At 43.3% G+C, this 144,179-nt stretch overlaps 2 protein-coding genes and 1 non-coding gene across 5 annotated transcripts; 1 reads left to right on the top strand and 2 right to left on the bottom strand.

Annotated features, from left to right (window-relative positions):
* Positions 1-7,157: 7,157 nt before the first annotated feature.
* On the bottom strand, positions 7,158-83,825 carry mthfd1l (methylenetetrahydrofolate dehydrogenase (NADP+ dependent) 1 like). 2 transcript variants are annotated; one of them, XM_038962308.1, is made up of 27 exons: positions 83,484-83,825; positions 82,460-82,544; positions 82,250-82,300; positions 82,064-82,117; positions 81,166-81,290; positions 80,866-80,966; positions 80,292-80,428; positions 79,838-79,949; positions 77,958-78,114; positions 77,505-77,678; positions 74,049-74,185; positions 73,732-73,778; positions 72,775-72,882; positions 71,833-71,907; positions 70,290-70,392; positions 62,898-62,974; positions 59,373-59,513; positions 51,057-51,125; positions 45,965-46,076; positions 31,400-31,539; positions 30,489-30,530; positions 27,830-27,933; positions 26,471-26,648; positions 20,113-20,220; positions 19,827-19,979; positions 8,621-8,734; positions 7,158-7,777 (listed from the first exon to the last, which is right to left on the bottom strand). In XM_038962308.1, exons 1-26 carry the CDS (start codon positions 83,717-83,719, stop codon positions 8,645-8,647), a joined length of 2,916 nt encoding a protein of 971 aa, XP_038818236.1. In that variant the 5' UTR covers positions 83,720-83,825; the 3' UTR covers positions 7,158-7,777; positions 8,621-8,644. The 2 variants fall into 2 exon arrangements, with proteins under 2 accessions (XP_038818236.1, XP_038818237.1); XM_038962309.1 differs by having other exon boundaries at positions 77,958-78,111; positions 83,484-83,794.
* A 20,560-nt stretch (positions 83,826-104,385) lies between these two features.
* LOC120019074 (syntaxin-11-like) lies at positions 104,386-111,104 on the bottom strand. Of its 2 annotated transcripts, none has more exons than XM_038962311.1 (2): positions 110,952-111,104; positions 104,386-105,803 (listed from the first exon to the last, which is right to left on the bottom strand). In XM_038962311.1, exons 1-2 carry the CDS (start codon positions 110,959-110,961, stop codon positions 104,902-104,904), a joined length of 912 nt encoding a protein of 303 aa, XP_038818239.1. In that variant the 5' UTR covers positions 110,962-111,104; the 3' UTR covers positions 104,386-104,901. The 2 variants fall into 2 exon arrangements, with proteins under 2 accessions (XP_038818239.1, XP_038818238.1); XM_038962310.1 differs by lacking the exon at positions 110,952-111,104 and adding an exon at positions 110,701-110,836.
* Positions 111,105-124,358: 13,254 nt separating this feature from the next.
* Positions 124,359-124,441, top strand: trnal-uaa. Its single transcript has one exon. It is a non-coding gene; the product is annotated as a tRNA-Leu (tRNA).
* The last annotated feature ends 19,738 nt before the right edge of the window (positions 124,442-144,179 follow it).

A 144,179-nucleotide genomic window follows, 5' to 3' on the forward strand; every position in this document is an offset into this window, starting at 1 on the left:
AATATGCTCGGTATAGTTTTCATGACCTACTGTAGCCCCTTAAAGTCTCGCTCTCCTGCCTTTCAGCCTCTGTCTCTCTGTCTCATGCCTCTCTCTCACCCTATGCCTCTTTCTCTCCTTTTCTCACCTATCTCTCTCTCCCCCTCTTCTTTTTTCTCTTTCTCCTCTGTCTATCTCTCTTCCCCTGCCTCTCTCCATCTCTCTGCTCCCTCTTTCTCTGTCTACCTGCCTCTCCTCAGCCTCTTTTAGTCTGCCTCTCCTAGCCTCTCTCTTCCCCGTCTGTCTTCCTTAAACTCTTTTAGTCTGCCTCTCCTCTGCCTCTCTCTTCCCCGTCTGTCCGTCTCTTCCTTAAACTCTTTTAGTCTGCCTCTCCTCTGCCTCAGCCTCTCTTCTCTGCCTCTCTCTACTGTGCCTCTCTCTTCCCTGCCTTTCTCCCTCTCTTCTAGCTCACGAGGTCACCTACCAGCTGCTTTGCTTTGCAAATTTACATGTGGCAGCCTCCCCTGAGAATGCAAACACAAAAACAAAACCCAAGCCTTGTACAGTACAGTTGGTTCAGGTCAGTGAGGACTGTTGTGCTTAAATGTACTGGGTGTTTGATAAACAGGAACTTCTCAGTAGAAGGAGTAGTAGCAGTTGCATTACACAAGGCTGTGATGTACTGGATGTGGAGGTCCAGAACAGACGTTCTGCTGGACCTGGAGGTACTGTGTGTCGAAGGCATCCTGGTGATAAGGGGTATAGGAACTGAGCTGGCTAGAGGATGATGTTATGGAGGCAGCCAAGATAATGTGAAAAAAATTGAATTAAGCTACATATGTAAAAACGCATTTAAAAGCATGCACACACACTTAGTCATGTACAACAAATAATACATATTGCTGTACTTTTCCTACTTTGAGAAACGTCCCTGATCTTAGTAAGTTGTAAACATTTTGTTTTTGGATGTGAGCTTTACTATACAGCAAAACAGTGAGATCCGGTACCATCTGTTTTAATACTTCCAACACTGTAGTCAGTCCTCTTCTATTCTGCCAGTTGGGCCTTGGTAAAAGCATGGGGTCTGTCTATTAGACACACAGAGCACAGTCAGAGAAGACAAACTCCAACAATCAAACAGGCATGAACTCATTGTTGAAAACAAAAATTCCCCACTCACCCACCTCCTCTATACTCCTCTTATCAGTTTAGTTGTCCTTTCATCTAACTCAACTTGTACTGTATTTGTGGAACAATCTTAAAAACTCTTAAATTTGATGTTTTTGTGCCTAGGACAATTCAGACTCCTGATTGAGGACCTTATTGATGATGAATGTGTTTTTTAAAAATGAATTTGCTCTGTTTCTGCTTGCATTTCGTGTTTCGTATTTTATGTTTATAGTTTAGTTATTTTCTGTAATTCAAGGCTCTTCAGTAAAAGAGACCTTTGTCTCAGAATGACTCTCTGGTAAAAAAGAAATAAATACATTCACATATCCCAAAAACATGTATCATCATCATCATCATCATCCTCAGTCATACAGTGAGCTCTAAAGTAGTGGGACATTTTTGTTGTTGTTTTGGCTCTGTACTCCAGCCCTTTGGATTTGAAATGATAAAATGACGATGAGGTTAAAGTGAAGACTGTCAGCTTTCATTTGAGTGTATTTTCATCCATATCAGATGAACCGTATAGACATTACAGCCCTTTTTGTACATAGTCCCCCCATTTTAGGGGACCAAAAGTAAGTCTATTAAAGTGACAAAAAGTTAAGTATTTGGTCCCATATTCATAGCAAGCAATGACAACGTCAAGCTTGTGACTACAAATTTGTTGGATCCATTTGCTTTTTGTTTTGGTTGTGTTTCAGATAATTTTATGCCCAATAGAAATGAAATGTAAATAATGTATGGTGTCATTTTGGAGTCACTTTTATTGTAAATAAGAATCGAATATGTTTCTAAACACTTCTACATTAATGTGGATGCTACCATGATTACAGATAATCCTGAATGAATTGTGAATAATGATGAGTGAGAAAGTTACAAATATCATAATCCCCCCCCCCCCCCCCCCCCCAAAATGCTTACCTCTCACCATTACAATAACAGGGGAGGTTAGTATTTTATATCATAACCCCAAGACATGCTTACCTCTCACCATTACAATAACAGGGGAGGTTAGCATTTTATATCATAACCCCAAGACATGCTTACCTCTCACCATTACAATAACAGGGGAGGTTAGTATTTTATATCATAACCCCAAGACATGCTTACCTCTCACCATTACAATAACAGGGGAGGTTAGCATTTTATATCATACCCCCAAAATGCTTACCTCTCACCATTACAATAACAGGGGAGGTTAGCATTTTATATCATACCCCCAAGACATCCTAACCTCTCACCATTACAATAACAGGGGAGGTTAGCAATTTATATCATACCCCCAAAATGCTTACCTCTCACCATTACAATAACAGGGGAGGTTAGTATTTTATATCATACCCCCAAGACATGCTTACCTCTCACCATTACAATAACAGGGGAGGTTAGCATTTTATATCATACCCCCAAGACATGCTAACCACTCACCATTACAATAACAGGGGAGGTTAGCATTTTATATCATACCCCCAAGACATGCTTACCTCTCACCATTACAATAACAGGGGAGATTAACATTTTATATCATACCCCGAAAATGCTTACCTCTCACCATTACAATAACAGGGGAGGTTAGCATTTTATATCATACCCCCAAGACATGCTAACCTCTCACCATTACAATAACAGGGGAGGTTAGCATTTTATATCATACCCCCAAGACATGCTTACCTCTCACCATTACAATAACAGTGGAGGTTAGCATTTTTAGTATGATATTTGCGCGATATGGATGAAAATACCCTCAAATTAAAGCTGTCAGTCTGCACTTTAACCTCATAGTCATTGTATCATTTCAAATCCAAGGTGCTCAAGTACAGACCCAAAACAACAAAAAATGTGTCACTGACCTAATACTTTTGGAGCTCACTCTCTGTATTTCAGTTCTTCCGTCTCCACTGCTGCACACTCTTCCGGAGGGGTTGGGTTAAAAGCAGAGATCAAATTTCAGTTGGAACTTGTAATTGACCAATAAAGTAATCTTAATGATCTTCTCTTAGGGGTTTTGAGAAATGGCTGTGTTCTGTGGTAACGCTGTGAAGCAGTAAAACACAGGGCTTGCGTTTCTCTCGATCAACAGCCGTGTGTGTGTGTATGTTAGCTAACCACTAACGGCCATGGACAGACAGTCTACAGGTTCTCCTGATGTTATCCCAGCCCATGCAAGATATCATTATGTTATTACAGGGGGAACAGAGGAGACGGAAAGACAGATGGACTGAGAGTGAGAGATATTGAAACTGATAGTACTCTGAGCGTTACATTTCTGAATGATAGTTTATTTTACATCTTTAACTGTGTATTTTCTTATTTGGGAAGATAATAAGGGAATCATTAAGGAAGGGAAGCTAGACAGGGAGGGAAATATGAGAGATACATAGAGGAAAGTACAGTCGTGGGTCTTTATTCTTAAAGTCTATCAGAAAAGGAGTTATGATCTAAGATATGTTTTGCCTTTTTGATCCTAATGAATAAGATTATATGAACAGGGGAAACCTGATCCCAGATCAGCAGTTCAACTCTGAGACACTATGAATACAGGCCCTGATGTGCCATATTGGTGTGTACTCCTGTAGATGGTGTGTAACCGGCAGTGTTGATTGTGTGAGGAGTGAAGGCTGGCTGTAGAGGATGATAAACCTGTTGTCCTATACTTTAGCCCCATAATGAGAGGGAACTAACCTCGACCTGGGGATTCCATAACACTTTGTAAGATTATTTCTCTCCCTCTCTATACTCTGCCCAATGTATGTGACTGAACAGAGATAAGTACACTATATACACAAGAGTGAGTGGATTTGGCTATTTCAGCCACACCCGTTGCTGACAGGTGTACAAAATCGAACACACAGCCATGCAATCTCCATAGACAAACATTGGCAGTAGAATGGCCTTACTGAAGAGCTCAGTGACTTTCAACGTGGCACCATCATTGGTTGCAACACACTACCGAGTTCCAAACTGCCTCTGGAAGCAACGTCAGCACAATAACTGTTCATCGGGAGCTTCATGAAGTGGGTTTCAATGGCTGAGGAGCCGAACACAAACCTAAGATCACCATGCGCAATTCCTTTGGCTGGAGTGATGTAAAGCTCGCCGCCATTGGACTCTGGAGCAGTGGAAACGCAATCTCTGGAGTGATGAATTCACCATTTGCCAGTCTGACGGACAAATCTGGATTTGGCAGATGCCAGGAGAACACTACCTGCCCCAATGCATTGTGCCAACTGTAAAGTTTGGTGGAGGAGGAATAATGGTCTGGGGCTGTTTTTCATGGTTAAGGCTAGGCCCCTTAGTTCCAGTAAAAGGAAATCTTAACACTACAGCATACAATGACATTCTAGACGATTCTGTGCTTCCAACTTTGTGGCAAGTTTGGGGAAGGCCCTTTCCTGTTTCAGCATGATAATGCCCCCGTGCACAAAATGAGGTCCATACAGAAATAGATTATCGAGATCAGTGTGAACTTGAATGGCCTGCACAGAGCCCTGACCTCAACCCCATCAAAAACCTTTGGGATGAATTGGAATGCGAGCCAGACCTAATCGCCCAACATCAGTGCCCTGACCTCAATAATGCTTTTGTGGCTGAATGGAATCAAGTCCCCGCAGCAATGTTCCAACATCTAGTGGAAAGCCTTCCCAAAAGAGTGGAGGCTGTTATAGCAGCAAAGGGGGGGACCATGATGCCCATGATTTTGGAATGAGATGTTCGATGAGCCGATGTCCACATACTTTTGGTCATGTCAATTTTCTGACCTGATGCTTGACTTATTAACCATACATGAGCTGATCTTCACACACACAGACACACACAACTGTACCACACAGAGATGAGCCAAAACTGACTGTCGAAGAAAGAAAAAAATACATAAATTAAACAAAAGACAACATTCAGAATCCTTTCAGTGAGAAAATAAGTCAACATCTGGCTAACAGAAACTGTGTGGTTGCTCTCCAGAGAACACATCCTTGGAGATAATACAGTATTTACACTGGACTGATGGTGAGGGTCTTGGTCCTGGGCCACAGGGTGGCTCTGTCATTGGACGACCTTCACCATGCCCACAGGAGGAACTTTTGATGTCATCGAAAATATGGGGGAGGCTTGAGGGTGGGGATGAGGAGGATGGGTGACGGTGGGGGAGGAGGGTGAATGTCATTAAAGTGAAAGCCTTTACCGGAGATGTCGAGGTCAAGGCTAATGAGACACCAACCAACCAACCAACCGCTGGCTGTTGCTCTAAGAAGGGCATCTCACACAAGCGCGCACACACACAAACATGTACGCACACACTTACGTGCATACAGCCAAGACAACAGGCATCAATACTGGGCTCCTCTCCAAAGACAGCTCGTCTATCGTAATACAAAATAACTTACTTGGCAATGAACAATAGGCATGTGTGTTCAGCCTCACCCTGCTGACTAGCACTCAGCACCCTGCTACCCTGTCACAGGAGGGGGGTGAAGGGGCCAGGACAGGGGAAGGTAGAGAGGGTGAGTGGGTATCAACAGGGGATGATAGAGGTGAATGGGATTGGACAGGGGGAGAAAGGGGTGATATGGTTAGGACAAGGGAGAGCGAGGGACTGAGTGGACAGAAGCATGGGAGGAGAGAGGGGGTCAGTGAACTTAGACAGGGGGACGAGAGGTGGAAAGTGGGCTGGGAGAACAGAAGGGGGGTATTTTGGTTAAGACAGGGAAGATGGGGTGAGTGGGCTTGGTCAGGGGAGGTAGAGGGGGTAGCTATAATGTGTTGTGGGGAAGAATGTAGTGAGCTTCTAATGACTTTTTAGTGAACTTTTTTACACTGGTGGGTGTGAGAGTGGTGGTGACTCTAGCCTGTTTCTGACTGAGCCAGTTAGAGCTAGCTAAGGAACGTAGCCTGCCATATGGGATGGGTACAGCAGGGTAGCCACGTATACAACTTCATGGGGCAAAACACACCCTAATTCACCCAGGTGATCCTGTCATTAGGCTGTAAGTGCAGTGGAAAACCAGGACAAACCTATGTAAACCAAACATGGGTCAAATAGGCTACATACAGCATGTCAAATAGTTGAGCTTCTTGATCCACACACACCTGTAAACAGTACTGATCCTTAAGGATACATTAAGAAATATGTAGGACCTGTCCTTGGTACTGAAATTAAACACTGAATACTCAGTCATAGCGCAGTATCTACCTGTATGTAACTCGGGAGAAGTTGTTTTATTTGATCACATAAATTACAAGTCATCGCAGTCAAATTGGACTGATTCAGGATTAACACTATGCATAAACAAACCCAATTTGACAAGACTCAGACTAGCCAGTGCAATTTAATCCTATGACAGAGATGGAGTATGATTTAAAGCTCTTGAATCTGTCATCACCCCAAAACAAAGAGGTTAAGTCCAGCACTACATGTACTTATGCACACACACAATTACAGCCCCCTCAGTATGAATGAGTGCATTCCTTTCGCTCTGACAGTGGAACACACACACTGTACTTAGAGACACCCCAGAGAACAGAGGCAATAACAGACCTAGCAGGTGTGGAATGCCAGCTACGACACAAGCACACATGTACACAGGAACCACGTAGCAACAAACATCAGATCCTGACAGACTGAGCTGACATTCTCGGGTCCTGTGAGGGGGCCGGCTCTGAGGCCTGGATTTCAGGACCATCAAGGGCTAAACTCTAAATATGTGTGAGTAAATTTGTTGTTACGCATTCTGGCATTGTTGTGCTTGATTGTTTGCACATGTCTAGGTTCATGTGCATGCATTAGTGAGTATACTTGACTGTGCGCATGATTGAGTGAGTGTATTCAACTGTTCTGCATATGTACATTTTTAACCCAAAGCAAAAATAGCCATTGTGCTTGTTTTGGAGGCTCTCCTTAGAGAGCTCTGTGATAACAGGAAGAAGTCTGTGTCCAAACAACAGATGGAATAGTCTCTGCTCACCTGCTGGGCGTGAACAACAAGACAAAAACTAAAATAAGACAACAGAACTGTAGAGTAAATAAAATTGTTTATTTTAAAAGGCACAGTTGTTATACGGTAGAAAACCATGGTTTTCCATAATCCATCTAATTAAACAGCATTAAGTAGAAGTAAAGCATCAGCACACAGCTAGTAACCAAACTCCAACAGCCACCCTGTGACATTTAGCAGGATGCAGTGGATTAAGAAATGTTAGACGAGGCTAGATAACCACATTTAAAACAACTTGTGCGTACAACATGAATTTAGTGCATAAATACATGAACACTTGTACTGCATTACACTAAATAAAAGCATATTAAGCCACATTAAGAAAAATGAAAATAAAACCCACACCATGACATGAGATATTATAGTAGTTCATCTCAGTAAACAAATTTAAAAAGTAACAAAATCTTTTACCTAATTTTTAAGGGGTTACAGTTAACAGAAACACAGCATGGTTAGGCCTTATTTGGTTTAATATCGTTGATGTGCAAAAGAGTGACCCCAGCCTTTGCAGTGGCGTTGTGGAACCCTGTAGGTAGGAAGTGCCATTAGAAGGGTTAAGCATCTTCCATGGAGGGTGTAGGGCTCTTCCTCCAGTCCTCGCCATGCTCCCTACAGGGCAGGAGGGACTTTCACAGAGCCTGAGGAGAGAAAATCAGAACGTTGGAGAAGAGAGTGACTGAGTGACTGACTGAGGGCATCTCTAAATCTTTGGCCATAGCCTTGGTGCTGAGTGAATAGGGAATAACACTGAGTGAAAATATCCAGAGGAGTACTGTGTATTGACGCTGAGGCAATATTTAACACACACCGTCTAGGCCAAGTGAGCAACTCAGAGGAAGGACAATGAGTGTATGAGTGCTACACATGAATTCAGTTATATAAACATCAGGTTTCTACCCTACACGGCACCTTTCTTGTATGAGTGCTCTACAACAACACATGAATTCAGTTTCATAGACATCATCACGTTCCTACCCTACACGGTATGTGGCAGATAGACTAAATAAGCATTTACAAACTGGTTCACTACTGACTGAATTTAGAGGAAAAATGTAGCAGTGTTGTCTGACGGGATATAACGAGACTGCTGCTTACTGTGGCAGTGGAAACAACACAGATACACAGACAGCTACATATGTAGCTAAGATAATAATTTCTCCATCTGGCTTACTGGAACTGTAAAGACATTGTTTGCGACAGCCACAGCCCTTAACCTTGGCAACAGCTACACCTCTGAGCCTCTCATTTCAGTAAAAGTGTTTTAGGCACCATTGGGTAAAATCTAAATGCCAACAATAACGTTACTTAAATTAATCGGAATAAGATGAATGGCGTGCTATACAGTAAAATCTATATCTGTGACTTGTCCAAAATGTGTGATCGATTTAGATGTCAAAAATGAATATGACCAGCATTTTCAGCTATATATAATATGGAAATAAAAACGGGGTCATAATGGTTTGAATGGAATACTATTTTACCTGTGTGATTGTTCTGAAGCATGCTCAGAAGAGCCCAGTGATCTCCTCTGTAACTGGGTCGAGGTCGATGTCATAGAAACAGGGTCGCGTGGGCAGGCCTGGCATAGTACTCATCTGAGGGGGAGAGGGAGGGGGAGAGAGAGTGAGGAGGAAGAGCAAGTTAGCCATCTGTGCAGTGCATTGTGAAAACAGGTAAAATTACTTGCTTTCCTTTTGAGTTGATTCAATTTAAATTCAGTTCCCAATTGAGTCTTCGATTCATGAGTTTACATACATTAAATTATTGAAAATAACAGGAAATATTCAAAAGTTTAACAGCGATTTACAAACACTAAAAGGAGTCTATAAGACAGCCCTGAGCAGAGCAGCCTCTGGTCTTTACAGTAGTGTATTCTTCTAGCTCAGAGAGCTGGATTTCTAATAACTTAACCAGCAGTGACGCATGAGAGCCAATAACATTTTAATGTAATTTTGACAGGAGATTAAGAAAAAAAACTGAACTAAATCAAATTTAATGGGAGACTAAGGTCAGACGGGGCGGGGCTCAGTGAGAGAAAAAAGGAGTTGATTGGACAACGACCATAGCCGATTTGCAAAGTGGCCAATAGGGACAGCCAGCTGACTTGACCAATTCAATCGACCAAAGCACTATTGATTGGGAGTAGGCTTGCAAAATTCTGGGAACTTTCAATACATTCCCCAATATTCCCGAAATCCCAGTTGGATGATTCCCGTAACCCGGAGGGAAACAGCAGGAAATCCGGAATCCTCCAACCAGGATTTCTGGAAAACCAGAGAATTTATAGAAAGTTCCCGGAATTTTGCAACCCTATTTGGGAGTCATGCATGTGTCATTAGAACTCTGTTGAGATGCTATGGATCAGGTCATGTGTGTTGGGATGACAGTTATTGATGAGCAGAATGGAGAGGAAGACAAGGAGAGGTTGTTGGAAAGGAGGATAAACTAGAATGATTAGTCCAGACTTGATCTTTACAGTCCAGATGAACTATGCGAACAGCCGTTTTCCCGGAATAGAGATGTCTCTTGTAGATTCTCTAACAAATAACAGGACCACTATTTTACTCTCTGTGATCCACTACAGTCAAAGTACAGGTAGTTCTATCTCAGGACGATCTGATGAACCTATTCCAGTAGCGATCGCTGCTTTCTCTTCATAGAAGACCCATACATTCATCTGTAGCGATGGACAAAACTCATAAAATCTTTCATCTGCAGTTTCACACTGAAGTTACGTGGTGAAACAAACTAGACTTCTGAGCCATTAAACAAATTCACTTAAAACAGGTCAAATCAAATTAACAAGAGCCTTAAACAACACTAAATGTACAACTTCGCCCCAAATGACATTCCTACGTAACTATTACTGACTAAGTTGGCCCTACAGGTGAGCCTAGAGTTAGGCTAGAACGTGACAACACAGGAAGTATTTTTCATTCAGCCAATCATCTTTCAGCTCTAAGAGCTGACCCCAGTAAGACTAGCTGTTACCATTGGCGTCGGTTAACGAAGACATGGATGTTGATTAAGGCAGCCCTCCGCACCTCTCTGATTCAGAGGGGTTGGGTTAAATGCGGAAGACACATTTCAGCTGAATGCATTCAGTTAGTTGTACAACTGACTAGGTATCCCCCTTTCCCTAATGAGATCCTAATGAATCAAATCAAGAAGAAAAGTTACAGGCCTATATGGTCATTGGTATTTAGCACACAGAATTTTTTAAATAAAACCTCTCCCAGGCCAACCATAAAAACTCTAGCTGCTGTAAATGACAAGATTATGTGTTAACTGCATAACGCTTCTGCATATTCATGACAACACCACAACACAGCTGCTCAATGGTAACTCATGAAGAGTGGGACAAAAGGTTTGGAAAATATTTTCTATAATGAAATAACTGATCTGATGTTGAATTACTATAATCCAAACTCATTTAATTCAGTCTGCTGGAGATCAAATCAAGATGAAGGAAGGTGCTTCCCTATTACATCTACACTCCCATCTATGTGACTCAGAGTGATTGCCAAATGGGTTGACAACCCATCATAAGGACTGTGGTGTCCTTCCAGCGGTCAATGGTTCTGTTCTTTGTCCACATGTGAGCGTTGAAAAAATGTACATCACATTATTTAAATTCCAAGTAAACCAACCAAACTAGACCAGCCTGAAAAATAGAGGGGGGAAAGGTGGGAGATCATGGTCCCGGCACAAAATGGCTACAGTTACTAAGCTGACACATGGTGCTATGCATTTCCACCAAACCAGGTCAAAATCCTCTGGCAGCGAAACACCCTTGCCCTAGGAAACTGTAGAACTGAAGCCTAAATATCTTATATTGAGTGATAATTCCTAGTTTTTTCCCCCGTATCCCCAAAAATATTCTAACGTCAAAGGCAGATCATTTTCCCTTCTTATTTTTAACCTAAAAAAGGCTTAATACAAGTAATTTAATCGTCGTAATAAGGTAAATTATCTAGAAAAAATATCTTGAAATAAGATAAATTACTTGTACTAAGCCTTTTTTAGGTAAAAAAAAATAAGAAAAATCTGCCAATGACATTAGACAATTCAGCTTGCTACAAAATATAATTCATTATAAACTGGGTGGTTCAAGCCCTGAATGCTGATTGGCTGACAGCCGTGGTATATCAGACCATATACCACGGGTATGACAAAACATTTATTTTTACTGCTCTAATTACGTTGGTAACCAGTTTATAATAGCAATGAGGCACCTCGGGGTGTTGTGGTATATGGCCAATATACTACGGCTAAGGGCTGTATCCAGGCACTCCGCGTTGTGTCCTGCTTAAAGAATATCCCTTAGCTGTGGTATATTGGCCATATACCACACCCCCTCGTGCGTTTTTCTTAAATAATGCACAGTATAATTCAACGGCAATGAAGTACATTTTTACATGTTCTATATCTGAGCTGCTTTTTAAAGCAAAAGTCGAGTTGAAAACAGTATTGGCATAGTTGAATTCGCAAGCTACTGTAGGAGGACTGATGGTTTGGTTAGCTAAGCTAGCAAGTCTGTTTGGTTACCAAGGCAACTATTGTAGCTATCTAGTAAACTTGCTAGCTACTTCAGTGGATGCTGAACACATTTCTGACGTCAAATGAACACATTTCTCAGCCACAAATATAGCATTGGTATAAGCGGGATAATCAACTCGGGAGCTATATGCGTTTTCTGGAAGATAATGCAACACCGTGGAAGGTTAATGCCACACCTTTCACGTTGTGCATTATTTTCCATACAACGCATAGCCCCTTGATTATCCCTTAACATTACAGTATCTAGGTTGTTGTCTTCATAGTGGAAGAACACACAATCAGAGACCTACCCTGGGACTTACAGCTTTGGCCCTCAAGGAAAGAGTCAAAATGAGGGTATGACTGGGAGTATGGGGCAGGAGAGGAGAAGACAACTAACCGGCCAGTAGAACAGGGCGTTCCTCTCACTGATGGAAGAGAATACACTCCTTCTGCAATAACATGTGCGGCTCCATTCCAAACAAAAACCTGTCTTCTCTCTACACTTGTTGACACAGAATTACAGAAACTAAAGGACTGGGCATCTAGTCCAATCAGACCTCAGAAGGTGAGTCATTAGGGCAAACGGGCACTGCAGCAGTTTTGGATTGGAGCAGCTAGTGTCACAGAGGACTAAGAACTTTAAACAGCTCAATTTGACTGGGGGGGGCTTAACGGGGAGAATATTGAGCCTAGGAGGATATCCTGAGGTAGAGTAAATTAAAATCAACTGACTGCTTAAATGTTATTCTGGCGTGAGGCGGGGGAATTAGGCATAATGAAATCATGGACATGAAGAGGAGGACATGTGAAAGGACAGTCACGAGTATGCCCATGGTCAATAGGACTTGCTCTGAAAACACCCTGGAAAGAATGATCATCTCTCCAATATTGAGAATGGTTTATTTATCCAAAACAACCAATTTGTTCCAATTTTGGACTTGGGAGACACTTGTCCTCTTTTATTTTGCATCTACATTTGTAATGCACCTGCAACTACCACTGTAATGTAGTCGTCCCTAGTGACTACTAGGCATTAAAAACCTCTTAAGGATCGCGTAGGATCGGTGTCCCTATACCGGGATGGTTGTTGCTAACATGCGCTAATGTGACTAGAATGACGTTGTAAGTAACAGCAAACTTTCCAAGTCATAGATATGTCTTATATAATTAGAAAGCTTGTTAATCTAACTGCACTCCCCAATTTACAGTAGATAGTACAGTGAAAAAATACCATGCTATTGTTTGAGGAGTGCACAACAACAAAACACTTTTATCACGGCAACTGGTTTGATACATTCACCTCTGAAGGTAAATAATGTACTTACATTCAGTAATCTTGCTCTGATTTGTCATCCTTAGAGTCCCAGAGATAAAATGTAGCATAGTTTTGTTTGATAAAATACATTTTTATATTCAAATGTAGGAACTGGGTTCTACAGTTTGAACCTCTGTTTGTATTATATTTGATCAGATCTAATGTGTTATATCATCCCCAGTTTACAATTGGCTCATTCTTCCCCCCTCCTCTCCCCTGTAACTATTTCCCAGGTTGTTGCTGTAAATGAGAATGTGTTCAGTCAACTTACCTGGTAAAATAAGGGTAAAATAAAAATAAAAATATATTCTCCTACATTAATTTCACATTTCCACAAACTTCAAAGTGTTTCCTTTCAAATGGTATCAAGAATATGCATATCCTTGCTTCAGGTCCTAAGCTACAAGCAGTTAGATTTTTTCGAATGTCATTTTAGGAGAAAAAAGAGGGAAAAAAAGGGTCAGATCCTTAATGTGAACCTGCATCATAGTGGCTACATAACACTGCCATTACAAATGACAGAAGAGGTCATAAACAGTCCTGTCAGCAGAGTTAAAGCAGAACTAAAATAATGAACTGTCAGAGAGGAGGGAAGGTAGAAGAGGTTGATGGAGAAGATATGGTTCAGGTAGTGACAATAGGTGTGCTGTTCTCCTTTGGTCCCATACTCCTGAGGCAGCCGGGGAACTTGTCGGAACACGCAAAACACGGACGCTCTGTGGCTAAAGATGGAATCCTGGCTCTGCCAAGAAATTCCCTCCATTATTCCCAAACAATGCGCCATTGTCCGGGAAAACCCTGGGGCCGACAATGTAGCACTTATTCTATCACTGCGTAACACCCCTCTACTGCACTGGAGAGGAGTTGGGGGCTCTTAACTCGGAATACTACGAAAAACCACAAAAACCCACAATTGATTTTACTCTTCCTACCAGTGACAAATATCGACACAGCTTCTCTCTCAGCTCTAAATTAACCAAGTCCATGACTCTGGCTGGCCTTAGCCAGTCATATCTACTTTTCCTCGCAGAGACTGGTGATAATTCATCATGGTGGAGACAGTGTCCACCGCTAATGGCTAATGGCTAATGGCTAATGTCTGTCTGTCTGTCTGTCTGTCTGTCTGTCTGTCTGTCTGTCTGTCTGTCTGTCTCTGTCTGTCTGTCTCTGTCTGTCTGTCTCTGTCTGTCTCTGTCTGTCTCTGTCTGTCTCTGTCTGTCTCTGTCTGTCTCTGTCTGTCTCTGTCTGTCTCTGTCTGTCTCTGTCTCTGTCTGTCTCTGTCTCTGTCTGTCTCTGTCTGTGTCTGTCTGTCTCTGTCTGTCTCTGTCTGTCTCTGTCTGTCTCTGTCTGTGTCTCTGTCTGTCTGTGTCTCTGTCTGTCTCTGTCTGTCTCTGTCTGTGTCTCTGTCTGTGTCTCTGTCTGTGTCTCTGTCTGTGTCTCTGTCTGTGTCTCTGTCTGTGTCTCTGTCTGTGTCTCTGTCTGTGTCTCTGTCTGTGTCTCTGTCTGTGTCTCTGTCTGTGTCTCTGTCTGTGTCTCTGTCTGTGTCTCTGTCTGTGTCTCTGTCTGTGTCTCTGTCTGTGTCTCTGTCTGTGTCTCTGTCTGTCTGTCTGTCTGTCTGTCTGTCTGTCTGTCTGTCTGTCTGTCTGTCTGTCTGTCTAGTGCTCTTCTGACTGACGGGCCTAACTTCAAGTGAACACTGGGAGTCCGCCTAATGAACCAAACTACTCAGTAATCTCCTCCACATAGCCTAACTCTCACACACTCACATTTAAACAAAACAAATATATATTTTTTTGTGATTACTGATCAAATTAATTAATTTATAATTAGCAGGTTTTGTTATGTTTTAACAAACCTTTATTTTTGTACTTATGTATTGTATATAGTTATTTTGTGGTTTTCATATCAGCCCTTGAGCTTCCAACCTGCAACACTTTTTTTGTTTTAATTCGTTTTTATCTATCATTTGTTTTCTTTGGAGCAAATAAATAAAGAGATGAGTGGGGGCAGCTTTGAACTCTGACCTGTGTGAGTGTGTGCTTCCTTAAGTGAGAAGTTCACAGTAGTAAATATGACCCGTCGCACCACATTCCTGCTGCAAGTAGTGGTCTCTAAGGAGCTACAGGGCAGATAGCACAACTTAACTGCAACATTTATTTAACTAGGTAAGTCAGTTAATAACACATTTTTATTTACAATGACGGCCTACACCGGCCAAACCCGGACGACACTGGGCCAATTGCGCGCCGCCCTATGGGACTCCTAATCACGGCTGGGTTGTGGTACAGCCTGGAATCGAACCAGGGTGTCTGTAGTGACGCCTCAAGCACTGAGATGCAGTGCCTTAGACCGCTGTGCCACTCGGGAGACCAAAAAAGTCCATTCTATCCTATTCTGACTTCAGCCAGGGAAGTGCTACAGGAGTTGACAACCCACAGACGCACTGCCTTTCTCATGGGGGGAATTGTAACAAGAAGCTTAAATTATAAGATGTGAGGCTTTAGGCTGGTGTGCGTATTAGTTTATGGTGTACTTAACATTTTCAACAGTTTCACATTTGATTGGGATGTCATCGCGAGTGCATTGGGAGGTCACAGACAGAACCTGAAGATTAGAAACCTATATATATTTCATGGATTGCACTCCTTTGACATCTCTACAATATTGGAATTGTCAGGACTACACAAATCAAAACAGAGCTTGGAATTCCTGGTCAAAAGTTGTGTGTTGCGTGTAGCTACTTTCAACTCTTTAAATATAACCTCTAGGTGAAGGAGGCACAGCTGGACAAGTGAACAGGATCTATAAATTCCAGCTATTCTGTGCTTTATAAAGAGGAGACCTTCATGTCTTAAAGTAATGATGGACTGTAATTTCTCTTTGCTTATTTGAGCTGTTCTTGCCATACATAACATGGACGTGGTCTTTTACCAAATAGGGCTATCTTCTGTATACCACCCCTACCTTGTCACAACACAACTGATTGGCTCAAACACATTAAGGAAAGACATTCCACAAATGTACTTTTAACAAGGCACACCTGTTAAATGAAATGCATTCCAGGTGACTACCTTATGAACCTGGTTGCGAGAATGCAAAGCTGTCATCAAGGCAAAGGGTGGCTAGTTTGAAGAATCAAATATATTTTGATTTGTTTAGCACTTTTTTGCTTATTTCATAGTTCTGATGTCTTCACTATTATTCTACAATGTAGAAAACGGTAACAAATTAAGAAAAACCCTTGAATGAGTAGGTGTGTCCAATCTTTTGACTGGTACTGTATGTATTAAAAATCCCTGGTTGAATACCCCTGCTCTAATGGGATATGGATTCTACAGAGACCTATTGTTTTCCCTGTGACCTCTCCCTCACATATCTGGGAAATGACATCAGCCCCTTCCTGGTTCCTCACCCAACTAAGGCCTTCACCTGCCCCTCCCCCTCCCGTGCTTCCCCTCCCCCTCTTTATTCCCCCGGGGCCTTCAGTTGGCCAAATCTCTCCACCTGTGAGAGAGAGCGAGATGATCCTGAGGTCAGGGTGACACAAAACTGACATGACAACCACAACAGTGCTAATTAAACTGTGTGCCATCCCTGCTTCACTCCTCACATTGGGTCTCGTGCTCACAAAGGCAGGTGCAGCAAAAGCAACCCGTCTCCCAGACAAAACATTCTCTCAAGTAACTAGCTAATACACAAGCATATTGTACAAACAAACGTCAAAAACACACTCACGTGTCAGATCAACACTCTGGCACGTGTTAAGAAAACCTACAGGATACACACCCAAATGCATAGATGGCTGCCGTAGTGCTCACTTGCCTTACACAGTAGTCTAAAGCTACTTATTGGGATCAAAGAACTTCAATGAATTCAGACATCAATTTAATAAAATGAATAAAAGGTCAAGTTCACCAAACTAAAAGAGAGTACATTACAGAAACTAATCTGCTAGCCCTTTAGACATGGATCTAATCAGACGCCAGGAGGAGACTATGGGCCAGGCGAAAAAGTTCAAGGAGCTGCTAGTAAATTCCCTCCGGGGTCAGGAGTCATAGTTCAAGGGTTGTGATGGCTACACAGGCCCTAGCAGATCAAAGCGGTGGAGGCGGGTGGCTGGATAGACGTCCTACCGACTGGCGGCCGCCCCTACCCAGCATGCCGGGGAAACAGTGGGGGACCAACTTCCTGTACGACCAACAACCGGCTCCATCCAGCCAAGCCCATCATGCCCAACCCAGCTCAGGGGTTATCAGGAAGGTCTGGGGTTAAGTCCAGTTCAGAAGAGGAACATCCAAAGGAGAGTAGAGGGTAATAGATAGACACACACGGAAACCCGGTGTGTCTGCGTATGCGATAAGACTTTCAGTGGGCAGCTAAGGAAGTCGAGCAACTTCCTTAACTTCTCTATGATAGGGGGCAGCATTTTCACGTTTGGATGAAAAGCATACCCAAATTCAACTGCCAGCTACTCATCCCCAGAAGATAAGATATGCATATTGTTAGTATATTTGGATAGAAAACACTCGGAAGTTTCTAAAACAGTTTGAATCATGTCTGTGAGTATAACTTATTTAGCAGGCGAAACCCCGAGGACAAACCATTCAGATTTTTTGTTGTTGTTGAGGTCACTCTCTTTTCAATGAGATTTCATTGGGAAACCAAATATCTAATCGACCTGCTTGCAGTTCCTACCGCTTCCACTGGATGTCAAGTCTTGAGAAATTGGTTGAGGTTATTCCTTTGTGTAATGAAGAAGTACGGCCATCTTGAATGAGAGTCACATTAAGTGTCCTGTTGGATAGAAGCGCGTGAGCAGAACGCTGGCTATAGTTGGTTTTAATCCTGTATTGAACACAGATCATCCAGTCTTCAATTTTATCGATTATTAACATTCAAAAATACCTAAAGTTGTATTACAAAAGTAGTTTGACATTTTTTGGCAAAGTTTACAGGTAACCTTTGAGATATTTTGTAGTCACGTTTGAGCAATTTGGAAGCAGTGTTTTTCTGGATCAAACGCGCCAAATAAATGGACATTTTGGAAATATATTGACGGAATTAATCGAACAAAAAGGACCATTTGTGATGTTTATGGGACATATTAGAGTGCCAACAACAGAAGCTCGTCAAAGGTAAGGCATGAATTATATTTTTATTTCTGCGTTTTGTGTCGCGCCTGCAGGGTTGAAATATGCTTTTCTCTCTTTGTTTACTATTGTGCTATCCTCAGATAATAGCATTGTTTGCTTTCGCCGAAAAGCCTATTTGAATTCTGACATTTTGGCTGGATTCACAACCAGTATAGCTTTAATTTGGTAACTTTCATGTGTGATTTAATGAAAGTTTGATTTTTATAGTAATTTTCATAGTAATTCATTTGAATTTGGCGCTCTGTATTTTCTCTGGCTTTTTGCCAAGTGAGACAGTAGCGTCCCGCCTAAACTCAGATTTTTGGATATAAATATGAACTTTACCGAACAAAACATACATGTATTGTGTAACATGAAGTCCTATGAGTGTCATCTGATGAAGATCATCAAAGGTTAGTGATTAATTCTATCTCTATTTCTGCTTTTTGTTACTCCTCTCTTTGGCTGGAAAAATGGCTGTGTTTTCTGTGGCTATCTACTGACCTAACATAATCGTTTGGTGTACTTTCGCCGTAAATCCTTTCTGAAATCAGACATGTTGGCTGGATTCACAAGTGTAGCTTTAATTTGGTGTCTTTCATGTGTGATTTCATGAAAGTTAGATTTTTATAGTAATATATTTGAATTTGGCGCTCTGCATTTTTACTGGCTTTTGGCCAAGTGGGACAGTAGCGTCCCACATATCCTAGAGAAGTTCATGACAGAAAGTTCAGGGTCGAAAGGAATGAGGTTTAAAGCAGAGCTTCGGATGAAAGATTTAACTGACTAATGTATATATATTTTTCTTTTGACCCCTTTTTCTCCCCAATTTCGTGATATCCAATTGGTAGTTACATCGCTGTAACTCCCGTATGGACTCGGGAGGTGTGAAGGTCGAGAGCCATGCGTCCTCCGAAACAAGACCCTGCCAAGTCGCACTGCTTCTTGACACACTGATCGCTTAACCCGGAAGCCAGCCGCACCAATGTGTCGGCGGAAACACCGCACAACTGGAGACCGAAGTCAGTGTGCATGCTGCCGGCCCGCCACAAGGAGTCGCTAGAGCGCGATGGGACAAGGACATCCCGGCCGGCCAAACCCTCCCCTAAATCGGATGACGCTGGGCTAATAGTGCGCTGCCTCATTGGTCTCCTGGTAGCGACACAGCCTGGGATCGAACCCAGGTCTGTAGTGACGCCTCAGTAGTGCTTTAGACTGCTGCGCCACTCGGGAGGCCCCTAATTGACTAATGTTTGAACTGAGAACCGTACGAGGGAATTAGATATATTTTTTATTTTACTCGAATGTTCTTGAATTCCTCAGAGCAGCAATGTAAGAGTAAGTCACACACACACATCGTTAAGAAAAATTCCTGGCATTTCTGGCGCCAGAAGTCTGGTTAGAGGGACTACACCTCAGGAGGCACAGCTGGGCAGGGTCAAAAACACACAAGGGACACTAAAGAAAACCACACACACACACACACCCTGCCACTCAAAAGAATATTTACAGACATATTCACTTCATACACACTGTGACTCTCTCCCGTCTCTACCACTCTCTCACACGAGACACATTGAGAACCAAAAGTGGGTCACTGAGACCGTGTTCATGTAAAAATGGCTTAACCCTGCCTTAGATCCCTATGGAGACTAATAGAGCCTCAGTCTCTGTGCTTCCAGAATCCAGACCACTCACCGTTCCCACCAATGGGTAGATGAATCCTGCCCCGATGCTGGCGCGGATGTCTCTGATTGGCAGGGTGAAGCCGGTGGGCGTGCCCTTCTTCTCAGGCAAGTGTGACAGGGACAGGTGGGTCTTGGCCATGCAGATCGGAAGCTTCCCGTAACCCTGCGGGCAGGAGCACAGGAACATAATTAGACAACTGAATTAATTCAGTGTGTGTGTGTGCATGTTGATGCATGAGAAAGTAACTATGTAAAAGCTTCAATAGATCATGTGTAGTATGGTATGGTGACCTCACCTGCTGGTTGTAATAGTCTATCTTGGCCTGGGCCTCTGGAGACAGCTCGATGTCATCAGCCCCGTACACCTTCTGGGCTATCATCCTAATCTTCTCCACTATGGGGGTCTGGGAGGACAGAAGACATAGGACAGTATTCAGCAAGGACCTATGGGAAACAGACGTTTAGTCTCAAAAGGAACTAAAACCTTAAGGACTTTGCTCTCACACAGTGTCTACGCATGTGCACAGGTTCGCTTCACACTGCTACAGCGTGGTAGCCAGGGCACCAAACCAGCAGAGAAGAAGTTGAGCCTCACTCTTCAACGCTCTTAGTTGTTGCGGAAATTGACCCACTATGCTGTTTACTTTCTGCATCTACGTCATATCGCTGAGTCTATCTTTAGAAGGTCTTTCTCTGTCACATTTAAAATCAGTAGACAAATGCTAGGAGAGTAACAACTAAAAACTACCTAGGGAATACAGTATGTATTGTTCTTCCTGAGAAGGCCTTAATTAGCCTAGGGTTGTAAACCCTTCTACTGGCCAGTCATCTAAGGAAACAGAACTCTACTACATGATGCTAGCGCTAATCAGAGAGACAAGAAATGGCTCCATGGACCTACACACACACCCGCACATGCACGTGAGCCCACAATCACAGGCGCAAACACAAACACACACGCACACACACGCGCAAACACACACGCGCAAACACAGGCACACACAACCCTGCATGGTCTCTAACAGGATCAGTTAAACAAAGTCACATTCCAAACTCACTAACTCAAACCAGCTGATGTTTTTTCCTCCGATTCTGGATGGGCTCCCAAAGACAGGAACTCAAACATGGGACATTAAGGCATGGGGGTGTTTCACAGATACACATATGAAGAAAACATACACATACAAATTCAGCATAAACACACATTGACCTTGCTCACTCCTAGACATCCCTTCTTGAGGGTTATTTTGGAATTGTGAGACGTTTTTGGCATTAGAGTCTAACATAAGGAGTGAGAACATCTAGATATACACACACTACCGTTCAAAGTTTTGGGGTCACTTAGAAATGTCCTTGTTTTTGAAAGAAAAGCACATTTTTGGTAAATTAAATTAACATCAAATTGATCAGAAATAGTGTAGACATTGTTAATGTTGTAAATGACTAATGTAGCTGGAAACGGCAGATTTTTAAATGGAATATCTACATAGGCCCATTATCAGCAACCATCACTCCTGTGTTCCAATGGCACGTTGTGTTGGCCTTTTTAAAATAATAAACTTTGATTAGCTAATTGATCATTAGAAAACCCTTTTGCAATTGTTAGCAGAGCTGAAAACTGTTGACCTGATTAAAGAAGCAATAAAAGTGGCCTTCTTTAGACTAGTTGAGTTCTGGAGCATTGGCATTTGTGGGTTCGATTACAGGCTCAAAATGGCTAAAAACAAAGGACTTTCTTCTGAAACTCGTCAGTCTATTCTTGTTCTGAGAAATGAAGGCTATTCCATGCGAGAAATTGCCAAGAAACTCAAGATCTCGTACAAGCTGTGTACTACTCCCTTCACAGAACAGGGCAAACTGTCTCTAACCAAACTGTCTAACGTGATAAATTCAGAAACAACAAGAGAGTTTGTGGTCAAGTCAAAATGTACCACATGCAATTTAAGGAGGGACAGAAATAGTGCAGTGAAAGATAGACTCTCAGTCAGGTGATCTAATTTCAAAATAAAAAACTAACAGTCAACTCTTGCCCTCCAAAACAGATAGGCACATAATTGTCTTTATCTTCTCTCCACCGCGAAACGCCTATTTTAGAACAGGCAAACAAAACAGGCTCCCCGGCGGTGGAGAGAGGGCCCCCTCCTCGTCGCAGAGTCCGACTGACGAATCTGGATTTGGCGGATGCCAGGAGAACGCTACCTGCCCCAATGCATAGTGCCAACTGTGAAGTTTGGTGGAGGAGGAATAATGGTCTGGGGCTGTTCTTCATGGTTCGGGCTAGGCCCCTTAGTTCCAATTAAGGGAAATCTGAACGCTACAGCCTACAATGAAATTCTAGACGATTGTGCTTCCAACTTTGTGGCAACAGTTTGGGGAAGGCCCTTTCCCCTTTCAGCATGATAATGCCTCCTTGCACAAAATAAGGTCCATAAAGAAATGATTTGTTGAAATCGATGTGAAAGAACTTGACTGGCCTGGACAGAGCCCTGACCGCAACCCCATCGAACACCTTTGGGAAGAATTGGAATGCAGACTGCAAGCCAGACCTAATTGACCAACATCAGTGCCCTACCTGGCTAATGCTTTTGTGGCTGAATGGAAGCAATTCCCCGCAGCAATGTTACAACATCTAGTGGAAAGCCTTCCGAGAACGGTGGAGGCTGTTATAGCAGCAAAGGGGGACCAACTCCATATTAATGCCCAAGATTTTGGAATGAGATGATTGACGAGCAAGTGTCAACATACTTTTGGTCATGCTGTGTACTTTAAATGTGGCGCTATGACAGTCAATTGCAAATTAGTCTGACAATGTATCTTATCTCACCACCAATAATGAGATGGGTGTGGTTGATGAATGTCGCATCAGAGCTTCTCAAAGTCGGGGGGGCGTCGTCAACTGTGCGCACCTCAAATCTGCTGTCAGATCCAACCCTGATCTATATTTGGTTTTAATGCAGACAAGAGCACTGAATCCAGCTTCACACATATGAGCTGGCGAAGGGTAGTCTACCATGACTTTTCTGGGGCTTTCAAGACAACTGGGAACTCTGAAAAACAGGTGGTCAAGTTATGACGTCAGTGATCTTTAGGTTGGAAAGTCGGTTCCCTTCGAGTCAGGAACCAAAACTCCTCAGTGACCCGTGAATGCGTTGTCTGCCGCATTCGGGCACATGACAGCTCGACCAGCTGTTCGATTTCTCTTACTAGCATGTCAACTGAGCCAGGACCACAGTCCAACGGATTGGGAAGTAAGTCCCAAAGTGCCCTTCCAAGCATTGGAGGTGAGCAGTCATCACTCATGTGGGACACTTACTGATGCTGTTTTCTGTTATTTTCATTACACAGAAAGTCAACCAAGTCTGTTGTTTTTTAACCCATTGTGAATGACACAGTTCCTCTCTTAATGTGAAAAATCTTTCTAACACTCCCTCTCGATAACCACGATAACCACCAAGCCTCGGTGTGAAATAGAACATTTTCATGCTCTGATCCCATATCTCCACATAGTTTTGTGAACAGGCGTGGTGCAGTGGATGTGGTTTGATGTAGTTATCTGCTGTGGTATATCTCAGTTCTGTGCTCAGCTCTTTTGCCTCCAGTTGCTCTCAGTGTATCATATAAATGTGTCCATATGGCAGAGGGAGACACATTCATAACTAGAGTCCCGCCATAGATGGAGTCCCATCTGGTCAAAAGCATCTCGACCCTCACAGCTAACAGCCATTTGGAGAGCATAAGCTGGGGAGTTTGAGAATGTTCGGACAACGGTATTGATGTGAGTTTCTGTGCCTCGGTCTCCCCACACATTGTTTTCACCATATCAGTTGCGGTCGGTAATATCAAAGTCTCTGCAATAGTGTGTGGTTTCATAGCGTGGCAGGCCTTGCCATTAACTGTGGGACTGATTCAACTGCATCCCTTTCCATGATCTAAGGGCGCTCCCTGGTTGAATTCTATCTTTTAGATTTGAATCATTTTCATTTTTATGGTTAACCACATTACAATGATTTTGAGATACAAAGACGATATTATAATATACACTGAGTGTACAAAACATTAGGAACACCTGCTCTTTCCATGACAAACTGACTAGGTGAATCCAGGTTAAAGCTATGATCCCTTATTGATATCCCCTGTTAAATCCACTTCAAATCAGCGCAGATGAAGGGGAGGAGACATGTTAAAGAAGGATTTCTAAGCCTTGAGAGAATTGAGACATGGATTGTGTATCTGTGCCATTCAGAGGGTGACTGGGCAATAAAAAATATTTAAGTGCCTTTGAATGGGGTATGGTAGTAGGTGCCCGGCGCACTGGTTTGAGTGTGTCAAGAACTGACAGTCCAATACAACACTGGTGCCCAAAGACCCATAAAAGAATGCACAAGTCGTCGTACCTTAGCACGAATGGGGTATGGCAGCCAAAGACCTTGCAGAATTCCACTTTTCAGCAAAAAACAAGAAACTGTGGTTGCAGTGGGCTAAGGAAGAAAAACACTGGGAAATTGGAAAAACATTGCCTGGTCTGATGAATCCCGGTTCCGTTTGTTTTACACTGATGGGAGTACTAGGGTATGCAGAAAACCACGAGTACATGCATCCATCATGCCGTGCGTCAACATTGCAGTCTGGAGGTGGTGTGATGGTGTGGGGTGTGTTTTCATTGCACACATTGGGCCCCTTGATAAAAGTCGAGCAACATTTGAATGCCACAGGATATCTGAATATCATTGCCAATCAGGTGCATCCCTTCATGGCAGCAGTATATCCATATGCAAATGTATTTTTTTCAGCAGGATAATGCCCCATGCACAAAGCTAGGATTGTCCAGGAATGATTCTGCGAACATGACCGTGAATTCAGCTGACTGCAGTGGTCTGCCCAGTCACCAGATCTCAATCCAATTGAGCATCTGTGGGATGAGATGGATTGGAGTATTGGAGTCAACATGGGCCAGCATACCTGTGGAACATTTGACACATTGTAGAGTCCATGCCCCTACGAATTGAGGCTGTTCTGAGAGCAAAATAGGGTGCAACTCAATATTAAGAATGTGTTAAATGTTTTGTACACTCAGTGTATATATTTCTTATTTTTCAGGATTTTGGAAATTGTCCCGTGACCCCATTTCACCCCTAGTTTGGGAACTGTTGGCTTAGAGACTTTGGGTCAACACATTCCACACTGTATAATAATAAAGTTACTATAGGAACTGTGTGCACAGTCTGAAATGAAAACCTGAATGCAAGACTGAGAACCCTCAGTCATGATTAGGTGACTGACTAGGGGAGCTCAAGTCTTCAGGTCTCAAGCAAGGTTACTCATCACGCAGGGGCACACTGGGACCAGAAGCCAACCCTGGCATTTCTAAAACACCGGCCCATTTTTTCCCTTGAGGCTCCCATTAGCAGCCAGAATGATAATTTTGCGCTAAAACCCAAGTCAGACAGGCCCACTGGGCTATAAATGTACCAGCCCATCTGGCATTTGCCTGAAATGGCAGATGGCCAGTCCGCCTCTTTCATCATGTGAGTAACCACCTGGTATGGTTTGGCCAAAGCAGACCCGTTCTTGGCAAGTCTCGTTTTCACACCTCCTCTGTGAGGCATAGCAGGGATATTGCCCTGGGTCGGGGGAAAGGCCACTTGGACCTACTCCGCCACATGCAACAGGCGTTATGTATAGGGGTTGTTCATAGGGTCACAGGGAGGAACTGGATGGGATACAGTAGCACAGTACAGTAACACACACCCCTATGCCCCTGGCCCTGACCACAGCATTCTCACAGGGCTCAGAGGAATGACAGTGTGTCAGGGCCCTTTAACAAGCTCCAAACAATTAATATCACAGGCCAGTGTTACGCCACGCTAATACTAACCACCACCCAGTGCTTACATACAAGCTAGCAGTGTGTCTCATTGCCATAGCTTCACATAGAACTAGAGATGGGGTTTATTCCACTAATTCAATTCCAACTCTGTAAATTCCATTTAGTTCAATTCAAATTCCGGGTCAGTCCATCTCTGAATTCTGAGATAATTCAATTCCTCTCAAGTCCAATGTTCCAATAATTCTATTCCCAATTCAATATTATGCCCAACAATTCCACAAATTCTAAATCCTCAGAGGTTCAGGCTGATCATGTCACTGAGTTCAGACAGCGTAGCTATACTGGAAATACACAAATACATTTTTGCGCTGCATGATTTGAACTCCATGTGCATGAATTCCAATCCAAACAGTCCAATTCCATATCTTGAAGATTGTTGAAATTAAAATTGAATTCAACGTAAATTCTTCACTTCATGAGTTAATTCAAGAATTGAATTCGAATTTCAAACTAAATTGAGCCCAACCCTGCACAGCTCCCCATGTACTGTAAAGCTAATATAAATAAATGTGACCCGACCTTGCAGGCTCAACAAAAGCAGTGTCAATTTATTGATCTACAACACTTAACTATGTCGGGACATTTTATAATGATTGGACATGGCAACCACATTCCTGCACCCGTTTATATCACAAGCCAGAATGGTCTGCAGAAACTTGACAAGTTTGTCTATTTAGCTTACTTACCTTCCAGTACTTCCAGATTAGCGCTTAGAAGTGTAAACTAGAGGCTAGATGTCGTAGTGCAATGGGGTGTCTGTCTCTCACCTCTTGGCTGTAGAGGAACTGGAAGTGGCTGGGCTGACTGCCGGCCTGCTTCACTGCCTGGGCCAGCTCCACCGAGCCACGGCCACCCCGCGCCCAGTGATGACACGGCACGGCATCCAACGCCCCAGACTCCTTGGCCATCTGGCACACCAGGTCGATCTCAGCCTGGGTGTCGGTCCTGTGGAGTAGCCAAGGAGACGGTAACCATAGAGGAAACCAGGGAAACAACTGTAGGGATTGGAGCAATGAATGGTGTGACTGACAGTTGTTGGGACACATAAGGTGTTGAAATGAGATGGCAACCTCGAAGTGTTTAAGTTTGTGTTAACAAGACCTTTTTCCTTATGTTTTTGCATTGTGTGTGTGTGTGGTGTGGCCATGTGACAGCCCATTTAGTCTAAATGAGGCCTGAAGGCCAAAGCCACATTCTAATAGCTTCCGACACACCACAGTTCCTGTGTAAACACCTCAGTCACACTGACAGACTAACACTATGTAAAACACACCAAGTCATCTAACCACAGACCTCAACAACACCAGTCATGACATGGGCCACTTGCTGTGTGTGAGTGTGTGTATATATATGTGTTTTTGGTTTTACTATCCTTGTGGGGACCAGAAGTCCTCACAATGATAGTAAAACAAGGAACATTCGGGGGGGGGGGGGGGGGGGGGGGGGCGACGACATTTCACAATTCCCCACAAATAAATACATATATTTTAGGGTTAGGGTTAGAATTAGGGGTTAAAGGGATATTTAGGGGTTAAAGGGATAGCATGCTAGCAGATAATGCTAGTTAGCACGCAAAATTACTTTCCTTCATACTGGGCACAGAGACATAATCCCTAAACATCTCTTTAATGTTATGGTTAGGGACAATAGGATTTTGAATGGGAAGCAATTTTTTGGTCCCCACAAGGATAGTAAAACAAACGTGTGTCACTGGCAGGTTGACATTTATTGTCATGAGTCTTGTCCTGGACAAAGAACTGAGGAATTTCCCCTTAGATGGGCCAGCTGCAAAATCTAAATTGTTTATATTTTAAAAAATGCATGAAAACAGTGTGGTTAATATTTAAAATCAGACGTTATGACTTTATGGCCGTGCCGGCTAGTGACCACTCTGCAGAGCTGACGAAAAACGTCTGACCCTCATATGTGTTTGCATATTTTTGTAACAAACTGATAAGGATTCTAAAGCTAAACATGTTGTGTCTGCATACGTCTGTGCATGTGTTCATATCTGCATTCACATGCCTGTCCACAATATGGGGTATGACAGAGAGAGAAGAGAGGCCCAGGCCAGCTGAGGACTAAGCTGATCAGCTGCTCAGACTGATACAGACTGGAAGTCTTACTTGAAGACGTTGAGAGCCACGACCACAGGGACTCCAAACAGGTGGGCTATCTGGATCTGTTTCCTCAGGTTACTGCTGCAGCCCTTCGCCACCAGACTCAGGTTCTACAATACAGAGGGACAGAGAGCGTGAGATATGGAGGGAGGGAGTGCGAGAGATTCATTCCAATCTAATGGAAACATAGTCAAACTCATCCAGGTCACAAGTGCAGTGGTGTTAGATGTGAGGCAGAGAGAGTGGCAGGTATTCATCTCTTTCATTTCCACAAGTGGAATATTAAATGCTAACTACCGAAACAGGATATCACCGTTTATGAGAAGCTTGGTCAATGACTCAGGAGTTCTCGCTCATATGACACAGTGTGTGTGTGTGCATGTGAGAAAGACAGAATGAGCGAAAGACTGAGAATGAGCGAAAGAGAGAAAGAGCAAGAGAGAGCGAGAGAAGAGATAAAAAGCAAGAGTGGGAGAGAGGAGTGGGCGTAGATAGAGGATGTTATAATTGCATTGTAAGAGCCAGGTCTTTTACAGAGTCAGGAGAATTGGAAGGTTGAACCTATTGGCTGTAGTGAATCCCTCTACCCCACTCTGCTACAGTCCCCTCTGGTAGTTCAGTCAGCTAGAGCAACACTGACTCGCCTTCAACAGTTTAGACTTCGGGGGGGTGTGAGATGAGGCAATACTCACTAAGGAGCTCAAATCCTGTTTTACAGCAACATTGATACTTTCTGGGGAAGGAAGAAAGTGTTTTGTCAGAGTGGGTGGGCGTGCACGTGTGCGCGTGACAGGCAATACTGCCAGAGATAATTAAACCCTGTCTGTTTAGCACCAAAGTTGTCATATTCCAGGATCCACTGACTGGCCTATCCAGAACCCAGTCCTTAGTCGTCTCCAGGCCCTAACGTTACTCTGCTGTGCCTGGCTCTGTGCCTGGCTCTGTGCCTGGCTCTGTGCCTGGCTCTGTGCCTGGCTCTGTGCCTGGCTCTGTGCCTGGCTCTGTGCCTGGCTCTGTGCCTGGCTCTGTGCCTGGCTCTGTGCCTGGCTCTGTGCCTGGCTCTGTGCCTGGCTCTGTGCCTGGCTCTGTGCCTGGCTCTGTGCCTGGCTCTGTGCCTGGCTCTGTGCCTGGCTCTGTGCCTGGCTCTGTGCCTGGCTCTGTGCCTGGCTCTGTGCCTGGCTCCTCTCTCAAGCCCTTCTGCTTCTCGTTAGAGCCCTCACAATTAACTTAGCTAACACCCCTTCATTATTTGCTCAGCTGAGGAGCCTTTGAGAGAGGAGTGATTTAAACCAGGCATGGGGTTTGAACATACAGACCCCCCACCTCCATCTCTATTAAGCCCCCTCCCTGACCGGAGACCCAAGCCAAGGGTCTATTTGCCCTGCTAATCAAATAATTACCTCAAATCATGTTCAAGAGAGAGCGAGAGAGAGCGATGCATGTATGTATGTGAGGAATGGAAAGAGGAATGAGGACCAAAGGGGATGGCTGGAGGCTAGGGCAGAACTTGGAAATGTCAGATACTCTTTTTAGTCCTTCCTTCGTTCTCCTCTTCCCTCCTACCCATGTGTATAGTGTGACATTGCATCATCCCCTAAAACCATAAACCTCATCTGACTGTATTACATTTGCCTGGTTATAGGTGTGTTTCCGTATTACCAGAGACATTCATATCCAGGTGCTAAGTCCCACTGTTCTGCTGGCTGATTGATTGATTAAATGATATTCCACTCACTTGTCACTTGCATCCCAGTTTTAAATCAGTTCCTTATTAGAGGGGAAGTACTGTATGTGAACTGGCAGTTAGAGTGTTGGACTTGTAACTGAAAGGTTGCAAGATCGAATCCCCGAGCTGACAAGGTAAAAATCTGTCGTTCTGCCCCTGAACAAGGCAGTTAATCCACTGTTCCTAGGCCGTCATTGAAAATAAGAATTTGTTGTTAACTGACCTGCCTAGTTAAAATATATATATATATATTTTTTTTTAAGTATGCAGGACATCAAGGCCTGGATTTAAAAACCCCTTGTACACACCCTTCCTCAAGTCCACGCCTGTGATGTTAACAGGGCGCAACGTTGCCACCTATGGACAGGGATATGTATGGCCTTCCATTTTATCAAGCCCACAAACAAACAAAGGCTTGATTTGTTGATTGTGGTGGCAAATGTGAAAGGAAATTTTGTGTTGCACAACATAGTAATAGGTCTTACATGAGCAAATGACTTCCTAACTGGATCTAATAGTACCAAGGCTATCCTGACCTTACACAAAATCAGGTTATGTTAATGATCATAACCCAGTGATTAGATCGAACCACAACCCCCCTACCCCTCCACCTCTCAATAAAGCCACTGACATGTTTATTTAATTTCCCTAATCAATTTCTATCCCTGCATCATCATCAAGTCAGGGAACCAACGGGAGACATGCAAATCAAATGTTGGTCAGGAGGACATCATGTTTCATGTCAGGTACAGTAGCCTATGCTCAACTCCCAGCTCTTTCATGCCACAAAGTGTCTGTCTGCTGACAGACACTTTATTTTTTTTAACTTGGGGAACAAGGAGAGTCAACTCTTAATAAGCTCGCATTGCCACTGACAACAAAAATAGTTGTACTACCCTGTTTCAAACCAAGTAAAGTGCTCTCTCTCCAAACTCTTACCTCATCTATGTAGTCTCTTGGTAGAGGTGAACCAGCTGAGACCTGCAGGAACAGTCATTTTAGCACATATTCAAACAAAAAATATATCACCATCAAATACTGTATTATGGTCAACTCGGGTACAGTAAATACCAGGAAACTGAAATGAACGGTCCAGGTGCTAGTGCAGATAAGCAACTCTTGGACTAGGGTTATCTAATACAAGCTATAAACAAACATTTATTCCAGAGAGGTATGCAGCACACAGATAACTGAGTTTATGGATACGGCATGAAAACATAAGCCAGAGTACTGTAATCACAGAATTTCTCGTCCTTAGACATTTACAACAGTGGGCCATTTACTGATGTGGGTACATGGTAACCGCTCCATCTTAGAATTGCAGAGATCCTATAACGTTAGCCCTATACAGTAGAGAACAATAAAGTGTAGTACAGACTCTTGCTATATTAGCATTATAGAACGCAGTGGTGGAAAAAGTACTCAATTGTCATACTTGAGTAAAAGTAAAAGTCACCATAATAGAAAATGACTCAAGTAAAAGTCACCCAGTAAAATACTGTATAAATCATTTCAAATTCCTTATATTTAGCAAACCAGACGACAACTCTGAAGCGTTGGTGTTTAGTGAGCCCACCGGATCAGAGTCTGTAGGGATGTACTCTTAATAAGTGTGTAAATTAGACCATTTTCCTGTCCTGCTAAGCATTAAAATGTAACGAGTACTTTTGGGTGTCAGGGAAAATGTATGGAGTATAATTATTTTCTTTAGGAATGTAGTGAAGTAAAAGTAGAAATATCAAAAATATATATGGTAAAGTACTGACACCCCAAAAAACTACTTAAGTAGTACTTTAAAGTATTTTTATTTAAGTACTTTACACCACTGATAGAATGGATGGATGACTCACATTGGGACCGCCTCCATGCATTTTCAATGCTCTGACCGTGGCGACCAGGACAACAACGTTTGGCCTCAGCCCCGAGGCCCTGCACTTGATGTTGAAGAACTTCTCCATCCCGATGTCTGCCCCGAAACCAGCCTCAGTCACTGTAGAGAGGAGAGAAGTGGGTAGGAGTCAACACCAGAGTTAGACAGAAAGTGAGATAAGTCCAACGCATAGGCAGATCAGCCCTGTGTTTGTTTTCACTTTCTGTAACTTAGTTCTACAGTACATGGACATTACGCGTGACCAAGTCCTCAGTTTAGTCGGATACATCTTCAAAGAGCACTGCAGCGAAGACAAGCCATGTTATGATCACTTTCTACCTCTCCCTCTACCCATCTCTCTATCCCTCCCACTCCTGTGGGAGTAAATCTGGAGTGAATGGCTGGTTCAGTTAGAGGTCTGTAAAGGGTTCAGGGCCTTTGATACTACAGCCCTGGGCCTCTTGAACACACTCCAACACAAGCAAATAGTCTACCTGCAATGACAGTTCTGTTAAGATACAGCTTCCTGGGGGGCCACCATTGTATGAGTCACAGGGAGACAGCGGCAACCACAGATATTCATCACCAGATGGCACAGCTATGCTGAAGGCGGCTCAAGATGGCACCGACAGACATGGCAGCTCTGCTTCAAGCTCCTAAGCAACTTTTCAGTATTTTGTTTTTTTGTGTGTTATTTCTTACATTATTAGCCCAGAACGTTTTTTGTGTTACTACATACTCCTGGAAATAACTTTCGGATATCAGAGTGGCGGTAACTCACCAGCATTACGACTTTCCTGAATTGGATCCTTGTTCATACCCCCCAGGGCAATGAAATGGATCCTTTGTTTGTACCCCCAGGGCAATTGAACTTAACCCAGAGGCTGCTCCAAGATTCGGAGTGGATTTCTAGTCTGACTCAGGAGACATGCACACCATCCACCGCTTCCGAGTATATAACTCGCTAATGTTTAGTCTCTGGACAATAAAGTAGACGAACTCAGGGCAAGGATCACCTTCCAGAGAGACATCAGGGACTGTAACATACTCTGTTTCGAGAAATCATGGCTCTCTTCGGATACTGTCCCCGTCCATACAGCCAGCTGGGTTCTCAGTACATCGCACAGACAGGAATAAAGAACTCTCAGGAAGAAGAAAGGTGGTGGTGTATGTGTGATGATTAACTACGCATGGTGTGATTGTGATAACGTACAGAAACTCAAGTCCTTCTGTTCACCAGACCTAAAATACCTCACAATCAAGAGCCGACCGTTTTACCTCCCAAGAGAATTATCTTCGGTTATAGTCACAGCCGTGTATATTCCCCCTCACACCAATACTATGACGGCCCTCAAAGAACTACACTGGACTTTATGCAAGCTGGAAACCACACATCCTGAGGCAGCATTTATTGTAACTGGGGATTTTAACAAAGCAAATTTAAGGAAAATGCTACCGAAGTTCTATCAACACATTGACTGTAGTACTTTCGCTGGAAAAACACTCGACCACTGCTACTCCCTCTTCCGGGATGCCTACAAGGCCTATTCAACGCTGGTCTGACCAATCGGAATCCATGCTTCAAGATTGTTTTGATCATGCGGACTTTGATATGTTACAGGTAGCCACTGAGAATAACATATACGGACACGGTGACTGAGTTCATCAGGAAGTGTATAGGGGATGTTGTTCCCACGGTGACTATTAAAACCTACCCAAACCAGAAACCGTGGATAGATGGCAGCATTTGCACAAAACTCAAAGCGCAAACCACCGTATTTAACCATGGCAAGGTGACTGGGTAGAATACAAACAGTGTAGTTATTCCCTCTGTAAGGCAATCAAACAGGCAAAATGTCAGCACAGAGACAAAGTGGAGTCACAATTCAACAGGTCAGACACGAGACGTATGTGGCAGGGTCTACAGACAATCACGGATTACAAAGGGAAAACCAGCCACATTGCGGACACTGACGTCTTGCTCCCAGACAAGCTAAACACCTTCTTCGCCCGCTTTGACAACAATACAGTGCCACCGACATGGCTCGCTCCCAAGGACTGTGGGCTCTTGTTCTCCGTCGCCGATGTGAGTAAGACATTTTAGCGTGTTAACCCTCGCAAGGCTGCCGGCCCAGACTGCATCCCTAGCCGCATCCTCAGAGCATGCGCAGACCAGCTGGCTGGAGTGTTTATGAACATATTCAAGCTCTCCCTATCCCAGTGTGCTGTCCCCACTTGCTTCAAGATGTCAACCATTGCTTTCATGGGTACAGGAACAAAGGTAACTGAACTAAATGACTATCGCCCCGTAGCACTCACTGCTGTCATCATGAAGTGCTTTGAGAGGCTAGTTAAGGATCATATCACTACTACCTTAACGGATACCCTAGACCATTTCAATTTGCTTACCGCCCCAATAGATCCACAGACGATGCAATTTCCATCGCACTGCACATTGCCCTCTCTCATCTGGACAAGAGGAATACCTGTGTAAGAATGCTGTTCATTGACCATAGCTCAGCCTTCAACACCATAGGAAACACCACCTCCACTTCCCTGATCCTCAACATAGGGGCCCCACAAGGGTGCGTGCTCAGCCCCCTTCTGTACTCCCTGCTCACTCGTGACTGCGTGGCCACGCACGCCTCCAAATCAATCAAGTTTACAGATGTCACAACAGTAGGCCTGATTACCAACAATGACGAGACAGCCTACAGGGAGAAGGTGAGGGTCCTGATGAAGTGGTGCCAGGAAAATAACCTCTCAACAAAGCTGATCGTGGACTTCAGGAAACAGCAGAGGGAGCACACCCTTATCCACATCGACGGGACCGCAGTGGAGAAGGTGAAAAGCTTGAAGTTTCTCAGCGTACACGTCGCTGAAAATCTGAAATGGTCCACCCACACAGACAGTGTGGTGAGGAAGGCGCAACAGCACCTCATCAACCTCAGGAGGCTGAAGAAATTCAGCTTGGCCCCTAAGACCCTCACAAACTTTAACAGATGCACAATTGAGAGCATCCTGTCGGGCTGCATCACCGCCTGGTACGGCAACTGCAACCCCTGCAATCGCAGGGCTCTCCAGAGGGTGGTGCGGTCTGCCCAACGCGTCATCGGGGGCACACGGTCTGCCCTCCAGGACACCTACAGCACCCAATGTCACAGGAAGGCCAAAAAATATCATCAAGGACATCAACCACCCGAGCCACGGCCTGTTCACCCCCTATCATCCAGAAGGCGAGGGCAGTACAGGTGCATCAAAGCTGGGACCGAGAGACTGAAAAACAGCTTCCATCTCAAGGCCATCAGACTGTTAAATAGCCATCATTAGCCGGCCTCCACCCAGTACCCTGCCCTGAACTTAGTCACTGTTAGTAGCCGGTTACCACACGGTTACTCAACCCTGCACCTTAGAGGCTGTTTATGTTTACATATTGCTTTACTCATTTCATATGTATATACTGTACTTTATTTTAGTCAAAGCGACTCCGACATTGCTCGTCCTAAAATGTATATATTTCTTAATTCAATTATTTTACTTTTAGATTTGTGTGTATTGTTGTGAATTGTTAGATATTACTGTACTGTTGGAGCTAGGAACACAAGCATTTTGCTACACCCACAATAACATCTGTAAATATGTGTATGTGACCAATAACATTTGATTAGATGACAGCTAACACCACTAACACTGTTAGGGGTACAGGTTTACATTTCATCACACTGAAACTGTCAGCAAAGAGCTAGCACAGGGCTAATGACAACATAGACAACCAGCCTTGTGACACTTCCTGTTGTTTACACATCCCACTCCTGGATGTTTCCAGTAGGGACCCCTGGTCCACTGGCCCTGCCCCCCCACCAGGGCTCCTCCAGGCCATGACATAGCCAGCTCCTCCCAGACTACACCCCCTCTCAGTGGGCTTCCTGTGCCACTTCCCTGGGCGGTCAGGGGGAAGTTACTGTTTCCACTGGTGAAAGGTGGCATTCCTGACAGAGGTGTGTGTGTGTGTGTGTGTTTGTCATGTGAGTGCATGCATGTGTGTATGTTGAACTCTAGAAAACCCCAGGCCAGTCAAGTCCTGGATTATCCCAAATAAAGGCATGTCGATTAAAGGGATTTAATAAATAGGGAGGAAACGGACCTACAATAATTAAGGGAATCACCTGCAATTGTGTGTGTTTTAGAAGTCAAGCGTGTAGATTCTCCATTTAACATCTGGCATGATGTCTAACTGACCACGGACACACGCCACCATACTGTTCCTTCTAGCTATTCAGAGCACTCCAAAAAGTCAGGCCCAGAATTTCACAGTCCACAATATAAACTGAGTTTAACAAGTGATGAAAATGTGTTTATCCATAAAACTCTACTCATCTGGAAATGCATATGGGAAAATGAACAGAAACAGAGGATTGAAACAGTGTATTTAAGCTATTTGACCACAGAAGAGATTAGTGTATTGAGAGTGTGGTTAGGAAGAGGCGTCCTCGGACCCAAAATGTTACAGACTGACAAACGATAAAACACAATCCCTCGGTTGTGGTGACTATTTTCTGGAAAGGGGGTGAGTTTCCATGAGAAAATGAAAGGTGTGTATTACATCATGGCTACACTGTTATACGGGCTAATCAACAGAGAGAGAGATAGAGAGAGCCGGACAGAGAGGGAAAGAGGGATAGAGAGCGAGAGGGGGAGAGTCTGCTCTCTTAACCTCAATGTCATTAAGCCATCCGTCAAAGATGCTGTGGTTTTTGGGGCCTAAAAAACACATTCTGCATTTCAACTGGTGGCCTTTCCATTTGTTAAAATCAACAACGCATGTCCAAATCTTAACCAAAGTGAACTACAGAGAGCAGACTGTTTTCTTGCATTTCTAGAGGGGTAGGAATTTGTTTTTGTGTTTATCCTGGCTGTGACAACATGGTATTACTGTCAAGTCCTGGCAATGACTAGAGGTAAGCTGAATTGATCACCAGATAAAAAGCTTATTTTGGTCTCATTTTGAAACCTTGGTAGTGGATTAATGATGATCCTTTCACAAATTGTGATTGTCCAATGACAACCACACACACAGTCACCGCTGAGTACGAGAGAAAGACAGAAACAACAACACGGCAACCAAGAGGATGTCTAAAGGAAGCCCCTGTGAGTTTCCTGGTCTGTGTGGTGACCTCAAACTAGTGAGGATTGTTGCCAGTGAGGATTGTTGTGAAAAGCTGTGGGGCTACAGAGGACAGAGCAGGGGAGTAGTGAGGCCTGCTCAGGGTTACTACCAGTCACAGATCTGGAGCAGCAGCCCAGCCTCAACACACACACACCACACACACACACACACGAAAAGTAAGCCAGGTCAGCGCTAGTTTCTCCACCCCCCCCCCAAAAAACACTCCCATTTTTTCCCCAATATGAATGACGATGCAGATTTTTTAGGTACGATCACTGATAATACCTATTCCTAACAAGTTTTATTCCATTCTTTACATTATTCTCTCAGGTTCCAATCCTGACTTTAGAAACTAAATGTGTGTTATTCACCTGAATTAGCCTATGCATTAATGTCATTGGGAGGTCTGCGCAAAAGTTGTCAAATTTGTGTTCAGCTCAACAAGTTTGGTTGTGTCTAGTTATTCAAATGGATCCACATTCCTTCATGTGTGTTTTGTACAAAGGGGAAAACCCAGTGTCCCTGTTGTTAGAGGTTATTTGAGTGCCCTCTCCTCCACACCAGACCAGACCACTAAGGATGCAGGAATAGCAGGAATCTGACATGTGGAATGCATTTCAAAATGGGAGTCTGTCTGGGACTAGCCTCCACTGAGGGTGCACTCTCTCTTATCTACACTACAGTCAGTGCAAGACTGAAGGCTGAAACTGACTTGAAAACTACCACAACTAAACCATGTGAGAAGGATAGTACTACATTGTCACCTTCAACTTACTGTAATAAGTAATAACCACATGATTCTGGTGTTTTGTTCTTGGCAAGAGGGAGGGGAGGCAGGTAGGGGAGGGGAAGCAGAGTAGAGGAAGAGGGGAGGAGAGAAAGGGGGAGGGGGCATCACAGCTGTCTGAGGAGCTTAAGTTCCTAACATACCTGAGAGTCTGGTAACAAACAAACAGCAGAGAGGGAGAGTGAAGGGAGCAGGAGAGGGACTACGAACACAGGGAGCAGGAGAGGGACTACGAACACAGGGAGCAGGAGAGGGACTACGAACACAGGGAGCAGGAGAGGGACTACGAACACAGGAGAGATAGAGGTAAAGAGAGAGCGAGGAAGGAAAAAGAGGAAGGGATGAGATGGCCCCTTCCACACTTCTCTCCTCCTGACTGTGTTGTGAAACTCTACACTGGGAGCGTATTGCCTACGCATTCCTTCAGGTCAGTCGAGTGACAGTAACTATCTGGGCATAAAGGTGGCCACACACAAACACTGTAACTTGGTAGTAAGTAGTAGTACTGTGGGTTTAGCTAGAACTAAACACACCGGGCATGACCTTAAAGACAGTCCACAGGCAAAAACACACACATTCCCATTATTCTTTCACAGAGAGACTGAGAAAGGATTAAAAAAAGAGAGCGAGAGGAGATGAGAGAAGGAGAGTAAGACAGGGAGGGGAGGATGGATAGAGAAATATGGAAAGAGTCAGGTATGCTTTGACATTGATGGATTAGGCTGATTTACTCCAAAGCATTCCACAGGCTCTTACGATTACAAATCTGCTTCCTCCTCTAACGGAACTTTTCCACAGTTCCTAGAAAGCTTCGGAACCCTAGTCTGGAGCGTGGACTCCTCCAAGCAGCAACCCTAAGGTACCAGGGCCAGAGGCAGGACCAAGGCCAGAGGCTTGAGGAAGGCCCAGGGCAGGACTCCTCCAAGCACCAATCCTGAGGTACCAGGGCCAGAGGTTCGAGCCAGGACCAGAGGTTAGAGCCAGGACCAGAGGTTAGAGCCAGGACCAGAGGTTAGAGCCAGGACCAGAGGTTAGAGCCAGGACCAGAGGTTAGAGCCATGCCCAAGGCAGGACTCCTCCAAGCAGCAACCCTGAAGTACCAGGACCAGAGGTTACCGCCAGGACCAGAGGCTAGAGCCAGGACCAGAGGCTAGAGCCAGGACCAAAAGCTAGAGCCTGGACCAGAGCCAGGACCAGAGGCTAGAGCCAGGACCAGAGGCTAGAGCCAGGACCAGAGGCTAGAGCCATGTCCAAGGCAGGACTCCTCCAAGCAGCAACCCTAAAGTACCAGGACCAGAGGCTAGAGCCAGGACCAGAGGTTAGCGCCAGGACCAGAGGCTAGAGCCATGTCCAAGGCAGGACTCCTCAAAGCAGCAACCCTGAAGTATCAGGACCAGAGGTTAGAGCCAGGACCAGAGGCTAGAGCCAGGACCAGAGGTTAGAGCCATGTCCAAGGCAGGACTCCTCCAAGCAGCAACCCTGAAGTACCAGGACCAGAGGTTAGAGCCAGGACCAGAGGTTAGAGCCATGTCCAAGGCAGGACTCCTCCAAGCATCAACCCTGAAGTACCAGGACCAGAGGCTAGAGCCAGGACCAGAGGTTAAAGCCAGGACCAGAGGTTAGAGCCATGTCCAAGGCAGGACTCCTCCAAGCAGCAACCCTGAAGTACCAGGGCCAGAGGCTTGAGCCAGGACCAGGACTCAGGAGTAAGTGGACCAAAGGTACTGGAAGCCAAGAACTAAGCTAAAGTTCAACCCTGGAGTTGTAACTTATGGTTTGAGTCCACTCTTCCCAGGAAACCCGGGGTTTGAATTCCTCGCCAAAGCGTGCGTGCGCGCTTCCGCCCAGAATGTACAGTTGAAAAAGAGCTGGCCGTCATTTTTTTTAGTTACTGTGTCTGTGTGTGTTACTTGCACATCGCACTCTTAGAATTATGGGGGACCCTGGAGACTTCGAGGAACCCTGGAGTTCCTCAGGGAACCATTGGTAGTCAATGGGTTCATATTTGCACCTTTTGTTAGTTGAGGGGTACTGGGAAGAATCTTTCATCCTTCAATGTAGCAAAGGCTTCCTGGAGAAAAGTGTATATATTGTAGCTATATCTTCTAGCGGTGGCAGCTGTTCAGAAGATTTGTGGCTTATTTGGGGTGTGGCTTTAAAAAAGATATTTGGCCACTCATGAGAGTAATTGTCATGTGTTCAGTTGCAGAGTCAATAATAGAGCCTGACTGATAAATCGGTTGACCAATATATATTTTTTAAATCAAATATTTGTATCTTATTCCAAAGATAAAGCACAGATATTATAGACATCGAAGAAACAAATACATCTGCTCATTATCAGTCTTTTTTATGCCTGAAGAGGGCGCTCTACGAGCTGATCATTGAACATCATTCAGCCTTAGGTCACAACGTGAGAGATGGTAGGTATGGTGGTTTGACAGTGAGTAGCTTGCCACAGCCAGCGTATTTGAATAAGTATATAATCAAAAGTACAATTCACCAAGCAAGCAGCACTGTCATCACATTCTCACTTAGTTAACGTTAGCTGGTTTGCTAGCCAGCAGGGTAGTTAGTACATAAGTAACAGAGATTGAGCTAACACTGGAATGTCGCCAAAGTGAACACTGGTCCTTGATACAAAAATGACACCGTTACTGTCTTGGCCTATTATGTTAGCGAGTGGGCTTATTTAGTTAATTTTCCAAAATAAACAATCTGCAAAAAGCAAGTCAGTTGGTTACATATGTACAGTGGCTTGCGAAAGTAATCACCCCCATGGCATTTTACCTATTTTGTTGCCTTACAACCTGGAATTAAAATGGATTTTTGGGGGGTTTGTATCATTTGATTTACACAACATGCCAACCACTTTGAAGATACAAACAAGAAATAAGACAAAAAAACAGAAAACTTGAGCGTGCGTAACTATTCAACCCCCCCCAAAGTCAATATTTTGTAGAGCCACCTTTTGCAGCAATTGCAGCTGCAAGTCTCTTGGGGTATGTCTCTATAAGCTTGGCGCATCTAGCCACTGGGGTTTTGCCCATTCTTCAAGGAAAAACTGCTCCAGCTCCTTCAAGTTGGATGGGTTCCGCTGGTGTACAGCAATCTTTAAGTCATACCACAGATTCTCAATTGGATTGATGTCTGGGCTTTGACTAGGCCATTCCAAGACATTTAAATGTTTCACCCTTAAACCACTCGAGTGTTGCTTTAGCAGTATGCTTAGGGTCATTGTCTTGCTGGAAGGTGAACCTCCATCCCAGTCTCAAATCTCTGGAAGACTGAAACAGGTTTCCCTCAAGAATTTCCCTGTATTTAGCGCCATCCATCATTCCTTCAATCCTGACCAGTTTCCCAGTCCCTGCCGATGAAAAACATGGATGGTATTCTCGGGGTGATGAGAGGTGTTGGGCTTGCCCCAGACATAGCTTCTTCCTTGATGGCCAAAAAGCTCAATTTTAATCTCATCTGACCAGAGTACCTTCTTCCATATGTTTTGGGAGTCTCCCACATGTCTTTTGGCGAACACCAAACGTGTTTGCTTATTTTTGTCTTTAAGCAATGGCTTTTTTTCTGGCCACTCTTCCGTAAAGCCCAGCTCTGTGGAGTTTACGGCTTAAAGTGGTCCTATGGACAGATACTCCAATCTCAGCTGTGGAGCTTTGCAGCTCCTTCAGGGTTATCTTTGGTCTCTTTGTTGCCTCTCTGATTAATGCCCTCCTTGCCTGGTCCGTGAGTTTTGGTGGGCGGCACTCTCTTGGCAGGTTTGTTGTGGTGCCATATTCTTTACATTTTTTAATAATGGATTTAACAGTTTTCCGTGGGATGTTCAAAGTTACGGATATTTATTTATAACCCAACCCAGATCTGTACTTCTCCACAACTTTTTCCCTGACCTGTTTGGGGAGCTCCTTGGTCTTCATGGTGCCGCTTGCTTGGTGGTGTCCCTTGCTTAGTGGTGTTGCAGACTCTGGGGCCTTTCAGAACAGGTGTTATATAAACACTAAGATCATGTGACACGTAAATAAAGTCCACCTGTGTGCAATCTAACTAATTATGTGACTTCTGAAGGTAATTGGTTGCACCAGATCTTATTTAGAGCCTTCATAGCAAAGGGGGTGAATACATATGCGCGCACCATTTTATTTAAACAAGTAATTTTTTTCATTTCACTTTACATATTTGGAATATTTTGTGCACAAAATAGTCCAAATATGTAAAGTGAAATGAAAAAAATGAAACAAAATAGGAAAAACGCCAGGGGGATGAATACTTTAGCAAGGCACTGTATCACTCAGGCCATGTGATTGCATTCATGAGATAAGTAGCTAACTTTAGCTAGCTAGCTAAATTAGAACATGTGACTAAAACCAGTGAGGCAAGCATATCTGCAAAAATGTTTTCAGTCATCAGTGCATGCCATTTGCAGTTGGAATGTATAGCTAATACAACTTTGTATTGAATAGCAGAGTAATGTACATACAGTACTTTCAGAAAGTATTCACACCCCTTACACTTTTCACATTTTGTTATGTTGCAGAGTGGGATTAAAATGGAATTAATTATATTTTTTGGTCAAGGATCTACACAAAAAATTGTAACGTCAAAGTGGAAGAAAAATTCTAACATTTGCGAAACGTTTATGAAAAATAAAGTATCTTGATTAGATAAGTATTAATCCCCCGAGTCAACAGATGTTAGAATCACCTTTGGCAGCGATTACAGCAGTGAGTCTTTCTGGGTAAGTCTCTAAGAGCTTTCCACACCTGGATTGAGCAACATTTGGCCATTATTCTTGAAAAAAAATTCTTCAAGCTCTGTCAAATTGGTTGTTGATCATTGCTAGACAACCATTTTCAGGTCTTGCCATAGATTATCAAGCAGATTTAAGTTAAAACTGTAACTAGGCCACTCAGGAACATTCACTGTCTTCTTGGTTAGTAACTCCTGTGTAGATTTGGCCTTGTGTTTTAGGTTATTGTCCTGCTGAAAGGTGAATTCATCTCCCAGTGTCTGGTGAACCAGGTTTTCCTCTAGGATTTTGCTTGTGCTTAGCTATATTCAGTAACATTTTTGATCATGAAAAACTCCTCAGTCCTTAATGCGAACAAGCATACCCATAACATGATGCAGCCACCACTATGCTTGAAAATGTGTATAGTGGTACTCAGTAATGTGTTGTATTGGATTTGCCCCAAACATAACACTCTTTGTATTCAGGACAAAAAGTTAATTGCTTTGGGACAATCTTTGCACTATTACTTTAGTTCCTTATTGCAAACGGGATAAATGTTTTGGAATATTTGTATTCTGTACAGGCTTCCTTATTTTCACTTTGTCAAATAGGTTAGTATTGTGGATTAACTGCAATGTTGTTGATCCATCCTCAGTTTTCTCCTATCACAGGCATTACACTCTGTAACCGTTTTAAAGTCACCATTGGCGTCATGGTAAAATCCCTGAGCGGTTTCCTTCTTCTCCGGCAATGTTAGGAAGGACGCCTGTATCTTTGTAGTGACTGGTTGTATTGATACACCATCCAAAGTGTAATTAATAACTTCTCCATGCTCAAAGGGATATTCAATGTCTGCTTTTTTATTTTTACCCATTACTTGTTAAGCACTCCAATAAACTCCTATACTTAAGTACACTTGCCATAGTAAAGGGGTTGAAAACTTATTGACCCTAGACTTTTCAGCTTTTCATCTAATTTGTAAAAATTTCTAAAACATAATTCCACTGACATTATGGGGTATTGTGTGTAGGGAAAAAGTCAAGCGGTGTGTATACTTTCTGAAGGTACTGTATGGTTACTCTAAGAAAACATTGTTGTAATGAACAGCTAACTTGTGCTTGTCATTGGTTGCCATAAAGTGTTTGTTTATATGACCTTTGACTGTTGTAAACACTGTGTGTAAATCTAGTCAGGACAAATGCTAACGCTGACAAGGTGGTGGCATGACAAACGACATGTTATTGCATTTCAATGCTTATTTGTGAACAGTGCAGTTTCCGATTTACTTGAGACAAAGTTTAATTAATTCAGCCAGCCACCCCTTGTCTTGGTTTAGGACAAATACTTTTACATACTTCTTATCCACTTCCATTGATAGACACATTTTTAAGTCATACCTAAGAAGGTAAACTAAAAAAGTTTTGTATTTACTGTCTTATTTAGAAGATATACACTGAGTGTACAAAACATTAGGAACACCTTCCTGATGTTGCGTTGCACCCCCTTTTGCCCTCAGAACAGCCTCAATTCGTTGGGCATGGCCTTTACAAGGTATTTAAAGCATTCCACAGGGATGCTGGCCCATGTTGACTTCAATGCTTCCCACAGTTGTGTCAAATTGGCTGGATGTCCTTTGGGTGGTGGACCATTCTTAATACACACGGACACTATTGAGCGTGAAAAAGCCAGCAGCGTTTGCAGTTCTTGACACAAACCGGTGCGCCTGGCGCCAACTACCATTCCCCGTTCAAAGGCACTTCAATCTTTTGTCCTGCCCATTCACCCTCTGAATGACGCAAGCGCACACACACACACAATCCATGTCTCAATTGTAGCAAGGCTTGAAAATCCTTCTTTATCCTGTCTCCTCCCCTTCTTCTACACTGATTAAAGTGTATTTAAAAAGTGACATCAATAAGGGATCATAGCTTTCACCTGGTCAATCTATGTCATGGAAAGAGCAGGTGTTCATAATGTTTTGTTCACTCATTGTAGTTGCTTTTTAGTAGATATCCTGTAAGCCACAAATAAAAATGTTCTTAAAAAATGTACATTTTATCATTTGTTAAGAAATCATAATTTAAGAGTACCTGTTAATCCTTTACAGCACAATGTGTGTACAAAAAGGTCAGTTTTTCATTCCACCTCTGTATGACAATTCCAGTGGGTCAAAAGTTTACATACACTAAGTTGACTGTGCCTTTAAACAGCTTGGAAAATTCCAGAAATTTATGTCATGGCTTTAGAAGCTTCTGATAGGCAAATTGACATAATGAGTCAATTGGTGGTGTACCTGTGGATGTATCTCAAGGCCTACCTTTAAACTCAGTGCCTCTTTGCTTGACATCATGGGAAAATCAAAAGAAAATCAGCCAAGTCCTCAGAATTTTTTTTTGTAGACCTCCACAAGTCTAGTTCCTTCTTGGGAGCAATTTCCAAAAGCCCGAAGCTACCATGGTCATCTGTACAAACAATAGTACGCAAGTATAAACACCATGGGACCACGCAGCCGTCATACCGCTGAGGAAGAAGACACGTTCTGTCTCCTAGAGATGAACGTACTGTGGTGCGAAAAGTGCAAATAAATCCCAGAACAACAGCAAAGGACCTTGTGAAGATGCTCGAGGAAATAGGTACAAAAGTATCTATATCCACAGTAAAACGAGTCCTATATCAACATAACCTGGAAGGCCGCTCAGCAAGGAAGAAGCCACTGCTCCAAAACCTCCATAAAAAAGCCAGACTACGGTTTGCAAATGCACATGGTGACAAAGATCATACTTTTTGGAGAAATGTCCTCTTTTCTGATGAAACAAAAATAGAACTGTTTGGCCATAATGACCATCGTTATATTTGGAGGAAAAAGGTGGAGGCTTGCAAGCCGAAGAACACCATCCCAACCGTGAAGCAGTTGGCAGCATCATGTTGTGGGGGTGCTTTGCTGCAGGAGGGACTGGTGCACTTCACAAAATAGATGGCATCATGAGGAAGGAAAATTATGTGGATATATTGAAGCAACATCAAGACATCAGTCAGGAAGTTAAAGCTTGGTCGCAAATGGGTCTTCGAAATGGACAATGACCCCAAGCATACTTCCAAAGTTGTGACACAATGGCTTAAGGACAACAAAGTCAAGGTATTGGAGTGACCATCACAAAGCCCTGACCTCATCCTATAGAAAATATGTGGGCAGAACTGAAAAAGCGTGTGCGAGCAAGGAGGCCTACAAACCGGACTCAGTTACACCAGCTCTGTCAGGAGGAACGGGCCAAAATTCACCCAACTTATTGTGGGAAGCTTGTGAAAGCCTAGCCGAAACGTTTGACCCAAGTTAAATTTTTTAAAGACATCGCTACCAAATACTAATTGAGTGCATGTAAACTTCTGACCCACTGGGAATGTGATGAAAGAAATAAAAGCTGAAATAGATCATTCTCGCTACTATTATTCTGACATTTCACATTCTTAAAATAAAGTGGTGAATCTTACTGACCTAAGACAGGGAATTTTTACTTGGATTAAATGTCAGGAATTGCGAAAAACTGAGTTTAAATGTATTTGGCTAAGGTGTATGTAAACTTCCGACTTCAACTGTAGCATTCCATTGTTACAATAGTCACCATTTTGTTACAATATAATATTGAAACACTAATATAATACATAAATCATGTCACTTACATTTATATTATTAAAAAAAGTTTCAACATTTAACCCCTGCCCTCACAAAAAGGTATCCGTTTGAACCTTTACAAATGAACTGAAAGGGTTCCCCCACAGTGGCAATCATTTTGAGCCACAAAAGGTTCCTCGAGGCTCCTTTATTCTAAGAGTGTGCACTGAGGACACTTACCTACAAATCCGTCCTCTCCGACCAGCTTCAATGCAAGCTTGTCTGCCAGCACCGAGGAGTTGCCATGGGCGATGTTGGCAAATGGCCCCGCGTGGACAAACACTGGAGAACCCTAGAACAACGGAAGGGCACACCATTTTTTATTTTTTTTAAATTACCCAAAGTGACTTACTAGCAAACCCAGCACAAACAAACATGTAAGCTGTACCTCTACATTAATTTGCATTCTACAACTACATCATTGAGTTTCAGGACTGCATATTTGTCTAAACATTATTTGTCTACACAGCAGCTGCAGGTTAAGAGCTGGGAGGCACTAGTAGTGCAAAGTGCCAGTGAACAACCCCATTCAGCCATTGGACTATTTCTATAACAATATACAAGGTCAACTACAACGTTTGAGGAAGAAAATTGCTAACACCTCAGTCGAAATACTGGGAGAGGGGATAAGCTTGGAGGGAGAAAGCTGGGAGAGGGGATAAGCTTGGAGAGAGAAAGCTGGGAGAGGGGATAAGCTTGGGGGGAGAAAGCTGGGAGAGGGGGAAACTGTTAGGTGAGTGAAAACGCTTTAGCTATTGTTTTGTCATGTGACAGGGCAAATACCCCCAGTCCCACAGAGCTCTAAATCACTTGTTTAATGAGCCTCTTACACATGCTTTATAAAGCATCTACTTAAAAATCGGAGAGAAAACAGAAAAGAGCACAGTGGGAGAGAATGAATGAGTGTGTGTGTGTGTGTGTGTGTGTGATTGTATTGAGAAAAAGAGCAACTAGAGAGATAAATCAGCAGATGAAAAATGCCCATTTGAATAGGTATCCTGTTGCTGTTACCACCCTTTCCATTGTGTGCTCTTTCTCTGACCCTATAGGAAAGCTAGCATACGTCACATAAAAAGTGAATCTCTGTGTGTGATGACAACCCCTGAACTCTGATTGGATGTTTTGTCATTCCCCCCAGGAAAAACATTCAGGAAATAAAACCACCAGCTCTCACAAATGAAATGGGAAATAAATAAAATAAAAAAGGCAATTGTGTCAGTTCTCCAGTCGGTGGAAAATAAAAGAGGAAGAGAGGATTAAACACACCCAGGGGGAAGGGATGGAGATAAAAACAGGAAGGAGGAGATCGTTTCATCCTTTCCCCTTTTCACACCTCTCTCTCCAATACACCATCAGCATCACACACAAAAGGGCAAAAGGTTAGACTGGGGTCAATCAGGTGTCAAAACTAAGACTGATTGGTCCATTTAATCATGATCCACTCATGTAGACTGTAAACCCAGATGCCTGTACCAATCCTACATACACTACCTATTACTCCACTGTCACTGTTTTGAACTCTGTGAGGAACAAGTGGAGGAGAGGCGACAGCTTTGAGAGAAAACCATAACAAGGTCTGACTTCATCGGAATGTACATGATGTGGAGGGGGGGCGGTACGTGTGTGTTGTGGATGGAGCATTACGCTTTCATCAATTGCGGTCACATCTGTGTAAACAACTCTGAACTGTCCTTAACAGGCCATAATTAGCAGTGCCAAGCTGAAGACATCACTCCTAGAACATGTCTATCTACAGTGCCTTCAGAAAGTATTCACATTCACGTCGCCGGAAGCTCCGGACCGGGACCTGTCGCCGGAAGCTCCGAACTGTGGAGGCGCACTGGAGGCCTGATGCGTGGGACCGGTACAGGTGGTATCGGGCTGATGACACGCACCTCAGGGCGAGTGCGGGGAGGAGGAACAGGACGCACTGGGCTTTGAAGGCGCTGGAGACACAGTACGTATGGCCGGCGCAGGATATACTGGGCCGTGGAGGCGCACTGGAGGTCTGGAGCGTAGAGCTGGCACAACGCGTCCTGGCTGGATGCTCACTTTAGCCCGGCAAGTGCGGGGCGCTGGCACAGGACGCACAGGGCTGTGAAGGCGCACTGGCGACACAGTCCATAGAGCCGGCGCAGGATATCCTGGACCGAGGAGGCGTACTGGAGACCAGGAGCGCTGAGCTGGCACAACCCGTCCTGGCTGGATGCTCACTTTCGCACGGCAAGTGCGAGGAGCTGGCACAGAACCCCCCTGGGCTGTGGATGCGCACTGGAGACACATTGCGTATCTCCGCAAAACATGGTGCCTGACTGGTCCCACGCTCCTCACGGCGACCAAAACATCCACTCTACCTCATCACTCCCCTCAACTATCTCACAATACTCCTCGCTCAGTCTATTCCAATATTCCTCTTCGCTCTCAGACTCGCCCCTCGGCTTCGCCGACCAACCCGTGTGTTGCAATTTATTGCCCTGGCCACACCTGCAGTCCTCATGCCTCCTTGCAGCATGCCTAAGGCACGTTCACACAGATGAGCAGGGACCCTGGGCATCTTTCTTTTGGTGTTTTTCAGAGTCAGTAGAAAGACCTCTTTAGTATCCTAACTTCTCATAACTGTGACCTTAATTGCTTACCGTCTGTAAGCTGTTAGTGTCTTAACGACCGTTCCACAGGTGCATGTTCATTAATTGTTTATGGTTCATTGAACAAGCATGGGAAACAGTGTTCAAACCCTTTACAATCTGTGAAGTTATTTGGATTTTTACGAATTATCTTTGAAAGACGTTTCTTTTTTTGCTGAGTTTATGTTTCTAAACACTTATCATGATTACGGATAGTTCTGAATGAATCGTGAATTCGATAAATTGCTGTCCAAAGGACTGTGTGTGTGTGTGTGTGTTTTATTTGCGAGGCGGAGAGCATAATTTACAAAGCCCCAGAGAGTAGGAACCCACCCCATTGCAGCAGTACCAAACCCACCAGGGCCATAACACCAGCCCAGATGACCTCATAGCATCCTCCATAAAACACTAACTACAGCACAGCAGGACCTGCACTGGATCAGAGCAGACCACCTTTGAACAGGCATGTTTGTGTGCATGGTGTTTGTACTGTATGTATACATTAGATTAGAGGCAGTATGGGTGTGTGTTTCAGTCAGTCCCACTTACAGTAAGTTAGCCGTTTTAGAACACACGTATGGTAATCATGGCCCTCTCGACTACAGACACAGTAAGGCAACTATTACTTTCCTCCTATCTCTTTACAGACCCTGCTCCATCTGTGAAAACATACATATGCACGCACACAAGGGCACAGAGGGCCTAACTAAACTGAAAATTCCCACGGACCCTTTAGGCCTGGTCCATCCCGATATGCATCCCCCTTCAGAAACACAGGAAACACAGACAGGAAAAGTTCCACAAAACAGGACACCAACGTTTCCTCCCAAAACATCAAACCACTCTCTGCAACACCACTTTCCCCCCCTGCGCCCCAAAACAAAAACCTAATCCCTACTCAACCCCACACCCTAAAAACATACAACCACTCCAGAAACCACCACCCAAAACACAAAAGTAGCCAACCAACAACTAACATCTCCTAGTTTCTAACCCCTTCAACGTTTGCATACATATACCGTCAATTATTGAACATTCTAATTGATGACATTACAAGGGGCTGTTAAATCTTCCTTGAACTAACATTTAAGCAATAATTTCTGAGGATCCAGGAATTATTGTGTGACACACGATAATTCCTGGGTTTGAGGGCATTGTTGCTTTAATTGCCAACATATTTATAAAAATACTAATGACATTTTTTAAGTAAATAATATTTTAAAAAAGGTACATTTGTTTTTGCATGCTGAAGTTGCTGCCCATGCGGTCTGGTCGTTAGTTATTTTCTCGTGTTTTGTCCCAGTCGTCAATTAATCATTTTATTCATTTGACGTTGCTATGCTAAAAAAAAAAATCATAGGCATTTAGCTAGCTAGCAAGCGAGCTAGCAGAGATTCAATGATGATGATGAGAAACAAGAACTTCAATAAATAATGATTTAATAAATATCCAATAGGCCTACATAGTCACACTGCGCACATTCATTCTTGGGCTAGCTAGGCTATTGGTACTGGACAGATCGCATTTGTAAAATGACACATTATTGCACAGGTCATAAGGCAGACATGTAGGTTTATACAACCCCCAACTTTTGTAAACCAAATAGTAGCACTGAAAAATAATGTGTTGATGATTTTTACCCTCCGAGAATTTATGAATTTCCTGCCTGGGCTGCGGGACAGTGGAATTACGACATGAACACGTCATGGTACTTTGAAGGAGTCCCACAACTCCCGCATATCAACCAATCACCATCCAGTATCCAAACAACCAGATTTATAATTCAGAATAACCCTTTGAGTGATTTGGACTGATTTTATCCAGTATTCGAGTTTCCATTGTATGGTCATTAAAACATTAATTATTATTTACAATCATTAAGTTAGAATTAATTATACAGTTCTCCTTGTAATGTAATCAATTAGAATCATTCAATTAGAGTGTTCAACAATGGAAGGAATAATGATATTGCTCTGCAGACGGTTCCAGAGCCTCTCCCTGAGGGCAGGTACCCTACAGACACAGCCAGCCCCAGCAGTCAGAGGGGGCCAGATCCAGATGTGTTCCAGCTCTTTATCAGTTTAACCATTCAGTCCATCAGCCCCAATCTCCATCTCCCTCCATCTCTATTCCTCCATCGCCTCAGAGAGAATCGGGTATGGGCGTTTCCACTAGCATGGGCCAGTCAGAGGTCACACGTGTGTGTGTGTGTGTGTGTGTGTGTGTGTGTGTGTGTGTGGTTCTGAGTGTCTGAATGTACACGGTCATGTCTCAGAGCACAATGAGATGCAGATGTATGGAGAGGCAGGGTAAATGTATGGACCATCACACCCAACCTCAACTGATTGCTCTTCAGTTCAATACTAAACACCTGCTCTTAGCTCACAGCTACACCAATTTCCCAGTTTCTAAGAACTTGAAAACATTCTAGGAACTTAGAATGTATAAATCTAAGAGGATTGGACAGGTGTTAATAAAATGGCAAAAGTTTTGAAAAAATTGCTCCGATAGCCTACGTGCAATTTTCTGGATATTCCTGAACAACAGTGCAGTCATCACCCTATCTTTGACATCATCGTTGTCCTCTCTCTATAACTGTCTTCATCTCATGCTTGGATAGCAATGAGGATGTGTGTTTAGAGACTCACTTCTAGGGTCTGCATAAGGGTAGGCTTGATGGCATCCTTCATGAGCACCGCAAGTGCTCCACTCACACCCTGAGAGAGAGAAAGAGAAGTTGTTAGTGCTGAAATTCTTGAAGCGATTTTCCAGTATCTTACCAATAAAATAACCAGTAAGCATGCAAACCACACAATAAAACGCCTGTTAAAGCAATTCAAATGGAATTTACTCCAAAACCCATATTTCCATACACACATGGCCCATCCCTACTTATCATCATTTCCAAAATCCAGTCTGGCCTGGTTGTGTGTTTTCCAGTCACTGCGGCATTCCTGATTATCCGTAACAGAATATGGGATCCTCCTCAGTGAGCCAGGCCTATAACTCTGGCTCTACAACACCACCACATCCAGTTTGGGGGGGGTCAGAGCCACCTGGGCCAACATGGCTCCACAGTGGAGGCTATAGTTATGGGTTTTAGGAGCAGCTGGAGGCCATTCTGGGTCAAATGAGATCCATGTTGCGCGCTCAAGCTCCTCTGTCTCCTGAGAGGCCCAGCAACCACCCTGCTTAGTCTCCATAATGGCAGGGACATGATAGTTGAGGGTCACTAGGGGTTAAATCCCTACAAAACCTGGTGGGGACAATGTTATATTGTTTTTGTGCATCTCTGAGTGATGTTCTATCGATTCCCTGAGTCATTTCCTGTCTTCATTTGTATCCGAGTTAGTGGCGTTCAAGCAGGCAGAAATCCGGCCAGTATGACGTAACACTGTGATAAAGTCTCTCTCACTACACTGGAAGTTAATAGGAATACAACTTCTAGATCACAAAAACGTCTATCATACATGTCAGATTTCAATACTGGCCGATGTCATAACTCGGGGGGATCCCTTCTCTCGAACGAGCCATTGATCATATTTTTGTGATATTCCTACTTAGGGCTATGGCGGTTGTGAAATTTTGTCAGCCGGTTATTGGTCATGCACGGAGAATTGACCGTTTAGCATTTCCAGGCTTCCACACATTCAAGCTGCTGATGTGCACCTTTGGAACATCTACATAAAAAAAAAATACATGCGCATATATATATATATATACATATATATATACACTGCTCAAAAAAATAAAGGGAACACTTAAACAACACAATGTAACTCCAAGTCAATCACACTTCTGTGAAATCAAACTGTCCACTTAGGAAGCAACACTGATTGACAATAAATTTCACATGCTGTTGTGCAAATGGAATAGACAAAAGGTGGAAATTATAGGCAATTAGCAAGACACCCCCAAAAAAGGAGTGATTCTGCAGGTGGTGACCACAGACCACTTCTCAGTTCCTATGCTTCCTGGCTGATGTTTTGGTCACTTTTGAATGCTGGCGGTGCTCTCACTCTAGTGGTAGCATGAGACGGAGTCTACAACCCACACAAGTGGCTCAGGTAGTGCAGTTCATCCAGGATGGCACATCAATGCGAGCTGTGGCAAAAAGGTTTGCTGTGTCTGTCAGCGTAGTGTCCAGAGCATGGAGGCGCTACCAGGAGACAGGCCAGTACATCAGGAGACGTGGAGGAGGCCGTAGGAGGGCAACAACCCAGCAGCAGGACCGCTACCTCCGCCTTTGTGCAAGGAGGAGCAGGAGGAGCACTGCCAGAGCCCTGCAAAATGACCTCCAGCAGGCCACAAATGTGCATAACATAGTAATAGTAACAACATAAAATTTGAAGAAAAAAAAAACATAAAATAACATAGTAACAAAGCCTACCATCAGTAACACACTACGCCGCCAGGGACTCAAATCCTGCAGTGCCAGACGTGTCCCCCTGCTTAAGCCAGTACATGTCCAGGCCCGTCTGAAGTTTGCTAGAGAGCATTTGGATGATCCAGAAGAAGATTGGGAGAATGTCATATGGTCAGATGAAACCAAAATAGAACTTTTTGGTAAAAACTCAACTCGTCGTGTTTGGAGGACAAAGAATGCTGAGTTGCATCCAAAGAACACCATACCTACTGTGAAGCATGGGGGTGGAAACATCATGCTTTGGGGCTGTTTTTCTGCAAAGGGACCAGGACGAGTGATCCATGTAAAGGAAAGAATGAATGGGGCCATGTATCGTGAGATTTTGAGTGAAAACCTCCTTCCATCAGCAAGGGCATTGAAGATGAAACGTGGCTGGGTCTTTCAGCATGACAATGATCCCAAACACACCGCCCGGGCAACGAAGGAGTGGCTTCGTAAGAAGCATTTCAAGGTCCTGGAGTGGCCTAGCCAGTCTCCAGATCTCAACCCCATAGAAAATCTTTGGAGGGAGTTGAAAGTCCGTGTTGCCCAGCAACAGCCCCAAAACAGCACTGCTCTAGAGGAGATCTGCATGGAGGAATGGGCCAAAATACCAGCAACAGTGTGTGAAAACCTTGTGAAGACTTACAGAAAACGTTTGACCTCTGTCATTGCCAACAAAGGGTATATAACAAAGTATTGAGATAAATATGTATTTGGTCAATAACAAAAGTTTTCCACCATAATTTGCAAATAAATTCATTAAAAATCCTACAATGTGATTCTGGATTTTTTTTTCTCATTTTGTCCGTCATAGTTGAAGTGTACCCATGATGAAAATTACAGGCCTCTCATCTTTTTAAGTGGGAGAACTTGCACAATTGGTGGCTGACTAAATACCTTTTTGCCCCACTGTACATACATACATACATACACACACACACACACACACATAATCAAATCTATTTAAATATACACCATCACAATATATTTTAGCCAAGTCTAAAGAAACATGATATGAAGAAAATGTATTTCAGAAGAACAGAATATGAGTTGGCTTACTGTATGTCTGGCTATGCTCCATGCCATAGGCTTGTTCATTTAAGTGACAATATATGGTTATAAGTACCATTATTTTATATGATTTTATATTGAGAAGAATATAATTTAACTTAGCTGGGGGAAACATATTTATTATGGAGCAAGTGTGCATATGAAGTGGCTATGTTGAACGTAAAAGGGATCACTTGAAGCAGGTCCTATATGCCAGATTTAGAGTTATTTGGCAACTTTAGTTGTGAATGAAACAAACCTTAGAATGTCTTAGAAATCAAAAGATAAATGGTCTGCATGGAGCGACTATCTGCTATTGATTTGAGAAAGAAGCCTTGCCTCAGGCTGCACAGCTGTCAAATCAATTTACATTTAGAATGGTCCATTATTAAATGGTTAGGAACAGGGTGAGGGGAAAAAGACATGTCATCTGTATGCACTCCAATAGGGAATGGAGGACGCTGGCTTTCCCGCCCGCCTGTTTTGTAGGCTACTTCAGTTTTATAGCGGAGCATAATATGACCAGCTGAGAAATAAATACAACACCACTTATTTCACTGCACACATCAACCACTGTTTGAGGAGTATGCTCTCGCTGCTGGAAAGGTGATACTCCACCCAAACTCTGTATGCCATGGGCTCTCCAACCTTGTTCCTGCAGCTACCCAGTTCTTCATTTGGGAAAAGTGAAAATCTGTTTGTTTTTGCAATGAAACACATTTAAGTAAACTGTTGACAGCCAGTCTGCGCACTCGAGAAAGGAATAGAGGAGGAGATGGAAATGCATGGTGGTGAGATTATGTATAGCTAAAGGTAATTCTGTACAGCTAAACGTAATGTCACCCAAACAAGAAAATATATATATATAATTTTTTTTTTTTTTTTAAATCCCTATTACTAGGCTATTCAAAATCAAATACAAATTCACTAATTGTAGGCTAACTGTAAGCCGCCCTGCACGATCAATGAATCAACAGCATGGTCTAGGGCTATACGTTCTGTCTAGACTCATGGATATACAATTTGGAGCATAGCGTAAGGTAACCAGTCCATCTAGTGTGCATAATAATACAGTCCACACTCAATTATGTATCAAAGAAATCTTAAATCAGTTTTGTTGTATGTTTTTCTGCCATGCATAATATGCAGTAGACTATGTATTGTATAATGGCACAATCCTAATTTTAATTTCAGGTTCTTTTTGGGCCTGGGCTCATATGCATAAACTCTAATATACATATGGGTGTTTTTAATTCATCATCACCTTTGAAAGCGCTGTTCATTTGGTTTACACTGTTTCAATCTGCTGATGAACTGTCTTCACATTAATCACAGTGAGGTGAGCTTTAAAAGTATGATAAGCTGTTTTGATGATAAGTGTTCGATTTGATTGCATTTGCACTGTTCTCAAAAGTGAAGATAAAGCATTACATGCATAATCGCATTTATTATAAAATTGTCACCCATCAGACTATTCTTAATTTGATGTAGTCTTTACATATACTAAATATTATATACAGTACCAGTCGAAAGTTTGGACACACCTACTCATTCCAGGGCTTTTCATTATTTTTACTATTTTCTACATTGTAGAATAATAGTGAAGACATCAAAACTATGAAATAACAGCTTTGCACAATCTTGGCATTCTCTCAACCAGCTTCATGAGGTAGTCACCTGGAACACATTTCCATTAACAGGTGTGCCTTGTTAAAAGTTAATTTGTGGAATTTCTTTCCTTCTTAATGCATTTGAGCCAATCAGTTGTGTTGTGACAAGGTAGGGTTGGTATACAGAAGACAGCCCTATTTGGTAAAAGACCAAGTCCATATTATGGCAAGAAAGGTTCAAATAAGCAGAGAGAAACAACAGTCCATCATTACTTTAAAGACATGAAAGTCAGTCAATTCGGAAAATTCTAAGAACTTTTAAAGTTTCTTCAAGTCGCAAAAACCATCAAGCGCTGTGATGAAACTGGCTCTCACGAGGACCACCACAGGAAAGGAAGACCCAGAATTACCTCTGCTGCAGAGGATAAGTTCATTAGAGTTACCGTTGCCAGAGATATTATAGAAAGAAGATAGAAATCAAATGAATGAGTGAACACATAATGCCCCATCCAGCAGACTGTCGACCAATCGCGTTCACGTTGTCAAGCTGCGTCAAACTAATCATCAAGCAATCCCTTCTCAAAGAGAAACGTTCCTATTTTCCTCGAAAGTATGTAATGTCACGATTCCAAAGCTATACAATACTACAGATAGCAAGTTAATAATCTCACATCTCGGAAAAGATTTGTAATGTTGTACTTCTTGTTGATGAAATTCGTGCTAATGTTGGGTTTTGAGCTAGCGCCCATTCACTCCTTGAAAGAGAGCGCTCTTTGTCCAACAATCGCCCAGAATGCACCGCGCAGCCCATTGATGTAGCATGGGTAACGTTTCCTCATCTCCTCAAAAGTATACCTGCTGTTGTGAATGTTAGACTCCACTCCGAGGGACATCGATCTACACATTGAACATTGTGAGATTGTAGACTCCTAAATTTATAGTGCAGTATCTTTTGGCGATTTTACAGGTAACTAGCTATGTTACATGCTGATATTGTCTTTGGTATTAGTGTGTAGCTACATTTGCTAGCTACACTACATGACCAAATGTATGTGGACACCTGCTCGTTGAACATCTCAGTGATTCATCACTCCAGAGAATGTGTTCCACTGCTCCAGAGTACAATGGCGGCGAGCTTTACACCACACCAGCCGAGGCTTGGCATTGCGCATGGTGATCTTAGGCTTGTGTGCAGCTGCTCAGCCATGGAAACCCATTTCATTAAGCTCCCGACGAACAGTTCTTGTGCTGACGTTGCTTTCAGAGGCAGTTTGGAACTCAGTAGTGAGTGTTGCAACAAAGGACAGATGATTTTTACACGTTACAGCACTCGGCGGTCCCATTCTGTGAGCTTGTGCTGCCTACCACTTCACGACTGAGCCGTTGCTGCAACTAGACGTTTCCACTTCCAATAACAGCGCTTACAGTTTAACAGAAGTAGACGAACAGACTTGTTGGAAAGGTGACATCCTATGATGGTGCCACGTTGAAAGTCACTGAGCTCTTCAGTAATGCCATTCTACTGCCAATGTTTGACTATGGAGATTGCATAGCTGTGTGTTAGATTTTATACACCTGTCAACAACGGGTGAAGCTGAAATAGCCGAATCCACTAATTTGAACGGTTGTCCACATGCACTATATACACTGCTCAAAAAAATAAAGGGAACACTAAAATAACACATCCTAGATCTGAATGAATGAAATATTCTTATTAAATACTTTTTTCTTTATATAGTTGAATGTGCTGACAACAAAAATCACACAAAAATGATCAATGGAAATCAAATTGATCAACCCATGGAGGTCTGGATTTGGAGTCACACTCAAAATTAAAGTGGAAAACCACACTACAGGCTGATCCAACTTTGATGTAATGTCCTTAAAACAAGTCAAAATGAGGCTCAGTAGTGTGTGTGGCCTCCACGTGCCTGTATGACCTCCCTACAATGCCTGGGCATGCTCCTGATGAGGTGGCGGATGGTCTCCTGAGGGATCTCCTCCCAGACCTGGACTAAAGCATCCGCCAACTCCTGGACAGTCTGTGGTGCAACGTGGCGTTGGTGGATGGAGCGAGACATGATGTCCCAGATGTGCTCAATTGGATTCAGGTCTGGGGAACGGGCGGGCCAGTCCATAGCATCAATGCCTTCCTCTTACAGGAACTGCTGACACACTCCAGCCACATGAGGTCTAGCATTGTCTTGCATTAGGGGGAATCCAGGGCCAACCGCACCAGCATATGGTCTCAAGGGCTCTGAGGATCTCATCTCGGTACCTAATGGCAGTCAGGCTACCTCTGGCGAGCACATGGAGGGCTGTGCGGCCCCACAAAGAAATGCCACCCCACACCATGACTGACCCACCGCCAAACCGGTCATGCTGGAGGATGTTGCAGGCAGCAGAACGTTCTCCACGGCGTCTCCAGACTCTGTCACATGTGCTCATGTGCTCAGTGTGAACCTGCTTTCATCTGTGAAGAGCACAGGGTGCCAGTGGCGAATTTGCCAATCTTGCTGTTCTCTGGCAAATGCCAAACGTCCTGCACGGTGTTGGGCTGTAAGCACAACCCCCACCTGTGGACGTCGGGCCCTCATACCACCCTCATGGAGTCTTTCTGACAGTTTGAGCAGACACATGCACATTTGTGGCCTGCTGGAGGTCATTTTGCAGGGCTCTGGCAGTGCTCCACCTGCTCCTCCTTGCACAAAGGCGGAGGTAGCGGTCCTGCTGCTGGGTTGTTGCCCTCCTACGGCCTCCTCCACGTCTCCTGATGTACTGGCCTGTCTCCTGGTAGCGCCTCCATGCTCTGGACACTACGCTGACAGACACAGCAAACCTTCTTGCCACAGCTCGCATTGATGTGCCATCCTGGATGAACTGCACTACCTGAACCACTTGTGTGGGTTGTAGACTCCGTCTCATGCTACCACTAGAGTGAAAGCACCGCCAGCATTCAAAAGTGACCAAAACATCAGCCAGGAAGCATAGGAACTGAGAAGTGGTCTGTGGTCACCACCTGCAGAACCACTCCTTTATTGGGGGTGTCTTGCTAATTGCCTATAATTTCCACCTTTTGTCTATTCCATTTGCACAACAGCATGTGAAATGTATTGTCAATCAGTGTTGCTTCCTAAGTGGACAGTTTGATTTCACAGAAGTGTGATTGACTTGGAGTTACATTGTGTTGTTTAAGTGTTCCCTTTATTTTTTTGAGCAGTGTATATATAGCAACTAGCTAGGTAGATACTCATAAGAGTATATATATATATATATATATATATATATATATATATATATATATATATATATATATATATATATATAAAAGAGTATCTACCTAGCTAGTTGCTTGCCACCCCATAGAAAGCTGCATTGTGGATTTTGTAGTCGATTGGAGCTGCAACAGATTTCCACAATGATTTTCCATGTTGCTACCAAACTTAATATAACACCAAAATGAAACATTTGTCTCATGACATCTGTGATAATGTTAATGTGTTGACTGAGTTTAAGTAACACATAACCAGAGACAAACACAAACAGAGCTAAATCTCCACTTGACAAGATAATCAGGAAGGACAAGAGAGACAAAGAGAGCTTAGTGAAGAGGTCTTGACATATGACCTTCGTAATGATTTATATGCTGATGTTAAAGTATGCTATGGCCATTAAAGTAATTTCTGACTGATGTCTTTAAGTGGAACAATACTGCAACTGATTGGCACTAACTGAAAACATTTAGCGCTCATCACACACACACAAACCCACACCAACGACACAGACAGACATGCTTGCAACAGCAGGATTGTGGGTTCGATTCCTGGGACCAACCTTATGTAAAATGTATGCACGCATGATTTTGGATAATGGTATTTATTATATGATTATATTACCAGGTCCTCTGCTGTGACGGGCTGTCCACTGCGGCTGCTGCCCACCACCATACGTTCCAGTCTGGTCTTCATGTCCCCCAGTCCATCAGCTAGGGCCAGGATAGCCATGATCTCACTGGCCACCGCTATGTCAAACTGGGTCTACACAGGAGGAGAGAAACATAGTGTGTGTATTTACAGATGATATCAAAATCTCAATGGCCACTACTATGTCAAACTGGGTCTACACAGGAGAGAAATATGTACACACACACACACACACTAAACACAAACACAGCATCAATGGCCACTGCTATGTCAAACTGGAACTGCACAAGAGAGAGACGAGGGTCATTCCACCTCAAAAAGCACAAGAAAGGACTGACACCCACCCTTTCAGATTATTTTTCTGAGAAATTAAGCTAATTGATTGGACCCAAATAGGTCATTTTAATTTATAAGATTCTGATAATATTCAATAAATAAATAAATAAATAAATAAATATAGTACCCAACATCCAATTCGGACCAAACTTCTTCCTACCAATGAGTAAGACATGAGGAATAAATGATGAAATAAAAAGCAATCCACGGATCCCCCCCATGCCAATCCCATCCCAACAACCAGTATACAGCATCAGTTCTCTATGTTTGACTAGTAGTATTAAGCTGTGGCTTGGAGTATTGCTTCTCCATACTATGTAATGTATCCCCTATTAATCTGGTGAAATGTTTTCCCCTGTTCAGAGAAATTAGTAATTGAAGCCGCTTGCATTATTTTCCATAAACTAGTGTGAAAGTACCAGGTTTTTTGTTCTGGCTACATCGCCACACTCTTATCCAGTCTGCTGGTCTCTTGTGTTTATTAAATAGATAACAACATTTCCTTTGCAACTTTGGATAGAAAACCAATAGATTTGGCTCATTCCGAAAATAAATTGTGTGGTCATCCTCACACTTCAAGCCAGTCCTCCATGAAAGCAATTCCTTTCTTAGCAACCTAATGATTAGTCAACCCAACTCTCCTTGAATAGTCCAACAACTGTCCACTTTCTGAGAGCGCTATCCCTACGCAATTCTCATATGAAGACTTTTCCTACACGTCCAAAGCTTTGGAGAAATGGGCTAGGGACTAAAATATTGTGACAACCCTAATGAGAATTAATTGCATGGCAGTCTTTGATTTTTTTCAATAAAATGATCAGGAAACAGCTTTATATTTATTGTGACTAGTGACCATTAACCAAATTGGATGTTGGGTACTATATGTATTGAATATTATCTGAATCCTATAAATTAAAAAGGCCAATTTGAGTGCAATCAATTAGCTTAATTTCTCAGAGATAGAATTCAAATTTCAACAAAATAATGTTTCAGGAATGCCAATCTTTCGAACTACAGAAAATGCCAGCACAATCTGAGATGGTGGGTGTCATGGCTTGCTGAAATGATATGGAAATACTCAAGCAACACAAAAATCTTGAGGTGAAATAAGTCAAACTGAATCAGAGGGGAATGACGCAGATAGAGTACACACACACACACACACACACAACAGAGAACACTTGAGAGAGAACAGCGGGGGAGCTGAGGGAGGGAGTGGAGGGATAACACACACACACACACCCCTCATGTACACCACTATACAACTGGCAGGTAGACTGACATGTTAACTACTAACACATGAGTCTGATTCCATCCCAGTGGATAAGATTCCAAGCCAGACTGCTTTTCTACAGGGCATTAGGCAATATACATTTTTGTAAACACACATGCAGAGTGAGCAATGTTTCATGGATGTGGCCTAGTTTTCCAAAAGCCTTATTGCGTCAGAGTGATGGGGAAACAATGGAAGGAAGGGCTGTTGTTTATCTTTGTGTGTGTGTGTGTGTGTGTGTGTGTCAAGGTTATTGTAGTAAACAAAACTTTTTTTTGGCAAACTGAAATAAAATGATTAACCCGTTTGAAAAACTGAAAATATTATCTAAATAAAATAAAAACCATCATGAATCATATTCCTTTTTATTTATTTTTTTAAATTGTATTTATTTTTTGGTGGTTTTCAAGCATTTTTTCAAGCCTCTGAATCTGGGGGGGCACATTGAGATTGACTTCATGATCTAAAGACTCAGTGAGACGACGTTGAGACGAGCAGCACCGCAGATTGAGATGAGTGAGATGCAAGTTTTTGCTCTCACAGTCACACAGAGTATCTGTGAACGTGCACAGATGAGCTTAACGCTGCTACAAAGCGGTAGCTACGGGACCAAAACTTCTAGTACTGTTTACTTCATGCATCTACGACATCTCGCTGAGTCTACCTCAGCCTGTGGTACTCAACCTTTCAGCGGGGATCCCATTTATTTAGACAGAATTTCTGGCGACCACACCCCAACTACACAATTTTGGCGACTCTGCTGCAATTCCCCACTAGGGGTCACGACCCCGACGTTGCATACCACTGTGGCAAGATGTTATCCCCAAAAACACAAATTATACAACACATAAATGCTCCGAGCCTCCAACGCATAGGCTACTTTCTGTCCCTTACACTAAAACAAATATAAAAACGAAATAGTAAATCAGATCTGAACACTAACTGAAACTAACCTGAATTTCAAATAGAAATATTAAAACTAATAAAAACACAAAACTATAATAACCTTGGCATTGCGTGTGTGTGCGCCTGCGCGAGAAAGAGATAAATAGTAAAAGATAAATTACATTAACCACACCGACACAACGGCATCGTTAACCACACGGACACAAACGCATCGTTAACCACACCGACACAAACGCATCGTCAGAGTAAAGGCATTAGGACATTTTCTACTACCCCTCCCGATGCTAAGGCCCTGGGGGGCTATAAAGTGTACCACTGGATGAGTGATGAGAGGATGAAAGAGGGAGGGAACGGTGGAGGGACATAAACATATGCTTGCTAACGATCCAGGAGAGGACAGTATTTTCTGCTTTCAACATTTGCTTTCACTTAAGGTGCTTGCTTCCCATTGAGGGAAGTGTGTTTATTAGCAGGATTTCATTTAGCCTTCATTAATACTGACAGTTACTGACACACCAAAACACTTAATTGTGGAAGGCGAGGAGGGGCGAAGGTCTGTCTGTCTGTGTATATATATATATAGTGTGTACACGCCAGTCTTTGACGCCATGTCTCAACGATGTGTGTGCACATACTATATGTTGATAATATGTGGAGTAACCAAAAATGCAATTTACCCCCAATTACAGTGTAAATGCTTGAGCACCGACCATTCAGCCAAACTGGAAGTAATCAGTAAATGAAGGTGTGTAAATGAGTGGTTGGTAGTACATTAGCCAAGACAATGGCCATTAAGATTCCTACATTTTTTATTTATGTATTTACTTTAAGCGACTGAGATTCTACTTGTAATGAAAAGCGCTATTTAAAATAAATACATTATTAATCAGTTAATCAGAGTTATCACTCAGGTCATACACATAATCACGTGGTTATAATGTACATAACATTTTAAAGATATACTGTACATAGATATAACATACCTCTCGCACATGTCCTTTCTCAGTGCTGGCCTGTCCTACAGTTATCTTCCTCAAGAAACGATCGTTGGTATCAACCACTACAAGACGGAGAAAAAAAACAACAACATAAATACAGAATACTAATTCATTCATTACATCACACTTAAGATTGAAAAAATCCAGGAACATTCCCAAAAAAACTCCAGGAATCAGGATGGAAAAAGCACGAAATCCATGAATCTTCCAACCGGGTTTCCTGGAAAACCTGGGATTTTCGCAACCCTAATCGCATAAAAATGTTTTTATTTTATCTAAATTAGTGAGCCCCTTCAAAACGTCATAATGTTTCAGTGACATGTGGAAAACATCTGATAGAGGCCAGTTTAACGGTCATTCACAAACATGGACCAGGGAGAGCCTTTAAAACCTGTGTGATCCGCTAGTACACAGTATTGAGTCACGTCCTTTACAACCCAACCCTGGCCTGGTCTGTAAAACCCATTTGGACAGTAAACAGTATTAAAACACATGTATGATGGGCCTGTAACTGACATACACGACCTAAAGAGACCTATGGATGACCAGCGCCAGCCAAGAAAAACCACACATTTCTCAGACTGGAAATAAATACGTTCTCACAGACATAATTAAGACACATGCTCCCAAGTGGCGCAGCGGTCTAAGGCACTGCATCTCAGTGCTAGAGGTGTCACTAAAGACCCTGGTTTGATTCCAGGCTGTATCACAACCAGCCGTGATTGGGAGTCCCATAGGGCGGCGCACAATTGTCCCAGCGTCGTCCGGGTAAGGGTTTGGCTGGGGTAGGCAGGCTAAATAAAAATGTAAAGGCTAAATAAAAATGTAATTGAAAAAGTATAAATTGATAAAGGTAGGCCTATTCAATTCACTAAATGTTTTTATTTAACCAGGTAGGCCAGTTGAGAACAAGTTGTAATTTACAACTGCGACCTGGCCAAGATAAAGCAAAGCGACAAAAACAACACAGAGTTACACATAAACAAACGTACAGTCAATAACACAAAAGAAAAATAGAAAAATCTATGCACAGTGTGTGCAAATGTAGAAGAGTAGGGAGGTAGGCAATAAATAGGCCATAGAGGCGAAAATAATTACAATTTAGTATTAATACTGGAGTGATAGCTGTGCAGATGATGATGTGCAAGTATAGATACTGGGGTGCAAAATAGCAAGAGGGTAAGTAATAATATGTTGACGAGGTAGTCGGGTGTGCTATTTACAGATTTACTGTACCTGTACACAGTAAGCTGCTCTGACAACTGATGCTAAAAATTAGAGAGGGAGATATAAGACTGTAGCTTCAGAGATTTTTGCAATTCGTTCCAGTCATTGGCAGCAGAGAACTGGAAGGAAAGGCAGCCAAAGTAAGTGTTGGCTTTGGGGATGACCAGTGAGATATACCTGCTGGAGTACGCGTGCTACGGGTGGGTGATGCTATGGTGACCAGTGAGCTGAGATAAGGCGGGGCTTTACCTAGCAAAGACTTATAGATGACCTGGAGCCAGTGGGTTTGGCGACGGATATGTAGTGAGAGCCAGCCAACGAGAGCATACAGGTCGCAGTGGTGGGTAGTATATGGGGCTTTGGTGATAAAACTGATGGCACTGTGATAGCAAATTGGATGTAGTCTGAGAAGAGTGTTGGGGCTATTTTGTAAATGACATTGCCGAAGTCAAGAATCGGTAGGATAGTCAGTTTTACGAGGGTATGTTTGACTGCATGAGTGAAGGAGGCCTTGTTGCGAAATAGGAAGCCGATTCTAGATTTAATTTTGGATTGGAGATGCTTAATGTGAGTCTGGAAGGAGAGTTTACAGTCTAACCAGACACCTAGGTATTTGTAGTTGTCCACATATTCTAGATCAGAACCATCCAGAGTAGTGATACTAATCTGGCGGGAGGGTGAGGGCAGCAATCGGTTGAAGAGCATGCACTTAATTTTATTAGCATTTAAGAGCAGTTGGAGGCCACGGAAGGAGTGTTGTATGGCGTTGAAGCTCGTTTGGAGGTTTGTTAGCACAGTGTCCAAAGAGGGCCAGATGTATACAGAATGGTGTCGTCTACGTAGAGGTGGATCAGAGAATCACCCGCAGCAAGAGCGACATCATTGATATATACAGAGAAAAGAATCAGCCTGAGAATTGAGCCCTGTGGCACCCCCATAGAGACTGCCCCATAGAGACTGCCCCGGTCTGGACAACAGGCCCTCCGATTTGACACACTGAACTCGATCTGAGAAGTAGTTGGTGAACCAGGTGAGGCAGTCATTTGAGAAGCCAAGGCTATTGAGTCTGCCGATAAGAGTGTGGTGATTAACAGAGTCGAAAGCCTTGGCCAGGTTGATGAAGACAGTACTGTGCAGCCGTCTCTTATCAATGGCGGTTATGATAACGTTTAGGACCTTGAGCGTGGCTGAGGTGCACCCATGACCATCTCGGAAACCAGATTGCATAGTGGAAAAGGTACGGTGGGATTCGAAATGGTCAGTGATCTGTTTATTAACTTGGCTTTCGAAGATTTTAGAAAGGCAGGATGGATATAGGTCTATAACAGTTTGGGTTTAGATTGTCTCCCCCTTTGAAGAGGGGGATGACCACGGCAGCTTTCAAATCTTTGGGGATCTCAGACGATACAAAAGAGAGGTTGAATAGCCTAGTAATAGGGGTTGCAACAATTTTGGCGGATAATTTTAGAGAGGGTACAGATTGTCTAGCCCAGCTGATTTGTAGAACATCAGCTGTCTGGATTTGGGTGAAGGAGAAGCGGGGGGGGTTGGGCAAGTTGCTGCAGGGGGTGCTGAGACGTTGGCCAGGGTAGGGGTAGCCAGGTGGAAAGCATGGCCAGCCGTGGAAAAATGCTTATTGAAATGATCGATTATCGTAAATTTATCGGTGGTGACAGTGTACAGTGTTTCCTATCCTCAGTGCAGTGTGCAGCTAGGAGGAGGTGCTCTTATTCTCCATGGACTTTATAGTGTCCCAAAACTTTTTGGAATTAGTGCTACAGGAAGCAAATTTCTGTTTGAAAAAGCTAGCCTTAGCTTTCCTAACTGAATGAGTATATTGGTTCTGACTTCCCTGAAAAGTTGCATATCACGGGGGCTATTCGATGCTAATACAGAACGCCACAGGATGTTCTTGTGCTGGTCAAGGGCAGTCAAGTCTGGGGTGAACCAAGGGCTATATCTGTTCTTAGTTCCACATTTTTTTGAACGGGGCATGCTTATTTAAGATGGAGAGGAAAGCACTTTTAAAAGAGCAACCAGGCATCCTCTACTGACGGGATGAGGTCAATATCCTTCCAGGACACCCGGGCCAGGTCGATTAGAAAGGCCTGCTCGCTGAAGTGTTTTAGGGAGCGTTTGACAGTGATGAGGGGTGGTCGTTTGACCGCGGACATAGTACGCACGCAGGCAATGAGGCAGTGATCGCTGAGATCCTGGTGGAAGACAGCAGAGGAGTATTTAGAGGACAGGTGGGTCAGGATGATATCTAAGAGGGTGCCCATGGTTACGGATTTAGGGTTGTACCTGGTAGGATCCTTGATGATTTGTGTGAGATTGAGGGCATCTAGCTTAGATTGTAGGAAGGCCGGGGTGTTAAGCATGTCCCAGTTTAGGTCACCTAACAGTACGAACTCTGAAGATAGATGGGGGGCAATCGATTCACATATGGTGTCCAGGGCACAACTGGGGACCGAGGGTGGTCTATAACAAGCGGCAACGATGAGAGACTTGTTTCTGGAAAAGTAGAAGCTCGAATTGTTTGGGCACAGACCTGGATAGTATGACAGAACTCTGCAGGCTAACTCCGCCCCCTTTGGCAGTTCTATCTTGTCGGAAAATGTTATAGTTACAGAATTGTTAATGTTATAGAAATTTCAGGATTTTTGCTGGCCTTCCTAAGCCAGGATTCAGACACGGCTAGGACATCGGTTAGCGGAGGCTTCTAATGTTAACATGCATGAAACCAATGCTTTTGCGGTTACAGAAGTCAACAAAATGAGAGCGCTTGGGGAATGGGAGTGATTCTCGGGGCTGCAGGGCCTGGGTTAACCTCTACATCACCAGAGGAACAAAGGAGGAGTAGGATAAGAGTACGGCTAAAGGCTAAAAGAACTGGTCGTCTAGTGCGTTCAGAACAGAGTAAAAGAAGCAGGTTTCTGGGCACGGAAGAATAGATTCAAGGCATAATGTACAGACAAGGGTATGGTAGGATGTGAGTGCAGTGGAGGTAAACCTAGGCATTGAGTGACGATGTGAGAGGTTGTGTCTCTAGAGGCACCATATAAACCAGGTGCGGTCACCGCATGTGTGGGGGGTGACTTATTTGAAGTTATGAACTTGGAAACATGCATGACTGATTACCTTTTAATTAAATAATGGAACATTTGAACGTGGAAGAGACTAAGTGCCAATAGAGAAGGTTAAGGTGAGTTCTTAAGGTCTCACTCAACAGTTAATCTAAACGCCTAATAATGGAGGTTTAGGATTGGTTATTCTGTGGTTAGTTATCCACCAAGACCAGAGGAAATCACAGGAGTCCAACATCGTCCTGTGCTTTAATTAAATAAAAACAGACGTGCACAAGCCATTAGCTGGCAGAAATACAGATGTGTGCACAGACACACGCATATGTAGTAACACTGTTTTTAATCTTCTGGAAGCACACTTCAACGTGCCCTTTTGAGCCTGCAGAGTAAATACCCCATCAGGCATAACACTGTTCAGGCTCCTGACAACCTAAAAACAACATTATTCCCAGAGGGGTGAAAAACTGTGCCCCTCACTCACCACACCCAGTTATCTGGGCCTCTGACTACTGCACCCCTTTGGGGGACTTGGAGGCATGAGTTAAGGGTGGGACAGACAGAGGGAGAATACCCATTGAGAGTGAACCTAGAAATCACTCACTACCTATGAATCCCAAGACCCTCCACCCCAGGGTTTCGTTTGGAAAATCTGGCGCCAGACAAGTGACCGGGATGATTTAAATTTGTCGGACATTCGAGACATTTACTGGTCATCCATATGCATTAGGGGCGTAACCCATCCACCCAAACAGCTAGCGCCATCAAAACAAGGGATATTGGCCAAATTAACATGTCCTTAAAAAACAGCCTATAACTAATTACAAAAACACTATTCCTTGTTTTGATCTGTACATATATATTTTTTACCTTTATTTAACAAGGCAAGTCAGTAACCCACTGTTTCTAGGCCGCCATTGAAAATACGAATTTGTTCTTAAAACTTCTTGTCAATAGGGGGGCGCTGTTTTCACTTTGGAAAAAATCGTGCCCAAATTAAACTGCCTCGTACTCTATTCTAGATCGTACAATATGCATATTATTATTACTATTGGATAGAATACACTCTCAAGTTTCTAAAACTGTTTGAATTATATCTGTGAGTAAAACAGAACTCATTTTGCAGCAAACTTCCATACAGGAAGTGAAAAATCTGAAAACGATGCTCTGTTCCAGGGCCTGCCTATTCAATTGCCTAATATTTATCGATATGCATGCACTTCATATGCCTTCCACTAGATGTCAACAGGCAGTGGACGGTGGAATGGGGTGTCTAGCTTGATCTGAGGCCGAACAAGAGCTTTTGGAGTGACAGGTCTGGAAATTTCTTTGTCTTCTCTGGCGCGCGAAGTACGTCGACATTGGCTTTTGAAAAGCGTTCGGTATACACGGCGGATATCTCCGGCTCTGTTTTTATTTGATACATATTAGAAAAACATCATAAAGTAAGTTTTTTCAACCGAGTTTCATCAGTTTATTCAACGTTTATTGGGACTTTTGGAGTTTTCCGTTCTTTGCGTCGAGAGAAACTGGGAACGTCATCAACATTGGCTAGCATTGTGGCACGAATTCGACAGGAGAAAAGGACATTCTAAAACCAAACAACGATTTATTCTGGACAAAGGACTCCTTGTACAAGATTCTGATGGAAGCTCAACAAAAGTAAGAACAATTTATGATGTTATTTCGTATTTCTGTGGAAAATGTTGATTCCTATTCTCTGCCGTTTTGGCGGGCGCTGTCTCGCAATAACGCAAGCTGTTTGTTATGGTAAAGTTATTTTAAAAAATCTAACACGGCGGTTGCATTAAGAACCAGTGTATCTTTCATTTGCCATACAACAAGTATTTTTATGTAACGTTTATGATGACTTCTTTGGTCAGATTAGGTGAGTGTCCAAAATATCTCCGGACATTCTGGGGAATTGTTGCTACATATTCACAATGTATAACCACGGTTTGCAGCTCGAAATATGCACATTTTCGAACAAAACATAAGTGTATTGTATAACCTGATGTTATAAGACTGTCATCTGATGAAGTTGGTCAAGGTTAGTGATTCATTTTATATCTTTTGCTGGGTTTTGCGAATGCTATCTATGCGGTGAATAAATGCGGTTGTGTGTTTGGCTATTGTGGTAAGCTAATATAATGCTATATTGTGTTTTTGCTGTAAAACACTTTAAAAAAAAAAAACTGAAATATTGGCTGGATTCACAAGATGTTTATCTTTCATTTGCTGTACACCATGTATTTTTCATAAATGTTTTATGATGAGTATTTAGGTATTTCACGTTGCTCTCTGTAATTATTCTGGCTGCTTTGGTGATATTTTTGATGGTAGCTACAATGTAAAACTATGATTTATACCTCAAATATGCACATTTTCGAACAAACCATAAATTTATTGTATAACATGTTATAAGACTGTCATCTGATGAAGTTGTTTCTTGGTTAGTGACTAATTTTATCTCTATTTTGTCGGTTTTGTGAAAGCTACCTATGCGGTGGAAACATGGTGAAAATATGCGGTTGAGTCTTTGGCTATTGTGGTTAAGCTAATATAAATACATATTGTGTTTTCGCTGTAAAACATTTTAAAAATCTGGATTCACAAGATGTTTATCTTTTATTTGCTGTATTGGACTTGTGATTTCATGATATTTATATGCTATTATTTACTTGTGGCGCTATGCTAGTCAGCTTTTACTGATGAGGATGCTCCCGGATCCGGGATGGGTGTTAAGTAAAGGTTAACTGACTTGCCTAGTTAAATAAAGGTTAAAATATATATATTTTTTTTAAGTAAAGGGTTGCAAAAGGCGACTAAATGGTCACAGTCTGGAGTCCTGCCTGGTAGGCTTTTCACTATAGGCATACTCTCCAACTTTAATTTTAGGCCAAGGCTCCTTTCTTGCTTTCCCTCTCCCAGCAGCACAATTGGCCGGCTACAATTACAATTACCGGCTAACGGAAACCCGCTCCACCCCTCAAATCAACACATTAACCAATCATGTGGGGGGCCTGTAATATGGGAAGAGGGAATAACTGATTGGACAGGGTCCTACCTCTCTGCCAGGTGACCTTGGCGGGGTCGAGATCGAGACGGACAAAGGAGCTGACCTCCTGTGGCGTGAGTGCACTGGGGTCAATCTCACTGATGCCCAAACGCTAGAGCAGGAGAGAAAGAGAGAGAGATGATAATGTCAACAACAGCTTATGAATCATGCAGTGGTAAAGCCAGCAACATAACACCTGCATCCCACTGTTGGCAGGCCTCTGAAGCTAAGATGGGTTTGTCCCTGGATGGGAGGCCAGATGCTACTGGAAGTGGAGTTTGAGGGCCAGTAGGAGGCACTCTTTCCTCTGGTCCAAAAAAAAGTATATCCCATGTTAGTGATTGGGGACATTGCCCTGTGTAGGGCACCATGTTTAAACGGGTGTCCTGACTCTCTGTTGTCACTAAAGATCCAATGGCACTTATCATAAGAGTATGGGTGTTAACCCCGGTGTCCTGGCCATAATTCCCAATCTGGCCCCTCATACCATCATGGCCACCTAATCATCCCCGGCTTCCAATTGGCTCATTCACCCTTCTCCCCTGTAACTATTCCCCAAGTCGTTGCTGAGAATATGATCTCAGTCAACTTACCTGGTAAAAAAAAGACCGTTCAATGCGGTCCAAAAGGCTTCATTTTCCAATCTGACATCTATCTCTTATCCTAGAATTTCCCTGTGATGTCTATCATATCACCTTTCCCAACTAAAGGTAACTGCAAAAATAAAGGAGACACTTGAGTAAATGAGGGATACAAAGTATATTGAAAGCAGGTGCTTCCACACAGGTGTGGTTCCTGAGTTAATTAAGCAATTAACATCCCATCATGCTTATGGTCATGTAGAAACATTCCCAGTAGCCCATTATTTTGGCTACCATGGCTAGAAGAGATCTCAGTGACTTTGACAGAGGGGTCTCAAAGAAGCATGGCGGTTAAAGGGTATGTGTGTCTTTGTGTGTCTCAGTCACCAGATCTCAACTCAATAGAACACTTATGGGAGACTCTGGAGCAGTGCCTGAGAGTGTTATCCATCAACAAAATACCAAATGATGAAATTTCTGGCAGAAGAGACTGATCTTTCATTTATGTCTAGTCCTAGATTCCCTTCATTAGACAATTCTTAAGAGACTCCTCCAGTCCTTCAAACTGATGAATATTTCACATCCTCCTGAACTTCTCCACTCAAGTCTTCCTCAAGTTGTGTGTTTGTGTCTCTGAGGCTGTGTGCTGGTTCGGAGGACCTCACGCCTCCATCTCCTATCTGTTTGTCATGTTTTAACAGTAAGCCGGACTGCTATCAACACTCCTATCAAAGTCCTATGGTAAACCATAGAGTCCTATATTACTCTAACTGTAATCCAAACAGATGAGTGAGTGGTGATGTTGAGGGGATAGTGCTGCAGAGTGAGAGGTACTATGAAGGGACGTTGGACGACCAGTATATCAGCTCACTGAGGCCACCTAGTGGAGGTCTTAGGGATATAACTGGGCGAGGTAACTGAACAATAGCCAGTACACACAGGACTTTAGGCAGTGAATTGGGTGGACTTACACGTAGCCTGGCAATCTGTATGGGAGAGAAGCGCCTGACTCCGTTCACTGAGGGGACCAGTCTGCTGTATAGAGCCTGGAGAGAGACGTAACAGTAAAAGAGAATATATCAAGTGGTCATGTCATAATTCATACACAATATGGAAGTTAAATGGGTCCTGTGACAACATTGTGATCACACTAGTGTCACATTTAGGCATCTAACAACGCTTTGAAGGGATTTGCATGGAAGAACTCGGAATACACTGACATATCCCTCCTATACGATGTTCACCAAATAAGGAATTCCCCTCGACCACGCCCACAAATTGGGGAAAACAAACATGCTTTTGGGGAAAACAAACATGCTTTTGGGGAAAACCCATGCCGACAGAGTAATAGAGCCTGCGAGAAGAGCCTTGTGGTTTCAGGCTACTCGGCATGGGAGATTGTGGGGACCCGGTGTCCAGGTAGGCTACAGGTAGTTGTGCGTTGAAAACCGTTATATCATAGGAAAGACATTTAACTTGTTTAGTATCGTCCGTTTGTAACTCCTCACTACTTGCATCTGTAAAGTACGTTTGTTTGTGTTGTTGGTCATGGCTAGCATAATGTTCCGGTCGGTAGCTAGCTAGCACGCACATGGCTGCTAGCACCGTCAAGAAAAGGGGCATGAGCCCCTACAATATTATGTTTTTCTAAGTAGTGAAAACACTCAGGAACAGGCGATGTTGAAAAGCAATCTTCAGACATGTACTTTTCTTAAATTTAGTTTTATAATTGTCTTAAACAAGCAGACAAGAAAATGGAGTTTGAACGTTGCAGCTATCTAATACTGACTGGGAATACACTGAAACTATTTACATTGTGATGTCAATATCATTTTTAGGACAACTCTGCATTCTGATGGCATAACTCTCCATTGTGATGTCAGAATCACTCTGAATTTTGACATCACTGTCACCTTGTCTTTCTGGGTGGCCTCGTGCAGCATCCGGGCATCAATGGCAGCGGCCACCAGGTTATTGGCTGCAGTGATTGCATGGATATCACCTGTCAAATGGAGGTTGAACTGAGAGAGAGAAGGTGGGACAGAGAGACAAAGAGTGAGAGAGATAAAGAAGATGGGACAGAGAGACAAAGAGAGAGAGATAACAATGGTGGGACAGAGACAAGGGAGAGAGATAAAGAAGGTGGGACAGAGAGATAAAGAAGGTGGGACAGAGAGACAAAGAGATAAAGAAGGTGGGACAGAGAAACAAAGAAGGAACCGAGAGACAAAGAGAGAGAGAGAAGAGTGAGCAAAAAGAGAGCAAGTCATCAGATTCAAAAGTGAAATAACTACAGAAGTGAAAACTCAATTTACTGAATTTCATTGACCAGAGTAGAGTTCCATAGAAAACCAAGAGGGAGGGTTATATGCAATTTCAATCAGGCTATATGCTATGTCTCATACTGTGACTATGAACTCATGTTGCCCTATACTTGACTGGACCCCCACCTCTGTGACTACACTACGACACACAAAGATCACAACAGTCAGTGCCCTTACAGTCCAAAAGACTCCATCATCTAGTTTAAAGATCCATTTAACAGCCACTGGACTATTGAGGAGCGAAAGAGAGAGAAGAGGGGGGAGTTCAACGGTGCTGGTGTTTGTGTTGAAGGCAGGGAGGCTAGGAGGCTGAAGAGCCTTCTCTGAAGTGTCTGTCTCTCTGACTTTGAAGTCTGACGCCTCCCTCCCCATATCCCTCCCTCCAGCTCTCACCCTCCACCTTGTCTCTTCACGCACACTTTAGTCACAGAGAATGTTATGCACGCGTTGGGGTGTGTGTGTGTGTATAGTTTAAACATTGGTGTGTTTGTGTAGCCCCTTTGAAGCCGTGGGTCCAGCTGAGAGCTGCCTGTGTGTGTCTCTTACCTCCTCCATAGGGATGACCTGGGCATATCCCCCTCCCGCGGCACCCCCTAGGAGAACACACAGACAAAACACACAGTGAGAGCGAGACAACAGGCACAAGGGAGACAGGAGTACTGCTGAGCTGTGGACTAAGTAAACTACTCCACCTCCATTCCCTTACAATCTGAACAAAGATGTTAACAATTAGCATCACACAGACAACATTCCCTTACCATTCTCCTCATAAGAAGCAGATGGATATGTGAACAGATGAATTTATTAGCATAGATATGCTTTCTCTAACATAGATATACGAGTAGAGATCTGCCCTCTCTGACCTTTGACCCCAAAGGTGGGCCCCTGAGAGGGCTGTCTGAGGCAGGCGAAGGAATTGAGCTTGAGGTGGGCAGAGAGAGCCTGGACCAGGCCAATGACGACCGTGCTCTTACCCTCCCCCAGGGGGGTCGGAGTGATACTGGTGTTGGAGGGAAAAGAGATAACATTAAGAGAAAAGTACACACACTAATAGAGATGTATTTGTGCTGAGTATAGTTCTAGAATGAGGGACTCAAAGCAGGGGGAGTGCATTGGTCTCACATCATCTAATGTGTAGGTTACTGGTCCGCTCGTGCTATAGTCTAATCAGCAGCATCTGATCTCACAGCCCTAACCACATTTAGCCTGTATCCAAGGCAACCAGATTCATTAGTCCAATTGGACTAATTCATGTGACCAATTGGTATCTCGCTGGACATTATAGAGATGAATGAATCAAATATAAAAGTGAGAACCCTGTGAGACCTATTAAAAAGTGACTTAAATTGCAATCCGTCTTTTAACCCAATGTTGCTCAGTTTGTGGTAAGAGGTGGGAAAAGAGAGAAGAAAAAGTAGAGGCACTTTCTCTCTCCCTATCCGGTGAACATGCTCTCTTCTTCTGACAACAATTGAGTGAGGCCCCTCGCCTCCAGAGGGCCCGCAGGGAACAAAGACGGATCCTTAAGGAGAGGGAGTGTGTGTGTGCCCACACGAGACCGAGGGAAGTAAGAGCCGGATAGTGAATCAGTGTGTACAGTGCCTTCAGAAAGTATTCATACCCCTTGACTTATTCCACATTTGTTGTGTTACAGCCTGAATTCAAAATGGATTAAATTGACTCTCCCCCCCCCCCTCACACACACACAACCCCATTTTGACAAAGTGAAAACGTGTTTTCAGAAATGTTTGCAAATTCATTGAAAACGAAATACCTTACATAAGTATTCACACCCGAGTCAATACATGTTAGAATCAACTTTGGCAGCGATTACAGCTGTGAGTCTTTCTGGTTAAGTCTAAGAGTTTTGCACACCTGGATTGTAGAATATTTGGACATTATTGTTTGTTTAATTCTTCAAGTTCTGTAAAATTGGTTGTTGATAATGTCTTGCAATAGATTTAAACCGATTTAAGTCAAAACTCAAACTGGGCCACTCAGGAAAATTAAAATGTCATCTTGGTAAGCAACTCCAATGTATATTTGGCCTTGTGTTTAAGGTTATTGTCCTGCGGAAAGGTGCATTTTTCTCCCAGTGTCTGGTGCAGACGGAACCAGGGTTTCCTCTAGGATTTTGCCTGTATTTAGCTCTATTCTGTTTCATTTTATCAACAAAAAAAAAAGATGTATTTAGTTCTTGCCAATGACAAGTATATCCATAACATAATGCAGCCACCACCCTGCTTGAAAACATGAGTGGTACTCAGTGATGTGTTGTATTTGCCCCCCCCCAAAAAATAACACTTTGTATTCAGGTCATAAAGGTCATTTTTTGCAGTTTTACTTTAGTGCCTTGTTGCAAACGGGATGCACGTTTTGGCATATTTTTATTCTGTACAGGCTTCCTTTTCACTGTCATTTAGGTTAGTATTGTGGAGTAACTACAATGTTCTATCACAGCAATTAAACTATGTAACTGTTTAAAAGTCACCATTGGCCTCATGGTGAAATCCCTGAGCAGTTTCCTTCCTCTCCAGCAACTGAGTTAGGAACGACGCCTGTATCCTACTTAGTGACTGGGTGTATTGATACACCATCCAAATTGTAATTAATAACTTCACCATGCTCAAAGGGATATTGAATGTCTGCTTGAAAAAAAATTGTCTCCCTGGAATTTGGTTGAATCCATATTTGAAATTCACTGCTCACCTTATAGATAATTGTATGTGTGTGGTACAGAGATGAGGTAGTCATGAGGTAGGTAAAGCTCTGCCTTGTCTCAGCTCACTGGTCACGATAACACCCACCCGTAGCACGCGCTCCAGCAGGTATATCTCACTGGTCATCCCAAAGCCAACACCTGCTTTGGCCACCTTTCCTTCCAGTTCTCTGCTGCCAATGACTAGAACAAATTGCAAAAAAAAAATATATATATATATATATATATATAATAATAAAAATCGCTGAAGCTGGAGACTTAGATTTCCCTCACTAACTTTAAACATCAGCTACCTGAGCAGCTAACCGATCGCTGCAGCTGTACATAGCCCATCTGTAAATAGCCCACCCAATCTACCTACCTCATATTGTTTTTATTTACTTCTATGCTCTTTTGCACACCAGTATTTCTGCTTGCACATCATCTGCTCATCTATCACTCCAGTGTTAATTTGCTAAATTGTAATTATTCCGCTACTATGGCCTATTTATTGCCCTACCTCCTCACGCCATTTGCACACAGTATATATAGACTTTCTTTTTCTATTATGTTATTGACTGTACGCTTGTTTATTCCATGTGTAACTCTGTGTTGTTGTTTGTGTCACACTGCTTTGCATTTATCTTGGCCAGGTCGCAGTTGTAAATGAGAACTTGTTCTCAACTGGCCTACCTGGTTAAATAAAGGTGAAATAAAAAATAAAATAAATAAAAAGTCATTCAAAAATCATGTTAAACACCATTATTGCACACAGAGTGAGTCCATGCAACTTACTATGTGACTTGTTAAGCACACTTGTACACCTAAACTTATTTAGGCTTGCCATATCAAATGAGTTTAACATTTATTGACTCAAGACATTTCAGCTTTTCATTTTATATTCATTTGTAAAAATGTCTCCAAACGTATTTCCACTTTGACATTAAAGGGGTATTGTGTGTAGGCCAGTGACACAAAATTCAGACTAACATTTTTTGTGTGGAAAAAGTCAAGGGGTGTGAATATTTCTGAATACACTGTATGTGTTTATGTGACAGTGTGTGGGAGAGTGTGTGTGTGTGTGTATGCTTGTGGCAGTGGGTTGGAGACAAAAAGAGTGTTTAGCTCATTTGAACCTGTGTGTGTGTGTGCTGCTGCCGGTCTGCCAGGGGTTGGGGCGAGTGGCAGCAGTGCATTCCTCAGCCAGACACATGAAAGGAGGCAGTGGGGCCTGATCTGTCAGAGCAGCAATGTTCACACACCCTTCAAAGAGGGGCCGGCCCTGACCGCCAGGGGCCCTGACAGGTTTGAGACAAGGCTCCACGGTCTCCTGACCCCTATCCATCTCCAAGAAGAAGAAAAATATATATATCTTTCTCTCTGTTTCGCCATCTAAAAGAAAAAAACCTACTGGCAGCTCACTCTCTCTCGTAGAATTTGACAAGAGGAAACCCAAACAACCTAGTTCCCAGGCATTTGTAGTAAAACTAACAGTGAGCACATTTTTGTGAGCAGTGTAGCGAGAATAGAGAATCGTGGGGGGTGGTAGAAACACAAATGTGCAAAGTGGTGAAATTCAAACTAGAATAAATTCCTTGCCCAGACGGACGGTAAGACTCACCCAGCCACCAACACATATTTCCCATCAGGCTGTTCTCTGAGGCGATCCAGGAGTGAGAGGCGGACCTTAGCTTTGGTTCTGCCATAGGCCTCAGTCTCTTCCTGCAGCAGGCCTATCTCTTGGGCCAGCTGGTCCACAGGCTTAGGGGTCTGGGCACGGGAGATCTCTATGTCACTGTGGAGGAATGGGTGGACAAGTTACCTCAGACCTTATAATACAATATTATCTAAACATCGCTTAGAATACTGAGAGAAGTCCTTTTGTGAGATCTCCTACACTTGAGACTCAGAGAGTAGATGAGCTGAGGTTTGTCAAGGCAAGAAGAGATGTTGCCTCTCTTAGCATCATTCAAAGGTTGTGCAAATGGGAGCTTTGTGTTTTGTATAGAGGGATGTGGTTTGTTCCTGGGTTGACCCAGGTAGCCCAGTGACAAGGGTACGTCCTGGTTCTTACCTGGGTACAGGTGACAGTGGCTGCAGCTTGAGGCTGCGGAGTGTCCAGGGTCTGTACTGTTGCCCCTGGGCCCAACGACTGCTGCTTTGCACCACGTTCTGCATCCGGAGGGCTGCTGTTAGGGGTCCCACTCCAGACATCTCCATTCCATGATCTTCTGAGACAGACATACAATGTTATAACAACTCAATTATAAGGTTAAAACAGTTGCATGCTGAATTTCTATCTACAGTACATTCGGAAAGTATTCAGACCCCTTCCCTTTTTGTTACGTTACAACCGTATTCTAAAATTGATAAAATGTATTTTTCCTCAATCTACACACAATACCCCATAATGACACAGCGAAAACAGGTTTTTAGAAATGTCTGAAAATGTTACACACATAAAAAACCTTATTTACATAAGTATTCAGAGATTTGCTATGAGACTCGAAATTGAGTTCAGGTACATCCTGTTTACATTGATCATCCTTGAGATGTTTCTACAACTTGATTGGAGTCCACCTGTGGTAAGTTCAATTGATTGGACATGATTTGGAAAGGCACACACCTGTCTATATAAGGTCCCACAGTTGACAGTACATGTCAGAGCAAAAACCAAGCCATGAGGTTGAAGGAATTGACCGTAGAGCTAAGAGAAAATTGTGTCGAGGCACAGATCTGGGGAAAGGTAACAAAAAATGTCTGCAGCATTGAAGGTCCCCAAGAACAATGACCTCCACCATTCTTAAATGGAAGAAGTTTCGAACCACCAAGACTCTTCCTAGAGTTGGCCGCACTGCCTTTGTCAGGGAGGAGACCAAGAACCCGGAACTCTAGAGTTCCTCTGTGGAGATGAGAACCTTCCAGAAGGACAACCATATCTGCAGCACTCCACCAATCAGGCCTTCATGGTAGAGTGGCCAGACAGAAGCCACTCCTCAGTAAAAGGCACGACAGCCCGATTAGAGTAAGCCAAAAGGCACCTAAAGGACTCAGACCATGAGAAACAAGATTCTCTGGTCTGATTAAAACACAAATGAACTTTGGTCTGAATGCCAAGCATCACGTCTGGAGGAAACCTGGCACCATCCCTACGGTGAAGCATGGTGGTGGCAGCATCATGCTGTGGGGATCTTTTTTAGCAGCAGGAACTGGGACAAGTCAGGATCGAGGCAAAGATGAACGGAGCAAAGTACAGAGAGATCCTTGATGAAAACCTGCTTCGGAGATCTCAGGACCTCCGACTGGGGCAAAGGTTCACCTTCCAACAGGACAACGACCCTAAGCACACAGCCAAGACAAAGCAGGAGGGGCTTCAGGACAAGTCTCTGAATGTCCTTGAGTGACCCAGCCAGAGCCCCAACTTGAATCCGATCGAACATTTCTGAAGAGACCTGAAAATAGCTGTGCAGCGACATTCCCCATCCAACCTGACAGAGCTTTAGAGGATCTGCAGAGAAGGGGAGAAACTCCCCAAATACAGATGTGCCAAGCATTTAGAGTCATACCCAAGAAGACTCAAGGCTGTAATCACTGCCAAAGGTGCTTCAACAAAATACTGAGTAAAAGGTCTGAATAAATATATAAATGTGATATTAGTTTTTTTTAATATAAATTTGGGGGGGGGTTCTAAAAAACAGTTTTTGTTTTGTCATTATGAGGTATTGTGTGTAGATTGATAAGATACATTTTTTTTTTTTAATCTCTTTTTGAATTAGGCTGAAACGTAACAAATGTGGGAAAAGTAAAGAGGTCTGAATACTTTCCGAATGCACTGTATATTACAGAATCTATCCAGCAGTGAATTAATTCATTAAAAGCATATTGTGACCAAGCAGTTCTGTAATGTCCCTATGATGACGATGTTCCCCCCTGATTGACACAGGTCAGTCCTACCGGTCATAAGAGCGGAGCCACAGTGGATGACTGCAGTCCCAGATCTCAGCCATGTGGGAGGGACATCCATATGCCCCGCAGCCAACAGGACTACAGCGTTCGCCTGCATCACCTGGGGAAGAGAAAAGAAGAGAGAAAAGAAGAGATGGAGAGCATAAGACAGAGGGGAAAGAGTGAGACAAATTAAATTATAAATTACATCCTTCAGTAGTTCAAGCACAGGGTAATAGATGCAGATAGGTTTGACTTTAATCTCTGCAGGTCTTCAAAGCTCTGTCAATCTAATCATGGCATGACAGCAATCAAACACACCTCACATGTTGTTTCAGCCTCAATTAGAGCTACACTGCCACCGAGTGGTCAAAACACAAAGTGTCTATTGAAACACATTTTGTAAGTGTACCTTGTGAAGGTGAATGTGTGTGTGCGCGCGCATGCATCTGTGTGTACATACCTGTTTCTGTAGACCCTCAGAGCTCCTCCGGCTGTTGAGGACCACCATACCTCTTCTCTGCATCAGGCATTGCAGGGCCACCCCAAGGGGTCCTTCACCCCCCACCACCAACACGGTCCTTCCCTCCATAGGGGTGTCTACAGAAACAGGAAAATATGGTATAAGAAATACAGTATATATTTTTTCAACCGTACACTATACATGCATCTCATATTCCTAGAATAGTCCCTCCTGGGGTTCCATAAAAGTGAGAGTATTCAGTAGTCCAGTGTTTTTCTTATGGTGTATTAGTTTGGTGTCATCGTTTTCATTCGACTGTATCCATATGTGGATCATCTTCCCTAAACTAATAGCAAAGCTATTTCAACTGGATAGTAATCCAATCCATACATTACAATTTGAACACAAAAATTATTTGACATATGCATTACATATAGTACATACTCGCTAGGCTTATCAGTGATGAAGAACTCTAGCTGCGTGACTTAAGTTACACATAGTGGTCTCCATTGCTGGTATGCTTTGAATTACTTCAGTCTAGTTTAAGTAGCAGTGTGACACTTTCTCTGCTCACCATGTCTGGCCAGCAGCTCCATGACAGCGTTGGCCAGGGGGGGTGTGAAGCCCTGGCTCATATCTCCTCGCACCAGCCTCCCCACGTTCAGGTCTGACACACTACAGTATAGTCAGGACACACACGCATAAAGTAGGGTACAAGTAGTAGACATAAGACATTGCTAGTGTAGCATTGGCAGTAGGCTGGCTAGGTGGTTTTAGAACAGTTCTCATGTGGTGCATTATGAATGAGCAATAACTGGGTAAGGCTAGAGTATAGATCAAATGTGTTTAGCTGTGTTTGTAATGAATGTGTTACCCGTCCACGTCCTTCTCTGGTCTGAGTGTGTTGAGGACCCGGCTGGTGAGGGAGGTAGGGGGGAGGTGGAGGTACACACCATGCACCCTGGGATCCTCATTCAGCTTCAACACCTCCTCTATAATCTACACAAATAAAGAAAGAGGGTGTCAGGGAGAGGGATAAGGATGGGGTGGAATTGGGAGGGAGAAATGACTTCAGTTAAATCATAAAAAGGTAAACTAGCAAGAATGTGGCCCTTGATGTCTAAAAGTGTGCACTCTGAAGGTGAGAGGTCAACCACTCAGGCAACTGATAGTGACCTCAGCTGCCCCTGGAAAGAGAGAGTGGGTTAGTGGAGGTAAAGAAACATGGAGGGAGAGAGGAAAAGAAAAAGAAAACATGCACCGAGGACATAGTGAAAGTAGAGCAGCAGACACCTCAGACACGCTCACGGAAATCCAGACATCTACTAGTCCCATTCCAAAGATATCCAATTTCACCTAATACACACAGGACCATGATCACCACCCTACTGTGGAAAAGGTCATTCCCAGGTCCAGAGCTGGGAAGGAAGGAACCTCATAAATGTACTGTGTTGAAAGAGATTCAACAATTTCCTACAACAACTATCTAGTATTCGGGGGAGATCCATGACATTATGTCCAATACTTATTGATCATTGAGAGAGACCGTGTGTGGTTTGACTCATTAGACAGGCAATGGAAGAACAAGATATGCAGATGCATTCACCTGACACGCGCACGCACACAGACAGTAAAGTGAATGTCAGGCAAAATTTGACTTGCAGGGAAGGGTGGGAAAAAGGCAACAGCCAATAACGTGATGTCCAATCACAGTGAGTGTTGTTGGGTTGTGGTGGGAATTTGTGTAGTAGGTATTGGCTGGTTTGACTCACCTCATCTTCAGTGCATTCTCTGGGCAAGCAGATCTGAATAATGTTCAGGCCAATCTATAAAACGAGGGATTCAGGGAAATGAACAGTGGGAAAACACCAACAGGTATCTTTACTTCTACTGAAAGGGTAGCGTAAATGTAAAATTACTTTTTTCAAGCTAAAGAGAAACAGAATCACTTAATGTACCTTTCCAGCCATCTTCTTGTTGATCTCCAGTAAACGGTCATCCTCATCTGCCTTTGAGACAAGAATACAAAGCCTTGAGCAACATAGACACACACCAAAAGCTTCAATAAAACAATCACAGGGAAGCCCAACCCCAACTGACAACGGCCAAGCACAGAAGTAATTTAAGGCCACAGTGACCTACAAGACGGTAGGCTAATGCCTGTTTACCTGTATGATAGCCAGCGTAGGTTTGAGTGCAGGGTGGCCCCTCTGCAAAGCCACCATCTCCTCTTTGGTTCTTTGAACATTCTCCCTGCAAGAGAAACCGGAGTCAGAAAAACCCACTCATCCACACTGAAGACCACATATTCACATGTAGTCCTAGGGGCAAGCTATGGAGGAAGCAGCCGAAAACAAAAGAGAATCCTTGGCATGACAATGTCGATCACATACTTTTCAAGCAACTGGTGGTCAAGCTTTATCATTATGATTGGATTGTAGTCAGATATCATGTTTGGAAGTGTAAATCTAGATTGTATTGGTGGCTACAGTGACAGTTTGATCATTCAAATAAAAAGGGAATGAACCACAAAAGAAAAACAACATATGCAAATATTTTGTGAAATGATACTTGTGACCATGTTATTAGTAATAATTACATAAACTTTTGCTTACAGAGTGTGTGGGGACTTTGTGATCTGTGCCACGTTGCTGTGCCAAGTAGCCTACTACTGGAGGTTGAGTCAAAGCCAGCCATGGGGAATGGGGATTGTACACTGAACTACATATGGCGACCACCATGTAAACAATTAATTGTGGAACATTTGTTTGTAGCCTTTACCGGAAACGTTTTCATGTATCTGTTACAATATGTTGCAATTACACGTGTGTGAAACATACATGCCAGGGGCATGGGAGTAGGAACAGTGGAAAATTGCATCAGCTGGGTGGTAGTAGTTGGTTAGCAGCTCCTTAAAATATGCCGATCACACGCGGGAAGCTCAGCTGGCTACAAGCCAAATTATGAAGACGAACTACTGCATCAACTTTAATGAAACTGACTACATCTTACATGAAATACAACATTACAAGTAGCGTGGATGTTCGCTGTATTCATCGAATAAGATGCTAACGTTAGCTGGCTCAACTACCTAGTTGGCTACATTCAGGAAATAAGTGAGTTGGCCATTCGTTCATGTTACGAATGGTAAAAAAAGACATTGACTGAAATATATTGAAAAGCTTTGTTTACCTGATAGTATTTTCGTAACCCGGTCCATCCGTTTGCTTTCCTAACTTGGGTGCTTTTTCCGCGGAGGTAGTGCCGCTTATGGAACTAGCAGCCCGGAGAAGCAACTGGCTGTTGCTGGAATGACCTAGCGGTAGAGATCTCTTCGCCAAGCCGAACACCCTGACTCCCGTACGAGGTTGGTGTACGGATGGGGTCGGTAAATTGCGGCAGGCATGGCGAAGTGTAGAAAGCCTCATGATTCTGATGAAATAGCGGGTTGTTGATGTTAACTACCGACTGGTGAGACTCGGAACCCGTGATATTAGAGAAACCGGTAGTGGTTGAGACACTATGCAAGCAGCGTGTTTGTAAAGCGAGGAACAGCCCACGTGCCACCCCCCCCCCTCCCTTTTTTTTATGGGGGTTTGTATGTGTGTGTTATATTAAACATAGAGGGAGTAAAATGTAGGCAAGCAATAAACATTTAAGAACAACTACTAGTCGAATAAGACATGGGAGAGATGACGAATTTTGGCAAAGATATTTATTTATAGATTTATAGACACTTGAAACAAATAGCCAAACCGAAGACATTACTAGTGCCTCCCCCGCGATCAAACCGCCATAAAAAAATCTAATGAAACGCAGCCTAACGTGGTCATTGACAGCTGCCTTTGTAGGCTAGACTTTGCTGCGCTACAAGGCCTTGGGATGAGATGTAGTAAGATTGGTTTAGGAAGTAGGAGGCTTAAAAGCAATGGAACAGATCAGCAGCGGTAGAGTCAACTGTGTTTATGTTCCATACAGTGCCAAACGATACATAAACTCGATTGGAAAAAAACATTAAGCTAAAATTCTAATTATTTTTAGTCTAAACCCATGGCTTGGACCCTTAAATGTGACATGCATGCTACAAGCATCAGTATCCCATGGACTGCCGTTATGAGGTAGTCTATCCGGACATTATGTAGCTGTAAAATGCGCCGAATACAACTGGTATATACTTTACCGTGAAATGCTTGCTTATGAGCCCTTCCCAACTATGCACAAAAAAAATAGTAGACCTAACACAAAATTAATGAAATACACAAGAATGGAGCTATATTCAGGGAAGTACCAGATATACAGTATATGTACATATGTCCAGGGTAAAGTAACAACCCAGCTCGCACATTTGAATCCTTGGAAGTTGTGGGAATGTATGTTTTTGGTTTCACATTGGTTGTGGAAATGAAGCCATACGTTTCCTGACCGGTAAAACTGAACGTTTTTTAAATGTTCCTAGAACAGAAGTGAAAATCTCACCTGTTCTGGAAAATAAATTTTTACGTTGCAGGGAGGTTCTGAGAACATTTTACTCTGGTTCCTTGAAAGCTTTCCTGGGAGGCTTTATTAACGCTCTGAGAATGAAAATTATAGGTTATTTGCAGGAATTTTTTTATTACTTACATTTTTTTTCATTGAATTTATTATTTTTTAAATTTTATTTCACCTTTATTTAACCAGGTAGGCCAGTTGAGAACAAGTTCTCATTTACAACTGCGACCTGGCCAAGATAAAGCAAATCAGTGTGCCAAAAACAACAACACAGAGTTACACATCGGATAAACAAACATACAGTCAATAACACAATAGAAAAATCTGTATACAGTGTGTGCAAATGAAGTAAGGAGGTATGGCAATAAATAGGCCGATAGTGGCAAAGTAAATACAATTCAGCAATTTACACTGAATATGTGTAGATGAGGATGTGCAAGTCTCAGCTTTTCATAGATAGGCCTCCCGAGTGGTGCAGAGGTCTAAGGCTGTGCCACTAGAGATTCTGGGTTCGAGTCCAGGCTCTGTCACAGCCGGCCGCGACCGGGAGACCCATGGGGCAGCGCACAATTTGCCCAGCGTCGTCCGGGTTAGGGAGGGTTTGGCCGGCAGGGATGTCCTTGTCCCATTGCTCACTAGTGACTCCTATGGCGGGCCAGGCACAGTGCACGCTAACACGGTCGCCAGGTGGACAGTGTTTCCTCCGACACATTGGTGCGGCTGGCTTCCGGGTTAAGTGGGCATTGTGTCAAGAAGCAGTGCGGCTTGGATGGGTTGTGTTTCGGGGGACATGAGTCCGTACGGGAGTTGCAGCGATGAGACAAGACTGTAACTACCAATTGGATACCACGAAATTGGGAAGAAAAAGGGGTAAAAGTTTTTTTAAATAAACTAAAAATAGAAGCTTTTCATAGATAGCTTTTAATAGGTTGTAGTTAATCACACAGACTAAGAAGAAATAGACTAATCCATTGGTGCAACCTAGAAGTATGTAGCTCAAACACACAATGTTTAAAAGGGGTTAGAAGTCCAAATCGTACCATGACTCATTGGGTTAATGTTCTTGGAACAATTTGAGAACATTACTTTAAATAGAACCATGAGTAAGCTTGTAGGTAAGCTTAAATTCATGTGCTGAAAATGTTTATGTTGGTGCTTTTCTATTTCTGTGTTCTCTGTTTGTGCTTTTCTATAAACCAATTTCTGTGTTTGTTGGAACCTCTCCAGTGCGCTGATAATAAACAATGATTCATTTAAGATTGACTTTGAGTGTCCCTGTGTAAGAATTTCCACGACATTCCCAGAGAAGAACGTTGTTTCTTAACAATTTCTGAACTATTTGAGAACATTCCCAATGTAAACCCAGTTGGAGAATATTCCAAGAACATTACCAAATTAAAATGAAATGTGACTATGTTTGAACTGTTAGGAAATGTTCTGTTAAACTAATGTTCCTTAAATGTCACGTCCTGACCTTAGAGATCCTTTTTATGTCTCTGTTTTGGTTGGTCAGGGCGTGAGTTTGGGTGGGCATTCTATGTCGGATGTTCTATGTTGTCCTTGTGTTGTATTTATGTGTGTTTGGCCTGATATGGTTCTCAATCAGAGGCAGCTGTCATTCATTGTCTCTGATTGAGAATCATATTTATGTAGCCTGTTCCCACCTGTGTTTGTGGGTGATTGTTTCCGGTTTAGTGTTTGTTTTCACCTTTCTGGACTGTTCGTTTGTCGTGTTTGTTGTTTTTGTTTAGTGTTGCGTATTTAATTAAAGAATATGAACACTTACCACGCTGCACCTTGGTCCTCTTCTTCTCCTCCAGACGACAAGCGTTACAGAACCACCCACCACCAAAGGACCAAGCAGCGTGATAGAATGGAGCAGCTAAAGCAGAGCGGCGACGCTATGAGGAATTGGCGCGAGGAAAAGTGCACGAGAGGCAGCCCCAGAATTTTTTTGGGGGGGGCACATGGGGAGATTGGCGGACTCAGGTAGGAGACCTGAGCCAACTCCTCGTGCTTACCGTGGCGAGAGAGTGACTGGGCAGGCACCGTGTTATGCGGTGAAGCGCACGGTGTCCCCAGTGCGCACGCATAGCCCGGTGCGTTACATCGCAGCTCCTCGAATCGGCCGGGCTAGAGTGGGCATCGAGCCAGGAAGGATGATGCTGGCTCAGCGCATCTGGTCTCCTGTGCGTCTCCTTGGCCCGGGGTGTACGGCACCAGCCCTACGCACGGTGTCTCCAGTTCGACAGCACAGCCCAGTGCGGCCTATTCCAACTCCCCGCACTTGCCGGGCTACAGGGGGGATCCAGCCAGGACGAGTGGTGCTAGCTCTGCGCTCGAGACCGCCACTGCGCCTCCACGGTCCAGTGCATCCGGTGCCTCGGCCAAGGACAAGGCCTCCTGCATGTCTCCCCAGCCTGGTGAGTTCTGTGCCTGTGCTAAGCACTAACCCTCCTGCATGTCTCCCCAGCCTGGTGAGTCCTGTGCCTTCTCCCAGAACCAGGCCTCCTGTATGTCTCTCCACTCCAGTGATGAGCCATGGCAAGAAGCCTCCAGTGGTGATCCATGGCACGAAGCCTCCAGTGATAATCAATGGCAAGAAGCCTCCAGTGATAATCCATGGCACGAAGCCTCCAGTGATGATCAATGGCACGAAGCCTCCAGTGATGATCAATGGCACGAAGCCTCCAGTGATGATCCATGGCACGAAGCCTCCAGTGATGATCCATGGCATGAAGCCTCCAGTGAGGATCCAGGGCACGAAGCCTCCGGTGAGGATCCATGGCATGAGGCCTCCAACGAAGGACGTTAGTCCGGAGCCTCCAGCGACGCCCTCTAGTCCGGAGCCTCCAGCGTCGCCCTCTTGTCCGGAGCAGCCGGAGTCTCCCTCTTGTCCGGAGCAGCCGGAGTCTCCCTCTTGTCCGGAGCAGCCGGAGTCTCCCTCCTGTCCGGAGCAGCCGGAGTCTCCCGTCAGTCAGGAGCTGCCGGAGCCGCCCGTCAGTCAGGAGCTGCCGGAGCCGCCCGTCAGTCAGGAGCCGCCCGTCAGTCAGGAGCTGCCGGAGCCGCCCGTCTATTCGGGGCCCGCTGCAAGGGTCCCCAGTCTGGGGTCGGCGGTAAGGGTCCCCGCTCCAGGGGCGCCACCTAAGTGGGCCAAGACTAAGGTGGGGCGGGATCCACGTCCCGCACCAGAGCCGCCACCGCGGTGAAATGCCCACCCAGACCCTCCCCTATAGGTTCAGGTTTTGCGGCCAGAGTCCGCACCTTTGGGGGGGGGGGGGTACTGTCACGTCCTGACCTTAGAGATCCTTTTTATGTCTCTGTTTTGGTTGGTCAGGGCGTGAGTTTGGGTGGGCATTCTATGTCTGGTGTTCTATGTTGTCCTTGTGTTGTATTTCTGTGTGTTTGGCCTGATATGGTTCTCAATCAGAGGCAGCTGTCATTCATTGTCTCTGATTGAGAATCATATTTAGGTAGCCTGTTCCCACCTGTGTTTGTGGGTGGTTGTTTCCGGTTTAGTGTTTGTTTTCACCTTTCTGGACTGTTCGTTTGTCGTGTTTGTTGTTTTTGTTTAGTGTTGCGTATTTAATTAAAGAATATGAACACTTACCACGCTGCACCTTGGTCCTCTTCTTCTCCAGACGACAAGTGTTACATTAAATGTGGTGAGAATGTTCCAAAGCCAAGCAACTATCCTGCACCATTCCCAGAAAGTTGTGGGAAGGTTTTATGCAAAATAATCATATGACAACCACACTCTCACCAAGCTCTAAGAAGCATATTGTTCTCAGAAAGGTATGTGCTAGCTGAGTATAGGTACCAGGATAGATAATAATAAGACTAGTATAAAGAACAGAGTAGCAGAAGCATATGCTGTGTGTGTGTTGTGTCGGTATGCATGTGTGTGTATATGTAGTATATGTGAATTTTTGTTGTTGTATTTCTTTATACTGAGTCATACTGAGACCAAGGTCTCTTTTACAGATGAGCCCTGAATTACAGAAATTACAGAAAACACACACATCAAAATATAAATACAAAATGCAAGCAGAAAGAAAAACACGGTTATAAAAAAATATATACACTGCTCAAAAAAATAAAGGGAACACTTAAACAACACAATGTAACTCCAAGTCAATCACACTTCTGTGAAATCAAACTGTCCACTTAGGAAGCAACACTGATTGACAATACATTTCACATGCTGTTGTGCAAATGGAATAGACAAAAGGTGGAAATTATAGGCAATTAGCAAGACACCCCCAAAAAAGGAGTGATTCTGCAGGTGGTGACCACAGACAACTTCTCAGTTCCTATGCTTCCTGGCTGATGTTTTGGTCACTTTTGAATGCTGGCGGTGCTCTCACTCTAGTGGTAGCATGAGACAGAGTCTACAACCCACACAAGTGGCTCAGGTAGTGCAGCTCATCCAGGATGGCACATCAATGCGAGCTGTGGCAAGAAGGTTTGCTGTGTCTGTCAGCGTAGTGTCCAGAGCATGGAGGCGCTACCAGGAGACAGGCCAGTACATCAGGAGACGTGGAGGAGGCCGTAGGAGGGCAACAACCCAGCAGCAGGACCGCTACCTCCGCCTTTGTGCCAGGAGGTGCACTGCCAGAGCCCTGCAAAATGACCTCCAGCAGGCCACAAATGTGCATGTGTCTGCTCAAACGGTCAGAAACAGACTCCATGAGGGTGGTATGAGGGCCCGACGTCCACAGGTGGGGGTTGTGCTTACAGCCCAGCACCGTGCAGGACGTTTGGCATTTGCCAGAAAACACCAAGATTGGCAAATTCGCCACTGGCGCCCTGTGCTCTTCACAGATGAAAGCAGGTTCACACTGAGCACATGAGCACATGTGACAGACGTGACAGAGTCTGGAGACGCCGTGGAGAACGTTCTGCTGCCTGCAACATCCTCCAGCATGACCGGTTTGGCGGTGGGTCAGTCATGGTGTGGGGTGGCATTTCTTTGTGGGGCCGCACAGCCCTCCATGTGCTCGCCAGAGGTAGCCTGACTGCCATTAGGTACCGAGATGAGATCCTCAGACCCCTTGTGAGACCATATGCTGACACATGCACATTTGTGGCCTGCTGGAGGTCATTTTGCAGGGCTCTGGCAGTGCACCTCCTTGCACAAAGGCGGAGGTAGCGGTCCTGCTGCTGGGTTGTTGCCCTCCTACGGCCTCCTCCACGTCTCCTGATGTACTGGCCTGTCTCCTGGTAGCGCCTCCATGCTCTGGACACTACGCTGACAGACACAGCAAACCTTTTTGCCACAGCTCGCATTGATGTGCCATCCTGGATGAACTGCACTACCTGAGCCACTTGTGTGGGTTGTAGACTCCGTCTCATGCTACCACTAGAGTGAGAGCACCGCCAGCATTCAAAAGTGACCAAAACATCAGCCAGGAAGCATAGGAACTGAGAAGTGGTCTGTGGTCACCACCTGCAGAATCACTCCTTTTTTGGGGGTGTCTTGCTAATTGCCTATAATTTCCACCTTTTGTCTATTCCATTTGCACAACAGCATGTGAAATTTATTGTCAATCAGTGTTGCTTCCTAAGTGGACAGTTGGATTTCATAGAAGTGTGATTGACTTGGAGTTACATTGTGTTGTTTAAGTGTTCCCTTTATTTTTTTGAGCAGTGTATATTCATCAATAATAAGGTCCTAAGTCAGCTTTCTGAACCGCCCTGGACGCACCAAAACATCAAATGTAAGAAGCTCCTGACACAAACAGGTGCGCCTGGCACTTATTACCATACCCTGTTCAAAGGCACTTCAATCTTTTGTCTTTCCCATTTACCCTTTGAATGGCCCCCGATGCTGGCGGATCAGCGGGTTGAGCGGGTACTTCGTCCCGCACCAGAGCCGCCACCGTCACTAATCACCCCCCTACCCTCCCTATTTGGCTTCAGGTTTTGCGGCCGGAGTCCGCACCTTTGTGGGGGGGGGGGGGTACTGTCACGCCCTGACCATAGAGAGCCATTGTTTCTCTATGGTGAATGGTGAAGTAGGTCAGGGCGTGACTGGGGGGGTATTCTAGTTTATTATTTCTATGTGGGGTTCTAGGTTATTATTTCTATGTTGGTGATTTGTATGATTCCCAATTAGAGGCAGCTGGTAATCGTTGTGTCTAATTGGGGATCATATTTAAGTAGCTGTTTTTCCCACCTGTGTTTGTGGGATATTATTTTGTGTTTTGTGCATGTGCACCACTTAGTCACGTTTCGTTGTTTCTTTATTGTTTTGTTTTGCTAAAGTTTCACTTCGAAATAAAGATGTGGAACTCAACCTCCGCTGCATCTTGGTCCGTCTCTACACACGGTCGTGACAATGGGAGTAGGGAGGGTAACCGTAACTAGCCTGGGAGGGAGGTTGTGAGGGAACTGAGAAGGGTGGTGCAGAGGACAGTGTGGCTGGCAAAGCTCCAAACTCTCAGCATATGATGTGAATGATACATGGCGTGGACTGCATCATGTGGTGCACTACCCTCAACAGTGCAGACCCTAGAGTAGTAGTCGGTGCTGTGTAGTGCTGGGATGAGTTGAAGTGGGCCTGGACTTGTAGAGCTGTGCTGTGATGGGCCGGGCCGGGTCTGGTTGTGCTGTGCTGAGGTGGGCCTGGTCTGGTAGAGCTGTGCTGTGGTGGGCCTGTCATGCCAAATAATGTCCCCCGGCCAAATTGTGTCGCTAAACTATTAGTGTCCGTTGCGATATCAATGGTGTGATGACCTAATGATTAGAATTTTGGAGATCATTACAGCCTAAATGACATTATTTTCATCATAGCTATGCAAACAAGGCTGATTTACGTGACAATTTCGCTGTTTAAACAAGTTTTGTTTAGCTAATAAAATGAAAACATGAATTAGAACTACTTTTGGGTACCTTGCTAACATTACGACATTAAATCCATGTCTTAATCATTTCTACGTTTCGGAAATGGCAAAGAAAACGTAATCTGTTTGACACAATAAAGTTACTTACCTTACTTTATGGGATTGATGCAAGATTGTTGCTTGGCACATTTAAGGAACTTGACAAAAAAACAATTTTCTTGCCTTTTATTACTTTAACAGAACATTTCCTAAAAGTTCAAACATGGTTACATTTAATTTCAATTTTGGTAATGTTCTAGGAACATTCTCCAACTAGGTTGACATTGGGAATATTCTCAAATAGTTCAGAGAATGTTAAGAAATAACGTAAATGCCTGAAAAATGCCTGTAATGCCTGTAAATGCCTGAATAAATGCCTGAAGGTACTACGTTCATCTGTACAAACAACAGTACGCAAATATAAACACCATAGGACCACACAGACACAAGACAAAAACACACATACCACCCTCGTCACACCCTGACCTAACCAAAATAAATAAAGAAAACAAAGAATACTAAGGTCAGGGCGTGACACTGGTGGCACAGTGGACTAATTAGTAGACTAATTAGACAACAGAAGATTATAGGTTTGAATCTCACTGATGCTGTGTTACAATAAAATATAAATTTGTTTGAATGATTAATGCTTACGTAAATTAATTTCCATGTGTCCTATCTGTGCTTGGGGTTCAAAAAAGTTAACCCAAAATAAGATAGCAGTGTTATTAAAAGTATTATTGAAACATTTAGTGAAAGTTCTAAGGAAGTTATTCAAAAACCTCCAAATAACCAATAATTTATGTTAATAAAACCTCCCAGGAAAACGTTCAAGGAACCAGAGTAAACCAATCTCAGTACCTCCCTGTAAGCTAAAAATAAACGTTCCCAGAACAGGTGAAAGTTTCACTTCTGTTCTCAGATTTTTTTTTTTTTTTTTAAGTTCACTGGTCAGTAAACAACCAATGTGAAACCAAAAATATTCCTGCAATTTCCAAGGAACCAAATGTGCTAGCTAGGTAGTGGAGTGAAGGTACAGTTGAAGTTGGAAGTTTACATACACTTAGGTTGGAGTCATTAAAACAAATTTTTCAACCACTCCACAAATTTCTTGTTAACAAACTATAGTTTTGGCAAGTCGGTTTGGACAACTACTTTGTGCATGACACAAGTAATATTTCCAACAATTGTTTACGGACAAATTATTTCACTTATAATTCAATGTATCACAATTCCAGTGGGTCAGAAGTTTACATACACTAAGTTGACTGTGCCTTTAAACAGCTTGGAAAATTCCAGAAAATGATGTCATGGCTTTAGAAGCTTCTGATAGGCTAATTGACATCATTTGAGTCAATTGGAGGTGTACCTGTGGATGTATTTCAAGGCCTACCTTCAAATTCAGTGCCTCTTTGCTTGACATCATGGGAAAATCAAAAGAAATCAGCCAAGACCTCAGATTTTTTTTGTAGATGTCCACAAGTCTGGTTCATCATTGGGAGCAATTTCCAAATGCCTGAAGGTACTACGTTCATCTGTACAAACAACAGTACGCAAATATAAACACCATAGGACCACGCAGCTGTCATACTGCTCAGGAAGGAGACGCGTTCTTCTCCTAGAGATGAACGTACTTTGGTGTGCGAAAAGTGCAATCAATCTCAGAACAAGAGCAAAGGACCTTGGGAAGATGCTGGAGGAAACAGGTACAAAAGTATCTATATCCACAGTAAAACAAGTCCTATATCAACATAACCTGAAATGCCGCTCAGCAAGGAAGAAGCCACTGCTCCAAAACCGCCATTAAAAAAGCCAGACTACGGTTTGCAACTGCACATGGGGACAAAGATTGTACTTTTTGGAGAAATGTCCTTTGGTCTGGTGAAACAAAAATAGAACTGTTTGGCCATAATGACCATCGTTATGTTCGGAGGAAAAAGGAGGAGGCTTGCAAGCCGAAGAACACCATCCCATCCGTGAAGCACTTGGGTGACAGCATCATGTTGTGGGGGTGCTTTGCTGCAGGAGGGACTGGTGCACTTCACAAAATAGATGGCATCATGAGGGAGGAAATTGATGTGGATATATTGAAGCAACAAGTTAAAGCTTGGTTGCAAATGGGTCTTCCAAATGGACAATGACCCCAAGCATACCTCCAAAGTTGTGGTGGCAAAATGGCTTAAGGACGACAAAGTCAAGGTATTGGAGTGGCTAGCACAAAGTCCTGACCTCAATCCTACAGAAAATTTGTGTGCACAACTGAAAAAGGATGTGCGAGCAAGGAGGCCTACAAACCTGAATCAGTTACACCAGCTCTGTCAGGAGGAATGGGCCAAAATTCACCCAAATTATTGTGGAAGGCCACCCAAAACGTTTGACCCAAGTTAAACCATTTAAAGGCAGTGCTACCAAATACTAATTGAGTGTTTGTAAACTTCTGACACACTGGGAATGTGATGAAAGAAATAAAAGCTCAAATAAATTGTTCTCTCTACTATTATTCTGACATTTCGCATTCTTCAAATAAAGTTGTGATCCTAACTGACCTAAAACAGGGAATTTGTACTGAGATTAAATGTCAGGAATTGTGAAAAACTGAGTTTAAATGTATTTGGCTAAGGTGTATGTAAACTTCCGACTTCAACTGTATATGCAGTATCAATTATTTTGTACAATAGAGAAATCAAGCACAAAGTAGCATACACAAACACAAAGTATGTGAAATATATTCACATGCATGCCGCACACAGCCTAGTTTCAGCAGAATATAATCTGTTGGCAAGAGCTCGTAGCTCTCCAATGGTTTTTGCATTGAGCAGCTCCCAGAAGAACGACATCGGTAGCAGGTAGAGTAGAAAGGAAAGATGTTTCAATTTATGATATCTATCAGTAAATGCTGAAGATAGAAAGTGACCCATAGGATGTGAGAGAGTTCTAACAGAGAGGAAGAGGAAGAGAGAGGCCCAACTCGGCCAAAAATCTGTCTCCCTCCGGCCAGGTGGAATTGTTTTGTTATTTAGCCAAGCAAGGAGTTTTTGTTAATGAGAGTGTTGAATTTGGTCAACCAAAAAAATGAATGGCAAATTCGCTATGTGAGGTTTATTTGATCAAATAGAAGTTTTGTAATCCTTAAATTGCTATGAGTGTACTGATATATGTAGTACACATGACATCCAGACAACTTTTAGAAAAAACACTTTATATTGGATGGCTATGCATATTCATGGAATGAGAAGGCTAGTAGCTTACCATCTCTCTCCATTGAATACAGGCGTTTGATGTCAACAACCCTCATCGAATATTCAAAAAGGATTACAAAAAAAAGATACGCGGGAGCTAAACAGCCCGCCGTGCCGCTTTGTGGACAACGACTATCATTGTGAGGTCGGAGAGACATGTATCTTGTCCATAATCTTTGTTTGTAATCTAAATCACTGGACTGCACTGTGGTCACATGTGAATCCGGTGGTCCTGTCTGTATCCCAGTGTTCCTCTGAGGGAAAAACATTCCCATTCCCTCACGTTTTACATTAGGACCGTCCACACTGGTCACCTAATTAGGTTTAACTGAGTTAACCAACCTACAAAAAGATACGTGAGGTTAGACCAGGACAAGAACAATCAATAGCTCAAGGATTTCCTTGAATTTCATTTTGTTTATATCAGTAGCCTATAGGCTTAAGCCTATGTATGTAGTCTATTTTAGCTTACCTGCCAGTCTGTATATTTTTCTATATTTTTTCTACCTAATATCAATTGTCTGCTTTCCAAGTCAATTTTTTCTCTCTCACTTTATTCAGGAAAAAACTCTGTGGTATTTCTCCTAGAGAAGTAAGTGATTCACTGATCGTCAATCATTTAGTCAGCCAGCAGATGATGCTGTGTGCTGTAGCCCTGCAATTACATGAGAGTGTAGAGGGAGATAAGGAAGAGAGGGAAAGGTGAGATGGGCAGGGCTTACGTAGCATTTCCATTCTCTATTGCTATTCTCTTTTCACTTGAGAGAGAGAGAGATGCAAAGTTGAACCTTTGCTGTGGTGAAGTCTACAAAAGTGCCCAAACTAGGCCTACATTAAAGGGCAATCTGCAGTTCAAACAATAACAAAGCGATAACCCAGACACTGTTTTGATCAATAACTTAGGGATGGTGCTGGAGAAATGTAACCACTCTCAATGTTACCCAGTTGGTGGGAATTGTAACGTGGCTCATATAGCGAGGATGCAACAATATCATTACTTAAAGACATGCTCTGGAATTTTGGTGATTTCAAAGTCTTTTTTAAACCTCCCACTTTGGGCTGGATGTGTCAATGTATAGTTCATACATGCATAATTTATGAGTAGAATTACTGTTTTACCTCAATTAGACACCAATCCCTAGTTTGAAAGTGACTGTTTTATTGGCCAATGTGCTGTGCCATTTTCCTCCACGTGGGCTAGCCCCCAAGTAATTCGAGTTCTAGCCAATGCGCTTCAGCCCCTCGCCCATTTGAGTGACAGCTAGCAAGAGGCACACACAGCAGTGCGAGAGAGTGAGAGCACAATGATCTGGTGCATATATCTGTATATATGTGACGTAGTACGCAATTTTCTGGGACCACTTTTAGTTTGTGAGCGCTACTTTCGGAACTACTGGTTAAAAAGTATATAAAAGTACTGTATAACCTAAAAAGTCCCAAAATGTATTTTGCAACTGCAGATTGCCACTTTAAAGATGATTCATGCACAATGAACACCAAAATAACATACAAACTTAAATCTGATATGCAGCTCATTATGAAACCATTAGGTCTACATGTTTTGAACAAAGACATATTTTTTATATTCTGAGAACAGAAGTGAACATTTAGCCTGTTCTGGGAATGTTTATTTTTAGGTTGCAGGGAGGTTCTGAGAACGTTTTACTCTGGTTCCTTGAAAGTTTCCCGGGGAAGTTTTATTAACACTCTGAGAACGGAAATGCTAGGTTATTTGGAGATTTTTGAATAAATTCCTTAAAACCTTCAATAACACTTTTAATAACACTGCTAGGTTATTTTGGGTTAACTTTTTTAAACTCCAAGCACAGATAGACATTTATTTTCTTAGACAGTAATCATGAGAACACATTTCCTTTTTATTGTGACATGACATCAGTGAGATTCAAATGCATGATCTTCTGTACTCCACCAGGATGGAGCAGCATGCCATGTTTTTAAGCATACCAAGCTGTTCATTTTAGTCAGAGATCTGTATATAATGACATTATGCTCATGTCTCCGGCCTAGCAATGGGAGTTGTTGTCCCAATGGCGGGAAGGCAGGCGACAAGCTTAGGTCCAAAATAAGGCCAGAGAAACGCATTGGGCATATTTTGGACAGATTTCGGCGAGAGTTAAACCTTTAGCTTCCTCTTCTCTGTTTAGTCTATTCAAACAGTCACCAGACACCATTTCATAGGAAACAAGCACTCATTAAGATCAGCTGTGGGCAATTAGTGGGCGCAGCCAACACACCTGAACACACTTAACATGAAAGAGCCGGGGTATTCAACATTTCCTTGCCCGGGCAGACCGGTGATCCTGGGACACCCATCATATGTTCGCAAAAAAAAAAAGTTCACGTCTTGTCTTATCATCAGGTGAATGATAATGGCAAGGAGAAGTAATCAACATTTTAAAATGAATGGATTTGGTAGATAGTTTTTAATTTCTTTGATCTCTCCACATTATAATTGAAAGAGGAAGTGTAAACTCTAACATAGCCTATTAGCTAGAACAGGGGTCTTCAGCCTTTCCTTGCCCAGAGACCCGGCCTCGAATTTCCCAGCGGCATCAACGGCCCCCTTGTGTGGCCGTAATGCCCCGTAAAAGAATCCATGCCTTGCGGCCAAAGTGGCTGTTGTGCCCTTGGGCTGAATATTTTAATTACGGCTGCCAATCACCACGATCCGAAGCACCTCTCACTCACATGGCTCACTCAGATATCTCAATTCTTATTAGCCAATGCCTGTCAAGTGATCTGGTCCTTCTCACACAGCCTGGTCTCATAGACTAGACGTAACATAGTAAATGTAAATCCTGGTAAATGTAAATCCAGGACACTCAAATTAGTTTGATATGATACGTTTGATATGGTTACATAAGACATGGCAAAAACGAACACCTAGCAACCCAAAGGTTGCGAGTTCAAATCACATCACGGACAACTTCAGCAATTTAGCAACTTTTCAACTACTTACTACTTTTTAGCTACTTTGCAACTACTGTATTTAGCATGTTAGCTAACCCTTCCCCTAACCCTAACCTTAACCCTTTTAGCTAACCCTTCCCCTAACTCTAATCTTAGCCCTTTTAGCTAACCCCCTAACTCTAACCCATAACCCCTAGCCTAGGGGCAGCAGGTAGCCTGGTGGGTAGGAGCATCGATCGAATCCCCGAGCTGACAAGGTAAAAATCTGTCATTCTTCCCCTGAGCATTTCAGTTGAATACATTCAGTTGTACAACTGACCTTTCCTTTCCTTAGCTAACGTTAGCCAGCTAGCTAACATTAGCCACCTAGCTAGAATTCGTAACATACGTTTTTCAAATTCGTAACATATTGTATGTTTTGAAAGTTCGTAATTGTATTTCGTAAAATATAATATAGAACGGGTGATAGACATCCACAAAGTAATACATACCATACGAAACATAACAAATGTGAATGGAGTTTCACAGATTTACGTACAGAATAATACGAAATGCTTTGAGACCTGGTTGGTTGCAGCCTGGTCTCATAGACTAGACGTAACATAGTAAAATGTATATCCAGGACACTCAAATTAGTATCATATATGTTACGTTTGTTATGGTTACATAAGATAGAAGGTTACCTAAGGCCAAAACAAAAATAGGGTGGTTGGTTGGGGTCAAGAAACTTTTGCATTTTAGCTAATTAGCAACTTTGCAACTACTCTCAAACTGTTGAGAAGCCTTTTTGACAAAAAGGCTCTCAACAGTTTTTACCCCCATGCCATAAGACTCCTGAACAGGTAATCAAATGGCTACCCGGACTATTTGCATTGTGTGCCCCCCCAACCCCTCTTTTGAGGGGTTATAGATCTCCATTTTTATGGAACGGTCTGCCTACCCATGTGAGAGACGCAGACTCGGTCTCAACCTTTAAGTCTTTACTGAAGACTTATCTCTTCAGTAGGTCATATGATTGAGTGTAGTCTGGCCCAGGAGTGTGAAGGTGAACGGAAAGGCTCTGGAGCAACGAACCGCCCTTGCTGTCTCTGCCTGGCCGGTTCCCCTCTCTCCACTGGGATTCTCTGCCTCTAACCCTATTACAGGGGCTGAGTCACTGGCTTACTGGTGCTCTTTCATGCCGTCCCTGGGAGGGGTGCGTCACTTGAGTGGGTTGAGTTACTGACGTGATCTTCCTGTCTGGGTTGGCACCCCCCCTTGGTTTGTGCTGTGGTGGAGATCTTTGTGGGCTATACTCGGCCTTGTCTCAGGATTGTAAGTTGGTGGTTGAAGATATCCCTCTAGTGGTGCGGGGGCTGTGCTTTGGCAAAGTGGGTGGGGTTTTTCCTTCCTGTTTGGCCCTGTCCGGGGGTATCTTCGGATGGGGCCACAGTGTCTCCTGACCGCTCCTGTCTCAGCCTCCAGTATTTATGCTGCAGTAGTTTATGTGTCGGGGGGCTAGGGTCAGTTGGTTATACCTGGAGTACTTCTCCTGTCTTATCCAGTGTCCTGTGTGAATTTAAGTATGCTCTCTCTAATTCTCTCGTTCTCTCTTTCTTTCTCTCTCTCTGAGAACCTGAGCCCTAGGACCATACGTCACGGCAAACCGGGCATGATGACTCCTTGCTGTCCCCAGTCCACCTGGCCTTGCTGCTGTTCCAGTTTCAACTGCTCTGCCTGCGGTTATGGAACCCCTACCTGTCCCAGACCTGCTGCTTTCAACTCTTAATGATCGGCTATGAAAAGCCAACTGACATTTATTCCTGATTATTATCTGACCATGCTTGTCATTTATGAACATTTTGAAAATCTTGGCTCTCTCTAATTTTCTCCTTCTCTCTTTCTTTCTCTCTCTCGGAGGACCTGAGCCCTAGGACCATACGTCAGGACTACCGGGCATGATGACTCCTTGCTGTCCCCAGTCCGCCTGGCCTTGCTGCTATTCCAGTTTCAACTGTTCTGCCTGCGGTTACGGAACCCCTACCTGTCCCAGACCTGCTGTTTTCAACTCTTAATGATTGGCTATGAAAAGCCAACTGACATTTATTCCTGATTATTATCTGACCATGCTTGTCATTTATGAACATTTTGAAAATCTTGGCTCTCTCTAATTTTCTCCTTCTCTCTTTCTTTCTCTCTCTCGGAGGACCTGAGCCCTAGGACCATACGTCAGGACTACCGGGCATGATGACTCCTTGCTGTCCCCAGTCCACCTGGCCTTGCTGCTATTCCAGTTTCAACTGTTCTGCCTGCGGTTATGGAACCGCCACCTGTCCCAGACCTGCTGTTTTCAACTCTTAATGATCGGCTATGAAAAGCCAACTGAAAATTATTCATGATTATTATTTGACCATACTTGTCGCTTATGAACATTTTGAACATCTTGGTATAGTTCTGTTATAATCTCCACCCGGCACAGCCAGAAGAGGACTGGCCACCCCTCATAGCCTGGTTCCTCTCTAGGTTTCTTCCTAGGTTTTGGCCTTTCTAGGGAGTTTTTCCTAGCCACCGTGCTTCTACACCTGCATTGCTTGCTGTTTGGGGTTTTAGGCTGGGTTTCTGTACAGCACTTCGAGATATTAGCTGATGTACGAAGGGCTATATAAAATAAACTTGATTGATTGATTGATTTTTACGCTGCTGCTACTTTCTGTTTATTATATATGCATAGTCACTTTAACTATACATTCATGTACATACTACCTCAATTGGGCCGACCAACTAGTGCTCCTGCACATTGGCTAACCGGGCTATCTGCATTGTGTCCTGCCACCCACCACCCCCTCTTTTACGCTACTGCTACTTTCTGTTCATCATGTATGCATAGTCACTTTAACCATATCTACATGTACATACTACCTCAATCAGCCTGACTAACCGGTGTCTGTATATAGCCTTGCTACTCTTATTTTCAAATGTCTTTTTACTGTTGTTTTATTTCTTTACTTACCTACACACACACACACACACACATACCTTTTTCTTTGCACTATTGGTTAGAGCCTGTAAGTAAGCATTTCACTGTAAGGTCTACACCTGTTGTATTCGGCGCACGTGACAAATAAACTTAGATTTGATTTAGTATGTTAGCAAACCTTTCCTCTAACCTTAACCCTTTAACCTAGCCCCTAACCTTAACCCCTAGCTTAGCTCATGTTAGCCACATAGCTCAAGTTAGCATTAGCCACCTAGCCACCAAGCTAATGTTAGCCACAACAAATTGGAATTCATAACATATCATATGTTTTGCAAATTTGTAACATATGTGAATTGTAATTCCTAACATATCATACAAAATGGATGATGGACATCCAGAAATGAATACATGCCAAACTCAACGTAACATATCATACTAATTGGAGTGTCCCGGATCGACATTTACTATGATACGTCTACCCCTCAACTTGTCTTGAAACTAATGCATGAAACTGACATGGAGCCTTGCAGTGCCTCCCTCTGTTTAAAAAGTGCAGCAGAGATGAGAATGATGATGATGGTGTGTGTGTGTGCATATACTCTATACCAGGGATCACCATCTATATTCAGCAGTTTATTTCTTGAGCGGATGGTCGGGGGGGGGGGGGGGGGGGGTGTACTGTATACGATCACATACAGTACCTTGACATTTGTATACGATCACATACAGAAAGTATCCACACTCCTTGACTTAGTCCACATTTTGTTGTGTTACACCCTGAATTCAAAATGTATTACATTTAGTTTGTCTTTTTCACTCATCTACCTACACACAATAACCCATAAAAATAAAGTGAAAACATGTTTTTCAAAATTTTTGTAAATTGATTGAAAATACAGAAATATATAATTTATATAAGTATTCACACCCCTGAGTCAATACTTTGTAGAAGCACCTTTGGCAGAGATTATAGCTGTGAATCTTTCTGGGTATATCTCTAAGAGCGCTTCACATCTGGATTGTGCAACATTTGCCCATTATTCTTTTCAAAATTCTTAAATGAAATTACATTAATTAAATTCGGTCAAATTGGTTGTTGATCATTGCTGGACAACCATTTTCAGGTCTTGCCATAGAGTTTCAAACAGATTTAAGTCAAAACTGTAACTAGGCCACTCAGGAATATTCACTGTCTTCTTGGTTAGCAACTCCAGTGTAGATTTGGCCTTATGTTTTAGGTTATTGTCCTGCTGAAGGGTGAATTCTTCTCCCATTGTCTTGTGGAAAGCCGACTGAACCAGGTTTTCCTCAAGGACTTTGCCTGTGGTTATATCCATTCCGGCAGGTAGCCCACTCTCCACGTCAACCGTGGATGACGTGGAGATGCTGGACTTCTAGGCAGAGTTCCTCTGTCCAGTGTCTGTGTTTTTTTGCCCATCTTAATCTTTTCTTTTTATTGGCCAGTCTGAGATATGGCTTTTTCTTTGCAACTCTGCCTATAAGGCCAGCATCCCGGAGTCGCCTCTTCACGGTTGACGTTGAGACTGGTGTTTTGCGGGTACTATTTAATGAAGCTGAAAGTTGAGGAGTCGCTAGCGCGCGATGAGACAAGTTTTAAGTATTACACTCTCAGGCCATCTTATTCTCACAAAATCTCTATAAAATCTGACAAACATCCTAGCCATATTTAGGCAAACAACAGTGATTAAACACAAGGGCACACCCACAATAAAGGCCTATGTGTGTGATCCAGGCCTGTTTGACTGCAGTGAGATCAATGTTTAGAATCCATAGTTTAAAACGACTGCCCAGCTGAAGTCTTCAGCATGCAGTGATGTGAAGTGTTTCTGTTGATAAGAGAAGTAGTATGTGTGTGTGTGTGTGTGGCCCTGGACACTGATGTCCTCTCTCTTAACACCAGCTCAGTGAAGTGTGAGTCTATTCCCTGTTAATGATTATTTATCCTAACCAACACACTGCTGTTGGAGGGAAAATCACCTCAGCCTGTTTTACCTACTAGACCTTACTGCTACACATACACATGCATATATATATATATATATTATGCTTGAAAATATGGAGAATGATACTCAGTCATTATTTTGTATTTTGTATTTATTTAAATAGGCAAGTCAGTTAAGAACAAATTCTTATTTACAATGACGGCCTACGCCGGCCAAACTTGGACGATGCTGGGGCCCTATGGGACTCCAGATCACGGCCGGTTGTGATACAGCCCGGGATTGAACCCGGGTCTGTAGTGGCGCAGCAGTCTATGTAATACATTTTTATTAAATATAGCATTCCGTCATTATTCCTATTAGATATGACTTGTTCTAAAGGCAAACGTCCAATTGCACAGACAGACTGTGATATTCAAAGCAGTTGCATCTCGGTTCTGTGCTATTGACACCCTCGTCTTAGGTGGGTTTAGCGCTCGTTTTTTGAGTAATTCATGCATCCTTCTCGTCTATCTCAAATAGCGTCTTGGACATAGGGGACATCATGGTGATTGTATTGAACTGTAAAGATAAGGAGTCTGTTTAGCTGGTCAATTCAGATCTTTGTGGCAACGCGTAATGGTCATGCATTATTTGGGCAAATAAGATTTTAAAGAGAGATCGAGAGAGTGACAGAGAGATAGACAGAGAGAGACAGAGAAACGTAGAGGGGTTTTCCAATACAGCTCTAGTGCTGTTTTTGGGAACTGTGTTTACATAGCTAGGGCTGACAATGAGGACTTGTGAAGAGCAGAATCAACAACCTCTGCATAGTTGCTTTGTATACTTTTGGGGAAAGGTCTGATGTGATAGAGCACATTATGTGGGTTTAGTATTAAAGCTAGTAGCTACTATTCTTATTGTTGTTGCTGTTGTTTTTGTGTATCACTTAGCAACATTGACCTGCCATTCATGCCATTAACCCTATAGTATCTGTCCCGAGACCCCAGCAAAAATGGGCTTTTCATTTATTTGACTTTCATTATCCTTATATTTAGCCTCACAATTAAGTGTTTTACCATTTTCAGGACAACCAGGGCTGCAAGTATAACACAAAACAATTTCACATAAACAGTTGCATTCACAAGTTTTATTGACAAATGTCAATCAAAAAAATTAAGTCTGCCAAAGAAAAAACCTGATCAAAATGAATTTATATGAATGCTGTAAGTGCAGAAATGGTTTGCTCAGAGGGAAATGTATATCCAACTAGTTAGTGACAACTGTGAAGAGTTTGGAGTTTGTGAGCTGATTACAGTATTATAGATACTATGTCCTGGGATTTCCTATGATCTTCTATATAGAAGAACCCCTTAGCTTCTAACAACCGTTGTGTAGCTTGTGAGGTCATAGAGGAAATAAATATGTTTAAAAGGGGTTAGAAGTCCAAAACACACCAGCGCTACGGTGGGACTCATTGTGTTAAAGTATATTGCATTTGAGAGACAGAGAGAGACCATACTCTGTGTCAACTATATTGTGACTGGTAGTCAAAGTAAATGTGACATTGTGCTTGTGTACAAAATACTCTTGACAAAAAGTATTCTTCATTTTATTCTCGTTTAAAGTTGTGGATTTAATGTTCAGACAGAGAACAACAATAAAGTACACTTTTATTTAATCATTATTGTCTCACAGTTAATATACTGTTAAGGGTAGAGGGAATTAACTATAGGAGGGTAGAAAACAAACATTTCTATAGCAGAAAATAACCGTGTTTTTTCTTCTTCTAGAAAGGCACTGATATATGTTTGTTTAGATGTACTTCAGTGCCTGAAAAGCATATTTAAAAAAGGCAAATAATATAATTATTTCACAGACTCTTCCAAAGTATATATTGCCATTGGTATCCAAGAGTGGATGATAGGAGGGTTCAGCTAAATTTGACTTTTTTCTAACAGATGATAACTAAGGCCACAAAAAAGCTATGCATTAGCTGAATGGAAGTGGATAATTATGAGTTTTTTACTCCGCTGGTCTCGGCTGGTCTCAGGAAGAAATTATGACTCCTCACTGTCCGCGACCAAGTCAAGACCGGACACCGAGACAAGACCATCTTGAGACCGGACTGAGTACTACAACACTGCCCAATCTTCTTCCTCAGTCTCTGCCTCATTTGACACAGGGGAAGCAGCAGCAGAACATCTTCTTGAAGGGGTTGTTCTTGTTGTGGCGCTTGGCCTTGCTGATTTTGACCAGTGCCTCCTGGATGGCCACATCTGTGGTCTGGACATTGGTCTGGATGGTGTTCATCATGGGGCCCTGCTCCTCCACCAGCAGAGCCACATCCAGGAAGATCTCATGGATGCTCTGGATCCTGCTCTCCAGGTCCAGCAGCTCTCGGTGGCGGCTCTCGATCTGGTTGAGCGCCGACCGCGCTGTCTTGCCCTCTGACAGGATGTTCTCATTGAAGACATTCCACTGGCCCGTCTCGATCATCTCCTCCACCTCCTCACCAGTCACCTCCCGCCCCACGATCTCCATCTGCCTCTGAATGTGGGCTTTGCAACTCTCCCTGTGGCTCATCTCTGCCTCATTGTAGTCGAACATGGCATCACGGAAGCTGTTGCTCAGGCAGGCGTACTGGGTCCTGGCGATGCGAGTCACGGCGGCGTTGGAGCCATGCGCTGCCTCCAGCTCCCGCACTGCGGCGTCCATGTCCTTGAGGCACGTCAGCACACCCTCAGCACGGGCCTTGATGTCAGCTGCGATGGCGTTGGAGTCTCTCTTAACGACTGACATCCTAGTGGTGCCCTGGAGCACGCGTGAGTTCTGCTCACGGAGGCGTTTGACCTCGAGGCGGATAAGCTGAACCTCACGGTGGACGTGCTGGGACTGGGAGAAGACCTCCTCCAGTTCAGGGGTGTTGTCCCACACCACAGCCTGGTGAGGGAGCTCCTCCTCCAGGTCCACATTGATGGACTCCCCGGACTCGGCATAGTCCATCTGCTCCACATGGCCGTTGGACTGGGACAGCTCCTGCATGTGGCTCAGACGGTCCCTCATGGCTGGGTCTGGGGCGAGAGAAGGAGAGGGGGAGGAGGTGATAGAGGTGTAGACATGATCACTCACACACAAAATAACTATTGCTGGTGGTCCTGGCTGTTCACCATGACTGGGTGATAGCAAAGCTGTTAGAGATAAACCTATCAACATCATCACATTTACACTGAGTGTACAAAACATTAAGAACACCTGCCCTTTCCATGACATAGACTGACCAGGTGAATCCAGGTGAAAGATATGATCACTTATTGATGTCACTTATTAAATCCACTTCAATCAGTGTAGATGAAGTGGAGGAGACAGGTTAAAGATTTTTAAGCTTTAAGACAATTGAGACATGGATTGTGTATGTGTGCCATTCAGAGGGTGAATGGGAAAGTCAAAAGACTTAAAAGCCTTTGAACAGGGTATGGTAGTAGGTGCCAGGCGCACTGGTTTCTGTCAAGAACTGCAACGCTGCTGGGTTTTTCACAATCAACAGTTTCCTGTGTGTATCAAGAATGGTCCACCACACAATGGACAGCCAGTCAACTTCAAATCAAATCAAAGTTTATTTGTCACGTGCGCCGAATACAACAGGTGTAGACCTTACAGTGAAATGCTTACTTACAGGCTCTAACCAATAGTGCAAAAAAAAAGGTGTGTGTTTGTGTGTAGGTAAGTAAAGAAATAAAACAACAGTAAAAAGACATTTGAAAATAAGAGTAGCAAGGCTATATACAGACACCGGTTAGTCAGGCTTATTGAGGTAGTATGTACATGTGGGTATGGTTAAAGTGACTATGCATATATGATGAACAGAGAGTAGCAGTAGCGTAAAAGAGGGGTTGGCGGGTGGTGGGTGGCGGGACACAATGCAGATAGCCCGGTTAGCTAATGTGCGGGAGCACTGGTTGGTCGGCCCAATTGAGATAGTATGTACATGAATGTATAGTTAAAGTGACTATGCATATAAGATAAACAGAGAGTAGCAGCAGCGTAAAAGAGGGGTTGGGAGGCACACAATGCAAATAGTCCGGGTAACCATTTGGTTACCTGTTCAGGAGTCTTATGGCTTGGGGGTAAAAACTGTTGAGAAGCCTTTTTGTCCTAGACTTGGCACTCCGGTACCACTTGCCATGCGGTAGTAGAGAGAACAGTCTATGACTGGGGTAGCTGGGGTCTTTGACAATTTTCAGGGCCTTCCTCTGACACCGCCTGGTGTAGAGGTCCTGGATGGCAGGCAGCTTTGCCCCAGTGATGTTCCCCCTCTGAAGTGCCTTGCGGTCGGATGCCGAGCAATTGCCTACCAGGCAGTGATGCAACCGGTCAGGATGCTCTCGATGTTGCAGCTGTAGAACCTTTTGAGGATCTCAGGACCCATGCCAAATCGTTTTAGTTTCCAGAGGGGGAATAGGCTTTGTCGTGACCTCTTCACAACTGTCTTGGTGTGTTTGGACCATTCTAGTTTGTTGTTGATGTGGATACCAAGGAATTTGAAGCTCTCAACCTGCTCCACTACAGCCCCGATGAGAATGGGGACGTGTTCGGTGCTCCTTTTCCTGTAGTCCACAATCATCTCCTTAGTCTTGGTTACGTTGAGGTATAGGTTGTTATTCTGGCACCACCCGGCCAGGTCTCTGACCTCCTCCCTATAGGCTGTCTCGTCATTGTCGGTGATCAGGCCTACCACTGTTGCGTCGTCAGCAAACTTAATGATGGTGTTGGAGTCGTGCCTGGCCATGCAGTCGTGGGTGAACAGGGAGTACAGGAGGGGACTGAGCACGCACCCCTGGGGAGCTCCAGTGTTGAGGATCAGCGTGGCAGATGTGTTGCTACCTACCCTTACCACCTGGGGGCGGCCCGTCAGGAGGTCCAGGATCCAGTTGCAGAGGGAGGTGTTAATTTCCAGGTTCCTTAGCTTAGTGATGAGCTTTGAGGGTACTATGGTGTTGAACGCTGAGCTGTAGTCAATGAATAGCATTCTCACATAGGTGTTCCTTTTGTCCAGGTGGGAAAGGGCAGTGTGGAGTGCAATAGAGATTGCATCATCTGTGGATCTGTTTGGGCGGTATGCAAATTGAGTGGGTCTAGGGTTTCTGGGATAATGGTGTTGATGTGAGCCATTACCAGCCTTTCAAAGCACTTCATGGCTTTGAAAGGAGTGCTACGGGTCTGTAGTCATTTAGGCAGGTTGCCTTTGTGTTCTTGGGCACAGGGACTATGGTGGTCTGCTTGAAGCATGTTGGTATTACAGACTCAATCAGGGACATGTTGAAAATATCAGTGAAGACACCTGCCAGTTGGTTAGCACATGCCCGGAGCACACGTCCTGGTAATCCATCTGGCCCCACAGCCTTGTGTATGTTGACCTGTTTAAAGGTCTTACTCACGTCGGCTACTGAGAGCGTGATCACACTTGACACAACTGTGGGAAGCATTGGAGTCAACATGGGCAGCATCCCTGTAACGGTCGTCCTCCTCCTCTTCAGAAGAAGAGGAGGAGTAGGGATTGGACCAAAGCGCAGCGTGATAGTTTGACATAACGAATTTATTATATCCAGACGAAAACACAATAAACACTTGAAATGATTAACAAAATAACAAAACGACGTAGACAGACCTGAACATGGAACTTACATAAATACACGAAGAACTCACGAACAGGAACAGACTACATACACGAACGACAACGAAACAGTCCCGTGTGGTGTAACATACACAGACACGGAAGACAACCACCCACAAACAAACAGTGTGAACAGCCTACCTTTATATGGTTCTCAATCAGAAGAAACGTCAAACACCTGTCTCTGATTGAGAACCATATAAGGCTAATTACAAATGACCTAAACATAGAAACACAAAACATAGAATGCCCACCCCAACTCACGTCCTGACCAACTAAACACATACAAAAATAACAGAAAACAGGTCAGGAACGTGACAATCCCTGTGGAACGCTTTTCACACCCATTAGAGTCCATGCGCTGATGAATTGAGGCTGTTTTGAGAGCAAAAGGGGGGGTGCAACTCATTATTAGGAAAGTGTTCTTAATGTTTTCAAAACAGACAGACAGCAGCCTAAATACATACACTACATTGACACCCCTTGAAATGAGTGGATTCGGTTATTTCAGCCACACCCGTTTCTGACAGGTGTTTAAAATCGAGCACACAGACATGCAATCTCCATAGACAAACATTGGTAGCAGAATGACCTTACTGAAGAGATCAGTGACTTTCAATGTGCCATTGTCATAGGATGCCACCTTTCCAAGTCAGTTAGTCAAATGTCTTCCCTGCTAGAGCTGCCCCAGTCAACTGTAAGTGCTGTTATTGTGAAGTGAAAACGTCTAGGAGCAACAACGGCTCAGTTGCGAAGTGGTAGGCCACACAAGCTCACAGAACAGGACCGCCGAGTGCTGAAGTGCGTAGCGCCAAAAAATTGTGTCCTCAGTTGCAACACTCACTACCGGGAGCTTCGTCGGGTTTCCATGGCCAAGCAGCCACACACAAGCCTAAGATCACCATGCACAATGCCACGCGTCGGCTGGAGTGGTGTAAAGCTTGCAGCCATTGGACTCTGGAGCAGTGGAAACCTGTTCTCTGGAGTGATGAATCCTAAACCAATCCAAATTAAGCATGAACCATGAATCGGTCAGAAAACAGATTCAAACATTACTAATAGGTGTTTTTCCTCATATTGTTTATTTCGAAAAATACCTCTTATCTGTTATGACTGAATTGAAGCTCCTCTCCTTCAGTATAAACTTTTATGCATGTAACAGCATATGACTGTCAGATAACAACTGTGCGCATACACAGTTTCTCGTGCCAACGTGAGGTAGGCTGTTCTAATGTTCTAATAGGCTATTCCTACATCTGCATTCAGATGCTTGTAAAATGGCTTTCACAATGTCAAAACATAGACTTTATTAGTTGAGCGACAACCAATGTAATGTGCTGTGTTATTGTCACCAAATGCGCTGTAGAGGGCGTTTTACCGGAGTTGTGTAGCCTCCTGGAGTGGACGCAACTCACATCCAACTTCTGTTTGGGGTTTGCAATTATTCAGATTTTATTTCGATTGTTCAGGTTCACCATAAGAAATAGATTTGTTAGTTTTGCTTTAAACGGTCAGTGTATTTGGTCATTTTTACATGAACATTGTCATTTCATAAAGGACAGCAATCATTTTTGCCAGCTGCGCATGATCGCATTCCTTCATTGGTCGGAGCGGGAGAAGCTCTCCATAAAATTCCAAACGGTCTAAACCATTAGTATAGCTACATCTGTCATCCCTTATGGCCAGGGGAGATTAAATAAATGAATATTAAAATAAAGACTTATCCTAAGCTCTGATCAATTAAGCAACTTTTTTAAAAGAAAAATAAACATGCAGAGACCGTGAAGTTGTTATACCTGTTTTAGAAAAGAGTCCTTGATACTGAAACTCCTTCTGGTGTGACATACCCAGCAGCATTCACACGTCTTAACCAGAGAGAATAGTTGTGGGTGGCGTTTCTCACCAAACAAGTTATTTACAGAGTTGGTTATTATCCGATTTATGGGCTAATCTAAAAAAAGTGTTTTACCTTTATAATTCATCAGATTGACAAAAGAGGCAGTAGCGTCTCCTCAGGTCTCGAGGATTGAGAGATATTATTGTCATCAAGATATTGATAAAATAAAGCTGTTGAATGTTTATTTGCTATTAGAAATCCCAAAAGGAATTCCCTCTTGATTCCAACAAATAAGATTGTAATATATTGTCTGATTCTGATATTTTTCTGAGGGTGTTATAGTTGTATCCTTCATTGTTACAGCATTTTATCCATCACAGCAATGACGTCTGAATGTCATCTAAACAGTTGATCATTTTTCACCTGACAAACACAAGCTTTGAAGGGCAGAGGACCATACCTGTTCTGTTATGATGTAGGCTACCACTATAACACGTTATCATTCCAACTCAGGCCCCCCGTAGTGCCGCAACATCCTATCCGACTTCAGTGCGACTTCAGGATGATTTGTGTTGACTGACAGCGGTGTAGAACAATGTTCCCACCTAGGCGTAGCATGGCTAACTTTAGCACTAAACCACCATGTGACTCTGGAATGAAGATGAGTTAGTTTGAAATATCAGATGAAAGGGGACAGTGAAGCCTATTTACCTGCAGCCATGCCCAATCCAGATCCCTGAATCCAGATCCCAGAATCCCTGGTGGTCTAGCAGGTTTCCAGCTCACTTTGAATAATACAAGATATCGGAACTAGGAGGAGTGGTTAGTTTGGGTTAGATTGGCATCAGTGAGGCAGACTATGTACGCTTTGTGGACGAGTGAAAGTAGAAGTGGTTGTCGGAAACGGCACAGCTGTCCAGAGCATTGCGTCACAACCTGACGAAAAAGATGATGTTCTTGCCACAACATCCGAAAACCGGTTTTTCAGGCTTTAGCACGAGTGTTCGACCTGTACTGTAGGGGGCCCACAAAATAAGTTGATTTCCCTCCCCCCAATGTTTTTCTGAATATCGCTACAGTAGAAAAGAGGAGAATGTCTTCTTTATAATGATGTCAACTTTATTTCTCAACAGCTAATATTGCGCGAATTACACTCATTGGAGCCAATTATACTTTGCGTCAGGTAGCCTAGTGGTTAGAGCGTTGGGCCAATCACCGAAAGGTTGCAAGAACGGATCCCGGAGCTGACATGGTAAAAATCTGTTCCTAGGTCGTCATTGTAAATAGGAATTTGTTCTTAACTGACTTGCCTAGTTAAATAAAGGTTAAATAAATATAAATTTAAAAATCACTGACTGCAGTATCTGACATAGGCTTTGAAAAAGCACCCGTGAATAAATAGAATACTAGTGCGGCTGGTTGTCACGTTCCTGACCTTATTTGCCTTTGTTTTACTTTGTTTAGTTGGTCAGGACGTGACTGGGTGGGTAGTCTATGTTATGTGTTTCTATGTTTAGGTTCATTGGTAATTAGCCTTATATGGTTCTCAATCAGGGACAGGTGTTTGACGTTTCCTCTGATTGAGAACCATATAAATGTAGGCTGTTCACATTGTTTGTTTGTGGGTGATTGTCTTCCGTGTTTGTGTTCGTCACCACACGGGACTGTTTCGTTTGTTTAGTCTGTTCCTGTTCTTCGTGTTATGTAAGTTTTCATGTTCAGGTCTGTCTAGTTGTTTTGAGTTTATTCAAGTGTTCATCGTGTTTCGTCTTGTTATAATAAATCATTATGGATTCAACCTACGCTGCATTTTGGTCCGACCCTTACTCCTCCTCGCATTAGACGATCGTTACACTGGTAAGCTTTCTTGACTTGGACATACATTTTTGCCAACATATGGCTAACCTTTGTTTAACCAGCAAAACAGCTGCTCTTTTTTTGTTTTTTTTGTTGCTTGAATGTGTTTGGACTTTGGAATTACCTTTTTAGATAATAGGCTATATTAGAGTTTACACTTCCTCTTCCAATTATAATGTGGGGAGGTCAAAATAATGAAAAACAACCTACCAAATCTATTCATTTTAAAATGTTGATTATTTCTCCTTGTCATTATCATTCACCTGATAAGTCAGGACATGTGAAAAAAAAAAAAGTATGATTGGGGTCCCTGGGCCACTGCTGGAATTTCGTGATTTTATAGGGGCAAGGTCATTTGGCATTCAAGAGGTGCCCAAACCGCCAGGGCACTAAGGCCATCTGCCAGGGCACCAAGGCCATTAACCAAAATAGCCAATTAAATTGATTTGAAAAGCAGTAGCTATTCTGTTGTCTGATTCTGATATTTTTCTGAGGGTGTTATAGTTTTGTCCTGCATTGTTACAGCATTTTCTCCATCACAGCAATTAAGTTTCTTAAAACTGCATTGTTGATTAAGGGCTTGTAAGTAAGCAGCGGTCTAAGGCGCTGCATCTCACTTCTAGAGGTGTCACTACAGACCCTGGTTCGATTCCAGGCTGTATCACAACTGGCTGGGATTGGGAGTCCCATAGGGCAGAGCACAATTGGCCCAGCATCGTCCGGGTTAGAGTTTGGCCAGAGTAGGCCGTCATTGTAAATAAGAGCACCATACCTGTTCTGTTATTTAAAAAGTAAGTGTACATAAATAATTAGCCTACATGTCAAAGAGTAGGTTATAGCCTATGCGTATTGGCAACAGCCTGTCATGTCCAGACCAAGCTAACATGAGGGAGGTGCCTGAAAATGTAGACAAACATTAGTGAGACTTTTAATTACATGTATATATAGGCTAAACACCAGTCATGTTTGACAAATGTAATGATTCTGTCAACAGACTTGAGGCATTGTTCATTCAGATACTCTTAGAAAAGAAGGTGCTATCTAGAACCTAAAAAGGTTCTCCAACTGTGCCCAAAGGAGAACCCTTTGAAGATCCCCTTTTGGTTCCAAGAAGAACTCTTTCTCCAGAGGGTTCCACTCCACATAGAACCAAAAAGGGTTCTACCTGGAACCAAAAAGGGTTGTCCTATGGGGACAGCCTAAGAACCTGTTTGTGTAAGAGAGAAAGGCCAGTGCCTGTTGTACACTGCAACATCACACACCTTGCAATCTGAAGAGGCAATTGCAGTGCGTTCGGTGTGGTGCAAATGCTTCAAACTGTATGCGTAGATGGCTTGACTTTAGAAATGGTAGCAGAAGGTGAATGTTGAACTTTTGTTGCATTCATATCCAGATGGTGCTGCTCATACTATTTTGCGGAAAGGCACTATCGATGTGATCGAACCGTTGGTCTAGACACAATCAGGCTACCGAAAGCGCGTACAGTGGGTGACTTCACCAGCACTCCTCCCACAAGTCTCCAGAAACTTGTGTTTTGAGACCGAGAGACACCTATTGTTAGGAAGAGCCGACATCGAAGGATCAAAAAGCGACGTCGCTATGAATGCTTGGTCGCCACAAGCCAGTTATCCCTGTGGTAACTTTTCTAACACCTCCTGCTTAAAAGCCAAAAATTCAGATGGATCGTATTCCTACTGAAAATCAAGATCAACCGAGCTTTTAACCTTCTGCTCCACAGGAAGTTTCTGTCCTCCCTAAGCTCGCCTTAGGACACCTGCGTTACCGTTTGACAGGTGTACCGATATCATCAAATTGGCATCCATTCGAGTCACGCCCGGTGGTATCCTCAGTGGCTTTTCTGTCTTACAAACTGGACATCAGTTTGCCGCTACTAACCTTCAGCGGACTTGAGAACCAAATACCCATCGCAGTATCTAGCAGCACCATCAACCGGGTGTCGGAAGAAGCAACAGAAAATAATCCCCCTTCAATCATTTGCTTGCCCAGTCAACCATCTGGGACAGAGCCATAGGAACCACCTTTACCAGCGCTTCATCGATATTCCTCACTTTGACATGAGGGGGTCACAGTCACCCCACGGGTGATTTGAGTGTGACCGCGACAAGTGGGTACTATCTTTTGAATTTCATCAAGTTGACATTCAGTGATCTGTGCCCAGTGGGAACCTAGGATTATTCCGTCCATTTTCTGGTTCCGCAGCAAATCAATGGGCGTGGATGGTACTACCCACATCAGAGGTATCTTCAGTTTGTCTGGGGAGGAAGGCCTACCTCTCCCCACTTCATAGGGCATGAGCCAGATCCATGCAATGCGGGGCCAATGGGGGACCAATGGGTTTAGTCTCTGCCTCGTCTAGTGAGCGTAGAGAAGACCTCCCAACCTGCAGTGTGGGGCCGGCGAGCGCTGCCGCCAACTGCCGGAACCACCACCCCGATGAATCACCGCACGCAGCCCCTTGCGAGACCACGCACGAGAGACCGCGAGATGGGCCGCACAAACTTCCAATGGCTCGAGCCCCGCTTCGCACCCCATCCCGACCGACCCAGCCCTTAGAGCCAATCCTTATCCCGAAGTTACAGATCTTTTTTTGCCAACTTCCCTTACCTACATTGTTATAACATGCCAGAGGCTGTTCACTTTGGAGACCTGCTGCGGATATAGGTACAGCCTGGCGTGAGATTTACACCCTCAATTTTCAAGGGCCAGACAGAGCTCACCGGACGCCGCCGAAACCACAACACTTTCCAGGGCTTGGGCCCCCCTCTCGGGGTGAACCCATTCCAGGGTGCCCTGCCCTTCACAAAGAAAAGAGAACTCTCCCCGGGGCTCCCGCCAGCTTCTCTGGGATTGGTCGCGTTACCGCACTGGATGCCTCGCGGCGCCCGTCTGCCAGTCCGTGGACATTCTGAAAGTAGTTTGAGGTCAGTAGGAGCTATTGAAATTATTATTACCAAGGAGCTATTGAAATTGTAGTTTGAAAAATTTATATAAAATTGTGTAAGATGTATATTGCAAAACCTTTAGTTGGTCCATTTTCAAGGGTAGTCTGTGGACATTCTGAACCTTTGAGGTCAGTAGGTCACATAACCAAATAGCTATTGAAGGCCCAAGTGAATAGGTGTGTGAGTGACACTGTCCTTCAGGGGGGCAGAGCAGGCAAATTTAATGTAAACTTGTGTGTGTGATGAAAATGGACAAACTAAAGGGTGTGCAATGTGTAGGCCCACTGAGTGTACATTCTGAACCTTGTTTGAAGTCAGTAGGTCACATGACCAAGGAGCTATTGAAATTCTGAAGTTTACAAAATGAATGTAAAATCGTGTCATGAAAATGGACAAACTTAAGGGTGTGCAATATACAAGGGTAGTCAGTGGACATTGGGAGCTATTGAAATTAGAAACATTGAACAAATTGAAAACCCATGTAAAATTTTGTGAGTTGAAAATGGACAACCTAAAGGGCATGCAATGTGTAGGGCCACTAAGTGTACATTCTGAACCTTGTTTGGAGTCAGATCACATGACCAAGAGGCTATTGAAATTCAAAAATTAAATCATTTAAAATAGTGCAAGATGTAAATCGACAAAAAAAGTGTGCAATGTGTGTCTATGCCATCGGGTTACCTAGAACCAGTTTAGAAAGTTTTAGGAGTAATGGTTAAAGAGCTATTGGAATTTGAAATGTTTTATTTGTCACTATATTGACGGTCCCTAACTGCTGTTGGTGGATGTAAGGAAAACTACAGGCGAATATCCGTCTAATTTCCAACCTGAATCTGTCTTTACCTCGGTCTCTGAGGCCGTGTCTAGACTTGACAATTCATGCAGTTTTAGTATTCTGATTATAGACTTCTGGTCATGGAATTCCAAACGCGTCATGCGTTTACATTTAAATGGATCTACCGTGTCCTCAGTGTCCGGATTCCCTTTTCCCGCGCTATATTCAAACGTCAGTATGCATTCTACAAATGGTGGAATAGGCTAAATATGATAACACAACAACTGATGGCAGTAGCTAACTACTGTAGCTAACTTCTGTAGCTAGCTAGCAAGCAATGCTAAAGGGATTGCAAACAGGTTAGCATAACTCTAGCTAGTCAAACAAAAAAGCGTTTTTCTAAATATTAGCTAGCTGGCTAGCATTAATGAGGCCAGCAAACATCTTATAGTGTGAACGCTGCGTGTAACACATCCGGTGTCAGGATAAATAAAAAGCCAGGTCTGCTAACTTTCTTTAATTATGTTTAATTACCGCAAACAATGAATGGCAAATGCAATTCTCGTATATACGGGTTCGCTGTATCACCGCGCAGGGTTAACAGGGAACTGGCAGGAAGTACGTAAACAGCTGTTCTGATGACGTAGTTTCAACGCGTCTGTTGGCCTATCACAGTAGAGGCTGGGCGCGGTTTAGACTTTGCCCTGCCTTTGCTTTGCATTCCTTTTGTCCACATCTGGTTGCTGGGTAGATTAGATCCATCTTGTGTCTGTCGAATCTACACTGAAACAGTTCCTAATATGGTATTGTCCAGTATTCTAATCTCCTGGTTGGTCTAGAGATGCACCCCTCCCCTCTCCAGACTGTCCACAGCTTTTATGGCCTGTGTTGGTCAGTCCTTACACCTACACACACACCCCCCTCTGTATTGTTTGTGTGTGTAACAAAACAATATTCATCTTCAACCAATATGCTAACAGCCTATAGTGCATAAACATAAATCCTATTATAAGGGATTTGCGTCAATTCAAATCTGGTATCAGGATAAAATGTGATTCAGAGTCACCGAATATACTTTAAGTATTTTTATTAAACTCAAGCGATAAATGGTAAATGCAATTTTCGTATATACGGGTTGACTAACACCTCGCAGGGTAGAACAGGGAACTGGCAGGATGTAAGTAAACAGCTGTTCTTATACTGTGATAGACGTAGTTCCAACCCGTCTGTTGGCCAATCACAGTAGAGGCTGAGCGTGGTTTAAACTTGCTCAGCCTATCGCCGGCGCTCAGGCTGGTCCCAGCCTCTTGGCGCTCCTTGGTGTCCGGCGCTGTTGCTGTGTAGATTACGCTCCCACACCCTAGAGACTGAGGTCAGACAGTTCTGTAACATTGTTTGAGCTATTTGCACCTGCATAGAAAGCATACTGTTCTCGCTCAAGGTTAACCACAGCTTCTCAGCACACTATCTGGGGCAAAATGTTACTTCCAGCACACACACACAGACACCCAGGCGCCCAGGCTAACAGTTGCTAATATTCAATTATAGCGCAATAAACACAGATCCTCACACTATCATTGCGAAGCAGAATTCACCACGTGTTGGATTGTTCACCCACTAATAAGGAACGTGAGCTGGGTTTAGACCGTCGTGAGAAAGGTTAGTTTTACCCTTTCTGATGTGTTATTGCAATAGTAATCTTGCTCAGTACGAGAGGAACCGCAGGTTCAGACATTTGGTGTACTTGATTGGCTGAGGAGCCAATGGTGCGAAGCTACCATCTGTGAGATTATGACTGAACGCCTCTAAGTCAGAATCCCCCCTAAACGTAAGGATACCGTAGCGCGGTGGATCTTCGGTTGGCCGGGATAACCTGCCTCTTTTGGCAGGTGAGTAGAGCCGTTCGTGACGGGGTTGGGGTGCGGCCGGATGAGTTGCCGCCCCTCTCCTGATGCGCACCGCATGTTTGTGGGGAACCTGGTGCTAAATCACTCGTAGACGACCTGATTCTGGGTCAGGGTTTCGTACTTAGCAGAGCAGCTCACTCGCTGCGATCTATTGAAAGTCAAGGCGTCTTCCTCCACTATCCTCCTTCTTTACTTACGGGTTACCAGGTGCATGTAGAAGTGCCAGGGGCCAGAGGCCAGACACAGAGTTTGAGAGTCCAGGCAGGCGGGTACAAGGCATAAAACATTGACATTGGGCTCTGGATAGGTAGGGGGCTAGGTGGTGGTTGCCCATCCGCCCGGGCCCGTCCTCTGTTGGGACTGTGAGTCAGGTTGGGACTCGCTGTGGAAGTCAAAAGGTCACCAGGTGCACGAGGAGGCTTCCCCCAAGGCGGGGGGCACTCAGAGTCCGAGCAGGGGGCGGCCGGACTCAGCGGCTGGGGGCAGCACTCAGGCTGTGGAGGTTGGGGACTTAGTCTATGAGCGAATAAAAGCGGGCGGGGTCACCAGGTGCACAGAGCTTGTTTCAGGTTACCAAGTGCACAAGGAGGCATCTATCAAGGCAGGGGGCACTCCGAGTCCAAGCAGGGGTGGCCGGACTCTGGGGCTGGGGGCAGCACTCAGGCCATGGAGGTTGGAGTGGACACTTAGTCTGTGAGCAGAAAAAAGCGGGAGCATAGAGTCGCCAGGAGCACAGAGCCTGTTTCGGGTTAGCAGGTGCACAGAGCCTGTTTCGGGTTACTAGGTGCACGTGGTTCCTGACAGCGGGACTATAGACATTTCAGTAATTCCAGGGAGTAAGCTATACTCTAAGGCCAAGGGAGAGGGGAGTTGACCGGGTAGGGAGAGTAGATGTGGAGGCCTGGAGGTCTGTAGTTCCAGGGAGTAAGCTATACACTCTCAGGCACAGGGAGAGGGCAGGCAGGCGGGCAGGGACTGTAGGCCAGGAGTCAGAGGTCACCAGGTCAAAGGGGGCCTGTATGGAGGTCAGGAAGGCCCCAGGGAGAAGGCCCAAGTGAATAGGTGTGTGAGTGACACTGTCCTTCAGGGGGGCAGAGCAGGCAAATTAATGTAAACTTGTGTGTGAGATTAAAATGGACAAACTAAAGGGTGTGCAATGTGTAGGCCCACCGAGTGTATATTCTGAACCTTGTTTGAAGTCAGTAGGTCACATGACCAAGGAGCTATTGAAATTAAAGTTTGAAAATTTATGTAAAAACATGTGTGATGAAAATGGACAAACTAAAGGGTGTGCAATATAGAAGGGTAGTCAGTGGACATTGGGAGCTATTGAAATTAGAAACATTGAACAAATTGAAAACCCATGTAAAATTGTGTGAGATGAAAATGGACAAACTAAAGGGCATGCAATGTGTAGGGCTCACATTTCCACATGTTAATTAGCTTTGCAAAGTTAATGTCCAAATCACGAAAATAAGACCTGCGCAATGCTGTGCGCAATTTTTCCAACATGACACTTATTTGGAGTCTGCCAATATCCAGCCTGAAACTGTTTTTACCTCAGTGCCTCAGAGTATGTTTGGAGTATTTATTTCTCGCACATAAGGACAAGCTGACCAATATAATTGGTCAACTTTTGTACTATGGGGATAGTAGATTGACATAGGCTAGTGCTTTTGCTGTTTTTTACTCAACTTGTTGGCTGAGGAAAAGTAATATGGACAGTTCTTCTATATGGAAGGCCAAAAGTTTCAAATAGTCGTACCCGGAACACGCCTTAACACTTGTAATTATCATTTTTCACTTGCTATTTTCAAGCGTCAAATGTCATTTTTTGTACTCGTGATTTTTTTCACCTGTCCAGTGTGTGTTTACAGGCGACTTGAACACCTGTTATGGGCATTTTTACACTCGTTCATTACACCTGTTCAGTGTGCATTTACAGGTGATTAGAACGCTTGTTATGGGTATTTTACATGTGTTCATTACACCTGTTCAGCCTATTGGGCAAGGAATGGCGTTTTTGTAGTTGTTTTTGGATAATTGCCGAAAACAACTTATTTAGTAGCTAACATCACATTTTGTGATTTAAAAAAAAAGCACATTAAAGGCTTCATAATTCAGAAAGATATTTTTTCATTTTAATTAGCTATACATCATTTTTCCTTGTCTGAAGTATCAAGTGTGTATATATATATAAATTGTGACTCTTTCCATCCACCAGATGGGATTGTTTTGCGAAAAGTACCTACTTTTCCAAAATCCCATTTGTTTGAAAAATGAAAGCAATAATAGTCACTATACTTTCCAAACCACAAAGGCTGAATTAAAATGTTTTCTAAAAAATCATTTATAAACTGTTACGGAGGCAAGACCAGGGAGCACAACATTTGAGATAAATAAGCTTCTTGTGCCTATGGAAAATGTCTGGGATCTTTTATTTCAGCTCATGAGACCAACACTTTACATGTTGCATTTTGTATATACATCCATGTGAAAATGTGGTGCAAACTGAGACGTCACTGCTCTGGCTAGCTGTCTGTCCAGTACATAACATGCACATATCTAATGTTATCTTTTAAGGCTACTTCTACACAGTTTATTTCGTCATTGATAGGATGTACGTTTATCCTACTTATTCCCTGACATTGTCCAAGTTCTCATTAAGGGAAATAAACATTTACAGTAGACATTTCCCCGATCATAGCCTAGCTCAAAACTAATGAGACTGTTTCAGCATGTAAAAAGTAACAGTACAAAACATACATTATTTTAGCAAACATAAAATAAGTGAATTGACTGAATAGATATTAAATAAACGTTTCAAAACAATACATACTATAGACCTGCTAAATTACTCACATCCAGCATTAGAAACAGAATAAACTAAAATAATTCTGTATTTATTTCAGATGTAACAATTGTTGATGAAGCAAACATTGTATGACTTGTTGAAGGTATGGTAGAAAGAAGCTGTCTGTTTTCCTCCCCCTCCATCCATGGTGCTCATTCAACATAGCATTTGGAGATTCCTGTGAACATCAACAGTCATAAACATGTCATTCTGAACAGCAACATCTTCCTAACAAGAATTTAGACCAGTTGACAATTCAACAGAATTCAGTCTTGTTCATGTTGATGATTGGTACATGAGACAGATAACAAGATAGCAAGCCATGGTATATCAGACTGTATACCACGGGTATGGGTCAATATTACTTGTTTACTGTTGCAATTACGTTGGTAACCTTGGGGGTTGGTCGTGCCTGAATACAGCCCTCAGCCCTTGTATATTGTCCATATACCACAAACCCCTGAGGTGCCTTATTGCTTAAATATAACACAGATACATGTGCATGTGAGGTTTAAAATAATAATGTTACTACTACTAGCTTGCTCTCTCCCTGCTTTTCCTGAACATGTTTATCTGATATAGCTAGTTGTTATTGTTCTTCCTTGCTCATCCAAAGCAGGCTTTTCTCCTCCTCGCTAGTCTTCAGATGCTTGACTACATGATCATCATGTTGTGGCTGTAACATGGACATTGCATTAGAACAACATCTAGATACATTCTTAGAAAAAAGGGGTTCCAAAAGTGTTCTTCAGCTGTCCCCTGAGTATAACCCTTTTTGGTTCAAAAGTGGTTCTACTTGGAACCAACAAGGGTTCTTCAAAAAGTTATCCTACGGGGACAGCTGAATAACTTTTAAAGTTCTAGATTGTAGCTTTATCAGATAGACATTTTCAGGAAAAGCAGCTCATTTACCAAGCCAATAAAATGTCTCTGATATAAGTAGCTAGTAATTCTTGTTATATAAGCTTTCCTCCTCCTCGCTGGTCTGCAGATGCTTGAGTACTTTACATTTCCTAGAACTAACAACTTTATCAGATAGACATTTTCAGGAAAAGCAACTCATTTAGCAAGCCAATAAAATACCTATTGCATGGTTCAACCTTGAAATATAGCTACTCAAGATAGAGATCTTACCTTTTTATATCTGTAGCAGTTCTCTCACCTTGTCTGGGCACTGCAACAGCCAGATCTTATTCCCCCTTCTCTATTGGCTAGATTCTGCAGGGAGCTAGCATGTTCTCCTAAAACATTAGCTAATAGCTAAGTTAGCCAACTTGAGCAAATAAATCTCAGCTTGCTAATTAGCAAAGCCAACCAATTACACAACAAATATACACAAAGTAAATAATTATTTTCTAAATTAATGTTAGTCTCAGCCAAATGACAAGTACAAAGAACTATTGCTCTGTCCCACAACGTAACAACCATTAGTTACAGGCTAGACAGAAGACTATTGCTAGTTAGCTAATTAGCCATGCTATTTCAATGAAAATAAGCTAGCTAGCCAGCGTCAGCTTTGTAGTTGTAATGCTATATGGAAAAATATGTTTTAATTTCTTCCTCCAATTGTCAACAATGCCAAATTTTAACAATTTGATCCATATTTAGAAACATCTCCTCCCTCCCTGAGTAAGCGATTCGTCGCAACAGGCCGGAAGTCAAACAAAGTCAAACTCACTGAAATTGAGGTGGGACAGGCTACAATGTGGTACTTTCAGACGTATGAAATGTACCCGTTACTACACAGGCGCTCAGAACGTGTGCAATGGCAGAATTTCATGAGTCTGAAAGTACAATATTCAAACATTCTAATCACCTGTAAATGCACACTGAACAGGTGCAATGAACACGTGTAAAAATGCCCATACGACTTCAATATGCGCCTAGGAATTCGATAAGGATGCGCTGTTGCATCCTAGATGACAGTCTTCACTTGTAGCCTACCTCGGAGCTGCGTTGCCTGTGAGACAGATTTTGCTAGCTAGAACTTTTGTGTTTCAGATAGCCATGTGTCATACACATTTGGCACTTTTGACACTTTCGGAACTGCCCGGGTGAGGACCATAGTAGTAGATAAGTTGCTGAACATTATTTCACTTGTATGGCCTGCTTGTTTAGAACGTTTGCAAAAACAATATGAATACATATATCTAATCTAGCCTTAAGCGCGGTATGCACAAGATCGCTAACGTTAGCCAGAGATACGTATATAATGAGGAGATGCTCATGTCTCCTCCCTAAAAATGGGAGTCATCCCAAAGCGGAAGGCAGGCTACAAGCTTGGGTTAGTTATACACAATTTTGGTTTAGGCAGATATGTTTTATACTAAACCAAGATAGACCACAGCCTGTCGTTTCCAATGGGAACAAATTAGTCATAGTGGGCACAACAAGCAAGGAGGTGGGCAGAGCCAAGCACGAGGTAGCGAGATCCTATTGGCCCGTTCTAGCACGCATCTGTATATTTCCGTTGGAGAACGCCTACTATGTGAAGTGCGCGTGTGCAATGACTCAATTTGCCTTTGCACGCCTTCTAAACAACGCGATTTTTAAAAACTTTGGCAAATAGTAAGTATACAACATTTTGTCCACTCTGTTCATAACATATTATAGTTTTAGTAACAGAAAACTGTATTAATATCAAAAGTTTCATCGATGAGAAAATCTGCTGAATGTCGGGCAAAATCCATCTCCTTCCATCTTCTCCCACTGGGCTGCCTTTCACTACCATATTTGGTAGTGAGTGGTAAAGCCAAGCGGATGCTTCACATGTATACATCCGGTGAAATATCTCTCATTGTTCTAGCTGTGGTTTAGGGGTGTGTTCGTAAATTCAATCTGGAGTGCCAAAGAACAAATTCTGGGCGTTCGTAAATTCAGAGTATTGTCAGATTGTCCGTTCGTAAATTCAGAGCGCACACTGGACGCTCTGGCCGAGGAGTAGGGTTGATCCGAGCTTTCTGACCTCACAACGGTAGTCAAGCACCCGAGGTAACTAGCTAATGTTGGCTAGCTTGCTAGCTACTTCCAGACACAAATGAGAGAACACCTCACTCTGACCATTTTACTCGCCCCAGCAGAGCTGGTTAGGCTGTTTTCCAGAGCGTTGGTGATTGTAACTGTGCTGCTGGCAACAATTTAATTACGCATATTTTGCCGACGTTTATTGACACTGGCCATATTCAACGGGTGTTGGGCGTTCGTAAATTCGTCAGTCATAGTTATTCTGCGCTCAGGCGAGTGCTCCTGAAAGCGGAGTAGATAGCCAGAGTGAATTTACGAACGCACCTATAGATCTTCAAATTTTGCCCATATATCTGGCCTTATTGTGGACAGATTTTGGCGAGAGTTAAACATCTCGCTTCGCCTCTTCTTCTCTTCGTTAGCTTGCTAGCTACAATTACAATAATATGGCTAGCTACAGTAGGTAGACTGCACGTGTATGCTAGCTAGTTTGCCAGCTAGCTATGAGCTAAGAGTGAAATTAAGCTGCACAAATAATTATATTTAGACTTATCTTGAAATGTGAATCCTGCGTTTGCTTAAGTTGAATAGTAGCCAGCTAATAGCTTAACTAGCAAACGATAGCATATCAGTTATCGAGGGTTCCTTGGTAGCTCATCGTCTGTTTCATGCAGCTGCCGTGTTGAAATGGATTGCTCGGCAAACTGTACAAACACATGAAAAGTCTGCGTAGTAACGTCAATGGGTAACTTTCCAGCAACTTTATTTATCAATACGTCGTTGCAGTAAGGTGTGTATACCAGGATGGCCGAGTGGTTAAGGCGTTGGACTTAAGATCCAATGGACATATGTCCGCGTGGGTTCGAACCCCACTCCTGGTAGAAAGTTTTGCTCAAGGAAAGCACTTCCATCGAAAATATGCGGCGTTGTTATTCAATTGAATTGGTTGTGGTAAACGGTTTGTACTGTAGTGTGTTTAGTCTGTCACATGCTGCAGTCAGTCTGTCGCAATAAACAACATTAAAACGTTAGAGCGTAATCTGGCTACACTTTCAGTGTGTTACATTGTAACAACGTAATCCGGCAACACTTTCAGTGTGTTACATTAAAACATTATATCTGATAGTTGGGCTGCTGTTATTGTAACACCTTCATGTCACATAAGAAGCAGTTGAATATATTAACTGACTATAAATGTCTTGTTTATGTCAAATGATAAAGTGTAGCCAAGGCTACCCCCTACTGGTCAATAAAATATATTGCCTTGATTCTAACTACGATGTAATAACCTAATGTTGTTGTAATAAAAACGGTGGGTTATGATGTTTGCTTTACAAAAAAAGTATATAATGTGCTGATTGTTGAAATAAGCAACATGTACTTGACTTTTACTTGTATTTTACTCATGAGCTTCACGCCACATCTCTATTTAGAATATTTTTACAGTAAGCCTAGGCCCTAATATTTAATCAATGAATAAATGGCAAGACTAAATGAATCCTGCTGGACACAAGGGGGCGCTAGAACTCCTTTATGTGTAGGCCTGCACTACATGCCCTTTCAATTTCATAATTGTCAGGCCAGCGGCACCACATTTTTTTTTTTGATTTAACCTTTATTTCACTAGGCAAGTCAGTTAAGACTAAATTCTTATTTACAATGACAGCATACACCAGCCAAACCCGGACGATGCTGGGCCAATTGTGCGCCATCCTATGGGACTCCCAATCACGGCCGGTTGTGATAGAGCCTGGATCATCTCCATCACAGAATAATAATTAGAGCAGTATTATATATCTCAGAAAGCAACACTTTATCCTAGGTTTACATATATCTATGTAACTACACAGTAATATAACAGGTAGAGTTACATGATAACGGATTTGTACATGTAAGAGTGGTGAAACTTATTGCAATATCTGAGACAGATACTGCTGCCGGTGTATTCAAAGTGTAATATTAAATGTTGACTTAGCATGTAACGGTGACCTGTCATCTGCCTTTATGTGGCCCATCATGAGGCTGCATTTGGCCTATTGTTATTTTCCATTCAAATCAACTACTCTCTCCAACTGGTTTATAGGTCAGGATAGGTCTTACATTCCATCTTCATTTTGCAGTCTTCCTCCCAGGTCGGCTCATTTTACCTGTGCGGTTACCTGACACCTGTGCAAGGGCCCTGCTGAGCGCTCATTTGTGCAATCAATCCTCTTCTATGGTCTGCGCGAGGAAGCGCACACAAAGAGGCAGTGACAACTGAAACGAGGGAGGGAGAGGGGACAAGGCAACATCACTAAAGCCACCGGGGCCCAGGCAGAGGATGTTGTTTAGATTTCCATTAGGCCTACTCAATCTTGACCAGCAATGGTTGCCTTTGGGATGTTGGCCTTTAATATCAATTATATATTTAGGCCAATCCTAGATAGGCTTACTCATTATTAATTATCTATGTGTGTGTGTCTGATTAACTCAAGATAAAGGAAAGGAAAACCTAATTCAAAGGGATGAATGTGAAACATGCACCACTGTCATTGTTTCTAGTTGATCCCAGAAGAGCTATCCACACCTGTAAACTACACTGCTATCAAATATTTTTCCACCTACCTTGATGATCTTCAAACTGTTGACATGCAACCATGTTTCATAAACGCACATCATCAATAATTTCAGATTGCATATCTCATAGTTATAACATATAGGATATAGGCCTACTGTATAGGGTATGTTGCATTGTCAATGTCAACAGTTGAATGTCATTGGGGCTTTTGCTTTTTTGTAACATGTAACCGCTCTGAGATATCAAGCATCTTCAGTGGCATGGAATGTATCGCCTTGACTGCAGACAAATGCACAAAGCATTGGTTTATACTATTATTTGAGACATTGGAAGGCAAACAACAATAGCAGCCCAAGTTCTATTAGCCCTAGTCCATGTGAAATGAGTGGCCTAATCAAACTAAATCAATAATAATTAACCAATAACCACAAGATCCATTTATTTGAGATAAAGTGACACAACAGAAAAACACAAATTGTATTTTGGGTACGGTTACATCTTAACATTTTTGATTGAGTTGGTTTCCACACGCGATTCAAAAGTTTTCATATCCTTCGTCGGGGGAACCACCATCATGGCTGGAAAGAGTACAGCTTTAATTTTTTTTGCAGTTGAGCTAACCACTGTCCTTCACCTAACCTGCCACGTTAATTATCCTAACCCGCTCCGGAAATTATCTTAACCTGCTACGAAAATTAAACTCTGACAAAAACTGTTGGCCTGTCCATTCCAGTCAAAACCGGGAACCAACTCAAGCGCGTGTGCGCGCGGTCACGTGACGCCGACCGCGCCATGTTTCCATCTGCGCGTCAGAAGTTTGCGTGCAGGCAGGGAAAGGTAGCAACAGGAACAAAGTTTGGGACGGACTCCCTCGTTAGCAGAGCGGGTTTCTCCCGTAAAATGAGCTAACATTTTTTCATCAACAAAAAAACTGAACACACCCGATAACCATCAGGAAGACAACGGACCCACAAACAGCAGTTTCTTAGATGCTTTGGGAAATCGCTATTGTGAAGTGTGTTGATGTGCTGGACTGTGCTTTTTTTTTTGCATAGTTTGGAGTGCCCCCGCCTCTTAAAATGGCTTAAAGGTCCTCGTGTTGATATATTTTAACATTTAAGATAGGGTATTTTTGTTAGCTTGTAATTTTTCACAAATACAGCGAACTTTTAATTATATTTTTTTGTGCCAAAATACGCTGATTTTCCACGATCGCGCCCCCTGATTGACAGGAGCGAAGGTGAGTGTAATTTGTTTAGCAAACACTCGAGATGAAAATATGGCTACATAGTAGCCGAAATAGGCTATCATTATTTACGCCAATACACTCAAGAAAACACAATGTAGCCTACTTGCCAAATCAATAAATCATCTATTGTCTGAGATTGTGTAAGGACCTTGTGATCCAACTAGCAATGCATTGTTTCTTTATCATTTCTTGAACCACTTGTTGAATCATATTTGCTGTTTTTGCAAGTGTAACAGTGCCATATCCCATAGTTCAAAAGAGTCTGCTAGCCACATATTTTTAATGTTCGTGCTAATCTGATCGGATTAAAATGACAGATGAGTATTGGCCCGGAAAATTGCAGACATTGGAGCCATTCAAAGCAAACGATTCGTGTTAATAAGATATTTATAACTGGGTATAGCTACAACTGTATACTTTAGTGCAATCAATTCTACATATGCTTGCTATTTAATGCAATTTACTGAAACGTTTAAAGGCCCTTTAACTTGGCTAAACTAGTCGACTGGGTCCGTTGCTGATGTTTTTTGCCTTCGGTTGTCAAAGCAATTTTAATTTTTGGAGGAGGAACTGAAATTGAGAAGACACTGGCCAATTGGTTTTTCTGTTTTTCATCTTTACAGATACTATATTTGGATGCTTACATCACTCCCCAAGCATTAATACTTAGGCTAGTTACAGATAAAACGTGTCCCTATTGAGTCTTCTTTCCTCTCATGGTAGAGACATATTAGTGTTATTCAAATTAACTTTGTGGTCTTATGAAGGGTTTATTTTTGTATAATTTTTTTAAACCTTTATTTAACTAGGCAAGTCAGTTAAGAAAAAAAAATCTTATTTATTAACTGAACTACTTAAACTCTTCATACGGTATACAATGTAAAGTGTTGATGTATGCCAATGACATTACCGTTCATCTATTCTGGATGAACTGTGGTAACAGATTTAGTTAACTTTGACCTCAATTTCTATTATAACCTCCAATTAATACTCTGCCAAACGTCATCCTTCTCTGATTTGCTCAGTAAGATCACATAACAGTCCCATTAAATGTGTACATGACAAATCACAGCACAACTCACCACATAGAGGTCAAATTATTTAAAGTACATGATTTGTGAAAACAGCTCTTTGGATAATAATGGATGGAGTTGTCCTGTGTTTAGTGTAGAGAGAGGTGAGATCACGCTCTGCTTGTAGGCCAGGTCAACAACCTCGCTTTGTGCACTCTCACAACACACACACAGCTGTCAGTTTATCCTGTGTCGCGGAACAACCTTTCCCCTCAGCCTCTTTGGCATGGCCCTACACCTGTGTGTGTAAGGTGTGTGTGTCAGTGGGGTATGGTGAGAAAGTCTTCCATTTTAATGAGGAGTCTCATCTTCTTACTTCTGCAGGGCAGCTGCATTTAACCATCACACAATTTTTCTAGCTGTCTTATAAAACAGGAGAGTTCTGTTGTGGTCATAGTTCTCCGACACATATGGATGAGTAGAACAGACCAATGTTTTTTCATGTGATGTTATTAGACAAGACCAGATTCAATCAACCAACCAAGCTAGGCCTCAATAGCATCCAAGGAAATAATAAGTAGTTAAAAACTTTCAGTACATTTGTTTTTCATATTTAGGTGACGTTGGATCTGAAGAAGTGGGACTCCTTTTAAAAAGTTAACAGATTAACATTCTAACGGAGGTAAACAGACAAGGACCTGGTGGACAAAATGGCTACCATGGCGTCACCTGGCGACGCTATCGAGGAAGCAGCCAATGATGAGTTCAATGACATCATCAAATGGAGATCTGGTACGTCCAATCATTGACCTCTTAATTAGTCAAAAGCATTTATCTTTTGGCGCATTGTCCTTGTTGGCAATGGCTGAGTCAACTGATGATACTTGTTTAGTAGTGTGTGTGTGTGTCATGCATTCCGCATGAGGTCAGATAAGATATGACCGTGTGTGTTGCTTGTACGTGTACAAAGGCATCAGTCCAAAGGATATGCTAACAAGGCCAGAAATCCTGTTTAAGGTGGATAACTTTAGGTCCCATTGTTGGAGTGACAGAAAGAGCCTATGGGAATAAGAGAGAGCAAGATATGGTTTGAGGTAAGGACTCGAGTGAGGGAGGAAGGGAGATGGGGAGGAAGGAGAGCTACAAAGACAGAGGAGAAAGAGAAAGCAAAGGGAAAAGGAGGAATGCAGGGATGGGTTACAAGCCACACCTTTCATTCCCTCTCCTTTTGAACTCATCATTCTCACAATAGTCTTGTGTCTCAGTCTTGTGTCTGTGTGTGGCATTGAGAGCCTTTTACGTGGCAGTTCTCCCATAGTGTTTGAGTGTCTTGATTGTAACAGTGATTAGGCCCAGGGTCATTGTTCTATGCAATGCTGTGCTGTGTCGTGTTGACTGTTGAAAACACTTTGAAACTGTCATCACTGGGGAGGTTGACAGTCCATGTGTCTCAGTGTCAGTGAGTGTATGCAGTCACTTTGCCACAGTTGGGAGGATATGACTGTATTAGCCCATAGGGCAGCTACAGTGGTTATCCTTTTCCCTTGTCCTGTCTCCCAGTGGTTTTAAGTTCCAGCCCTCAGAGCGGGCACTAAGCCCAGCTTTTTGGAACGCCAGCAGATTCCAGGCCAGGAATTCAACCATTCCGTTGGACTTTGTAATTTACAACGCTTGTCTCCAGACCACAATGCTTTTCTTATAAGGATTTAGGTTGCCTAGCAACCCTAAAAGTAGTGTTTTCTTTTACCGCTCAGATGGAGAATTTAGCACATAGCTGAGGCGCTCTCTGAGAAATATAGCCGACACTAGGGATGTGACAAATGGACAATTTTGCGTAATGGTTTTCCATTAAAACTTCAATGTCAATTCTTAATACAGTACCAGTCAAACGTTTGGACACACCTACAGATTCCAGGGTTTTTCTTATTTTTTTAAACTTTTTTCTACATTGTAGAGTAATAGTGAAGACATCAAAACTATGAAATAACACATATGGAATCATGTAGTAACCCAAAAAGTGTGAAACAAATCAAAATATATTTGAGATTTTTCAAAGTAACCACCTGTCACGGCCGTCGAAAGAAGAGGACCAAAGCGCAGCGTGGTCAGCGTACATATTCCTTTTTATTTTGAATGACGCCGACAAAAACAATAAACAATACAAAAACGACCGTGAAGCTTAAGGGCTATAGTGCCACAAACAAAGACAACCTCCCACACAGAAAGGAGGGAAAAGGGCTACCTAAGTATGGTTCCCAATCAGAGACAGCGATAGACAGCTGTCCCTGATTGAGAACCATACCCGGCCAAATCAAAGAAATACAAAAACATAGAAAATATAACATAGAATGCCCACCCAAATCACACCCTGACCAAACCCCAAATAGAGACATAAAAAGCTCTAAGGTCAGGGCATGACAGTACCCCCCCCCCCCCCCCCCCCCCCCAAAGGTGCGGACTCTGGCCGCAAAATCTGAACCTATAGGGGAGGGTCTGGGTGGGCATCTATCCGCGGTGGCGGCTCTGGTGCGGGACGTAGACCCCGCTCCACCTCTGGCTCACCCCACTTTGGTGGCGCCTCTGGTGCGGGGACCCCCGTCGCCGACCCCGGACTGGGCACCCTCGTAGCGGGCCCCGGACTGGGCACCCTCGTAGCGGGCCCCGGACTGGGCACCCTCGTAGCGGGCGCCGGACTGGGCACCCTCGTAGCGGGCGCCGGACTGGGCACCCTCGTAGCGGGCCCCGGACTGGGCACCCTCGTTGCGGGCCCCGGACTGGGCACCCTCGTAGCGGGCCCCGGACTGGAGACCGTCGCTGGAGGCTCCGGCCTGGAGACCATCGCTGGAGACTCCGGACTGGAGAACGTCGCTGGAGACTCCGGACTGGAGAACGTCGCTGGAGACTCCGGACTGGGGACCTTCACTGATGGGAGGAGAACCCTACCCGGCCAAAACAAAGAAATACAAAAACATAGAAAATAGAACATAGAATGCCCACCCAAATCACACTCTGACCAAACCCAAAATAGAGACATAAAAAGCTCTAAGGTCAGGGCGTGACACCACCCTTTGCCTTGATGACAGCTTTGCACACTCTTGGCATTCTCTCAACCAGCTTCATGAGGTGGTCACCTGGAATGCATTTCAATTAACATGTGTGCCTTTTTTTAAAGTTAATTTGTGGAATTTCTTTCCTTCTTAATGCGTTTGAGCCAATCAGTTGTGTTGTGACAAGGTAGGGTTGGTATACAGAAGATAGCCCTATTTATTAAAAGACCAAGTCCATATTATGGCAAGAAAGGTTCAAATAAGCAAAAAGAAACAACAGTCCATCATTACTTTAAGACATGAAGGTCAGTCAATTCTGAACATTTCAAGAACTTTGAACGTTTCTTCAAGTGGAGTTGCAAAAACCATCAAGCGCTGTGATGAAACTGGCTCTCACGAGGACTGCCACAGGAAAGGAAGACCCAGAGTTAGCTCTGCTGCAGAGGATAAGTTCATTAGAGTTAACTGCACCTCAGATTGCAGCCCAAATAAATGCTTCATGGGGTTCAAGTAACAAACACATCTCAACATCAACTGTTCAGAGGAGACTGTGTGAATCAGGCCTTCATGGACGAATTGCTGCAAAGAAACCACTACTAAAGGACACCAATAAGAAGAAGAGACAGGCCCAGAAACACAAGCAATGGACATTAGACCAGTGGAAATCTGTCCTTTGGTCTGATGAGCACAATTTTGAGATTTTTGGTTCCAACTGCCGTGTCTTTGTGAGGTGAATGGATGATCTCCGCATGTGTGGTTCCCACCGTGAAGCATGGAGGAGGAGGTGTGATGGTTCTTTTCTGGTGATACTGTCAGTGATTTATTTAGATTTCAAGGCACACTTAACCAGCATGGCTACCACAGGATTCTGCAGCGATACGCCATCCCATCTGGTTTGTGCTTAGTGGGACTGTAATTTATTTTTCAACAGGACAATGACCCAACACACCTCCAGGCTGTGTAAGGACTATTTGAGTGATGGAGTGCTGCATCAGATGACCTGGCCTCCCCAATCACCCGACCTCAACCCAATTGAGATGGTTTGGGATGAAGCGGACCGCAGAGTGAAGGAAAAGCAGCCAACAAGTGCTCAGCATATTAGGGAACTCCTTCAAGACTGTTGGAAAAGCATTCCAGGTGAAGCTGGTTGAGAGAATGCCAAGAGTGTGCAAAGCTGTCATCAAGGCAAAGGGTGCGTCACGGCATTCAAGAGAAGAAGATGAGGACCAAGGTGCAGCGTAGTGCGTGTTCATATTTAATTTAATAACCGAACACTAAACACGAAAATGACAAAACGAATAACCGAAACAGTTCTGTCTGGTACAGAATACGAAACAAAAAACAACTACCCACAAACACTGGTTGGAACAGGCTACCAAAGTATGGCTCCCAATCAGAGACAACGATAGACAGCTGCCTCTGATTGGGAACCACACCAGGCCAAACACATAGAAACACAACAACAAAAAGAACATAGACTGCCCACCCTAGTCACACCCTGGCCTTCCCAAAATAGAGAATAAAAAGCCTCTCTATAGCCAGGGCGTAACAGGGTGGCTATTTTGAAGAAGAATCTAAAATATATTTAGATTTGTTTAACACTTTTTTGGTTACTACAGGATTCCATATGTGTAACTTCATTGTTTTTATGTCTTCGCTATTCTACAATAAAGAAAAGCCCTTGAATGAGTAGGTGTGTCCAGACTTTTGACTGGTACTGTGTATCTCATCAATCTACACACAATACCCCATAATGACAAAGCGAAAACAGGATTTTAGAATTTTTTGCTACTGATTATTGTGTAGTTACATAGACACACAAATACCTTATTTACGAAAGTATTCAGACCCTTTGTTATGAGACTCAAAATTGAGCTCAGGTGAATCCTGTTTCCATTGATCATCTTTGAGTTGTTTCTACAACTTGATTGGAGTCCAGCTGTGGTAAATTCAATTGATTGGACATGATCTGGAAAGGCACACACCTGTCTATATACACTGCTCAAAAAAATAAAGGGAACACTTAAACAACACAATGTAACTCCAAGTCAATCACACTTCTGTGAAATTAAACTGTCCACTTAGGAAGCAACACTGATTGACAATAAATTTCACATGCTGTTGTGCAAATGGAATAGACAACAGGTGGAAATTATAGGCAATTAGCAAGACACTCCCAATAAAGGAGTGGTTCTGCAGGTGTTGACCACAGACCACTTCTCAGTTCCTATGCTTCCTGGCTGATGTTTTGGTCACTTTTCAATGCTGGCGGTGCTTTCACTCTAGTGGTAGCATGAGACGGAGTCTACAACCCACACAAGTGGCTCAGGTAGTGCAGCTCATCCAGGATGGCACATCAATGCGAGCTGTGGCAAGAAGGTTTGCTGTGTCTGTCAGCGTAGTGTCCAGAGCATGGAGGCGCTACCAGGAGACAGGCCAGTACATCAGGAGACGTGGAGGAGGCCGTAGGAGGGCAACAACCCAGCAGCAGGACCGCTACCTCCGCCTTTGTGCAAGGAGGAGCAGGAGGAGCACTGCCAGAGCCCTGCAAAATGACCTCCAGCAGGCCACAAATGTGCATGTGTCTGCTCAAACGGTCAGAAACAGACTCCATGAGGGTGGTATGAGGGCCCGACGTCCACAGGTGGGGGTTGTGCTTACAGCCCAACACCGTGCAGGACGTTTGGCATTTGCCAGAGAACACCAAGATTGGCAAATTCGCCACTGGCGCCCTTTGCTCTTCACAGATGAAAGCAGGTTCACACTGAGCACATGTGACAGACGTGACAGAGTCTGGAGAACGTTCTGCTGCCTGCAACATCCTCCAGCATGACCGGTTTGGCGGTGGGTCAGTCATGGTGTGGGGTGGCATTTCTTTGGGGGGCCGCACAGCCCTCCATGTGCTCGCCAGAGGTAGCCTGACTGCCATTAGGTACCGAGATGAGATCCTCAGACCCCTTGTGAGACCATATGCTGGTGCGGTTGGCCCTGGGTTCCTCCTAATGCAAGACAATGCTAGACCTCATGTGGCTGGAGTGTGTCAGCAGTTCCTGCAAGAGGAAGGCATTGATGCTATGGACTGGCCCGCCCGTTCCCCAGACCTGAATCCAATTGAGCACATCTGGGACATCATGTCTCGCTCCATCCACCAACGCCACGTTGCACCACAGACTGTCCAGGAGTTGGCGGATGCTTTAGTCCAGGTCTGGGAGGAGATCCCTCAGGAGACCATCCGCCACCTCATCAGGAGCATGCCCAGGCGTTGTAGGGAGGTCATACAGGCACGTGGAGGCCACACACACTACTGAGCCTCATTTTGACTTGTTTTAAGGACATTACATCAAAGTTGGATCAGCCTGTAGTGTGGTTTTCCACTTTAATTTTGAGTGTGACTCCAAATCCAGACCTCCATGGGTTGATAAATTTGATTTCCATTGATAATTTTTGTGTGATTTTGTTGTCAGCACATTCAACTATGTAAAGAAAAAAGTATTTAATAAGAATATTTCATTCATTCAGATCTAGGATGTGTTGTTTTAGTGTTCCCTTTATTTTTTTGAGCAGTGTATAAGGTCCCACAGTTGACAGAGCATGTCAGATCAACAACCACACCATGAGGTCGAAGGAATTGGCCGTAGAGGTCCGAAACAGGATTGTGTCGAGTAGCAGATCTTAGGGAAGGATACCAAAAAAATTCTGCAGCGTTGAAGGTCCCAAAAACACAGTGGCCTCCATCATTCTTAAATGTAAGAAGTTTGGAACCGCCAAGACTCTTCCTAGAGCTGGCCGCCTGGCCAAACTGAGCAATCGGGGGAGAAGTGCCTTGGTCAGGGAGGTGACCAAGAACGCGATGGTCACTCTGACAGAGTTCCTCTGTGGAGATGGGAGAACCTTCCAGAAGGGCAACCATCTCTGCAGCACAACACCAATCAGGCCTTTATGGTAAAGTGGCCAGACGGAAGCCATTCCTCAGTAAAAGGCCCACTTGGAGTTTGCCAAAAGGCACCTAAAGGACTCTCAGACCATGAGAAACAAGATTCTCTGGTCTGATGAAACCAAGTTTGAACTCTTTGGCCAGAATCCAAGCGTCACATCTGGAGGAAACCTGGCACCATCCCTACGGTGAAGAACCAAGGTAAAGTTGGTTTTATATTCACACATTCCAACATTCAACCGACATTCAACAGACATTCGCCAAAATCCATAAATTGTAAAAATCAATAACTAATTCATTGTTTGTCACAGAAACATAAAAATAGATATGGTTTAGTCTACAAATGTCGAGCATACTTTTACAACCTTGGTTTTGAATACAAATTCCAGTTTTGATTTGATAGAAATACATAAAATCTATCAAATGCCATTTAAAGCGGTATAAATCAATAACTAATTCACCGATTGTCACAGAAACATGAAGGACTTCAGACTGGGGCGAAGGTTTACCTTCAACAAGACAATGACCCTAAGCACACAGCCAAGACAATGCAGGAGTGGCTTTGGGACAAGTCTCTGAATGTCTTTGAGTGGCCAAGCCAGAGCTCGGATTTGAACCCGATCAAATATCTCTGGAGAGATCTGAAAATAGCTGTGTAGCGACACTCCCTATCCAACCTGACAGAGCTTGTGAGGCTCTGCAGAGAAGAATGGGAGAAACTCCCCAAGCTTATAGCGTCATACCCAAGAAGACTGGAGGCTGTAATCGCTGCCAAAGGTGCTTCAACAAAGTACAGAGTAAAGGGTCTGAATACTTATGTAAATGTGTATTTCAGTTGTTAAAAAAAAAAAAAAATGCAAACATTTCTAAAAACCTGTTTTTGATTTGTCATTATTGGGTATTGTCTGTAGATTGATGAGGGGAAAAAACAATTTAATCAATTTTAGAATAAGGCTGTAACGTAACAAAATGTGGAAAAAGTCAAGGGGTCTGAATACTTTCTGAATGCACTGTGTGTGTGTATGTATATATGCGTGTGTGTGTGTGTAGCAGTAAGGCCCAGCAGGTAAAAAACGTCTGAGGTGATTTTCCCTCCAACAGCAGTGTGTTGGTTAGGATAAATAATCATTAACAGGGAATAGACTCACACTTCACTGAGCTGGTGTTAAGAGAGAGGATATCAGTTTCCAGGGCCACACACACACACACATACTACTTCTCTTATCAACAGAAACACTTCACATCACTGCATGCTGAAGACTTCAGCTGGGCAGTCGTTTTAAACTATGGATTCTAAACATTGATCTCACTGCAGTCAAACAGGCCTGGATCACACACATAGGCCTTTATTGTGGGTGTGCCCTTGTGTTTAATCACTGTTGTTTGCCTAAATATGGCTAGGATGTTTGTCAGATTTTATAGAGATGTTGTAAGAATAAGATGGCCTGAGTGTAATTCTTAAAACTGCAGTATGTAACTTTTTGGGTGACCTGACCAAATTCACATAGAACTCTGTGTTACAGATCTGTCATTCTCGTTGAAAGCAAGTCTAAGAAGCGGGAGATCTGTTCTATGTTAGCTATTTCTATTCTTCCCGTAAAGTTTTGTTTTGGTGTCTTTTACTTTCAGTTTTGTACACCAACTTGTAACAGCTGAAAATACAATATTTCTGGTCTATTTTAAATATATTTTGCAGCGGTTTAGATGGTACAATGATTACACTATACTTGGTTGTTTTGTCACATAAAGTGAAATTAGGCAAACTATAAACATTTTCGCACCCAGGAAATAACGGAGCAATTTCTGCATAGTGCATCTTTAAGGTATAAAAACCTTGTCTGAGTAACGATCTGGGAGAAAGGGAGAGGAGAGGTTGTGTTTTGGGGCAGCGCATGGAAGAGAGGGGGACAGGTGGAGAGATGTTTTTACTGAAGGATGTATGGGGGGAGTGTGTGGACTGTCAAGTGCACCCCTTTACTTAATCCCTCTTATTAAAGACTGGTAAAGGTAATGGTGTGTGTGTGTATAATGTAGGATTTCCCATCAAACACTGGGGTTCTCTCTGGGTTCTGTCACCCCCCCACAAAGAAGTCCAGTTGTCAGGAACTTGTGTTCAGTTAATATTTGTGTCAGTGGACAACAGCATAGTTAGAAAAAACAGGTTGGAACAACCAAAATAGCTGTCAGGGTTGGGCTTTGGGGTTTGATATTGGTTGAGTGAAAGCCATTTGTCATGAGAAGCCATGCAGACATACTATAATTATAGTCTGCACTCTCAGCTGCTGGGTGCCCCTGGCCCTCACACAGACCAACATTATGGTAGTCTTAAAGGACATAAGTAGGTACACATCATTACATAGAGGGATTCCCTGCTTGCATTTTGAGAGAGATAATAACACACACACACACACACAGTCACACTCAGACACTCTTCGTCTCTCTCTCTCTCTGTGTCTTTTTCTCCTAATTAGTAATGTGTAATTTTCCCAGTGAGGGCCAGTTTTTGTGTGTGTGTGTGTGTTTGCGTGTCTCCAGAGGATGGAGGATAACTGCGTGTCAGAGGCGGCCATGCCAATCCACTCTGGCTAAACAACCAGCCACTCCACTGGGAACGCCATCAGAATGCCACTGATGGGCTCAGGACGAGAGCGATAACAGACACACACACCCCATGCACACGTTCCGACATTACTCTTGCTCTCTCTCTTTCTCCTCTCTCTTACTCTCACCTCTTCCCATTCAACGAAGGGGGCCAGACCGGTCTCATGTCTTCCAGCCTCAAGTGTTATGTAAACCCACCGGACCAGGAGAGAGGGGGGGGGGGGGGGGGGAAGACAGAGAGACAGAGCCTTGTAGCACCAGCCATCAGCACTCAATGGAGAATGCACAGAAGAAAGCCATGTTTTTTTATTCAATGATTAGATGTGTAATTATCAGGATGTAGCACTATTCTCTACCTGACTACCTCCTGCTCTGTACCTCCTCCTCCTCCTGCTGACGACACAGCCTGTCTGCTGGGAAAGGTCAAAGGTCAAATGACCCAAGGGAATAGAGCTGTTGTTTAACAGAGTAGACTTTAGTTTTACACCCCCCTCATCGCTTATACGTCTCAGTCACTTACATGTCCTGTGAATCCCTGACCACGTTCCCTGTGTGTCATTTGAGACCAGTGTGATGGAAAAGCTGGTTAATAGGGATGGGTATAGGTACTGAACGGACGTCCAAAATCCATCTTTAATCAGAGATCACATTTTGTTCAAATACTATAAAACTATTTGGTTGAAAGGTTGTCTTGAAGACAACGTTAATGTGCTTTGACTCTAGTGTTCCATTTGTACATGTGCATTTGCGGGACACAACAAAAAATTAACCGAGCCAAGCATCACACAGTTCTATACCCTAAATGTCCTTTCCCCTTCATGTCTCACTCAGTCAATTCAAATCAAATCAAGTTTATTTTATATAGCCCTTCGTACATCAGCTAATATCTCGAAGTGCTGTACAGAAACCCAGCCTAAAACCCTAAACAGCAAGCAATGCAGGTGTAGAAGCACGGTGGCTAGGAAAAACTCCCTAGAAAGGCCAAAACCTAGGAAGAAACCTAGAGAGGAACCAGGCTATGAGGGGTGGTCAGTCCTCTTCTGGCTGTGCTGGGTGGAGATTATAACAGAACATGGCCAAGATGTTCAAAATGTTCATAAATGACCAGCATGGTCAAATAATAATCAGTCAATTGCGTGCACCGACAGAAATAAATGCCTATAAATTAGAGGTCGACCGATTAATCGACATGGCCGATTTAATTAGGGCCGATTTTCAAGTTTTCATAACAATCGGTAATCGGCATTTTTGGACAATCCACGAGGAGACTGCGTGGCAGGCTGACCACCTGTTACGTGAGTGCAGCAAGGAGCCAAGGTAAGTTGCTAGCTAGCATTAAACTTATCTTATAAAAAAACAATCAATCTTCACATAATCACTAGTTAACTACACATGGTTGATGATATTACTAGTTTAACTAGCTTGTCCTGCGTTGCATATAATCAATGCAGTGCCTGTTCATTTATGATCAAATCACAGCATACTTCAAATTCGCCAAACAGGTCATCATCATTTAACAAAAGCGCATTTGCGAAAAAAGCACAATCGTTGCACCAATGTACCTAACCATAAACATCAATGCCTTTCTTAAAATCAATACACAAGTCTATTTTTTTTAAACCTGCATATTTAGTTAAGAGAAATTCATGTTAGGAAGCAATATTAACTAGGGAAATTGTATCACTTCTCTTGCGTTCTGTGCAAGCAGAGTCAGGGTATATGCAGCAGTTTTGGCCGCCTGGCTCGTTGCAAACTGTGTGAAGACCATTTCTTCCTAACAAAGACCGTAATTCATTTGCTAGAATTTTACATAATTATGACATAACATTGAAGGTTGTGCAATGTAACAGCAATATTTAGACTTGGGGTTATCACCCGTTCGATAAAATACGGAACAGTTCTGAAATTTCACTGAAAGAATAAACGTTTTGTTTTCGAAATGATAGTTTCCGGATTTGACCATATTAATGACCGATAGCTCGTATGTGTGTTATTATATTATAATTAAGTCTATTATTTGATAGAGCAGTCTGACTGAGCGGTGGTAGGCAGCAGCAGGCTCGTAAGCATTCATTCAAACAGCACTTTCCTGCATTTGCCAGCAGCTCTTCGCAATGCTTGAAGCACAGCGCTGTTTATGACTTCAAGCCTATCAACTCCCGAGATTAGGCTGGCAATACTATAGTGCCTATAAGAACATCCAATAGTCAAAGGTATATTAAATACAAATGGTATAGAAATAAATAGTCCTATAATTCCTATAATAACTACAACCTAAAACTTTTTAACTGGGAATATTGAAGACTCATGTTAAAAGGAACCACCAGCTTTCATATGTTCTCATGTTCTGAGCAAGGAACTTAAACGTTAGCTTTCTTACATGGCACATATTGCACTTTTACTTTCTTCTCCAACACTTTGTTTTTGCATTATTTAAACCAAATTGAACATGTTTCATTATTTATTTGAGGCTAAATTGATTTTATTTAGGTATTATATTAAGTTAAAATAAGTGTTCATTCAGTGTTGTTGTAATTGTCATTATTACAAATATATATATATAAATTGGCTGATTTTAATCGGTATCGTCTTTTTTTGGTCCTCCAATAATCGGTATCGGCTTTGAAAAATCATAATGATCGACCTCTACTATAAGTCGTATCTGATTGGACACACAAGCTACATTTATTACCAAATAACAACCGTGTTATCACAAATTCAAAATGGACTGGTTAACTGAAGTGCAGAAATATGTGTTCCTGACATTGTGCTGCAGTTTTGGTATAATTTGCTTAAGTTTCGAACACACCAACAGCGGTATTGTATTTTAGGACACCAGAATTATATTCATTTCCAATGAAACGCTGCGTTTGCCTCGCAGCATTGCGTTGCAGAGGCAGTTGCAGTGCGTTCTGTGTGGTGCACACGTTGGATTTATCGAATATATGCGTCAAACTGTATGCGTAGACGGCTTGACAGAAATTGTAGCAGAAGGTGAATGTTGAACTTTTGTTGCACACATATCCAGATGATGTTGCGTGCTATTTTGCGCAATGACGCTGTCGGTGTGTTCGAAGCGTTACGCAAAATGGTACGCAGCATTCCATTGGAAGTGAATGTACTTCTGGTGTACCAAAATGAAATAAACTATCGGTGTGATCGAGGTGTTAGCCTAGGCCCCTCAAACTCAAGTATGGACCTCAAAGCCAGTTCCACTGCATGTTTTTATTGTTCCCCTCTAATCAGGGTCCTGATTTAGACCTGGGACACCAGGTGTGTGTGCAATTAATGATCAGGTAGAACAGAAAACCAGAATCACTAAGCCTGGGCCTACTCACCAAACAGATGTCTTGGCCATAATTCATCCCCATGCAGTGTTCAATGTAGAATTGTTCATCCATGTAGAAAGTTCCAAGGAACAAACATAATACACTCAAACGTCTGTATATCGAAAATAGGACAGATTTTGGTTTGTAACCCTGAAAAATGTGTTTTTTTCACCATGCCAAATTGAGCCCTGTTTCAAATGACCAATAACTGTTCCAGACGCAAGATGCAAATCACTTTGCACTATTCTGTTTTTATTTCATTCAGTTATTAGATAATGTTTTTTTTTACTATAAAATAGGTGTCTTGACTGTGACAAGGGCTCGGGAAATAGGAGCGTCTTGTCTGCTAAAATTAACAAAACAAGGCTATGTCATTGCACAGCCATAGGCTTCTACAATTCAAGCGCCACACTGCTAAGGTTATTACCTTTTTGATGATTGTGTTCCACTATATAATATAACCAGGGTTGGGGAGTAGCGGATTACATCCATTACATGTAAGTGATTACAAAAAACTGGTAAACTATTGTAATCAGATTACAGATACTTTTGAAAAAGTTGATGATTACTTTGAGGATTACTTTTAAATTCAGAAAGGATGTTTGTGAGAGAAAATAAAATCTTTGACACTTCTCTTTCTCAATGACATTCAAATCAGCATTGAAAAAAGGCCAAGTTTAAATTTGTTCCACGTGAGCAAGTCTGACCACAAGTCAGAGACCACTATGATGACACACCAAATGTTTTTTGATGGATCGCGGGAAAAGAGCAGGACTGGGCGTTTGTAGGCTACAGTCCAAGCTAAAGATTATCCAACTTTTTATTTTTATTTTATTTTTTAAAATTTTACCCCCTTTTCTCCCCAATTTTCGTGGTATCCAATTGCTAGTAATTACTATCTTGTCTCATCGCTACAACTCCCGTACGGGCTCGGGAGAGACGAAGGTCGAAAGCCATGCGTCCTCCGAAGCACAACCCAACCAAGCCGCACTGCTTCTTAACGCAGCGCGCCTCCAACCCGGAAGCCAGCCGCACCAATGTGTCGGAGGAAACACCGTGCACCTGGCTCCCTTGGTTAGCGCGCACTGCGCCCGGGTCCGCCACAGGAGTTGCTGGTGCACGATGAGACAAGGATATCCCTACCGGCCTAACCCGGACGACGCTAGGCCAATTGTGCGTCGCCCCACGGACCTCCCGGTCGCGGCCGGCTGCGACAGAGCCTGAGCGCGAACCCAGAGTCTCCGGTGGCGCAGCTAACGCTGCGATGCAGTGCCCTAGACCACTGTGCCACCCGGGAGGCCCAAGATTATCCAACTTGAATAAACGCTTGGAAGTAAGGATGACAGTGGTGTAGTCTACGGCACACGGATATCACTTTTTTATTGATATCTACATAGCGCATTGATGTGAATCACACTGCTGCTCTCTCATTTAGCTATTTGCGCCTTTTGGATTGTGGTTGTTGTAGATGGCTGTTCAAAAATCGAAATGTGGATTTGAACCCAATAATGGTTGAATTCATGAAGTTTAAGCTGCCTATCAATCATTGTTTTTGAAATCAGTGGACAGCCAGTGAAAATGCGCTCTTGCAACAGCTGCATAGTGAGGATCCCAGCCTATGGAAAAGAAGTGGGGCTTTTATTGATCAATCTAATTTATTTATTTTTTTATCTATAGGCCTAATGGACACATTATACACTTTTGATTGACTTAAAGGGGCAATCTGTAGTTGCTGCATCAATTTTTTTATGAATTATATTAATGTAAAGATATAATTTAATCATATTATTATATGTAGTAGAAAGCGATGGGTTAGAAGAAGCCTACACAACCAACCCATAAAGTAAAATTGAAGTCGGAAGTTTACATACACCTTAGCCAAATACAACTCAGTTTTTCACAATTCCTGACATTTAATCCTAGTAAAAATTCCCTGTTTTAGGACAGTTACGATCACCACTTTATTTTAAGAATGTGAAATGTCAGAATAATAGTAGAAAGAATTATTTAGTTCAGCTTTTATTTATTTCATCACATTCCCAGTGGTTCAGAAGTTTACATACACTCAATTAGTATTTGGTAGCATTGCCTTTAAATTGTTTAACTTGGGTAAAATGTTTTGGGTAGCCTTCCACAAGCTTCCCACAATAAGTTGGGTGAATTTTGGCCCATTCCTTCTGACAGAGCTGATGTAACTGAGTCAGGTTTGTAGGCCTCCTTGCTCACACACACTTTTTCAGTTCTGCCCACAAATTTTCTATAGGATGGAGGTCAGGGCTTTGTGATGGCCACTCCAATACCTTGACTTTGTTGTTCTTCAGCTATTTTGCTACAACTTTGGAAGTATGCTTGTGGTCATTGTCCATTTGGAAGACCCATTTGCGACCAAGCTTTAACTTCCTGACTGATGTCTTGAGATGTTGCTTCAATATATCCACATAATTTTCTTACCTCATGATGCCATCTATTTTGTGAAGTGCACCAGTCCCTCCTGCAGCAAAGCACCCCCACAACATGATGCTGCCACCCCAGTGCTTCACGGTTGGGATGGTGTTCTTCGGCTTGCAAGCCTCCCCCTTTTTCCTCCAAACATAACGATGGTCATTATGGCCAAACAGTTCAATTTTTGTTTCATCAGACCAGAGGACATTTCTCCAAAAAGTACAATCTTTGTCCCCATGTGCAGTTGCAAACCGTAGTCTGGCTTTTTTATGGCGGTTTTGGAGCAGTGGCTTCTTCCTTGCTGAGCGGCCTTTCAGGTTATGTTGATAGCAGACTTGCGTTACTGTGGATATAGATACTTTTGTACCTCTTTCCTCCAGCATCTTCACAAGGTCCTTTTGTTATTGTTCTGCGATTGATTTGCACTTTTCGCACCAAAGTACGTTC

This window comes from Salvelinus namaycush, chromosome 24 (assembly GCF_016432855.1).
Source record: "Salvelinus namaycush isolate Seneca chromosome 24, SaNama_1.0, whole genome shotgun sequence".
Taxonomy (NCBI): domain Eukaryota; kingdom Metazoa; phylum Chordata; class Actinopteri; order Salmoniformes; family Salmonidae; genus Salvelinus; species Salvelinus namaycush.

Excerpts from the sequence above, each read along its gene's own strand:
- mthfd1l (XM_038962308.1), bottom strand. The coding sequence starts at position 83,719 with ATGAGGCTTTCTACACTTCGCCATGCCTGCCGCAATTTACCGACCCCA. Across the intron at positions 79,950-80,291 it reads CTGAGGGTCTACAGAAACAG|GTGATGCAGGCGAACGCTGT; the intron begins GTATGTACACAC and ends TCTCTTCCCCAG. Across the intron at positions 74,186-77,504 it reads AAATATGTGTTGGTGGCTGG|TATCACTCCGACCCCCCTGG; the intron begins GTGAGTCTTACC and ends CTCCAACACCAG.
- LOC120019074 (XM_038962310.1), bottom strand. The coding sequence starts at position 110,743 with ATGATAACGTGTTATAGTGGTAGCCTACATCATAACAGAACAG. Across the intron at positions 105,804-110,700 it reads CCTACATCATAACAGAACAG|ACCCAGCCATGAGGGACCGT; the intron begins GTATGGTCCTCT and ends CTCTCGCCCCAG.